Below are 144179 nucleotides of genomic sequence, written 5' to 3' on the forward strand. Positions count from 1 at the left end.
TTCTGCATGTTACACATTTGAAGTACAACCCTATCAAATAATAAATCTGAAGACCATTACTCAATGGCTTCTTCCTCCATAAGAGCACTTGTTTACATCCTGCAAAAGCTCAGTTGTACTCTGTGGCCTCATCAACCCCAAAGCAGGGACATTATTTCCCCTGTTCTTCCTCCTTTCATGTTTTTCACATGTAAACCATTTAAGTTGAAATCAAGTTGGTTGGTAATGGATTACAGTTGGAGACATCAATATGAACTCATGGTTAGTTTATATGGATGCAGATGGTTCTGTATAGAAACATGTATGGATATGTGTACATACAGGATTACTACACATACATATATTTCCTTGTCCTGCCTGCTGTCAGGTCTAAAGGAAGCACCCCGGGAGCAACTAGCACACTTAGTGCTCAGATCTTCTTTTTTTTTTTTATTTTTTTTTTCAGATCTTCATTTCTAATGCCATCTCCAATAAAAAGAAGCAAAATTCCTTGGAGAAATGGTTGATCCTAAGACTAAAGCATGAAATATACAAAGAGAACACGCACTACCTTGTCATGCCAGGAAGGGAGGAAGGGAAAGAAGAAGGAAGGAAGGATGGAAAGGAGGAAGGGAGAGAAAGAGGGAGGGAGGAAAGGAGGGAAGGGGTCAAGAGGGGTGGGAAGAAGGAAAAAATGACAGTAATGATAGGAATATATTGAGGGATACAGGAGTCAATTGAAGGACTGACGCTGAAACAGTTCAAGCAACAGAATAATGTAGTACTGGATTATAACCCAAAGAACAAAAATAAATATCCATGGGTCCAAACTGATATAAAGAAATGATTAAATAAATAAATAAATGGGGAAGAGTAGATCAAATACCCTTTGCAGATAAGTTCCAAATATTTTATGTAGATACTTCAACCTCAGGGAGTTGGAGCATGACTCTTCCATTCCTTAAGAATGAGCTGTGAATAATAACTTCTTTCCAAGGAGTACAATTTAAGGGAAAAAGTGTTGGGGGGGGTGCTACCCTCAATGGGTAGAAACCTGGCAAATACTACTTCAGCCAGGTGATCAAGTTTAACATCCACATTGGTAAGTCCTGTTGCTTACATATACCCTTGATGTTATGATATTAAAATGTCACTTTGTTTACCTTTGTGGTCTTCCTCCTAAAAACCCATAAACCCAGTCTCATCATGAGAAAAACATCAGACAATTCCCAATTGGGAGATATTTTTAAATTATCAAATCAGTATCTCTAAAAACTCAAGGTCATCAGAAACAAGGAAAGTGTGAGAACTGGACAGCCAAAAGGAACCTAAGGAAATATGACAACCAAATGTAATATGGTGGGATTCTGGAAAAAGAAATTAGGATAAAAATCAAGTAAATTTTAATAAACTATGGACTTTAGTTAATAACAGTAATGCATCAATATTGTTTATTAATTGTAACAAATACACCTAATACATCTAATACACCTAATACATCTAAATCTATTCTAAAATTTAAAAATTATTTTAAAAATACCTCTGTAGCTTAGGGAAAAAAAACAAAATAAAATACTATATTAATAATAGTTTCAAAAGAAAATAGACTTGACAAGTACTGACAACTATCCATGCTGAGGAATAATAACTTTGGAGAACAACAGCAAACATACACACACATTTTTACCTTCAAAATTAAACACTTACTCATTACCTAAATTCATTATACTTGAGCTTTTCCCAACCATCAATAGCACATATTCATTAAATAGGCAAATAAGCATTTACATATGAGATTCAACTGACAACTTTTACCCACTTCAGAGATGCCATAGAATTTTGTGTCAAGAGTACATGCATTTTTACGTTTATAGAATATTACAGTTGAAAGCCTTTCTTGAAGATAAGAACTGCAAAGAGTTCCATCTTACACTCAGAAAGGAGTGTTCTTGACATTTCTTTTGAAGTGTTTGGTTTCTTTTGACTATTGTTAGAAAGCCAAGGAAATTAATATACATAAAGCAAGATAAAACTGGACAAAATGTTCTTGCAGATGAGATTCAAGTGCCTACAGGGAACGTAAATCAATCCTTATCTCAACCCATGTTACTTTTTAATGTTGAGCTCAATAATATGTACTGTCAAAACGAAAAGGGTCCAGTCCAGATTTGCCATGTTGTCTTAGCAGCGGCTGTATGTTACCATCAAATTTTGAGAAAATACATCCTTTAGTTAGTTGGTTGTCCTTTAAAAAATAGAATGAGATGAAATACCCAACAGAATTCTTAAATTGTATGTCACCTCAGCCAACCAACTCCCAAAATGTATCCAAACTGTCAAACAAAACTTCAACAGTATAACAACATCAAGCCATTGACTTTGAACAATTCAAACTTTCTGAGGTATTGTGAAATATTATATTTCAAACAAACATAATAGAAGTAGAAATAGGATTGGGTGTACTAGGGTGGGATGCAGAAGTGGTAGGGTTTGGTGAAAAAATAAGAGAGAAACAAAGAAAGATTATTCTGAAAATGGACAATTGGACAAATTTGCACTAATATCAATGAAACTGAGAGCAGAAAGAAATCGATATTTAAAGGTATAAATGGCTCATCTGTAAGAAAAATTGGACCTTACTCAAGATGGTATGTCCCTGTAAATACAATAATATTTATTAAGCATATAGATACTTGACTAAAAATCTTACATCACTCTCTCTTGATTATGAAAAATTCAATGGTCTGGTGAATATTCCAACACAGCAATACATATCTTCATTTTTAAGAATTAGTAAGAGAAAGAAAAAAATTTCCACAAATAAAAGAAACATTTGAAGGGTGCCTGGGTGGCTTAGTCTGCTAAGCATCCAACTCGTGATTTCAACTCAGGTCATGATCCCAGGGATCCAACCCATGGGCTCCACACTCAGTGGGGGGTCTGCTTGAGATTGTCTCTCTCCTTCTCCCTCTGCCCCTCCCCCGGTCTCTCTCTCTTTCTCGCTCTCTCTCTCTAAAAAATAAATATATAAATTGGAAAGAAAAAGATAGGAAGGAAGGAAGGAAGGGAGAAAAAGAAAGAAAGGAAGAGAGAGAAAGAAAGAAAAGAAAATTTTGAAGGTGGGAAAGGTGATTAGGATAATTTGCAAATTTAGGTGACAATTCTTTGTGATAAAGATGCACTGTCTTGCACATAGGGAAAATCTCCATACCTTCCTTTATTCAACATTCAGAATATGGCATTTCTACAGTAAAACAAATGCTTTTCCATAAACCCCAACTCTTGGAAAACTTTGATGCATATAAAATGATTTATTTGTGAGTGCACATAATTTCTGTTAATACACTCAAAATGCTTCCAATTGTTTATTTGTTTGTATCTGACTATTTCCCCAAAGATGACTTGGTAAATAATCTGGCCTCAAGCTTCTGGGCAGTTTTCAGGGGTAGGGTTGTTTTCTTCTTGTATTGCTTAAACCTTCATCTTATTCCTCAAGTCATGAAGAAAAGTTCCTAACTGTTCTCTGAGGAGCATTCACTTCAGTTTTATCTCAATTCAGCCCCACACTAGTTCAATGAAGGAAATGCTCTTTCCAAATATGGGAAAACTGAGACCTGGAGAATAAAAGTGATTTGTCCAGGGTCACAGATAATGTCAAAGACAGAAGCTGAAACCCCACGACCTCCTCTCTCATCTCAGTCATTGGCATGAAGTCCTATTGCCAAAAAGCCACTTTTCAGAGTCAGACATATATTCAACAAACTATCATCAAACTATTACTAACAATAAATGACCTTACATTTTTAGAATCTCAATTACTTAAGATGTGTACATAGAACACCAATGTTCCCAAAGATAAAAGAATGGTGGTTTTTAAAACTATAGGAAAACAAACTAAAACATAAAACATTGAAAGAATAAAGTTGAAAATAGTGGTTCTTTTGTTAAAGTAACCCATTTTTCTGGAATAGAATTATGAATTATTGCAAACCTGAGGAAAGCAGATGTCTTTATTCCTTCTATCCCATATTTGCTGGATTCTGGGCATAATGTGCAGAAAAGAAAGAATAAAAGGAAAACTAAGAAGTCTTTAGCTACATATGTGTATTTTTTATTTAACAAACATTCACATGGCTCTTGCTATGTGTCTGGAACTCTTCTAAACACTTTAAGAAATAGTGACAAAATTTAAGCATTGTAAAATCCTAGGAGGCAGGTACTATAATTGTCCTCATTCTTGAATGTGGAAACTGGGCAGAGAAATGTTATTTACCCAAAGTTGCAAAGATGGAAACTGGCAAAGCTAAGATTCGAATGTAAGTGGTCTGCTTCCCGAGTGCAGGCTTAGAAACACAACTTTGTGTTACCTTGGTTTAGTAGTTTAATCAGTATTTTCATAAAAGTAACTATTCCCTTCAAATTTTTAGAGCACTTTGCTGAGTGATGGTTGTCATAGGTGAAGGATTTGAGGGAAACTCTCATGAGGTCCTATCAGACTCTTATCGATGTGCTATGAACAATAAATGTTTATTTCACAATGTTAAAAAGATTTTTTTTAAATTTTTAGACAGTACATCAGTAAAATCAAGAGATTGAGTAAGGCCGCATGGTTGAATGCCCAACACAGTCCCTAATTATGAAATACTCCTTTGTTCATTCTAATGTTACCCTGAAAAATTTGAAAATTCATCTTTCATCGTCCATCAATACATTTATTGAGTAACTGTTTTGAGTAAGGTACAGAGCTGTGGACCATGGGAGATTTTATCAGATACCAGGTTTTTTCTCCTCTAGAAGCTTATAATCTAGCTGAGATCAAAAATATATTGACCTAAATAAGCAACAAACATACAAAACAACATAGAAAGTGGTAAACAATAAATGTCAAAAGAGTATCACAGGTAATAAGTACTATAAGGAAGTTAGAAGCCTGTTCTTTCCACTCCAGTAGTTCATTACACATACTCTTATTAGAGCAAGTATCACACTGTAATTATTCACATGCTGTGTCTAATTTACCTGCCTGTCTCCTCCGTTAGAATGTTAGCCCCTTGAGGGCAAGAATGCAGTTTTACTCATCATCATGTCTTCCACGTTTAGCGTGTTGTCTGGGATGTAATAATACCTTACATATGCTTGATGAATAAATGAATGAAGTTCACAGAAGGCAAGCACTTCTTTTGTGGCTAGTGTAGCCCAATGGTTCATCTCTGGAGTCAGGTTGTATTAGTCTGGATTTTAGCTCTATCTTGGAAAAGCTGTGTGGCCCTGAAAATTTTACCTGATTTCTCTGCACTTCATTTTGCTCATTGGTAAGATTAGAATAAGGGTACCTTTCTTTATTGGCTGATTTTGGGGGAGCAAGTCACCCCCAAAATTAATGGCTCGAAACAGCAGCCATTTATTTCACTTAGAGCTCTGTGCGTTAGTAAATTTGAGCTACATTGGTTCTTCTGTCCTAGCCGGGCCCATTCCTACATCCTAGGTCAGCTGGGATCATGTGGAATCTCATCTGTCACCAGGCTAACCTGGGCTTTTTCATATGGGCGTGGACAGGATTCAAAGAGGGGAAGCTGAGGCATACAAGGCCTTTTGAGGCTCAGACCTGGAACTGGCACAAAGTTACTTCTGGCACATTCTATTGATAAACAAGGGACAAGGCCAGCTCACTTTCAAAGGTGGGGAGATAGACTCCGCTCTTACAGGAAGAACAGCAGAGCCACTTTATAATGGGGTATTTATACCAGGAAGTATAGAGAGTTGGCTCCATTTTTACAATCTACCATACTCTCTCACAGGATTAGCAAAAGGATTAAGAAAACAAACATCTAAAGGATTTAGGCTAGTGTCCACCAAACAAGTAATGAGTTTGATAAGAATTAGCTATGGTTATTCAGTCCCAAGTTGCCAAGAAAAGTTTCAAAGTGGAAAGAAATCTGAGTTTAGTCTGAGATTAGGTGGGATTTCTCTAGGTAGAAAACCAAGGCCTCTCTTAAGAATACAACATAAAGATGTGCTGTGAGAGTGGGGTGTATTTCAGAAAGCAGACAACAACGGACTTCCCAGAAGAGCTACAACAGTACCTGGGGTATAGGCCAAGGACTTTGATTTGACCCTGGGACAAGAGTAAACCATTGGCTTTGACTAGATGTTGGCTGATTGTACCATTTCTTATCTTTTACTGTTATTTCAGACTTTTTGTTCTTCCAGAAGCTTCCTTAAGCTGCTGGTTTTGCGATATTTCTGGCCATGCCTACCCAAGTAGAAAACCTATCATTTTTCTCTCGGTTTTGCCACTCCCTGGCTTTGGGGATCTAGGGGGTCCTTCTTTGCTCAATTTTATTGTAAAATGGAATAATTCCTCCCTTCATCCATTTAACAATGGTAACCATCATGAAGGTCAGGCCACAGGAAGTAGTGTTTACTGACCAAGAGCAATGCGGGACAGGTCGGGCATTGGTGTTTCTATAATTTGGCGGTCACTCCTAAATCTTAAGCAGAAAAGTCAAGAATGAGGAAAATAAAGTTTCAGCGTGGCTGCCCCGCCACGTGAAGCAGCAAAAACCCTTCTGGAACTGTTCTGAAGATAATCTGAAGTTCATCCAGTCCGGTGAGGTGGTCCTGAGATACCAGAGCGACTGATCCCCCCGGGTCCCTGACACCGGGGAGGGCTGACCAGACAAGCTTAGAGCCAAAGCTCGAGTAGAATGCTCAGTGGCAGCAGTTCCAGAATCTCTCCACTGTACATAGTTTAAATGCAGATTCACTGATGAAGAATTTTGATAATTCTGTCGAAGTATGAAGACTGCTTGAATTAGACGACTACATGATCCTGTTTAGCTTTTTTCTAAGACAATTCGGGCTTCTCTTATGCCATGTGCAATCCATCCTGCTGAGTGCTCTTCCCTAGTCACGTCCTTCCTGCCATTTTAAAAACAATAGCGGCAGAGATGCAAGCTGCTGATAGTGCTCAGCAGGACAGATCAAACACACAGATGCAATTTCTGTACGTTGAACGGTGAAGTAGGATAAAATTCAAATACTTACAATCGCTTAGTAGCTAGCATCTGATTGCTGCAAATTGAATCTTTCATAACGGGATTTATTGTAAATAGTGTCATATCATTTGTGAGTTCTGCAATAATTTCAGTCAAAGCCAGTGCAAGATATTGGAGGTGTGAGATTTACATGATTTATACACTAGTTTACACATAGATTATGAAGGGATTTTTAATCATCAATGTTATTTTTAGTTGCTTACAAAACAGCCCTAATTGTCATTTTTTCTCTGAAATCTTAAACATTCTCACATAGTGTAACTTTAAAACCCAGAAGAAAACAGCCTAGCCACTTCCTTTCAACAGCTGTTTTAGAATTGCAAGACCCCAACCCAACCCTTCTCTTCCCCTTCCACTCTCATTGTTAAATAAGCATCAAAATTATAGTTAACATTCTTGAAATGTGCATTTCATATTGTTTGGGAGCAACAAAGATCCTTGTAGTCATAATTAGTGATCAATATAACCTATCAGTAAAAAAAAAAAAAAGAAATTCAAAATCAAGATATTTTGAGATCTCAAAACACATCTTACTTCCTTTATGAGAACATGGAAAGACGGCAATAGTTTAAGAGATCAATACTCTTATTCATCTTTGGATTTAGTTCCAAACACTTCTCTGGAAGCTCATAATAGGTAAACATCAAAGGCATATTATACAAATTATACGTTTAGTGTACGAGAATTTGGTGATACTGCATGTACTTGATAGCTTTCATTGCTAATGCACAGAACCCCCAAAAGACACTGTATCACAGTTACACAATCTTCCTGTTCAAGACCTAAATAAGAAAGGAAAATTCAAAAAAGGAAAAATTCAAAACAAATAGTAGGGCCAGAAGATTGGAATAATCTGTTCCCTTTCTTTTCCCTGCACTAAAAAAAAAAAAAAAAAAAAATCCTTTTCTATTATTTTATCATGTATTTGAGCTTTGTGTTATAAATATGAAATGTGAAATGCAGCATCTCTGCAAGATCTGAATAAAGTATCTTACTCTCAGATAACCTAGGACCTTGATAGAGAAGGGCCTTTGTGAGGAGTAAATGCTTCAGTTCAATCCTTCTTCATTTATTTAAGAGCAAATATCCCACATGCATGTTAATGTTTATTATTCTAAATGGGGAATTCCCTATTTCTAAACCAAAGAATTTTCAGTTTTCTCCCCCTCTCTTAAGCAGGTGTCTTTCCATATCTCACAAATCAAAAGGGAAGGTGAGAAGACAGCTTTTCAGTGGTGCCCTGATGTGTATTTTAATAAGTTTACTGATCAGAGCACATATAAATTAGAATGAATCATATTCATATCTTTAATAGCAAAGAAAACTCAATTTAACTCATGTCCAGCTTTCTTTCATGTTCATTTTATACAAGGGCATGTCTTCCTTGTTTTGCTTTTTGTCTTTCTTTCTTTCTTGGACACCTCCAACCCCCACTGACAACCGAAATGTAGGGCTATAAATGTAAGGGCGCAATACATCATGAGATAAGTCCAGAGAACATGTCCTCTACCAAAATGCACATGAATCTCTGGTACAGTGAAAACTCCAGAATCGTTTGGGGGTTCATTTTGCATGCTAAGCAGGGTCAAAAACGTGAGCTTTATGTGGTCATCCTTATATATCAGATGAAGTCCAAAGTTTAAAGGTGACATTTGTGAAATTGCAGCTGGATTTCCTAGCACTTGATTCTAGCTCCTGCAAATCAAAGACTCTTAATTGAAAGACAAAGCTGACAATATGATCATCTTTCAATTAAATAAAAATATGACTTCTGAACCCTTATCTGTTGAAGAGCTGATATAGAAGTTTGGAGATGGTTGTTTAACCAGACAAAATGATAGAGAAAATATATTTTCCAACAAGATCATAAGGCTTGAATAGTGCAGGGAAACAAATGTGAAGCAAAGGGCTGTCCTCTGTTCCCTCTACCAGCTCTAATTCCCCCACCCCCAGTTTGTACACTCAGCCACTCACCTTTTAGGCAAGGGCTAGTGTCTTCCAAATTAGACTCAAACCCCAAATACCAAGACACTAGAAAGTGGCATCTTGGCATACTTTGAGATCAGGCGTTTTCTGCATTTCATGGTGTGGGGGGAGGAAGCAGCATACCAATGTAGTGAAATCTGGAAACAACAGCATATATACAGACACAAAAAAAAAGTTTGCATATTGCACAGAGCGCTTGAAGATCATAAATCTATGCATGAGAAAGATGTAGTGGAAATTTTGGGGGGGATTAGAGTTTATTTTTGTCATCTCTGTGAGACAGCTACTCATTCATCCAGATCACAGCTAAGAAAAAAGCTGGTCACAGAAATTAGCAGTTTCAGCTCAGCAGCGAAGTCGCCAGCCTGTGAAGGCAGAGAGAAATTGACTAATTAGCAATGCGCACTAAAACTTGACGGTTCTTTATAGAGAGAGAGAAGAGAGAGGGAGAGAGAGGGAGAGGGAGGGAGGGGGGGCTCGCTTTTTCCCCTTCTTTCTTCCAAAGATGTTTGAAATCGCAGTCATTTACGCTCGACAATTTTTACAATAGCCTTGAGCCATAATTTTGCGAGTCTCTCCAGCATCCATCCCCCTGTATGGTCTCTCTCTACCGGCCAAGCACGACCGTTTCTCTCCCCAACCGTGGATTTCCTATTACTCTCGTTACGACTCACTGAGCCCCAGGCCCAAGGATAATGATGTGTTGTTTCTTGGTAGCATAATTTGTCACACGTACATTTTTTCTTCTTCTTCTCTTGCAGAAAGCTCTGCTCCCTCTCTCTCTCTCCCTCTCTCTCCCTCTCTCTCCCTCTCTCTTTCTCTCTTTTCTCCCTCTCCTACATTTTCTTGCTGTTGCTAATTCATGGTGATCAAATGATGTACGACAAAATAAATTGTAAAGAGTGACTGCCTGGAGTTGGGAACCAGAAGGTGTTTTCCCCCTCCCAAGGAGAGAGCAAACCTTTAAAAAGGAAGGACAATTGATTTTTGGGGGGGAGCTTAAGTGAGCCTTGACTTTGCAGCTGGTTGAAAGCAGGTAAGTTTCTGGCCTTGTGTCTGCCTTGCCTGTATTTTGTTCTGTCTTTTGGGTTGTTGGCGGGGGAAGGGATGGGGAGGGAGTCTTTGGGGGGGGGCGGTTAGTTGCCTGGCAAACGCTCATAAAGAATAAAACTCCTATTGCAAGAAATTAGCAGATAAGGGGGAAAGGCAAAGGAGGAGAACAAGAAGGAAGGGGAACAGGAAAAGATGGGGGGGGGGGGGAGCGAGACAACGAAGCGGGGAAAGCGAGAGAGAGGTATGACCGGGTCCACTTAAAGGGAGAGACTCTGGGAGATGTTTCAGGAAACCCAGATCTTTGGGGGCCGGTGGGGGAGGGGGTCCTGCCGGGGGAGGGAGCTCGAGGGAGGTTAGGGTCCACCTGGAACAGGATGGTAAAGTGAGTCGAGAGGAGCCCAGTGTGGTATAAATAGGAAACCGGCGATCCAGGACTGGCGCCGGGCAGGGCAGAGTGAGCCGCAGTGGAAGGGGCAGGTCCGGCGGGATCCCTCGGAGCCGAGCGGCGGCGGCGGCGGCGGCGGCGGCGGCTCTCCCGGGCGGGCAGGCGCGCGGGCGGGATGTGGGCAGAGGGTCCCTTTCTGCTCGGCCCTGGAAGGTGCAATTACAGGTTAAGGACCTGGCGTATCGATTTCGCCTCGCGCCCCCCCTCCCCCATCCTGCCGTCCTCCGCCTAGATGCGGGCGGTTCAGACTTTTTTAACAGAAGTAGTTCCAGGGCCAGGAGAGTGGGGGTGCCCGAGTGGGGGGTCGCTGGGGGTTTTACCGAGGGGCTCGTGGGGAAGCTGAGGCTTCACGCGGAGATGCTGGGTGGGATGCAGAGACCCTGCACGGAACCTACCCCCCCCCCCCATTGGACAGCCCCCACCCCCTCCCCCAACACCTGCCAGTTAACTTGAACTTCTCACAGTTACTGGAGTTAAAGCTACTGTTCCTGGTGCCTTGGAGACAGAACCTTTCACGGGAATCCCTCCGGGCCTCTGGGGTCCTGCTCTAAATCCACCCCAGTGGCCCCACTTCCTCCCTCCTCGTCTCCCCGGTGCCGCCCCGCGAGAGAAGGGGAGATACACGTCTGAACTTCCGCGCTTTGAAATGCCGGGGGCGGGAGAGAGGGGGTCGGGGGTGGGGGGCCGAAAGGATTCTCCTGCCAGGTTTAAAGGCGTCTCTGGAAAATTAGCAAAACTGAGTGGTGACGGGGAAGCCAACAGTTTGCGAAGCAGGCAAGCAGGCAGGGCCGGGGTGAGGGAAATGAGCTAGAATTGATAAGGACAGCTCCCGCCTCTGCCGAGTCCACTGAGCTGGTCCTCACCGCGCTCCACTGCACTTTCCCGGGAGAAGAAAGGGCTTTATCTGCTACCTCAGACTATTAGCCTAGGAGTTTCTCGGGGCAGCACGGATAATCGAAGGGGTTCCCAGCTTTTGGAGAGCTAAGAATCGCCCACCCGCACGCTTGTCGGGTCCCCTTTCCTACCCCCCAAACTGGACCAACTGCGAAAAGCAAAGCTGCAGGCACAAGTTGACCTGGAACCTCTGCCGACGGTCGCCTCTGCGCTCTCCGGGAACCCCCGGCTCCCCACTCCCTGGCCTTTCCCTTTCTCAGGCCCGGCATGGACACAAGCCCACGAGGTGTCTCGGCCTCCGCCGCCACTTTGCCGTCGCTGCTGCCACCCCTGTCGCTGCCAAGAGCCGAGCCAGGGTGGTTTTAGGAAAGTGAGGGACGAAGTGTGTGGGCGGTGGCGAGAGGAGTAGCAGGGAGCTGAACCGGCGCCCCGACCCCAGACAGGGCCCTTTTGGTGGCGCTCACGGATTCAGCGCCTTCAGACCTTACTCCTAGGGTCGGGGTCTTGGGGCGCGCTGGGCAGGAGCCAAGCTGAACACTGATTGTTGTTCTTCGCCCTCCCCTCCCCACACCCTTCCCCACCCCGACCACACCCCACCCCCTCCACTACCCTTCTCCCCTCCCTCCCATCCCCCACCCCTGTCTGCCAGGTTGGAGGAGGGTTTAAAGCCAGGTGCGCCGAGTCAGCTCGCCATGTCCAGATCCGGGGACAGGACCTCCACCTTCGACCCCAGCCACAGCGACAACCTGCTGCACGGCCTGAACCTGCTGTGGAGGAAGCAGCTGTTTTGCGACGTGACCCTGACGGCCCAGGGCCAGCAGTTCCACTGCCACAAGGCCGTGCTGGCCTCCTGCTCGCAGTACTTCCGATCGCTCTTCTCCAGTCACCCCCCTCTCGGGGGAGGGGTCGGCGGCCAGGACGGCCTGGGGGCCCCCAAGGACCAGCAGCAGCAGCAGCCGCAGCAGCAGCCGCCACAGCAGCAGCAGCCGCCGCCGCAGGAGGAGCCCGGGACTCCTTCCTCCTCCCCCGACGACAAGCTGCTGACCAGTCCTCGGGCCATCAACAACCTAGTGCTGCAGGGCTGCTCGTCCATCGGGCTGCGCCTGGTGCTCGAGTACCTCTACACGGCCAACGTGACCCTCTCCCTGGACACGGTGGAGGAGGTGCTGTCGGTCAGCAAGATCTTGCACATCCCCCAGGTCACCAAGCTCTGCGTGCAGTTCCTCAACGACCAGATCTCGGTACAGAACTACAAGCAGGTGTGCAAGATCGCCGCGCTGCACGGCCTGGAGGAGACCAAGAAGCTGGCCAACAAGTACCTGGTGGAGGATGTGCTGCTGCTCAACTTCGAGGAGATGCGCGCCCTGCTGGACTCGCTGCCGCCCCCCGTGGAGTCGGAGCTGGCGCTCTTCCAGATGTCCGTGCTGTGGCTGGAGCACGACCGCGAGACCCGCATGCAGTACGCGCCCGACCTCATGAAGCGCCTCCGCTTCGCGCTCATCCCGGCCCCGGAGCTGGTGGAGCGGGTCCAGTCAGTGGATTTCATGCGCACCGACCCGGTCTGCCAGAAGCTGCTGCTGGACGCCATGAACTACCACCTGATGCCCTTCAGGCAGCACTGCAGGCAGAGCCTGGCCAGCAGGTAGGAGACAACAAAGAGGAGGGCGGGGGTTGGCGGGGGGTGGGGGGGGGCGAAGCAGGAAAGGCCGGAGGGAGGGGAGGGGGGCAGAGAGGAGTGGGGAGAGGGGTGGGCTGCGCGGGAGGCTCTGGCGAGCTGAAAACAAACGCAAACAAACAGTTCAGACTGTGTGGGGAAAGTTGATTTCGGAGTCCCCGAAAGGTCAACAGGAAAGTGGCCTAACAGCATCCCCGAGCCCTGGAAAGCCCACGTTCCCAACATCCCCGGAGCGAGAAATGCGGGACTTGGGGGGCTGAAATTGACAGGCAGGTGGGGCCAAAGGCCGGGGCAGTTCCCAGTGCCGCTCCGGAACCCTCTCAAAGCAGTCCTCCCTCCAAATCTCAAAATGAGCTTCCTCGAGGAAGAGGATTCTGCAATAAGTCCCACCCCATTCCACCTCTTTCCTGCCTTGGGTGAGCAGGAACGCCCTGGCGACGCTCCACGAGGAGAGCTTTCATTCTTTCTGTCAGACACTCAAGGTCTGTAGTTGTTGTTGTTGTTGTTGTTGTTGTTGTTGTTGTGCTTAGTGACTTGAGTCTGCGGCTCCCTTTGGAAGTTAGAGCTCCCAAACCTTTTGTCTATTAGGGCCACTATTGGAAATTCTGGAATCACAGACCCAGGCAAACTTTCTGTCCTGTGAAAAGCCTTTCTTTTTCACTTTTAAAGGGGAGCAAAGCAAGAGGTTTCAGGGTGTCAGAGTGAATCATGCCTAGCAGCTTCCAGCTCTAAGGGGAGCGCTGCTGAAAATTGGGAGGAGGGGAGTCTTCTGCCTCTCCAGTTAGGTCCTTGTGCCGGCTCTGAAGTCACAAAGAAGTTGGGGACTTGCTGTCGCTCTCTGAAATGTGTCTGTGTGTGCTGCAAATAGGGTTTCATGTCAGAGGGGAGAGGGAAATGATGACTTTTTAAAATGTGACAGATTTTTTTTTAACTTTGGAATCGACAGTCCTGTTTTATTGGCTCCAATCTTAAAACCCCTTTTAATGAGCCCTAGCAGAGCGTTTCTTTCTCTTTCTAAAAAAGAGAAGCAGCGTCTTCTCAGTTTCTCATGATAAAACATCACGATTTCAGATGCCAGGCTACCCCAGCCTAATCCATTGGAGTGTTACATGGTTTAAAAATCCATCATGGCATTTTCCCATTCAGAAGGATGTCTAAAGTGGGGAGAGGGGGGCCATTTCATGCAGCTTTGTGGAATTAAATATTTATTTTTTAATCATGATGTTTCTACTAGACCCAGGTAGAAATGTAAGAAAAGGAAGATATTCTGTGCAGCACTGGTGTTCAGGTGAGGCCCACAGAGTTATGGGAAAGCTTGGACTTAGAAACCTTCTAAGTTGATTTTCTACTCTTGTGTGAGAGATGAGTTAATGAATTGTGTCAATAAATGACAGTAGGACAATAGCACAAGCAAGAATTCAATCCCTTGTGTGCTTGAATAGTGAGCACAGGAGTCCAGGTGTGAAGAAGAACATGGAATGTACTTTTATTTTGTAAGAGTTTTTCATTTGCCTAAAGATTAAAACTTAGTGCAGTGGGCAAATGTTACCACACCAATGGGCACTGGTGATTAATATTCTGTTATCTTAACTTTTATCACTTTCAAGTAACCTACAAGTATACTTAACTTAGCATATATTATACATATTCAAGAATATATATACATATCCAGGAATTCAAACAACACAGTTATAGTCCTGAACATACATTTATTTGTATTTTTAAAAACATGTAAAATCTAGTAGAAACTCAGAAACCCAGAGAGATAATAAAATTAAGGCTTAACTTGTTTTAAGAGTGATTTTGGGATATGAGCATTACAAATTTGATCTTATAAAAAATTTCTGAAGCCCTCAGTGTACTTGTACTTAATAAGTATGTTCTAGGGCTCAGTATTAGAACGGTTGACTTTCAAAATGCAAAATCCATTTTCCACCTTCGTCTGGATTCAGCATACCAGCTGGGGCCTTGGTTCTGTCCTGGTGGATGGCTGAGATACCAGGCTGCCTGGCTCGGTGATGACACCTTCCAGCTTCACTGGGCCATATCATTTGAAGGATATGTAGTGGCGTCTGACCACTAAATGCTTACAAGTGTCATGGATGCTGCAGGAATCTGATACTTCTGCGGTAGGAAGAAACCTGTATTTTTCTTTAAAAGCTGAAGATACACGGAAGAAAACAGTTCATGTGAACCTGTTGTTGATCTCAAAGTAATATAATTTAGCTTTTGTTCCATTATTGGTAGCTGTGGCATTTTAATTGAGGGGGGACTAATTACATTATTCCAATTTTAATTTGCAGAAAGAATGTAAGACTAACCATCGAGATCTTAACTTTATTGTAGACAAAAATGCTGGAAGTTGTAACCAATAGTATTATATTGGCCCATTTATTACAGCATCAGCAGAATATAAAAATGTTCTCTCAGACTTACATGTAGTTTAACAGAAGGATTAATGTGCTAAACAATTGCTTATGCAAATGCATCACTTTTATTGAAGACAACTGAATGGAGAGTCATTGTATATATGACTTTTTATCCACCTATAGTGTTAAAGTTTAAACATGAAAGGATTCCTCAAATTTAGGCAAGGAGTTGAAAAATTAAAATTGATTAATCTGTTGGAAAAAGTACAAAATATAAGGCAATAGAATCACTTCAAAAAGAATTTATTTGTTTAAGAATACATGGTCATCTGTAGAAAGTAGGGCTTTAACGTAATAACAATATTTTAAATATTTTTGAAGATTATTAAGTAATTTTGAATTTTTATTACATCTAGAAAAATAAAGCAACCCAAGTCTGAAGACTTTATAAATACCCAAATTAATATTTAATTTTTGCTCTAGTTGCTTTAGTCTTTCTCAGTATGCCATTTATGCTTAGATCCATGTTTTATTTTAGCAAGTAAGCATAAAAATAATAAATTAAAAATAAAAGACATACTATCTTATATTCAAATATATGCATAACTAATTTAAGAGAAAAAGATTTAAGGAGACAAAAATTAAGACATCCAAAGTCTTATTTCTTATTTTCTTTTTGTTTTATTGCAAGAAATATAAAACTTAAGAAATAAGTTCTTGAAAAAGTTTCTGGAAAAGTCATTTTTAAAGATTTCTAAAACATGAAAATTTGACTTAGTAAGTGACATCACATGCAATGTTTAGTACATTAATAAGTAAATATCAGGAAACATACAGTCTAAGTTTAGCCTAAACAATCCCCAAAGTTTCTTTTTTATTTGTATTTTTAAAACTTTAGTGCATAATTTAGTAGTTGTTCAAATAAGTCAATTTGGCCTGGATTCATTAACTTCTTTTTTACGTTTTCATCGCATCTCACATAACATAGCAGTTAAATAAATGCTTATTCAAAGTTGAAAGCATTGAGATTATAAAATAAGAAAGCTTTAGTGTTGCACTTCACCAATATGCTCCTCGATTGCACATAACAAAAATCCACAGAAGCTTCTACAGGAACACTCCTGTAATAGAAAAGCATTGGTGAAAATAATCATATTTTTCAAAACATTTAACCACCAGCTATTACAGTCCCATGTACAGTCCTATACTGAAGTGTAGTTTTCCAGAGATTATATTTTACAGAAGAAAGCAGGCTACCTTATAAAGATTTCACTCTCTAAAAAAGTCTATTTAAAGATTTCATATAAATTAATTTAAAAATCTACTTAAACATCAGGAGCACAATTATCTATTAGCTAAAATGACTTGTAATGATTAAAAAGCCATTAAATTTCCTAATACACAGTTTTGATTCCTGGCTTTGGGGCTTAGAAAGCGTTTCTTTAAATGTAGGACTATATTTTCTATTGGTTCTCTTCCTAAGGTCTGAATAACAACCTTAGCAAAGCAAACTAATCTTGTATCCATGTATTCTCTAAATTGTTACTTCCCTTTATATCAATTTGATACCCTCAGATTAGAAGTTGTTAGGTAGTTAGATTTTTGTATCAGAAGTTACCCAAGCATTCAGAATACAATTTGTTTATTATGTGAAACAGGACCATTGATTACAAAATTATATCACAGGTATGGGAGCCAAATAGTTATATCCTACAATCAAAAGGCAATTAGAGTAGATATTAATGTGTTGTATTGGCTTAGAGGATTTACTGACAAAAGTAGACATGTTCAAATTTTAATTCATATCTTGTATTTTTCCATATGTATGAACATGTTGAGGTTCACTCATTACCTTAGCCAATTTCCAAGTATCTCTATTTTCTTAACTTAAAAATGCAGTAAAAAATACATCACTTTATTTACAACAGCTACTTTATACCAGAGGATCTTCTAAGCGTTTTACAAATATTAACTTATTTAATGGTCAAAACAGCCCTAATGGATGAGTGCCAGCATTAGCCTCAGTCTATAGAAGGAAAAACTGGTACACAGAGAAGTTAAGCATGTTGCCCACGGTTGCACAGCTGCTTAGTGTTAGAACCAAAGTCTGAGCCCAGGCATTGTGGTTCTGGAGTCTGTGTTCTCATCCACAGTTTTCCGCTTCTTGCTATGAGCCTCTCCATGCTAGGATATGATCTAGTGATCGTCCTTAGTGTTATATATAGACTTAAGGCTTTCCTTTTGGAAAGAAAGTTGTGAGGGTTAAATATTAATGTGTCTGACTTTAAAAGAAGTTAAGGAAGGGTATTTGTTCTAAGCCTGGAGTCAGAATTTTTTTTTTCCTGTAAAATACCAAATAGTAATTCTTTTTGGCTTTAGGAGTCACACAATCTTCGTTAAAACTACTCCAGTCTTCCCTTGTGACACAGAAACAGGACAATACGTAAATGAATGGTCATGGCTGTGTTATAACAGAACATCACTTATGGGCATTGACATTTTGTATAATTTTCACATCTCATGAAATATTTTTCTCCGTTTGATTTTTTCCCCCCACCATTTGAAAACGTAAAAACCATTCAGGGAGGGGGGCATATACAAAAACAGGAGGCATCCGAGATTTGTTCTGTGAGTCCTAATTTGCCAACCCCTGTCCTAGGCACTTGGGATATATCAATAAGCAAAATGGACACAAAATTTTGTCCTTATTCTAGTGAGAAGAACCCCATTGATCTTCCTGCCTGTGCTTGGAAAGAATACAAGTCTCAATAATTCTACCAACTCCAAATTAGAATCTCAACTTTCCATTATAAGGCTTAAGAATTTAAATAGCTATCTCAGGAAAGTAAAGAGTAACTAATTTAAAAAGTGAACGAGCTTCTCATTTTTTTCAAGTGTACGATAAAGAGAACCAACTAACACAAATTTGTCATTATTCAAAAGAGGTTTAAATATCATTTGTATGGCATTTTAATGATTTCTAGTAGGAAATTAGTCAGGTATATTTAACACATTGCTAAGATTGACAGACACATGTCCAGCAGACTAATCAAAACACATAAATGAACACATGAACAATTATTTTTCTAAATGCCATCCTGTATCTCCAGCTGCTTTGATTGAAGGGTACGTGTTGTCGGGACTCCTGACTTCCAAGTGAGTTAGCTGGACTGAGTACATCTGTAGTACCTCCCTGCCTTCTCCAAAATGAGTAACCTCCAGAGGAACACTCCTGCTGTTGTAGGTTTGTTTTAGGTGTCCGTCTCCCTCAGTAGATCAAGTGCCTGACCTTGATCTAGAAATGTGAGTTCAATTTGAATTAATATTGGTCTTAAGTATAATTGAGGTGGACACTTAGGATTTGGTCAGTTAAGTGTGAATTGACAAAGCCAATGTTGAAATAAAAATGGAGGTTATTTTAAAGATGATCGACACACATACAGTGTTGTTTACCAACCACAATAGTAACTGTCACTGTTGAGTACCTTCTATGAGCTTGACATATTACTTACTTACATACTTTAGTCCTTGTAACATTTTTCTCTCCTTTTTAAATATTAGAAAATTGAGGCTCAGGGAAGATAAATAATTTGTCTAATTATATGGATGGGATTGAGTTGGGAGTCCGTCATCATCATCTGAAGAATACTCCCTGGTTGTGAGTGTATTTAATAGATATGGCTTATACAGAAAGCATACTCGAATCTACAACTTCCATATCTTTGTTTTACCACATCACAGAAGAGATTAAAAGTTACAACTTTCTAATGCTTCTTCAAACCCACCCGAACAAAAGGAGTGAGAGGAATATTTTGGAAAGCCAAAATTCTTTGCTATTGGCCTACCATACTTAATTATTAGTTCTGAGATTAAGAGGCTGTATAATGGGGTTGCGGAGATTTTTTCACTACAAAATTAACTTACTAAAAATATGTTGAGCCAATATATTTTAAATAAATCAATAAAAATAAGAACTCTCAATTTAACTATCGAAAATAATTGTGAAAATAAAAAAAAAAAAACAAAACAAAAGAAAGCCTAGAAGCTTGAATTTAAACCAAGAGATTTTTTCCTAGATTTCTGTGCACTAGATTTCTGTGCACTGGTGAAGTACTAGAGTGGTATCAGCTTTGTTTCTGGGAGGACAATAGAAAGCTCTTCATGTTGGTGAAACTTACAGGTGATAAATACAACAGGTAGAAGCCGGAATTCTAAAAATACCTGTATACTCTCATAACATAAAATAAGTTTACTCTAATTGGAAATTTATTCTGTTTATATTTTGTTTCAAGAAAATAATTTTAACAATTGTTACGCCATAAATGTTTATACCTTCTGTCATTCGCTTAGAATTTCAGAAAATATATTCACTGTTATGTCCTTTCCATTAACTTCCAAGATAATTCATGATGCATGAATTACTAATGATGATTTCTTTTAAAAAAGAATACCCCACACACAACACTATTATGATATGGGCAGGAGAACGGGTTAACCAGAGGAAGAACTCTCAGTTGTAGCATAGAAGAAACAGTGAATATATCAATTTCACTGTGAATATTAAAACGGCCTATCTAGCCACAAATAATATTAATGAAAATATGGTTAGAACTGTTGGCAACATTAGAATTAAAGCAGAAAGGTACAAGAAAAAGCCTACAATTGAGAGGAAATAAAAATAGTGAATGTTTATGATGCAAAGAGAGAAAATAAATCATGGGGAAGTGAAAAAAGAAGAAAAAGCAGCAGTAAGGGAAATACAAGGAAATATGGGAATGCAAAGAAATTATTAAAAATAAAACCATCTGAAAAAGAAAGAAAAAGAGGACTAGCAGTGTAGGAAGATGGCCAAGGAAATTTTAGAGCCTAGAGAGTAGGTGTTCAATTATTTGTTGTACAAAGAAGTACAAATTTAGAAGTATTTAAGTCACTACATACCCAACTAATATAGTTTACAAGGTTATCGATGGTGTTCCATTGAAAAGAGAAAAGCCAGTCCTTAAAAGAAACAAAAAAGACTGTTTACCCCAGGAAAAGAAAAAGGCCAATCATGGTATCTTCACTCCTACAATTCAATTCAGTTCAGCAATTACATATTTGTAATCTAAGTTAATTAAGATGTTTTATTAAAAACTCTGTCCTTAAGCTAGATAATGCAGGAGTTTCAGAAGTGTCAGAGCTCAAAGGGGACAGTCTGCTGTTCCAATAGGAGGAGATGAAAATATAGCTGCATTCCTTGTAAAATCATCTTAATTTTCAATATAATTGGAACTGGCAGTGAACCTGAGAAGCAAGGCGGGCTTTTCTGAATCCATGCCTATGACCGCACCCTACCCCCCACAGTGGGCACTCGGGACGATGCGTTATAATATACCACCACAAGAAGTTCTGCTGTGAGCTATCCCCCACATTTGTACTGAACATAAACCTATCATCCACCAAGCCCTGAGCTAGGTTCTGAGACGCAGAGTTAAACAGGACAGAACGCATTGCTGACTTTGTGCAGTTTACAGTATAAGGAAAAAGAATAAAGAATTGCACAAATCAGTCAGACTGGTAATACATGCTGCGTACTAGCAAACTTCTATGAGATAACGTATCACAAAGTCCTGCAACCTCCCTGGGGAGACCAAAGAAGAGTTTCTCTACAAAGCAGCCTTGAAAGATGAGCTATCCAGAGTGATGGGTCTGCAGGAAGGCCAGGCGGACACCCAGGGAAAGCACGAGCTGTGGTAGAGCGTGCCCAGGAGCACCAGGCAGAGAAGAGTTTGGTACCTTCCAGAAACTGAAAGAAAGTGTGTGCGGCCAGGGGTTGGGTGGGAAGGGTTGATGAAATCAGTCAGGAAGTTGTAGGCCCTGCTGAGGATTATCCACTACATGGCTGAATTCCACAGTGGAAAAATGAGCTTTTTTTTTTTTTTTAATTTGAACTGAGAAAATAAGCAATAGTATGGTAGAAACACTGCCTTTGAAATCATTAACCTAACTAGGTGTCCCAAATTCACTTTCGTTGAGCCCCATATCAGTAAAATGGGTTAATAATTAGAGTTCTACTTGCCAGGATTTTGGTAAGGACAGGCTGAGACAGTGAAAAAAAAACCATATACATAGAAAATGGTATTTAGAACTGACTTATTAATTTTCAAAGATACAATAAGTCAAGTTTACCTGAATACATTTTTGCCTATCAAGAAAACTCGAGTATATATGCGATTTCACTGGAGCACAGAATTAGAGAGTTTTCAGACCAGATGAACGAAGTTGAAGGAACCCAAAGGTGAACACAAGGGCATTAGAAGAAAGCGGGATAATAAGACTTTCTGACTGCTCTCAGTAATTTATATGTCATTCTTCAAAGGGAAAATGATGGCCTTTTTATTTATTTATTTACTTTTAAAGATTTTTTATTTATTTATTTGACAGACAGAGATTACAAGTAGGCAGAGAGAGAGAGGAGGAAGCAGGCTCCCTGCTGAGCAGAGAGTCCGATGCGGGGCTCGATCCCAGGACCCTGGGATCATGACCTGAGCCGAAGGCAGAGGCTTTAACCCACTGAGCCACCCAGGCGCCTCACGATGGCCTTTTTAGAGGCCTTTTTAGATGTAAAAGCCTTCCGTTTCTTCCATTCCTAGAGGAGACCCCCTCTTCTTTTTACTCTCATGAACTCTGGCTTTGAGGCTTCCTTTTTCTGCTGTCCCGGAGCCCCTCACGTACACGTCAGGTCCTGGGGCTCCCAGTGCTCCTGTGAGCGGGGTGGTAAATGACACCTGCGCGGGGACTCTCCGAGCTTCCCCACAGCTCAGCTGGGCCACCGTATGGAGACTGGCTCACCGGAGGCTGCAGAGAAGTGAACTGGAGAATTACAGTCGGTTTCACTTCCCTGCCTTATGCGCCTTCAGGTGCCTCTGAAGACAGGCGAGGCCCGTGAAGTGGAGAGGAGGAGGAAGAGAGACGGCACCAATCTTAGAGAAGAAAGAGTCCTTGCAAATGGAGGGGCACTGTAGAAACACGTGGCTGGGTGGATGTGTGTACGTGTCTGCGTGTGTATATCCACAGACGCAGTGCGTGGTGCTCAGTGCCCGCTTTGAGTTTTCTGTACAGTGATTTCTGAGATGTGTTTTTAGCAGCCAAAGATCTGTTCTGTATGTGGGAATGGGAGCGGGACAGTCAACAGTTCCTAGTCTGGCACTGAGTAAGGAATTACCGCATTGGTAGGGTCAGTGTTTCCGCCAGGAAGAAAGTAATCCCATTTGTAAATCCCGCTTAGAACAAAGCAGCAGACCACTGTCTGGCCCAGATTTTTAGCCCCCTCGAAACCAACCATACCAGAACATCCAGGGCAAATGGAAAGGATGAGAAGCGAGAACGTAAAATCTTGTGCGTCTGAGACAGAAACTTTGAAGGAAAAACTTTAACGCTTTAATACACACACGAGGACTTTCTCATATGTGTCAACAGGGGTTCATTGATACTGTGAAGGATCCCAGACAATATTGGTGTATTACATGAAGGCAGAAGTGTGTGCCTCGTAGCAGAGACCAATTGGGTGGATTGGTTACTATGACAACTGTGCCACTATGGTCAGTGGCAATCCCTGTAATCCCCCTGTTTCAAGGTTTTCACAAGCGTTCCCTCCAAAATGACATTTATAGGTAGGGACTACAGAGTAAAGCTAGGAAATATACACATATGAATAAGAGAGAGGAAATGGCATAAGGGGAGATACCAACAAAGCAGTTATGTTATAATGCAAATGTCTTAAACAGTTCTATAGCACAGTAATTAAGACCTAAAGGTCACACAGATGTGGGACAGATCCCACCCTGACCACTTACAAGCTGGTTTTCTTTGGGTGATTTACTTAACTTCATTTTCAGATTGCTTATCTACAAACTGTACATAATAATACCCACTTCATTCGGAGGATTGTGAATGTTGGAAGGATGTACGTACAACACTTCACATAGTTCCTGGCTGTGAATACTATATAATCGGTAGCATTTATTTTTACGGGAATAGTTATATTTATACCTAATTGGCTTTTCTGTTCCCTTATTAGGACTCCTAATTCCATACAATACGTTCTTTCTAGAGCTGGATTATCATAGCATGAATCCCAAGTGCTGCTCCGATAGTGGTAATGTCTGCTGAAAGTTTCCATTTTCTACACTTTTGAGTGGACGACATTGCTTAGGCAACGTCGCTTCCATCCTCTTGGTCTAGCCATGTCAGCAGTCGGAAAAGTGAGAAAAATCATGGTGGATTTACGTTGAATGGCTTTATTGAGATATAATTTATGTAATATACAATTCCTTTTACGATGTAAAATCCAGTCATTTTAGTATATTCAGAGCTGTACAGCTATCAGCACAATTGACTTTAAAACATTTTTATCACTCCCTTCCCAAAACACCCTGTATCTGTTAGCAATTAGACCCCATTTCCCTCCTGCCTTAGCCCATCCCCCCAGCCCTAGGCAACCCCTCATCCACTTCCTGTCTCCAGAGACCCATAGTATTGTTTGTTTTGGGCATTTCAGATAAATAGAATCCTGCAATATGTGGTCTTTTTTCTGGCTTCTTTCACATAGCATCAGGCTTTCAAAGTTCATCCATGTTGAAGGAATGAAGTAATAGTACTTCATTCCTTCTTACGGCTAAATAGTTTTCCATCGTATGGATAGGCCACATTTCATTTATGCATGAATTAATGGACATTTCGGCTGTTTCCACTTTTTGCTATTATGAATAATGCTGTTATAAGCAATTTCTCTACAAGTGTGGTATGGACTTATGTTTCTGTTTCTTTCGGGGGATACACCTGGGAGTGGAAGTGCCGGGTCATAGGGTAATCAGTGGACAATGAACAAATGTTTCACCTTTTGAGGAACTGTCAGATTGTTTTCCAAAGCAGCTGCACCGCTTTGCATTCTCACCAGCAGTGTATAAAGGTTCCACTTTCTCCACTTCCCCGCCAACGCCTGTTGTCTGTTTTTTGACCACATCATGGCCATGATGTGCTAGCTCACTGTGGTTTGCATTTCCCTAATGGCTAAGGAGGTCTTTTCATGTGCTTGTTGGCCACTTGTTTCGTTTGTTGGTTTTGTTTTGAAAAATACCTAGTCAAATCCTTTGGCCATCTCTTAGGTGGGTTATTTGTCTTTTTCTTATTAAATTATGAGTCTTTGAAGGATTTTTAGTAATGTTTCCTATGGCTCCTAGATCACAGCCAGGGCTCACCTTCTGCAGAAATCGGCTGTTGTAGCTGATAAAAATGAAAAGAAAATGCATGCAGATTGTACAGGAGAAAATTCTCAAGATACTTTTGAATGACATCTATGTCTATTACTAAAACTCTTCAGTGTTGGATGTGACAGAGACAGTATCTGTGGTCGATTTTGTTGCTGTTTTCTTCTCCATGTGATTATTCTGGCTTTATGTTGACTTAGGCATTGTATTTCTCAACTGATAGTTGAGACTCCGTTTAGCAAAACTTTTATTTAAAAAAATCAATGACAAATAATTTATTTAAATTTTCTTAGAGGTACATAAGACATTTCTATTCAAATTGTGTTTATACAATATTTATTTTAGGGAAAGGAGGTAAAATTCTTTGGTTGCCAAGAGTATGGAATGAGGTGAAATTTTTTGGTTGTCAGGACAATGATAACTCATTATAGCCACTGCAGAAGAAGAAATATGTAAAAAGAAAACAAGACTGCAAAACAGTTGCTCTCAATTGGAAGGGGCTGCAGAAATGTTTCTTATAGGGATCAGCAGGGAACAGTACAGCCCAGGATTTTCGGTCATGGCTGGGTTTCAGCTAAAGGCTTCACGACACATATCACCAAGGCAGTTTCTGCCATAGTAAAGCTAAATTTGACATGAGAATAACTTGCCCACTTTCATCCTCCTTTGCTACAGTCTCCTAGCATTTTTCCTCAGGAGTAAAAAAAATACCTGCTACTTTTGACAAGAAATTACCCTTATGACTCATAGTAGGTTACATAATATTATTTCACTAACTGTTCTTTTGAGTGTATGGATATGGAAGAACATTCAGCAAATCACTTCCTAAACTTAATGTTTATGCTGTTGGATGGACAATTTCTAATCTGGTCATGAATCTGTTTGAACAATCAAATGTTTGCTTTCTGTTAAGGTTTACAATCTCCCTTACATAACAAAGGCAACTCCAGATCTACGACTCCATCATAGATCTGGGTACAAAGTGGTAAGAATTTTAATGTGGATTTCTTTATCTAGATACAAAGTGTTATCAAAGGTATATGATAATTTGATAGTTTCTAGTATGCACTGCCAACAGATTCCAACACAGCAGGTAACCTCTCTAAATTAGTCATTGGTGTAATGTTTAAAAGGCAGGCGTCTTCTTCCCTCTGTGGAAGTCATACTCACATAGAGAAGGTACTAATTCTAGACAGTCACTTCAGTATTTCTGGAAGCTAACACATTTCCACTGTCCCTCAGACATTCTTATATTCAAAACTCGGAAAGAGAGAAAGCAGACAAAGCAAAACTGAAATATGTAAACATCACTCTAATGCACTCAAAAAATTCAAGGTTTGTGATTTCTCCAGACGTAGAAATCAACAAACTAAACCAGCAGCAAGTAGTCTAAGTAAAACTCTAGTCCTAGGAAGGGGCACCCCCTGTCCAGAGAGGAGCCCCTCAAGCCTTCCATCAGCCTAGTCAAACTGAGAGCCCAAGTTCCAGAAAACGATAGTCTTTTTGACCTAGAAAGAATAATTCTCACCTCAGAAAGATGTGTCTGGAAAATACTTCACATTTTCTTATGGAAGGAGACCTGTAGCGTCTCAGAGCAGAAGAAACATTGAAAATTTGTGAAAGCACAAAGAAATTCATGTCTATGGCTTTTATAGACACTAATTAAGAGTCTGCCACAAAAGCGGATGTGAATCACTTCTCTCAATTAGCTGTGTCTGTTATGATCCCTCCTGGTAGCCCTTCCTCCACTGGAACATCGTTACCCCTTACACTTACTACATACGTACAGGATTCGAACACCAAGCAGAGGAGGAAATAAGGAGCCTCCCTCCCCGCATTCCAAATTCTCTGTATAGAGTGTAGATGGCAGGCTACTATAAAGGAGAGTTATTCTGTGGTAAAATTAGGAAAACCCTTTCTCAAGGTATTTACACATGTTTCACCATAGAGGGCTCCTTCTCAAGTGTCAGTTCTGGAAAGTGAGTGTGGGACTCATTGGTCTCTTTCTGCCCTGCGTTCCTGTTGGCTGGACAATTGTAAGGAAAGCTGTATTCATCAGCTTGAGCTGCCGTAGTAAAATAACACAGACTGGATGGCTCAAGTAACAGGAATTAGTTTCCTCACAGTTCTGTGAGGCTGGAAGTCCGAGGTCAAGTTGCCAGCAGGGTTGGTTTCTGGTGATGCCTCTCTTCCTGGCTTACAGACAACAGCCTTCTGTGTCCTCACATGGCGCCTCCTCTGTATGCAGAGACAGAGATTTCTGGTGTCTCATTCTCTTCTGATAAGGACCCCAGTCCTATCGATTAGTGCCCCACCCTGATGACCTTAATTTACCTCCTAAATTTAACCTTAATTACCTCCTAAAAACCCAATCTTCAAGTATAGTCACAGCGTGGGGGGCGGGTTTAAGGCTTCAACATATGAATTTGGGGGAAACACGATTCAGTTTATAACAAGAGCTAATAATAGGATCCAGGTATTAGAAAACAGGTTAGGGAAGCTAACTGAATTGTTACTTTTCGACTAGCTCTATAGGGCAAAGTTATATAGGCAGCTGAGCAATGATCCAAGTCAGCAATATATTAATAGCTGTTCCAGTAATACAAAGCTCAAAGAGAAAAATGTCCTCTTTCCTCGGCCTCATAAGGTCTTGCCTAAATCAGTAGTTCTCTTAAGAATCAACAATAGAGATTTTTAATAAAGTATATCTTCCCTTGCCCTATCTCAGAGATTCTAGGTAAATTGATCTGGAATGTGGACCCAAGAACCTGCATATGTAGCCACACCCCAGGTAGTCTTGCTACTACTGGTGGTTTTGGCCCACACTTTGAAAATCGTGAGACTAAAACAAAAAATTGCTTCTGCTTTCCAATTTGCTACATATTGGTAGAAGATGGGAGAACATGCTAACAGTAATTTACTGAAAGATAAGTTTGAGGGAAACATGTTGCAAAATTTAAAGAAGTCTGAAAAACTGGCATGGGGCGGTTGGTGGGGGGGGATGAGTCACAGGGAAAGTTATTGGAATTACCAGACTCTAAGGGATTTATTTCCTGATTACAGAATTGGGGTACCTCCCGCACTAGAGAATTTTCAGAATAATGCAAGCCACGCAGTAGAGTGTCCCCAGTTCAGCCTCGGAGAATGTGGTCAATTTCCCCAGCATAATTTGTTCCTGCCTGACAAAGATCTGATGATTGAAACCGATACTGTCATGGATTGGTTGATTGGGAGGGTCTGGGAGGCTTCCACACAGACAGACGCCCTTCCCAGGGGGAACGCTGGGGAGCCTCTCAGCCTCACAAAGCCCTGGAGTTAGGGTTTACTTAAGTATTAGCCCCTCCAGGGTTGGTGAAGCAGCAAAGAACAGAAAGAACGGGCTCCCCGCAGGGAGGGAGAGGAAAAGAGGAGAATCAGAGATTCCCGGTTCACCCGGAGCAGCAGGGTGTCCCTAAGCTGGATCCCACAAGCCACACCTCATTGTCTCCACAGCACACACACCCCGGCCTGCCTCAGTCCCTTGCTGCTTAACTGTCCAAAAGTAAGGGTAACCTTCTTCATTTATCTTAACCCCAGGATGATTTCATAGGCTTGTTCTTCCCCTCAAATCCAATTCTGGGCCCTTTCAGAAGGTATCAGCTGCAACTCCCTTTGCTTGAATTGAAGATGGACACGAATCTATTGCCATGAATATTCCAAGAGCAGCCCAGAGTGATATATTCGGTTACTAACTAACTTTTCTCACTGTCTTCCCGCATGGCCACTCCTGCAGTGACTCTCCAACTGGAAACAGCCTGCTTGGCAGGAGGCTGGCTCTGGTTCCTCGGAACGAGCTTTCTAGTTTCCCCACGAGAAATCTCTCCCTGGAGTTCAGAGTAATGGATAAAACCAGGCTCTAGATCAGGAGGTCGGATCTGGCCATGGTCCCCCTCAGCATCATCCAGAATGGCTGGACTTTCTTTGGGATGCTGATTCTGTTAACAGATTGATTTTGACTGTTATGTCCTGGACCCTCAGCGACAAGTCATGGTAGCAGGGTATGTGATATCCTGAACTTGAATTTTCAGCGTTATTCTGTGATCTCGTGTCTTTCTGCACTTCTTCTTGTGCAGCAGGTATCAGTCTCCCCAGGTCAGGAAGTCACTCTATCTTTTCAAAAAGCCGGCCAGATGGGCGCCGGGAGAGAGAAAGGGAGAGAGAGAAGTCTCCATAATGAGATTAGTTCTCAGGGGGCAGCATAGTCTAATAATTGAGCTTTATTAGGAGTTCAAAGGCAGGCATTACTTATGAGTCCGTCACTAACGCAAGAGTGCTGCTTTATCTCCTTTTGTCACCAAGCCGCACAGAGCTTCAGTGGCTCCTTTGTGACAGGCTGCGTAGAACCACTTCTGTCTTGAACGAGGAGAAGAGCTTTCTCCTATCGCACAAACGTTGGTTGTCCCTGCCAGCCCGTTCGGTAGCAAGCATCTGTGCTAGTGAGCGGTGAGATCCCGTGTCCCACTTGCAGGCGTGAGGATTAGTCCAGGAGGTAATACTTGCCACTCAACTTCCTCACAGGGATGCGGGGAGGATTAATGAGATGCTATTTCCGTTGCAATTTATGCTCTTCAGAAGAAAGGCACTAAGTACTAGGTATTAGAATTAAGGATTATATAGGTAATCAAGCAAAGAAGATATTCAACTGCTTCTAGTTACTAAAGGAAGCTTTAATCTGGGCGGTGTGGAAGGAGGGGGGAAAGGCAGTGAGTATAAACTTGGCCGGGAGCCATGGTCCATCATGAAGCAGAGCACCACGGATGGAGTGTGAAGTGCTCTGTGCAGTATAAACATGGCCCTTTTGTGGCCCTGAAGGCTTTTGAGCCAAGGGAGAGGCCTACGTTTCTTGGATTCAGATGAAAGCTTTCTTGTCACATCTACCTCTCCCATCATGAGCCAGTCTACTGCTTTGGTCCCAGGGGAGAGTGGCAAAAGCAGCAGCAGACTGCCCCATCCACATACAGGAAGACACGGTCACATCTCCTAAGTGCCAGGAATTCATACATGCCAGGGAGAAGTCGCGGAAGACCCCGGCATGCTACAGGGGCTTAGGCAAGGAGTGAGGCGATGGGAATATACTTAGAATTGTGATGTGCAAAGCTGTGGTCCAGAAAGAGTGGACGGCCTCACGGCCGGACGTAAGCGACGGCAGAGGTGGAAGGCAAGATGGTTTTCAGAGGTTCAGATCTTAAAGTCCAGGCTTCTTCCGCTTGTTATAGTGTGTCCTCAACTATGTTTGCCTTCCTCGGGTAGGATGGGAGACAATTTCAGATAGCACACAAAAAACCATTTTTAAATTCACTGTAATAATTAGGTTAGGTATTAGATTCAATTTGAGCATGTATTAAAAATAAACAATTAACCTGTGAAGTCCATAAGTCATAAATATGATTGCTTAGAGCAGTAATTCTCAATATTGCCTGCACAGTGGAATCACGCGGAAAGCTTACAAGGAAACAAACAAAAAAGAGCAAAAAAACAGTGCTGGGCCCCACCCTCAGTCATTGAACCAGAGTCTCTGAGAGCTTGTCCCATCCTAGATACTTTGTAAAAGCTTTCCCAAAGGATCCCAAAGAGCCTCGCAGCACTGGGAACCACTAAGGCAGAATGGGGTTCATTTTTTTTAAGGGAGCAGTTTTAAACAAAATATTAAATAATATCATAGTGTGTGGTAAACTTTCTATCTTGGGTAGCTCCGGTTCTGTGAGACAATAATAATCCTGAAGAGCAAAGAGAAAAACAGGGATATCCAATAAAAATCATGAATGTGGTGGTGGGATGACAGCTAGCCTGATTATTTGCACCTGCTCAAGGGGGCATAAAAGACAAAAGCACTGGGGCGGGGCAGAGTAAAGGTGGCAGGTTAGATCTGGTGTTTGTCAATAAGACAGTTGCCCAAAGTATTGCCCTCTGACTCTGCCACCTTACAGCTCAGAAACCATGGCTTTTCCTCTTCCCCTTTTGCCTTCTGATGTCCTCACCACCACACTTACTGACTAAACCTTAAATGAGCGAAAACAAACACAAAGGATGACCAAGAGTCAGTAATGATCTTTTGAAGGTGGGATTACCAGTGACTCTTTTCACCCATTCATTCTTTTATCACTTCTTCATTCATACAAGAAGCATTTATTGACCGCCTACTGTATACTAAGTCCTTTCTGCTCTTCAGTCTAGTCAGAATTTTTCTCATTGAGCATGAATTGTCTTTACGATATGATCAAGACAAATCATCAAGTTACTTCCATCTTACAAAAATTGAATATTGTATATGACTGACCATTCTCCGGTCACCCCATAGCCTGGCTTGTGGTGGTAGGAAGTGGGGAAGCTCCAATGTCAGTAGATTGGAAGCTAAGGCATTTCCAATTATTCCTGACTCTGAGAATCACAGAAAGGGGGTGTGAGAAAACCCTAGAGACATTTCCTTCGTGAGATAGAGGAAATAAAACCCATCCTGAGGCACTGGAAAAGACGCCCAAGCCCTTTTTCCTCTATTCTTTCATCTGTTAAATGGGGATAATGATACTTTGTGTTTACCTACCTCAGAGAGGCATTATCAGGTCTATTTAAAGGCTCTTCCGATGAAGGCTGCTGTGTAATTACCAAGAACAGCTATGATAAAGAAACCTAAATACAACAGCATATCAGCTGGAACAAATTCTCCAGGGAGTTTACTTCTCTGGAAAATTTTAAGAAAAGGGTAGCAGCTCTCCTCTGGAGACTTTTGGGTACCATTCTAGGTGGAAGTTTAGGGAAGGCTAGCTGATTTTCAAAGTCTCCTCCTGGCCAACCATTCAGGATGTTCCTCTGCTTACTTTTCCCCATGGTCTAAGCAGTTTCCATCTGAAACTCCTCTTTCAAGTTTTTTCAGACCTTACCTCAGAAACTCTTTTATCCCTGAAAAGAACCGCAAGCAAGGCATTTACCTGTGAGAGAGAAAGAGCGAGAAAAGGGAAGTTATAATGTGGGGAGAATGTGCACCTCATAAATGATAGGTAACAGGGGGATCTCTTTGATAGTTTTTAAAAAGAGAACTGAAGTAGTTGATCAGTAATGTCAGACTTTGCTGAAACTCATTTGACAAATTTATGGAGGGTAGAGTCAATGGAAGCAGGAGCACAAAAAACAGGGACACCACTCCTCCATCAGCTCAGGAGAAAGCCAACCCGGCTGATTCAGGATATTAGCAGTTTGACTGGAATATAGAGATAAGCTAAAGAAACATTACGGCTCTAGAATCCTATAGGACTTGGCAAAACATCAAAGATAGCAAGAAAATTGAAGAAGAATCAAGATTATCGTAAAACTTGGTGACTTTGATAAGGTTTGGCGACATCCTTAGCAGAGAGAGATAGCAGACCAGAGAATGAGCAGGTTGAAATTACTAATGAGATCTGAGTCCATACCATTGTAGGAAACCCAATGGTTTTATATTTTTGTGAAACTTACTCCTGCAGTAAAGATTCTATTTATAAATATAATCTATAGTTTCTGAAAGCCTTCTAAGCAATATCAGAAAAAGCCAAATTCCAATGAGTGATTTTCACATGAATGATTGGTAAGGTTAATAATTATGCATAATAATAATAATAATAATAGTTAACCATTTATTGATTGATTACCATGGGAACTACATAAATCTTTTCCATATGCAACCCAAGTGTCTGCTGGTGGTCTTCCCAGATCTGGTAAAACTGTTCCAAACCCCACCAATCTCATGGCCTATGGAAATCCAAAACCCATCATCACATCTGCGAATCCCTAGGAGTTTGTGTCTCCCTGGCTTTTCCTGCCTCCCAGACCCGATGTGAAATTACCCATTCACTCACTGCTTGTGTAAAATGCCAAGCCATCATAGGCTTTGTGAAGTCCATTGAAATCAGAAAATGATGGGAGTGAGTCATAACATCTTCCGATCTCCTCCAGCCTCTCTGCACTGGATTATGTCGGAGGTACCCGTTGTTCTCTCCTTTCACTGAGCGGAGGCACTCATTTCCAAGGAGGCAGCAGCAGCACGAAGTACTTTCCATTTGTTAAAGCGACTGGCTCTGGAAGGTGGTTTTATTCACAAGTAGCAACCATTCATTTTTCCATTGCACTTAACCCTCACCACATCCCCACTTTACAGATGAAGCAACTAAGACTTAAAGAGACGGAATACCAGCCCAAGGATATAAACCTATGAAGTGGCAGAAAGAAAATTTAGATCCAGGCCTGGCTGACTCTTACATTAAAATTAACGTGGTGTTTAGAGGAAGGGAAAATGATTATCTACTTCAGTTTACTTTGCCACTTCAAAATTGCTTAGTTTTTCCATCAAATCTCTATATTTAAAAAAAAAATACAATATATTCTTAAAGACCATATGAGAAGCTCTAGAGTAAAAACCCCAAGGAGTCAGTATTGTTTCAGAGAGACAAGTTAGGATAATAAAATATGTAAACAATGGAAATGCAGCACTATTATTTTTAAGTAATAAAACTGAGATAGGGACATAGGCCACTAGCTTGTCAAACCTGCAAATTACACAAAGAAATAGCTGACACTGATAATGACAATGAGGAGGAGGATGGTAATGATAGCACTTATCTAGCGGTACTATGAATGCTTTGCAGATATTATTTAATTTAATGGAAAAAAAAACCCTATGCCTTGACTCCGTTGTTATACCTATTTTATAAATAAGGTTTAAAAGGGAAAAGAGCCTAGTCCAAGGTCATTCATCTCAAAAGAGCTAAAGCCAGGAGCATCTGGTGGCTCAGTCCTTTGAGTATCTGACTGAGTTTGGGCTCAGGTCATAATCTCAGGGTTGTGGGTTGATTCCCACGTTGGGCTCTGTGCTGAACAGAGAGCCTGCTTGGGATTCCCTCTCCCTCTCCCTCTGCTCCTCTCCCTGCTTGCTTGCTCACTCTCTTAAAAAAAAAAAAAAAAAAAAAAAAAAAAAAAGCTGAAGCCAGGGGTCTTCCCCAAGTTGTTGGAATTACACCCTTAACAACTTAACCCTTAATAACTTAACACCCTTAACAACTTAATTGCTTCTAGAATCATGATGTTTCCAATAGATGTCCCCTCTGGACTGGAAGTAAGTGCCATGAGGAACAAGGAATTTATACCTCTTGTTCCCACCGTTGACTCAAGGGTTTAGAACAGTACCTGGAACATAGTAGGAACTCAGTTAATAACTGCTAAATTATAAGTGAATGAAACAAAATATCTAAGTCAGTAGAGGATATAAAAACATTTAAAAATAGTCACATGTTGATGTTTAAAATCTTTAACCAGAAGAAATGTAGGATAGGAAAAACCTGGCTTGAAACCATTTGGTTTTGTTGTTTTTTAAATCTGTATTCACAGTCCTCTGGAAGCTGAAGAGGAACCCGACCCTACACTGTAACAGCCAAAAGACTACTGTAATTTTAGAAAGCCTTAAAATATAGATTTTATAGATATATACTTACGTATATACACATATACATTGTATCACATATCATATTTGTTATTTCGTGCACAATTCTGATCACGTCTTAAATAGGGGACGGTGAAAGTCTAGAGATTCTCGAAGGAGGTGAGTATGACAGTAGGGAAAATGGAAACTTTCTCAGAAAGAAATGAGGGTTTTTGACAAAGAAGATATACAGCAACTATCCTGCGATATTTAAAGTGCTGCCGTGACTCAGAGATAGGCACTTGCTCTTTTTTTTTCTAGAAAACTTAGGTAGATTTTTCAGCTCAGAGTAAAGAGAAAAAATGTATTTAACACGATAATAAAAAATATCTTTCAATCTATATTGAAAGATAAAAATATATCTTTCAACCATATAGTGGATTTGAAAAACCAAGCTCCATTTTGTTATAAATTGCCAAAATGATAAGAATAATTACCTGTGAAAAAAACTACTAAAAAGATCTCTATATTATGGAGAGGGACCAAGTTGGTTAACACAAGCCTGGCTATATGCTAATTAGAATCAACTGGAAAACTGTGAAACATTGTTAATTTTTAAGGCATCATCCCAACTGAATCATAATCTCTGGGAGTGGGGACCCGAGAATCTGTATCAAGAATCTGAATTGTGTAATCCCCTCAGATGATCCTGGTCACTCGCCGGGCTTGGGGGTCACTGAACTAGATTACTTCAAAGTTCTCTTCTAACTCGCTGATTTAATGATTTTTATAAGATTGAAGAATGATTTCCTTAAAAAATAAATGAGAAAGATTTGTAATCTGTAAAATGTACATAGGTCGCTGTAAAGTGCCAGCAGCCCATCTGATTCCTTCAACAGGTTAAAACTCTCCTTGCAATCTAGTTAGTGAAAACTTTTTCCATGTATCATAGAAAGGTAAATTTTATCTGGCCTGTTTCCCAATTATTAAAGTTCCAAACCACTGAAATATAAATAAATGAGACTTTACCGTACTTAGAACACCAGTATGATGAAAAATTTGTTTACACCAGGAGGTTTTAGGTCATCCTTCAATCATTCATCCCCGGAACCAAAGTACCTATGCACGCGCGAGCACACATGCATACACGCACGTACGCACGCACACGTGCACGTGAGCACACACACACACACACACACACGCACAAATGTGACACATGGTAAATGTTGGGCAATTACTGAGATGGAACAAAGGAGACCTTCAAATTCCATTGCCTTTTTAACCTTATATTTTTCTAGGCAAGAATCTGGGAAGCCAAATCAAAGGCATCTAAATAACGTTATTAATCATGACATACTAAGCTCTTTGTCTCTAATTCCTTGTCTTTTAAACACATTACTTTGAAAAAAAAATGACTTTGGTCTAGGTGGTGCTAAGTTGAGGAGTAAAAAGGAGTATTTTGAAGTATTAACAAATTTGAAGAGATCATATTCACCTTGGCTAAATCGGTTCCCTATATAAAGAGCTTCCAAAACGTATACCGGGTAGCCATTTGAAGGAACTCTAATTATTGCAAAAGGACTACACCTGTAGATTTTTTCCTAATCTAAAATTAAACCTGTAAGGCTCTGCTGGAATCATTTAGGAAAGAATAATTGAAACCCCCTTCAGCAAGTTAATTCAGAGTCTCCTAATTTTACTTTGCTGGTTCACAGGGTATCTTTTTTATCATGGTGTTTTCAAATTGAAGCTCACACACATCAAATAAATAGCATGATAATCAGAGGTTCCAATATCCAATACACATTCATTATTATCTGTCATTATTGTCAGTGTCACTATTATAATTGCACTTGGTAAAAAGAATGGAAGCTTTTCCACAGGAATTATTCACGTGTATTACTTTCTAGAAGTAATTGAATAGTTGACATTGCATTTATATCAAAGTAAAATATGTGATGATTTTCTCATTTGTTTTATTCTTAAGAAATAAGAAATGTAGAGTAATCTCTATTAGTCCCCTTTATTTGGATCCAGAAAGGTTCAGTTTTATGTAATGTCCAAATGTGTATTTTCTTATAATAAGGCTCCAAAGATATCCAATATGATTAAAGTGATAATTTTCTAAGAACATATAAGATAACAACTGGGTAGCGAAGTCCTCTTAATTAGCTTGTATTTATGTACATGAACTCAACAAGAATCTCAGTAGAAAAGATTACTTTTCTTTTTTAACTATTTAATCAGGTTTGGTATGTTGAAATGAAGCCCACATTGTATTGCCAATATCTACAGATTAATAATAATTTCCCTTAGAGTTTACATAGAACTTTCACTTTATCATTTTATGTAATCCTCATGACAATCCCTTGAAGAGGCAAGTCAGATACTATCAATCTATTTAAAGATGAGAAAACAGACCTCCAAAAAGCCAAGTAATTTATGCAAAATTACTCTGCTAAATAGAAAACTGGTCCTAGAAGGGCTCACCTGGGTGACTCAGTCAGCTGAGCATCTGACTTCAGCTCAGGTCATGATCGTGGGCGGGGGGTAGGGGGTGGAGGAATGGTGTAGAGGGGCTGTGTGGGGGTGTTGTAGGGAATCAAGCCCCATGGTGGGCTCCACTCAGCGGGGAGTCAGCTTCTTCCTCTCTCTGCCCCTCCTCCTGCTGGTTCTCTCTCTCTCTCTCTCTCTCTCAAATAAACAAAATCTTAATTTAAAAAAAAGGAAAAGAAAATTAACCCTGGAATCCTGGTCATCTAGATCTTTTTCATTTTTCCCCCCATCTGGATCTTAATTAGAAGTTATGGTAAAATAAAAATTAAAAAAAATAAACGTGAATTTTAGAAAGATCATAGGCCTGGCAGCATTAAGAGGACAGAGTCTGAACACTTTTTATGCCATTTTATTTTACTATGGGAGCCTTCTAATGTCCCTTTAAAATGGAGTTATTTTTGTAGCTTTAAGGCTGTTTTGACAGTCAATGGAGGAAATGGGGAGAAAGACACATGTGTTCTGTGAGTCTGTGCGTTCTTTCTTCTGTCCTCTACTACTTCTCACATGCTTTATCCCATTTTTGGTTTCTATGTGATTCACCTTCACAAAGTAGTTTTAAACTTTATTTAGACTTAAATAATGTCAATACTGAGTTAGAAAATTGAGTGACACAAGCTTTAGAAACAAAATAATCTAAGGGAAATGCCGTACTAAGTTGAATGAATGATAATACGAATACAGGAATGCAAGATTTAAAATGTGTTTTCGCTCACTACAAGGCCATACATGATGACCTTCAAACACGGCTCCCTCACAGAAAACACACAACCAATGAGGAAGGGAGGTAGAGTTTCCTCTCCTTCCATGTAATTCTTAATCACATTCCCTGAGGAGGCTGGATGGTTTAGAGATTTATCTTAGTTTATGTGGAGGCTTTCGTGGCTGCTATGCTAGCTAGCCCTCTGAATCCTCTCACTGTTGGCAGGGGTGAAGGTTGTTTCCGTTTGCCAACTGTTTAGTGGCTTAGGTATCGGTAGTCTCCGGCCAGTTCTTAGAGGACAGATGGCAGAGAGTGGCTATTTGGGCAGAGGAAACAAAGACTCTAGATCCTGTCCTCATCTCCAGAGATGGTCCATCTCATTTGCTGTTGAAAATCACCCATGTGGATTTGTCCCGGGAAGCTGGCCTTATCAATTAATGAAACAACCTTACCAGCATCATTAAGTCATTCGTTCTTCTCCATCTGTCATTCATGAAACACATTTTAAAAGCAGTACCTTTATTTAAATGTCAGAACAGAGATTGAATTAGATTGCTTTGGTCCCACTATCATTGCCCTGAGTCCTTTCCTCTCCCGTCTAACCATAGGTATTGGCCTGGCCTGTCTGCCGCCACCGCAGTCTGGCAGTAGGTAGAGGTGTCATGGCAAGACAGCCACATAATGGCACCTTCTATTTGAACAGGGTACCCAGTAGCAGCGGCCTGAAAAAGAGTACTTGCTCTCATCTTGACTTGTCTTAGACTCGCCGAGTGGTTGATTATTTGGACTAAAAGGACAACAATAAAATAGTCCTCTATTAGTCCTGTAACCGTGCATTTAGGAAATTACAAAGAACATCAATGATGTATGTTCTCATTTCAAATTAATAGAAAGCTACTTACAACACTGAGTTTCCATCACCCCTCTTAGCAAACCACCCCAATCACCAAAATCCTCAAAGTATGGAGCTCTCTGCCATTGGATTCCGGTTTTGTTTCACAACCACTGATCTGTAAGGCATATGGGTACAGTTCCAAAGTACCCTAAATTCAAAGAAACAAGGGGGCTTTTTGTGCATGACAAAATTAATATTGCAAACTGATATTACATTAGGCATCCTTCTGGAAGTCCAGCTCCCCCTATCCATGATTCCCTGATAGGAGTTTCTCCAGAAGGCATTTTTTCTACTGAGGCATAGACAATGCATTCACTAGCACCAGAGTTTCATTAAAGGAATTCTCCTGTTCCCTTACTTCACATGGAAATGTCATTAACTGTATTAAGTTAACTCTCCGAATGTTAGGTTCTTAACCAACAAACAGTGCTTCTCCACAAGGGCATACTTTGCCAAGCGTCCTGGAATCCGAACGACGGGCTGAATATGTCCTAACAGATTCAGAGCCCCCACGGTGGGTCGCGATCATATTTAAGAGGGACCTTTTTGTATTTATTGACTTTTTTCCTTCCCGTCATGGTCGTTCCGTTTCTTCCACCACCACCTTCAGCCTTTCAGGTAAATGAAAAGTTCAATTATATGTAAAGCGACCGTTAAATCAGCAGGCCCCTCGTGGGGGTCTGGGCCTCCCGTCCCCGCTCCAATCGCAAGTGTGCTCAATCCATTAGCCTTCCCGAGGATCGCACATCCATCAGGTCGAGTGTGCCGGCCAGGGTGCATCTTACAGCTTTTACTGCATATGAGACGTTGCAGGCCTGTTCTCAGGAGCTGCCAGGCAGACTGGGAATCACAGTCACGGTTAATAGCAGCGAATTGCCAGCTCTTGATGGGTGGGTAGTCACTCCTTTCAGTGGTTGCCCCCTGGGGGAGAAGGTAGAAAAACAGAGGGAGGGAATTAGAGTGACTTTGCACAGTTGAGCAGGTTCATGCCGCTGGATCAGTGGCAAGCATTGGCAGGGCTCCACTCTGGGGAGGCTCAAAACAACCTCACAGTCTCATTTTTACCAATTGGTGCTGCTGTGTCGCCAGTGGTGCCCAGGGATGGGGTGGGGGGGGGGGGCTGGTGCTGGGGCAGGAAAGGGAGGGGGCGCTGGGAAGGAGATGAAGGCAGAAGTCTCAGCTAAATTAAACAAACAAAAAGTCTCCCTGATACTGGTTAACCTACCCCAGTTAGCCCTGTGCGAACTAATTGTACCAAACTGGTATTCGAAGTTCCCTGGGTGATTAAAGAGTTGGCTCACAAACTCTCTGCATAACCTTAATTTTTTCAAGGTTCTTTGAGTGGAGAATGGCTTATAATAATGATTTTGACTAATACGATTTTTGACATGCAACTTTAATGCTTAACCTTAGTACAACTCCAGAGCATTTCATGTGTACTCAGCTGTAAAGAGTGATGATTTAAAGGGATAATATAAGAAAAAGGTCGTTCTAGAATGAACCTCTAACAAATTGCATAAAGGGAGCTTATTATTCCATGAGTATGGGGATATGCTGCTCTTCTGATCATTTTTCTGCTTGGTTCAAAAAAATTGTTGAGACATGAATGGGAGAAGAAACAGGAAAAAATGAAATAGAAATCTGCAAGCAAGGAACATTCTTTTGATGGTTATGATTTCGTCGCCACTAAAAAGGCTCTACAATAATGTGGTTATTCATCTCCTCTTTTGTTTTGGGTGAAGAATTCGCTCTAACAAGAAAATGCTGTTACTGGTCGGAGGCTTGCCTCCCGGGCCGGACCGGCTCCCCAGCAACTTGGTTCAGTACTACGATGATGAAAAGAAGACATGGAAAATACTCACAAGTGAGTGGCCTTCTCTCTTTATTTACCCACTTATTTATTTCCGCTTAGAGCTGTCTCAGTGAATTTGAAAACATGGCTAATCAAATTAGACATTTTATTGATTTGTTACCCTTTGGAGGTCTGTTTATGTATCACAGGGGATTTGGAGTAAAAGACTAAATTAACATTGCAGAGGTGGCCCATTTGGTAGACGAATGGGCCTAAATGAAACTGGCCTCAAAGCCCTGCGAGAGTTTGTGTCTCTGTGACACAGAGGGGGTGGTCACAGAGATGTTCCGAAAGAAATGCCTCCGTTCTTTTTTTTGCTTATCGAAAAGTGGAAGGTTGGTTAATAGCCCCAGTAAATTTTCTCACATCATAAGGGGTGTTTCATTCATTGTCTTTGTAACTAACATTCATGTTGCCTTTTAGACATTTTCTGCTCATTTGCCTGTAGTCTGTGAGACTGGGTCTTAGAGAAACCCGGCCCTCGATAGAGCGGTAGCAACAGCCACACAGTGTGGATGGACAGACATCCACGGCCTGTCCCAGCTGTACTCCACTGTGCTTGCGAACTTCCACCCAATGGTCTCTTCCGCCCCTCCTGAAAGGGTGATTGTGTTTTACAGCAAACCTCTTGCCTTGGGCACTGAGATTTGGAACTTATTGTTACATCGGTTATGATTCCCAATCTGACTCAGTCATGGAATCAAAAATCATCATTTCTTGAGTGCAGCAGGCTGTGTGCTCCGGTCCCCTCGTGGGCACAGTGGCTGCACTGGTCAATAAAACTAAATTTTAACTGTCAAAATTGCCCAGAGCTGTATAGATAAAATAATAAATGAGTAATTTTGATCCATAAATCAAAGCCATACATTTAAAACCGACAAAAGAGAAAGTTAGATTTTCTTATGGCATGTGTCTTTTAAGCGGTTATATGTTTTATCAGATTTTTAAAAAATCATTTCCTTTCCTCGTACTAAAAGCCCTTTAAAATAATAGGAATAGGACAACAGTTTGCCCATATGAGCAGAAGAGACGCAAAGACATGTGAGGTGGTGCTTTAAATAATGCATTTCGGAGCTGGCTTACCCCGGTGAGACCACCAGTAGCATTGTCCAAGATCTGCGACGAGGAAGCTCCCCAGACACCCATACACTACGGAAGAAGTGGGGGGATAGTAGCGGGAAGCTTAAGGAGAAGGAGGGAAGAAAAATAAGTTACAGATCCTTAAAATGGTTTTCACTCTCTTTTTTGACAAAAGGACCATTCATAGAGATTAGAACATCTGAATGAATGACCAAGCTGTATTTTCAAAGTAAAACCAAAGAATCGATTATCTGACACTGATCACTAGAGAAAGCCTACATAGAATAAGACACGGATGCTAGGAGGAGGAGAGAAGAAAAAGGAAAGACAAAGATTCCCAAAGAGAGAGGACAGAGACATAGAAGCAAAAGAAGTGATAGGCATTCACAAACCCATCTGCTTTCCCACATACACCAGGCGAGGCCCAGTTTCCTGCTGGTTTGAAGCCCTTCATTAAAGGCAAAAGGGTTAATTAAAACATCATGAATAATACCCTAAGAAAAGTCTTAGGTTCATTTGAAAGCTTGTTCAGGGACAGAGTGATCATTTGGTCTCCAAATGCGGACACTTCAGAGCATGACATGGGGACCTCTTGATTATGCTGGGACAATAGGGATAGATGGGAACGTAGGGTCACCCTGCTCAAATTTTTCACCTTAACTTAGAAGGATGTGGTAAGAAGGCATAAACTTGAAACAGTCAGACCCGAGTTCAAACCCGTGTCTTTGACCTTGATCCAGACATGTCAGTTTCCCAAGTCATGGCTTCTTCATTTTGTAAGCACCATTGGAGTATTTTTCTAAATAAAATTGTGTTTATAAGTCATCTAGCACATAGCGTGAGCTCAACCAACTGCAGGTGTCATGGCCGTTATTATCACATCACCACCACTCTGAGGACAAGGACTGTGTGGACCTTTACACCCTAGAGGTGTCAGTCAACTCAAGCTCTCCATGCAGAGGGGAGACCAATTACAGGGGCAACAGATACAGCACTCTGACCCGAGGTCCCGGAGCCAGGAACCTAGTTTCCATAGTTTTCCTACGTTGCATGTGGTAATCTACAGACTCAGAAGGAGAGATAAATGACGGTCAGTTGACTCCATTCACCGGGTTTGAAATGGAAGAAAATAAAGACATGGATGTATAGAAAAGTTCTTATAATGGGAGAATACTCAAAGATCTCGAACCTCTTTTCTATAGTCAGGCATGCTTACAGCTTTGAAATAAATGTCTACCCCACTTACACTCTTGATTTCCCTGAGACTTGTACTTTAAAAAATAGAGTTTATTACCTGCTGGGCTGTGACTACATGGCCCCAAGTGAAGGCATATTTTCCAGGTTTGTTGGAGAAAGATAGACGGTTTATCTGGATGATTTCTGCTGTGGTGTGTATTTTTTAATTAAGGCATCTTATTTGGCTAATAAATAGGACAGGTCATGGACAGATTTCCATGCTATTCAGGCCATCTAACAATAAAGGAAGAAATGTTTCTCACTGAAATAGAAAAAAAAAAAAATCCAAATTCTCCGTAAATCCAGCGAAGCATTAGGGATTGCAGAGCTTCCCACTGTCATTCTTTTGCCCCTGAAGGACCGCTAAACTTACTGCCAGGGAGATGTGGATGACAGTTAATGCTAGCAGACAGGGCCAGGCTTGGGGTCTGCTTATTGATTAAATAAATGGCTATCCCCATACGAACTGACAAATTAACTAGCAAAAACCTAAAACCCGAGGTCAGCTAGAGCCTCTGACTCTTAGAATCCTTTGCCCATGTGGCTTGAACACACATGTCTCAGCTGGTCTCATAAACATGCTCCTTCGAGAAAGATGGCATTCCACAGGCAGGAGCACAGAAACCCAGTCATGGGAACCACATGGCTTACACGAATCGGTTAACAAAGAGGAATGCAAAGGAAAGGCCGTCGTTACTCTCTTCGGATCTTACCCTGTTATGTGATATTTTAGAATCACAGTTTAAGGGGCACACAAATAATAATACATTGAATGGAGAAGGGTGAGTAGAAGGGAGAAAGTGGACCGACAGGACATAAAAGAAAACAAAATCCAACCGCCAGCCAGTCAGCGGTCTGGTCTACCCAAACAGCAAAGGGAACAATTACTCTCCCTGAAAAGACTGTATTGGTAACATACTGACCCAGATTGCATTTTTATCTGCCTCTTCGGAAAAATCATTTAACATAACATTATATAATTAATGTTGAGAATAGTGACGGAGCTCCGTGGTCTCTCGCAGAAAAAGTATTGGGAAATAGCACGTAAAAATGACTGTAAAGTCCTTTTGTCGGTGTAAAATGTTAAGTAGTAACAGTAAGATTGGCATTGTTTTTCTCTCGACTGTTAATAATAGAAGGGAAGTTGGGATGTACTTTCGTTCATTTTTATTTTTCAGTACTGCTTCCCCTGCATTTCTCACTCCTGCACGCAGTCTCCCGTTTCATTCTTAACTTATTAGAAAGCAGTACAGGAGACATGAATACTAAAATGGCCAGTGTAAAAAACATGCCTCCTGCACTTTGCAGGCCCTAAATCCTTGGTGCAGAGATCAAATGAAACAATTCCCGTGACTGCTTTAGACATTTTTATAACACATCAAAGTTTTTATGAAGTCCACGTGTAGAAGTCCTTTATGTTCCCCCACCACCACCACACCAAGAGACAGCGCTGAGGAGCCACCTACTTCCCTCGTGCTCGCCATTGGCCGAGTCCTTCACTGGTGGGGAGAGGCGTTTCCTGGGGACGGACTTCCTTCCACCTGCATTTCAGATGAGACATTCTGCTTGTTAGCGGCTTGTTACTACTTCCCGTGAGTGATGAGGGGGTGAAGGACTTCAAAACAAAGATCTGTCCCTCCACGTGCCCATGACAACTCCCTTGGAATAACGTCAGGATGAAAATTAGAAGAACTGACTTAGAAAGGCATCTTCCTTCTTCTGGCCACCTTCATTCCCTTTGCCAGAGGTAGGGGGAAATGCCTTCTTCCCTCTCTTCCTTTCAGTTGATTTGTGGCTCTGTTCTCTTCCTGTTAGTGCAGTTGGGGGCCGTGTATTTTTCAGCGGCGGGACAGAAAGGAAACCACTGTGTGGAGATGTCCTGGGCCGACTCCTCTGATCCCTGGAGGACATTGAATTTGTTCCCATCCACACAGGAGGCTTCCGGGGTCTGGGTGTCAATGATTTCTTTTAGGAGAGTCACAAAGATCAGAAGCTGGTGGACTCTTCTTCTTCTTCTTCCTCTTTTTTTTTTTTTTTTTAAGAGTGGGGAGTGGTTGAGGGCAAGAGAGATTGAGAATCCCAAGCAGGCTCCAAGCCCAGTGTATAGCCCTGCCAAGGCCCCTAGATCATTACCTGAGCTGAGATTAAGAATCAGTTGCTCAAACCAGGTGCCCCTTCATTCTTTTTTTAAAATATACTTTCTGGAAACGCCTGGGTGGCTCAGTCAGTTTAAGCATCTGCTTTTGGTTATGGTCGTGATCCCGGGGTCCTGGGATCGAGTCCGGCATCAGGCTCCCTGCTCCATGGGGAGCCTGCTTCTCCTTCTGTCTGCTGCTCCCCCTGCTTATGCATGTGCTCTCTCTGTCTCTCTCTCTGACAAATAAATAAAATCTTTAAAACAAACAAAATAAAATATACTTTTCTTAAATGTTAAAGGAATAGTGCCAAGAAAGCAAATCCTATAGAAGACAGTGAAACTCAGTTCCGAAAGATAAACACAGGTTTGATCATACCCGATACCTAATAAGTGCTGATTATTTAGGAATTAATAAGCCTGCACACTGATCCTTTCACCTGGACTTCTTTCCTTGGCCCCTCTGTTTCTTAACTTCAGTTTATTTCTTTGAGGATATATGTTGGAGGGAAAGTCAAGTTAGTCAAAAGCTAATAATTATTTCTTTTGATTATTTATTTAGAAAGAAATAAAAAGGAAATCAATTGAGGGTTTTATAGCTGTGGGTTTCCTTTATTTATATTATCTTTAGACCTAAACGCCACAAATTAATTTTATTTAATTTCGTTTCTAGACGGGGATGCAGATTCCATACATAGTGCATTTCTCATTGCAGGGGAACCTCAGAAAGCAATTAGGTGCTTCCAGAATGACTCTGAAACTGCCTGGGAAGAATTTAGACTTATTTACAGACTTCATTCCTTCATGTAACAAGCAATTACTGAATACCCACCCAGTGCTGGGTGTGGGAGGGTAGAATGCGGATAAGATCATTTCCCCTCTGAGGAACCTAAGGAAGCAATTACAGTATGGAGTGTTAAGGAATAGAGCTCAGGGTGCTTGGGGGAGGCAGAGAAATAAGACCCCAAATATGAAAGGTTAGGGAAACTTTCCTCAAAGTGACCTTCTGTAAAGTTGAAAAAATGGATAGGAAGTATCAAGGCAAAGAAGCGGATGAAAATGTATTTAGGTAAGAGGGTCTAGTGCTGGGAATGCCAGCAAGACAAGAGTTGGTGCCTTCTAGAAACTGAAATGAATTTGTGTATCTGTAGGAGAGTCTGAGGCTGGGAAAGTAGGTGGTGTGGCTGGAGGAGTCAGCAAGAACCATATTATATGGGACTATTTCATGGAATTGTTAAGATCGGTTGAAGACGTAAGAGCTGAGTTGGGCGCCGGGGTGGCTCAGTCGGTTAAATATATGACTCTTGATTTTGAATCAGGTCATGTTCTCAGGGTCTTGATCTCAGGACTGTGAGATCAAGCCCCATGTCAAGCCCCACACTGGGCTCTGCTGGGTGTGGAGTCTGCTTAAGATTTTCTTTCTCCCTCTCCCTCTGCCCCTCCCCTCTCCAAAAAAAAAAGAAAAAGAAAGAAAGAACTGAAAGAACTGAGAGGTGTTAGTGAAAACATAGTGATCTAAAAACTTTATACAATAGCAGGACAGCTGTCCTTTCTTAGCCTGGAACTTTTTATTTCTGTTCACGGAGTGATTGTTTCCATGACTTTGGACAAAGAAGAAGGAGAGAGAATTGTGTTTGGACTTTTTAAATATGTTAGCATCTAATTTTACCTTCAATGAGCTCAATTCTAATTTGAGATACATGGCTGCACATTGCTATATATCTTGAATTATTTGCTACTGTGTATTCATGCACCAGTGCATTAGTGGATTTTTCATAGATTTTTTAAAAAAATATGTGTGGTGGTCACTTCCAAAATACTGTATTTCAAGGAAGTTGGGTGCCTGGAAAAACTAGTTGGCTTTCTTTCTGGTTTATACGTCCCTTGAATATAGAAGTTGCTTTTTCTCCAGACAACAGCATGTGTACAAATAATTCTGAGGCTTTCTTTACATACAAGCTGTGGTACTTGCTACTGAGTCTAGTACACAGGGGTAGTCAGTCATATTTGCTACTTAAATGTGCTCTGTGTCATTCCTAGGCAAATGCAGACTAAGTCTGGCCAAGCCAATGAATGTGAATACTAGGAGATTAGATGATCTCTTTGCCCAGCCCTCTCATTTTACACGTTAATTTCATTTATTCAATAAATGTAATTGATATCTTCTGGGTAGCAGCCATTGTTCTCACTACAGAGAAAACAAGGCCGACTCATAGCAAATATTATCATGCCTTCACCAATGTTTGAGCTGGGGGGAGTACCAACATTAATAAATAATCCCAGACAGCAATATATAATAACAAAATGTGATAGTTCTATGAAGGAAGAGCAGAAAGGTGTAAAAGGTATGTATGTAAGATCTCATAACAGAGAGACCCGATCTAGTGTAGCCTTCTTGGAGGATGCCATCCAAAAGGTATTTGAGCTGAGAACTGAAGGATGAGACAGTTAGCCAAGTAAAGATGTGAAAAGAAGATTGTTTCAGTTAGTTAATAATGAGTACAAAGACCCTGTGGAGAGAAGACGTGTGGCTGCAATCAAAGGGCTGGGATTCTGAAGAAAGAGAGGACACGGGATGGAAGACATTCGCAGAAACCAGACCATGTAGGCTCTTCTATGGCAGGTTCACAAATTTGGCTTTTACTTTAAGTGACTGAAAGAAGGTGTCATACCCAGAGCCACACGATGATTTAGTGGCAGGATGAGGAAGAGAACACTGGTCTCTGTATTTCCATCAAGCAGTGCTGCCTCATGGACCACACCAATCTGTCTCACCAGCAAGTGCCATTAGTCAAGAATCCAAGCAGATGAATGGGTTGTAATCTGTGCTGACCCATTTCACTCATGAAAATCTAAATGGATCCAATATACTTGTCATAGTACCACATTCAGAGAATAAAACTAGTATAGGTTAGTTGAATGAATATCCTAATCCTAGAGATTAAGAATATTATCTTGGTTTATGGACTAAACTGCAAGTTATGATATGTAAGTGATAAAATTTGCATTTAATATTATTGACTAGCCATAACTTAATGCAAATTTCTTGACATTTTAAACTTTGAGGCAGTGTCAAAAATGGAACAACAAAACCCACCCCCTATACACACACACACACACACACACACACACACACACACACAGCCTCATCTTTCAGGATGGGGAGATCTAAATTGAAATTCACCCCCAGGCACTGGCTCACTGAGACCTTGGTATGCTTTTTTCACTCTGAGCATTCTCACCTGCAAAGCAAATGTAATTCTACCCACCTCTTAGAGTTATTATGAGAATTAAATCAAATAATACCCATAAGGTTGTGTAGGCTCAGTATCGGGAAGATAGTTGTTCCTTAAAAAATTTTTATTCTACTTTAGTCTATTTTGCATATAACCAGAAGAAAGCAAAAGATTAAATCTTGCCTTCTGCTCTTATCATCAGGAGTTTGGGAAAGAAGACACACCTTTGATTCGGAATGAAATTTCTGTCTATTTCTAGCATGAAGCCATGTGTATCAGTCAGGTTGGGCTAGATTATGCTGTGGAAAGAAACAACTCCAAAAATTTCAGGGTCTTAAGCCAAAAAAAAAATTTATTTCTCGTTCATGCTACATGTCCAACGCAAGTTGGCAGAGAACACCTGTTCTTCAGAGGCGGGTAGGGATCCAAGCATGTGGGGCTGCCTCTTAATACGGATCTCTACCATCAACACAATGGGGGGAGCATATGCTGTTGGTGTCTTGCGCTAGCACTTAAAAGTGACATTTAGCATTTATGCTTGGTCGCAAGACCACACCCCATTTTAAGGGGACAGGGAAGCGCAATCTTCCCCGGGTTCAGGAAGAAGAGAATCAAAGTATCTGGTGAGCAGCGCAGTGTGCCTACTATAATCTGCCCTCCTGGACATTAAATATTCCATGTACTCTCCTGGCCATGCTCAAAGTACCCTTGCTCATCCACACAAGGGAGAGCACCGCAAATCATCAAGTTCAGTGATGATCTCTGAGTGATGGACAGTCATTCCAGTATAGGGCTCATTTGTTCTTGATCTTGATCTGGAAACAAACTAAACAATCAAATTACCTAGTTTCCTCCCACATCTTGCAGAGTGATGGATTAGGGACAGGATGAGCACGAGAAGCATTTTCATCTGGAAAGAGCATAACACTTTAGCAGGCCCACCAAACAGACATGCTGAAGGGTGCCTATCCAAGGTTGTGTTCCTTCATCTGGGCCCTCCCTGGTTCTGATCATTGTCCTTTGTTCTCCGCGGCCCCTGGCTCTGCCTTATGGGAGACTTTTTCCATTATCTTCTGTGGACATATCTGAAGAAAACTTGAGACTATGCTCTTCCTGGGGGCAGAAGAGTTTTTTGTTTTGTTTTTTTTTTTTAATTTTTATTTATTTGATAGAGATCACAGTAGGCAGAGAGGCAAGCGGAGAGAGAGGGGGAAGCAGGCTCCCCGCTGAGCAGAGAGCCTGATGCGGGGCTTGATCCCAGGACCCCGGAATCATGACCTGAGCCGAAGGCAGAGGCTTTAACCCACTGAGCCACCCAGGCGCCCCCAGAAGAGTTTTTAAGTACCTTTCATGTGTGTAGATATTTAAGTCTCTAGTTTTCATAGCCTGTTTTAATCCAGACTGGGGGTCTTTTGGCAGTTAACTCCCTAGAAAGCGTAGCTCTCTTCTCATGTTATATCCACTCCATGGCCACTGACCACATCCACAGTTCTTTTCCGATATACTTCTTAGATTGCTTTTTCCTTCTTTTTTTTTTTAAATTTCCCTTTCTCTCTCTCTCTCTCTCTCTCTCTCTCTCTCGCACACACACACACACCTTTTTACTCTTTTCCTGAGTTAGAAGATTTACTGGGTATCTCACCGTTTGTTGAAACTTTCCTCCAAGATACTCTAATGTGGTAAAATTACTGTGAAAGCCATATCTTTAATTTTGTCTTTGTCAGCTGAGTTGTAATTAAGCTATTTTGCTTAAAATGCACCTCATTTTGTGTATGATGTACAAAACTGAAATCTTTTAGCAGGTGAGATTCAAAAAAATTACTTATTCCAGTACTGCATGTCCTGGATTTCTGGACTCCCATTTCCTTTCACTTCTGCTTATAAATGGGCCAACTTTGTTTGTGAGATCATCTCTTTTTCTGTAGCTCTTGCTGGATGCTACCAACAGCAACCAAGGCACATTGTCAACATTCTGTCTTCCAGCCTTGGAGTGGAAGATTATTAAAGAAGTGATCTGCTGACTAAGAGCAAGTAGCCTTTACCAAGTGGTGTTCCATGCCATAACACGCATTTCCATCCTTCCACCCTCGGGTCTCAGCTCTCTTGTCATCAGCCACTGTGGGCCTTCTTGATACCAAAGCCTATTATCAGTCAGATTAGGGGAGGCTAGGCTAAGGGGTCATAACAGCAATCCCCCAATTTTTTTTTTAAGATTTTACTTATTTATTTGTCAGAGATACTGAAAGAAAGAGAGAGGGAGCACAAGCAAGGGGGAGCAGCAGGCAGAGGGAAAGCAGACTCCCCACAGAGCAGGGAGAATGCGGGACTCTCTGCCACCATGACCTGAGCCTAAGGCAGATGCTTAACCCACTGAGCCACCCAGATGTCCCAACAATCCCAAATCTTACTGGCTTATTTCTCTTCATGTCACCTGTCTACAGTAGGTTGGCTGGGATCTCTGTTCGAGTTCTTCTTAGACCAATCCTCGGGTTCATGACAGTTCCACGACTTGACTTGTCACTCTTGCCGTGGCAAGGGAGAGGACAGTTTTGCTTGGACTCTTTAAGCTCCTACTCTGAATTTAGCACATTTTATTGGCAAAATAAATCACCTAGTCACACCTAACTTCAAAGTGGGCGGGAAAGTGCAATCCTCCCAAGCTCTCAGAAGGATTATCAAAATATTTCTTTAAGAGCATTAATGATTACAACCCACGCACCCTTAAGTTGAACGAATAATTCGGTGCACCCTTCTTATCACATGCCAAATATCCTCGCTCCTCCTATGAACAGTCATGAGTTAGAACACATAGCTCACTTCTCTGTGCATCTCTCTCTGTTCCTGTCTCGGTGTGACCTCATCGGCAGGAGCGATATTGATCCGCAGAAGACTGGATGCCTCTATATTAGAGGAAATGTTTAAGAATACATTCCAAATATTATAATGCATTGGGGGTGGAATTTTAAAAATTTTACCTCTCCTCAAATAGTTTAATTATCTCTGACTTTATGTGATTTTCACTGTTTCTACTGCTTATTATATATACATAAACTACTACACATCTACAATGTAGATATGCAAACATGTATATAGACAAAAATTGCATCGATACACATAATTCCCATAGAACAAAATGGTTTTTTTCATTTAAGGAGAACTCATTAAAAGAAAAATTGAAATGACTTTCAAAATTACAACCAAAAAATGGAAAGATAATTGGGGTGAGTGATTATTGTATGCTAATATCTCCATCAAAATAAAGGAGTAATTAAGGCAAAGTGCAAATAAGCAAACTCTTCCTTTTCAGATCCCTGAGATCACTTTGCACTGAGTTCGGAAGTAAATCTGCATTTCATGACTTTCCGGCCAGTTAGAAACTGGTGTTACATATCATACACAAGACGACCTCCCGGACTGGGGAACGATCACTCTGATCACACCTTTGTATTTATTAATTATACTGTTTTTGATGGTACCTTTCGTGGAAGGTACCCTAAGAGCCTGGCCACGTTCGGCTGGCTTCAACAATGGTTTTGTTGAAAGGGGAGTGCTGAGCAGACACTTTTCTTACCTCTGTGTCTGGATGCCAAGGCAAACTATTGCTCCTTCTGGCGTGTGCTAATTATTCATCCTACCGGCATGCCTTGTTTGGTCATTAAGTCTTAATTTCTTTAAAAAAAAATTAAGCTTGAACTCCAGCTATTTAGCTAGAACAATAATCATTGTGAGTTTCAAAGACCAAAATCTTCCCACATTTTTCTGTCGAGAACCGCAAAGTGCTTTCAGAAAACCCTACTGCTAAGGCAATGATGTATCGCTTTCTCTTTCATTATATGTTTTTAATCAGAGCATGACTTCACACTAGACAAAGCGATGCTTTATGCATGGTCTCACTTGTTTTTGCTAAAATCTTTTGACATGATTAATTTTACTTTAATGCTTTTGTCTTGTTGTAATGGTAAGGATGATGGGTATAAACCAAGCAAAAATACATGCTTTTCTATTATAATGCCTCTGAGCATTAAAAATATCTTAGATGAAAAGGGAAAAAAAAATCACAGGAGACTGGTCCGACTGGAATTAAATTTCTTGCTACCTGAACACAGAGTACAGGAGATTAAAAAAAAATGATTCAGTCATTGTTTTTAGTTTTATTTTTGGTATTTTTTATAGCAATTTATTCATCTGTATGATTGGATCTGAAGAGGAGGAAAGAGATTGTGGCTCACAGATTTTTTTATCTCATTTGTCGCCTTGTAGCATTTACTTCCCTCTCAGTATTAAGGGACCAAAATATTAACCAATTTTATACGAAGTGTGCTTCAACCTGATGAGGGGAAAGCTCGCCATCCTTTCCCATGGTGAAGCCCTGGGTAGAGGTGCATTTTCAGCTATACTAATTTTTGGTCTAAAAGAATTAATACAGTATCCTTTGTCCAAATCACAGAAAAGCAGTGATGTAAATGATTTTATGAAGAAAACAGTAGGCTCTTCAGCAAGTGGGACTTGCCTTATGAGCAGCTGTCCAAGAATAAATTCTACCATAGTCACTTTTTCTTTTTTCTTTAATAAATGATGGAATTATTTATTCATATTACAAGACTATAACACTTTTCCTTTTTCCTACACAACCTGTCCGCTTGTTCTACTTGCCTCCCAAATAAATCTTATCAATGATAAAAATATCATCCAGCATTGTCCAATAGAATTTTATGCGATGATGGAAATGTTCTTTCAAACATCAAAGCCCAATTCAGCAGCCACTAGCCACATGTGGCTATTAAGCACTGGAAATGTGGCTACAGCAGAGAAGCTGAGTTTCGGGTTTTACTTAATTTTAGTAAATTTCCACTTACAGTCACCTCCCGTGGTAAGTGGTTTCTGTATCAACAGCACAGCTCCAGGTGACAGAAAGCTCTGTGATGCTCGCATTTACTCTGGAGAGCTGTCTGCCACCCAGCTTAGATGGTCAAACCTATTGCCCTCCATACCAGGAAAAAAATAGGTAGCCCTATGAAATAACTAGATTCAAAGAACAGGCAATGAACCACATGCAAGCCCTCTTATAGGTACTGAGTTTCACCTTTTAATGTCTCATTCTCTTCTTCCACAAGTCCCCACTTTCTCATCTAGATTACTGGTGTATTCATTTCTTGGAGCTGCCGTAACAAAATACCAAAAACTAGATGACTTAAAACAACAAAATGTGTCATCTCTCGTTGCTGGAGATTGGAAGTCTGAAATCAAAGTGTCCCCTGAGCCACAGGCCCTTCCCAAGACAGGAGGGGAGAATGCTTCTTCTCTTCTTCCTGGCTTCTGACGGCTCCTGGCAATGTTCAAGATTCCTTGGTTTGTAGCCTCACCCCGCCCCCCGTCTCTGCCTTGTCTTCGCAGAGACTCCCTCCCTGTGACACTCTCCTTAGTCCAAATCTTTCTCTCCTTTCTCTTATAAAAACATCTCTCATTGGATAATCCACTCTGACCTCCTCTTAACTTGATTACATTTGCAAAGACCCTACTTCCAAAGAAGTTTATGTTCTCAGGTCCTGGGGGTTAGGACTTAAACCTATGTTTTTGGAAGACGTAGTTGACCTGACTACCCCTAGCAAATGACACAGATAAGGAAAAAGCACAACACAAGAAAGAGACACTTACTATGTGGAAGGCACAGGGTCTAGTCACTTCACTAGCATTTATTCGTTTAATTCTTACAGCACCACTAGGGTATTAGGCACTCTGATTATTTCTGCTTGAGATGAAGAAATGGAAACACAGAGATATCGAGTCATTTACTCAGGGTCCCACAGATGGTAAATGGCAGAGCCAAAATGTGTACCCAGGTAGACCTCCAGAATGTGCCCTCCTGTGTTTCTTATTACTGGAGTAATCACAGAGTGTGTATTATAAAGAGTTAAAGGCAAAGCAAGGCTGGGCAGGCCATTTCAGCACTCTTTGTGGAATAAAATGGAATATTGTCTGTACAAATTGAATATATTAATATCATAAATATACATATTTGTTGAACTTTCTGCTATTCCCTTTGTTACTAATTAAAGATCAAAGGAAGAATATTATATTGAGTTATTCTTGGGGAAAATCATTCTAGAATGAGGTGAACTTCCATCCTAGGGGACTTACAACTCCTGCCACTGCTCTCTTGTCTAGCTCTCCCCTGGAAGAAGTCCTAATTGTAGGATCTGTGTGCCAAGACGTGATTTGCTAAAGAGGGAAAAGCTGCGCATGTCCACTTCCTTGTTTGTCTGTTTCATCTTGTACTAATGACGCGGGTGGCCTCCTTTGTCTGAAGCATGTTGGTAAATCTTAGATCTCCATTTCCTGTCCAGTCATAAATTTGTTTGAGGTGTTTCATCACTAAGTTTACCAAGTACCAGTAGCTGCTCTTGTGTGCACATAAACATTTCCTAGGATTAAATTACTTCTTCCACGTTAGAGCTTTCATTTAAAAAAAAAAATGATAAAGCTTCCTTTTTTGTCTTTATTCTTGTCAAAAACCCAAGTCCTTTTTTCCCCCGACCTGAGTGGTAATCAAAAGACCTAGGTGCTGATGAATTAAGAATTGTAATGGTTATGTGCTTTCAATGTTATTAAATTTGCAAGGTCTGATATCTTACATTGTGTTTGTCACAAATACATGTAAATGGGTTTCTAGATCTAGTCCAGAAAATAACCCAGGATGGTTCTCCTTTTTCGTGGACGTGTATCTCTGATGTGCAGTTCCTATGCTAATCTCCACACCAGGGTTTCATCACCATCTGGTCTCCGCCCTGAAATGAAAATCTTAGTAGATGTGAGTCGAGGATGAAACCAAAAGGGAGCACTACCAAGAGCTTTCACTACACAGAATAACCCTTCTTGACCTTTGGAAAACTGTGAAGTTTCCCGTACTGTTTTCAAAAAGAAAACAGAAGCATGAAATACGTATCTTTTTAAGAAGCAACTTTTGTTCTATTATCTAAGTTTAGTCACTTACAAATATGAGAGCCAATGCCTGATTGTACCATGATCTGAGGAAAGCAAAAGATAAGGGTTCCATTCCCTCTACAGCTCCACTGGCTCTATATGGAGGGAATGCTTTTTCCAAGCCAGGGGCTGTGCCCTACAGCTTCATATAGGCATCTGTCACTGTTGGTAACGCAAGCCCACTGAAAGAGAGGATGGAACGGTATGAATCCATTAACACTGCTGGAAAATACCAGGACACTGATTCTGCTGAAAGCTGGTTAGTGGTATCATCTTGTGCATGTTGCTTCCTTTAGAAGAACTGATGGGCGCTGGGAGGGCATAAAGCAGTACCTTCTGAGGTCGTTTGAATTTCACTTGTTTGCAATGTATGTCACTTGACAGAATGCAGACACATGAATATAACACATTTCCCAGAATACAGAATATCTACCACAACTTTTCCTTTTGAGAAAAAAATATGCTAGTAGTAGCTGTCTATCCAGGGGTCAATGAAGTTTTTCTGGTCTCTGTCACCACTACTCAACTCTGCCACTGTAGCATCAAAGTAGCCATAGGTGACACAGAAACGAATATGCCTGGCTCTGTTCCAGGAAAGCTTTATTTATAAAATAGGTGGAGAGCTGGATTTGACCTACAACCTGTAGTTTGCTGACCTTCGCTCTCTAGTCTAAGGACATAACTATTTTATTCATAAATCATACTTCTTGGTAGTGAAACAATACTTAGGGTCTCATAACTAACATTTTTTAGACTAAGCCCTTTACCTGCATTAGCTCATTCAATCTTCACAACAATCCCATGGCACAAGATCCACTATCACTCCCATTTTATAGGGGAGGAACCAAGGCATTAAGAGGTAAAATAGGGGTACCTGGATGGCTCAGTCAGTTGGGCGTCTGCCCTCAGCTCAGGTCATGATCTTGGGGTCCTGGGATCAGTTGAGCCCCAGGTCTGGCTCCCTGCCCAGTGGAAAGCCAGCTTCTCCCTCTCCCTCTGACTGTTGCTCCCCGCTGCTTGTGTGTTCGCACCCTCTCTCTGTGTCAAATAAATAAATAAAATCTTAAAAAAAAAAAAAAAAGAGGTAAAATAATTGTCCAATGCCCTGAGTAAGAAGCAAAGCCAAGGGGCCCCTGGGTGGTGCAGTTGGTTTGGTGTCCGACTCTCAGTTTCAGCTCAGGTCATGACCTCAGGGTCTTGAGATCAAGCCCCATGTTGGGCTCCATGCCCGGTGCAGAGTCTGCTAAAGTTTCTTCCTTCCCTTCCCCCCCTCCTTCCCCTCCCCCTCACTTGCTTGCTTTGTCTCTAAAATAAATAAATGAATCTTTAAAAAAAAAAAAAGGAGAAGGAGAAGAAGCGAAGCCAAGATTCAAACTCAGGTAGTCTCGCTCCAGAGATCACACTCTTAAATCAGAAACCATACTGACTCTCAGGGAATATTTTGTGAACTTCCCTTTTAATTTTGGAGATAGACTTTGCTCTGAGCATAAATGAAATACTTCCTTTGCCAGCACCAGGAAAGCAGACACTCTGTCTACCTCGTTGACTCACTCCACTCCCCTGCTGGCTCACAGGACACAGCCCACAGACAGTGAGCAAAGGCTGAATCAGGGGATTGCCTCTCACTCTTGCCAGCGCCAAAAGCCAGTCCCCAAAGTAGCTAAACATCGGCTCAACAGCCATTGGGTCCTCCAGGAGGTTATCTGCTGCTTGTGCTGAGACAATGTCCGCCTTTCAAAGATATGTCCAGCCCTTAAATGTATGCAGTTTCATTTTCTGGTTGTCTTAATTCTGTCTTTGAACTTGCATGTATCTGCTATGTAAACCAGCCTCTTTTCAGACTATATATGCAAAAGCAGTAAAGGATAAAAAGATAAGGAAGGGAGTTTTAATTTTAGCAACACCAAAATGAGCACAAACATTTTAATTGAGCATTTATTCTGTGACCAGCATTGTGCCGAACAGATTGCATGCATCTTCTTACTTAGATCTCATTCTAAGGCAGATATAACTACCCTGGTAAGGATTTAAAAACTAAAGCTTAGGATGGCTAAATAACTTGTCGAAAATTACAGTTAATATTCCAAGGCACGAGTTTTCTTACACCCAAGCCCGGATGCTTAACTGCTCTATGACACTGTCTTCACTGAGATGCTCTCTCTCAACCTCCATGACTTAAGGCTAAATACGTGGCGACCTTTTTTTTGTAAGACATTGTGCTGCATGGGATACTCAGCATGACAGTTTGAGCTTGGTATCATTATTTTTCCATTTATTAATAGGAAACCAAGGTCAAGGAGTATTTCCCAGATAGTTTGGTGGAGCCGGAATATGGAACTAACCAGTTGTCTTCTACCTCTTCAACTCAATGTTGTACTGCTTTTATCTTATTAGTATAATTTTAAGCATCAGAGTAGGCATGTACAGAGGGCTTTCCAGGATAATGGAACTTTACATGTATTTATTGGATACATTTTATCCTCATAACAACCCAGGGTGATACCCCTATCCAGTCCTCACATTTGGAAAGCACGTCCAAGTCTATCATTCATTGAGTCGCCCAGAATAACCCTCTGGGATAAACAGGTCAGGCAGTATTACCACTGTCTGACATATGAGGAAACTAAAGTTCAGAGTGGTTAAGTGACTTGTCAAGGTCATGCAATAATTGATGAATTTGTGATTCAAACCTGTGGCTTCTGACCTAATTTAGTTTAGTGTTCTTTTTATTAGGCCATGTTCTATGAAACCTTGTTAGGAGTTCTTTGACCTGTAACTGACATTATTTGAGCTCTTCCTAACACGGTATTTTTTTTCCAACAGGATTATTTAGAAAAGTATATATCAGAAACTTTTAATTCACTGGAGCCGTTTTGAATGGAAAGTAATTAACTCCTTGTTGCAAATTATGCAGACATGAGAACTCATAAGGTGCCATAGGAAAGTTGAAGCATGCTTGATGAATTGCACAGGATTCCAGCAGGAAGCAGACATTAAGAGCTGCTCCCCTCATGGAGTGGTGCATCCCCCTTTCCAAAGCCCCCATACCATATGGTGGGGCACTGTTCTCATCCAGGTCTGAAAGGCAAAGAGGTGGGGGGCCAGGGAATTAGCAGAACCAGGGACAGAGGGGCTGTGTTGAGAAGATTAACAGGACCTTCATTCAAACGAAAGAGGTAGCCCACACTGACCCAGAAGAAGGAAGCCAGGGAAGCATATACCCTGACCCGCCTCCTCCCCTCCCCACAGTCTTCTGAAACCGAATCCAGTCAGTTAAGCATCTGCCTTTAGCTCAGGTCATGAGCTCAGACTCCTGGGATCAAGCCCCATGTCCGGCTCCCTTTTCGGAAAGGAGTCTGCTTCTCCCTCCCCCTCTACCCCGCCCTACCTCATGCTTGCTTGTTCTCTCTCAAATAAATTAATAAAATCTTTTTAAAAATGAAGTAAAAATTAGTGGTCTGATTCACCTTTTCCAGAAAACACTAATGGTGTCTTGTAGCAAGAACTAAGACCGCTGTCTTCAGTAGTGTGGCTCACTGTTGGGCTCTGTGAGTTCCTTATTCACAGAACACCGCTCTGCTCCTGTATTCGCTCCTCTCCATTTTCCCCATGTCCCTCTCGGTTACATTTTCCTCTCGCATTTTTGTCATGGTTGTTCCTATCATGTTAGACTTGAGGCTCTGTTTGTGATAAAGCAAAGGCACGGTGTATCTGAGGGATGTCAGAGGTTTGAGCTGGGGCCTCCTGCCTGTCACTAAACGTAGAAGGAAAAGCCATTACGGGGAGGGTCCTACGGGAGATTCATCCTGTCTCTTTTTCAAGGTCAGATGGGTAACTGCGGATCGAAATGGTGAGTCAGGCAAGTGTGTTCCCTGTGCTTGTGCTCTGAGACAGACTATTAGAGAAGGCTTCCCAAAACTTGTGTGAGAATTAAGTGTTCTAACATTCTTCACTGCATAAAGATTTTTAGATTGGTAACTGAGGAAGGCCAGCCATGTGAAAAAGAAGAGCTTGATTAATTAGCCATTTAAAACAAATGTGTCAAGGTTGGGGGAGAGGAGGCCTTCCCTCGAGTGAACAAAAAACAGGTAAAAATGTAAATTTTATGGGAATCAAGCCTGAACAAATGCTCAGTGAATGTAGATGTCAATAACGAATCCTTCTTAATGAGTATTATTAACTTCAATAAAAATCTAGTTTGAAAGTCATTCTTTTCCTTTCTTTTATCCCTTAAATAGATGGTTCCCATTAGGAGGAGCTTACCTCTTGCCTTTTGCCTCTTCCCGGTCTTTAACTCTGCTGGCCGACGCCTGCCGCACCCCCACATCTCTCCAAGACCACCCAGAGGTGTGCACCCCTCTGCAGACTCCCAAGAAATGTCCAAGTTTTTGTTGGCGGGATTTTAAATGGACTTTGCCACTTTCATGGTCCCCTGTCTACTGATGTTACCTAAGTGTCCAGAGGCATGGAACTGAGGGTAAAACTGTTGGAGTGGCTTAAAATTCACCAGCCTCAGAGTACTAGCATGGGGGCGGGGGAGCCTTCTCTTCAGAGAACACACTTTGTTCTCTGCAACTCTACTTGTCACCTTGCCGCTGTGCCATTACCATCCTCCCACATTTCCATTTGATAAAACCAACGTGAAGATCATCTTAAAATACACGTGTTACCAAAGGAGAAAAATAACTTGAGGAAGAGGAGAGGAAGGGCAATTTTTAAATCGTTAATATGTGAGGCAGCCTGGTGGGCGTGGTATTGAACTCCTGAAGAACAAGGAGGGTTTTGCTGGGTGGTGAGTTCGATCCGCGGAGCATCCATTCCACACTCCTAGCACTTCTGATACATACTTCATCTCAGTGAATGCCGCGTCTATCTGGTGAAGTCATCTTCTTACTCTGAAAAAGTAGCTTTGGGGAAAATGTACTTTCTCAGGTGCCCTCCTGGCCGCCACTTTTCGAATTACTCTTCAGGCACTAGTGTTTGGCAAAACGTCATGCCCGCCCTCTCCTCATCCCAAACACCCTTCCTGCATTGTGGCATCCATGGTGGTTGGTGACAGACCACCAGTCTACATTTCCTTCCCAGACCTCTCTCTTGATACCGACTACTGTGTTTCCAACTGCCTCCTGAGCATCCCCTCCTGGACTCAGAATCCTTATCTTGCCTTCACACCCACTGTCTTTTTTCTGTATTGCAGTCGTCTGCATCTCCCCAACCGGAAAACTTAAGTTTCATCCCTGACGTGTCCTTCTCCTCTGACCCCTTCTTTATTCTGCCAATAAGTGTTATCTTTATTATCTTCTGTTTTAATCCACATCTTCATCTCCACTCCCATTGCCTGTCCGTTTAGTATAAAATCTTTGACAAATCCCCAGGACACACAAGGTGAAATCCACCTCCTCGACATGGCTGCTTCAGAAAGTGGCTGCTTTCTCTGGGGTGGTACAGAGCGCTGCCCACACCTTCCTGAGAAAGCTTATTGTTTTGTGTGGTAGTTGTTTAAATGCCTGCCTTCCTAGACTGCAAGCAAGAATCCTGTGTCTTATTTATCTTACAGCCACTGTGTCGAGCACATGTAGTCATTATTGAAGAAAGAGCAGCTTAGCAACCCTGGTAGTCAGTAAACCCACAGGCACCAAGGCCACTCTACCTTCACATCGTATTGATACACTGATCAGTGTGGATGAATATTACATCAACTTATTTGAGGTATAGATAGATAGATGGATTGATTGATTTAGATATAGACATAAATAGATATATAGATACAGATATACACACATAGACATGCATACATATGTACATAATAGTGTTATATACATATATAATGTCATATAGGGAGGCCCCAAAGTGCTTATAGTTGTTAATGATGAGAGAAATATCCAATTTATCCAGATCTTTGAATAGTGGACTTAAGGGATATTAACATATTTATAGTTCAAGTTCAAAAATTGTGGGCAAGCTTTGAAAATGTATTCTTTCCTATGGACTGTGTACTAATTTCCCATCATAGTTTCACAAAACAGATACTAGCCAAATATTTGTTGAAATAGTGTGCTTCCATCAAATTGTAGCACAGTGTATTTTACATTTTGACGAAATTGGCAGGTGCTGTTTTTACGAAGTATTCATGAAAGCTCAGCTGTAGCAATATTGTTGAGTATAACTACGTCACTATAAAAATACATGAGGATTAAAACTAGAGTGGAGCATAGGGCGTCTGGGTGGCACAGTCAGTTAAACCTCTGACTTGTGATTTTAGCTCAGGTCATGATCTCAGGGTTGTGAGATTGAGCCCCACATTGGGCTCTGTGCAGGGTGTGGAGCCTCCTTCAGATTCTCTCTCTCTCTCTTTCCCTCTGTACAACCCCCATGTCTCTTAAAAAAAAAATCGAGTATGAGCTTATTACAGTGACTATAAAATACTGAATTTTTTAAAACCCTGATTAGTCTAATAAATCCAATTTAAGAATTGGCTTTCTATGCAAAAAAGGCTTCTGGATAGAATATATGACACCAAATACTGATGGGAGCCTATATTCCAAGTTCATGTCATTCACTAAAAATGCTACACCTCACTCTAATCTGTGTTTTGGTGCTAGTGCCTATTGGCATCTGTATCTGGTCTCTCTTGCTAATCGTAAAACCCTCGGTAACCCATTTATGTGTTCATAGCCTTGGTTCTTTCTGTTTTAAACTCTAGAAAATAATCCCTGCCTATCTCACAAAAGGTGCATGGGAAAGTCCCTTGTAAACTGGCAAGTGACATACAAACGTGATGAGTTGTTATTCCGGCCAGAGAGAGAACAACATGAACAAAAGCTGAATGTGACATTGCGTTTTAAATTGAGGAAACCACAAAGAGTTGGGAACTGCTGAAAGGTGGGTTGAGAACAGGTGGAAAGGGTCAAGTGAAAACCATTTAGATCGTATTCTACGGTCAGTGGGGAGTCACCAAAAAATCGTTGAGGAGGGAAATAACATAATTAAACCAGTATTTTAAAAGCTAATTTAAGGTGAACTAGAAAAGGAGAGATGGGAGACAAGGTACCCTTTTATTGCATAACCCAGGCAGGAGATAATAAAGCCTGATTTACAGCAATGGCTATGAAAACAATGAAAGAATGGCAAAATTAGAATTCATTTTATAGAGTTAAACTTCATATGGTAATGCTGGGCAGTAGGAGATAAGAGACTGGCTTGGCCAGTCTGACTTGGCCAAATTGAGCTGATGTCTTTCCTCAGAAGAGGAAACCAAGAAGAAGATACAAGTATAGTAGAGAATAGATTTAATCTTAAACATTTGTGTTGCTGCATCTCTATGCCTCACATCCAGATTTGTGCCTGGTACATTGCAGGTGACTATTTGGTGAACATACGAATGAAGTAAGGAAGAACTAAAGACTGGGAGATATTTAAGGGACTGTATCCAGAGAGGACAGGAATTGGTCTATATGGTGGAGGAGAAAATGCTAGAAATACAAATTGTGAAGTTACCATTAAACGAATAGTATCATTGACATCTGCAAGGGCAGAGATGGGATCAAAGGGAATTAATGGCTCAACTCTAAGAAAATAAGATTATGTCATATAGACCTTCTCCCTTCCACGTGTTTTCTTTCCAGTTACTTAAACCTATCATCCAACTGAAGTTATTCTAGATTGTTCTTTCCTTAAGACTGCCCGTTATACCACAGCAACAGGAACTTTTCGTAACACTTTTTCATGCAGTGAGAGTGGGCCAAATAGAACCAAAATATTCAGTCCACCCACTTCAGTAACTGTGACCCATATATACAACATGATGCGTAAGAGGTTTTAGAGTTATTGGTCTAATACTTTGACCAACACGGGGAAGGCCAATTTGGAGAGTGAGGACATTTCAATCTCAGTATGAGTTGATTTTGCTTGTATGAGCCCAGCCTAGACAGGCAGATGAGGACAGCAGGACAAATAATATGTAAAAAATAAATTAAACCCAAAGCCTTCAGGAGTTACAGTGTAAAAGATTCATATCTATGAAAGTAATATTAAAAAATTAAAATATAAACTAGATCTAAAATGACATAAAAACAATTTTAAATACTAATTATACAAAGTGAAAGACTAAAATTGATTGTTAAACGTCAAGCAATCTGAAAACTTCACCATTTATAGAAATCAAATCACCTTATCATCCTAGTCTTTCACCACACACCCCTGCCCAAAAAGCAAAGTTTTTTCATGGATGATACATGATCAATTTATTCACATTTACCACTGCCCTTTGGCTTTACCCACTCTCTGAAGGATTAAATAACCAAAGGACAGGCTGAAAGGAGGTAACAGAAGAAATAATAATACTGGAATAATATATGAACCAGACCACTGGTCATTGAATAATCATGAGTTGACTATATTTCTAAAATTATAGTCATCATTTATCATTATAGTCCAAAAAATCTCATCTCTCAGCTAATAAAAAAATTTTCCTTAAAATTACTTCTAAATGTCAGATGAATGTAATTCAAAAAATGAGAACATAAAATTAGTGTCTGTTTTCAGAAACACCATTAGGGCCTTTTAGTAATTTCACTGACTTTTTAGATTTTCCAACTGAAGATCCACCTAGAGATGTTTTTTTCGTCTCATTATTGTGTAGAGGAAATGAACTTTGAGCAGTCCTTGTGAGCTCTGAGGCCCTGTTGGTTTGAAGACGATTTTCCCCACAAAGGATGATCCTATCTATTTGCTACAGTCATCTTTGACTATTAAAGATTCAGAAAGTTAACTGCTACTTGAAATGAGGAGCTATGATTCATATAGGACTTAGGTTAATATGACAAGAAAGAGTAGGAGATATGTTGGAACTACTTAATCATAAAAATCACCCATAGTTTAAATGCATGTATTATTTTTAAAAATTGGAGAGTAATTTAAGGTAAAGGGGAGGACTATTTTTTATTCTTTTTTTTTTAACTTTTCAAGTTTTTATTTAAACTCCAGTTAGTTAACATAGAGTGTAATAGTAGTTTCAGGAATAGAATTTAGTGATTTGTCACTTACATGCAACACCCAGTGCTCATCACAGCAAGTGCCCTCCTTAATGCCCATCCCCCATCTAGCCCATCCCCTACCCACCTCCTTTTCAGCACCCCTCGGTTTGTTTTCTTCACTAAAATGTTTGCTTCTTAACACAAAGCAGGTTGCTTTTTTTTTTTCTTTCAATTAATTCAATAAAGAGTAAAATGTATGTTGAGGCTACTTAAAAAAAAAAAAAGAAAGGTCATCTACAGCTCCGTGCCTTTGCATTTGTAAAACCCCAAGAAAGAACTTTAAGGAAAAGGTGTTTATTCTTTCAACTTCTCTAAAACATTTGCTTCTTAAAGCAATTTATTTACCATTTAAAAATGTTGTGTGAATTATTCCCTAAAAAGCAAAGAAAACCCAATCATTTTCCCAACCATGTACACACTATATAGAGAAATACAAGTTTATATTGATGCATGGATCAAAGTTGCCTGTAGACAGAAGGGCAGCTCTAGATTCTAATTCATTACACCTGCGCCACAAAACACCACAGGACTTACCTGCAGATCTTTCAATTATTGGAAAACCTGGCCTACTTTAAATACCTCCCTTTAATACTATTAATTAATTAATTTAATACTATTAGCATAGGATAGCACTGCTAAGTATTTGTCCATATGAGCTTTTGTTTTGTTTTATTTTTTAAAGATTTATTTATTTATTTGACAGACAGAGATCACAAGTAGGCAGAGGGAGATAGGAGGAAGCAGGCTCCCTGTGGAGCAGGGAGCCCGACAGGAGAGGGGGGGTTGGGGAGGGGGGGGTGCTCTATCCCAGGGTCCTGGGATCATGACCCAAGCCGAAGGCAGAGGCTTTATTTATTTTTTTAAGATTTATTTATTTATTTATCTGTCAGAGAGAGAGAGAGAGGAGCGAGAGTGAGCACAAGCAGACAGAGTGGCAGGCAGAGGGAGAAGCAGGCTCCCTGCTGAGCAAGGAGCCCAATGTGGGACTCGATCCCAGGATGCTGGGATCATGACCTGAGCCGAAGGCAGCCGCTTAACCAACTGAGCCACCCAGGCATCCCCCAAGGCAGAGGCTTTAACCCACTGAGCCACCCAGGCTCCTCTGTCCATGTGAGTTTCTAAAAGAGACAATAAATGATATTGCCTTCCGCACTGAGGGGTGAAGTTTAAAGATAGGTTACTATGAACAGCAAGAGAATCAAAGTGAGATTCTGGTCCATCTCATGTGTTTGGACTTACTTGAGAAAAACGAAGTGAAGAAAATAATACTGGTCTTGTTCTCCAGCTTGGAGTGATCTTCATCCAAAAAAAAAAAAAAAAAAAAAGGAACACTAGAGTTTTTAAAAGATCCCCTTAATTTTTGTCTTACTGTTGTACCTCTCCTCTTTGTTTTTGCTGGCCTCACTTAACAGCCCCATCTCTGAGCATAGTTCTTGACGCAAAGAACAGCGTACACCATCTAGTGGCTCAGTTCAAAATTGCAGCAGTCCGGGGAAGGCGAGTTTGAGCAGGATGCCGTCATGGCCATCTGCAGCCATGGCAATGAACAGACAGTTCTTCCTTCAGCCTTTCTCCTCCCGCCTGAAGAGCACTGAAGTGGTTGCCATGAATTCCAGGGGGAAGCCCTCACTGCACATAAAAAGATTCAATCTCGGAAGTTAATTTAAATAGCCCACAGTTAAAGTCCTACTTTATTCCGATATGTATCTATAATTACTCTGCTTTAATGAGAACTTTTTACTTGCCTGCTTAGTACCGGAATTAATATTACTACTGTAACACTTTGTTATATCATGAAGTGAGCAACTTGGATGAAAGAGGAAATGGGTTCCATGTGTGATCATATGCTAAGTGAACTGCGTGTCTAAATCATCATCAACCAAAGCTGTGGTTGGCAGTCTGTGAACTCTGGAGAGCCACGGGGTCATTGCCAAGGTCCTTGAATCCACGCTCGCAAGGCTCGTCCTTCTCTGTAAGCGGAATCTGTGATGTCTTCTGCATACACTGAATTCAAAACTGCCATTGAAATGTAATTAGTCAAGGAGCATTACTAAATTATCAGTAGTTTATTTGTTATGTCATTTTCATCAATAAATATTGGTATGTCACTCTCACCTAGGAATCTTGAAAAAATATTTATTTATATTTACGTAATTTATTAAATAAAAAGATAGATTTTCAAGAAATATGATGGTCCTGGGAATGCCTGGGTGGCTCAGTCAGTTAAGCCCGTGACTCTTGATTTTGGCTCAGGTCATGAACTGATCCTAGAACTGAGACCCTCATCAGGCTCCGTGCTCAGTAGAGTCTGCTTGTTCCTCTCCTTCTCCCTCTGCTCCCGCCCCCAACTCATGCTCTCTCTCTCCCCCTCTCTCAAATAAATAAAATCTTTTAAAAAAAATTCTCTCTCCCTCCCTCTCCCTCTGCCCCTCCCCTCCTCTAAAAAAAAGTATAATGGTCCTGATTTCAGCAGCCCTAATTCTAGGAATTTGTTCTAAAGAAATAATCCTATGTTCAAAGACATAAACTTCGGTGTTGTTTATCACAGCAATGAATTGAACTCATACTCGTGTTTGATAGTTAGGGATTGTTGAATAAATTTTAGTTTATCTGTAGAAAAAATAGCTTATCACTATTAAAAACTATACATGAAGATCTATATTCATTGAAATTAAAATAGTTTACCATACATTCACAGTGGAAAAGAGCAGATTAGAAAAGTGTATCTATCATAATCCATTTTTATCTCTTTGTGAGGAGGCAAAGAAAAAGTCTAAAAGGATATCTTTAATCCCAAGAGGAATAAATACTGTATTTTATCAAACATAGCATGAGAGAAAGAAGTCAAAGATGCCCCCTCGATTTTTTGTCCTCAACAAGTGGAAGGACAGGTTGACACTGACTTGGTTGGAAGGGGGAGTCGTTGAAGGGGAAAACCAAGGGTTGATTTGGTACATGTTCCATTGGAGAGCCCATCTCATACCCAAGGGTAGCTGTAAAGTCATGTGGCTGAAAGGTCACCAAGGTAGTGAGTACTGATAGAGGTGGGAAGAGATTTAAAGGGCATGCTCTCGGGACATGCCAATGTTTACAGGCAGGAGATGAGAAGGAAGCAGTAAGGAGTGGGACCAAGAAACAGCCATCGGGAAGAAGGAAGACCCAGAGAGAGTGGTTGTGCAGAGGGACACGAGTGGAGGAGAGAGTGATCTCCTATGTCAGATGCTACAAATCCTGTGAGACGAGCACTGAGAAGAAACCTCAGATACAGCAACGTGAATATTAATGTAACAACAGCTGTTTCAGTGGAAGGATGAAGCTAAAAGCCTAACCGGAAGAGGCTTAAAGTGGAATTGAAAGGGAAAAAATTGGAAACTTTGAGTAAAGACAACTCTTTTCAAGGACTGTTTATGTAAAGAGAAACAGAGAATTGAGATAGGAAGTGGAGGATATTGATCCAAGGAAATTTTTTTAAAGATTTATTTATTTATTTGAGAAAGTGAGAGAGAGGAAGAGAGAGAGAGAGAGAGATGGGGGAGGGGCAGAAGAAGAGAGAGAATCTCAAGCAGACTCCCTGCTGAGCGCTGAGCACATCGGTTGGGGCTTGATCTGAGGGCCCTGAGATCATGACCTGAGCCGAAATCAAGAGTTGGACACTTAACTGACTGAGCCACCCAGGTGCCCTGATCCAAGGAACTTTTTTTTTTTCAACGACTTTATTTATTTGATCGAGACAGAGAGCCAGGCAGAGAGAGAGGGGGAAGCAGGCTCCCTCCTGAGCAGAAAGCCCGATGCGGGGCTCGATCCCAGGACCCTGAGATCATAACCTGAGCCGAATGCAGAGGCTTAACCCACTTCGCCCCCCTGGCACCCCTAAGGAACTTTTTTAAGGTAGCCATTTAACAGCATTTTTCTCTGCAAGTAGGAGAGATCTGATAAAGAGGGGGGAAAAAAAAAACTGATGATGTGAGACATGATAAAATTGCTGGGAAAATATCCTTCAGTAGTTGAGAGAGAGTGGAACCTAGTACATGAAGGGAGGACTTGGCTTTCGAAAGGAGCAGGGACAGCCCATCCATCCTTAATAAGAAAAGGAAGCAAAAGCAAAGGCAGAGTATAGCTATAGTGGTGTACGTAATTTGGTACGTATGATGCTGGGAGCCTGTGGGAGTTTTTTCCCAAATGTTTCTGTTTTCGTAGTGAAACAGAATACAAGGTTATCAGCTAAAAGTAAGTCAAGGAGCAGATGTTAAAGAGTTGGAGAGAGAAGATGTGAAATTATCATTTAGGACAGAAGTCAGAAAACATTTTCTTTTAAAGGGCAAGATAGTAAATATTTTATCATTTGCAGGCCATTAGGTATCTGTCACAACTATTCGACTCTGCCATTATCACATGAAAGCAGCCATGGACAATATATAAACTGATGGGTGTGACTGTAATATTTTATTTACAATAACAGGTGGTTGGCCAGATTGGTCCCATGGGCCACACAGTTTGTGAACCCTTAATGTAAAAGAATAGAATAAGGAATGGCCTAGAGAAACATGGTAGTAATTTCAGGCAACAATATCATGAATTTAAAATGAGGCCTGTTCTAAACCAGGAGCAAAACCAGCCACTTCCTCATCACACATGGTGCCATTGGCCTGTTGGTCCCAAATCTACAGTCCAGCCACCCTCCTACCCCAAACAGCGTGCACTGCTTGCCACCTGCTCAACACCAGGTCCACACCCCTGCACCCCAAATCAACAGGGACTCAACCTGAGACTCTCCCCCTCAAATCCCAGTGCCTGTACTCAAATTTGTGTAGAGAAGTAGACATACCGGCAGAATGAAACAATCCAAATGATGACACTGAGGATTCTGAGGAACTTGTAATGGATAAAAGGATTGTGCTGGTTTGGCAGCATCTTCAAAGAGCACATCAAAGAATACATACAGCATGATTCTGGTTCTTAAAAGAAACAAACCCAAACCTGGCCTTTTACATATAGGTTTGAGAATGGATGGTAGGAGGGGCTGGTCCGGACACCAGCCTCTGGGGAGGTAGGGGGAGAGATGGGGGAAAAGTGAAGGAAGTTTTCCTTGTACACATCCTTCCTGTATATCTTTTTAAGTGTCTAAGACCAAAGGTAAATTAAGCAAACAAACAAAAATTAATTAATTAAAAAAATAAAATAAAACGAGGCCTGTTCCCATGATGGTATGAGGCTCTCCAGCCACATTCAGTTGTTTGGGTACCGACATAGGGCTGGATATAACCCAGATTTGATTGTGCGCTGCAAGTATGAAAAATAGAGAAAGGAACAGGAGAACTGATTACGTACGCCAGAAAATCATTATGAAGATGGGCAATGAAATCTAAGCTGAGTCAGGGGGGGAATGAAGACACAAGGGGTAGAGCGCTGACTGACAGTGAGAAGGAGGCCGGTTTTAACGGATGGGGCCAGTTTTAACGGATGGGGCCAGTTTTAACGGATGGGGCCTTTCTACTAGCCTTTGATGCTCAGATACTCTTCCTGAGAAAAGAGGGCACTTCATTAGCTATTTTACTGAGCTAAATAATGACTCGAACTTTGTTGGCTCACGGTGCATACAGCAGTCATCATTCTGTGGGGTAGATATAAAATTACTCCCCATTTTATCACCGTGAGGAGAAAGAGAATCCAAATCCAATTTGGAAGTTGTGTTTAAATGACAGTTTTGCTTACAATTATGTCTAGTTTCTTAGGGACTAGGACGATTCCCTCTTTTCTTCCCCTTTATTATATAAAAATTTCCTTGTCTATTCTCGCTCCGCAAATAATGCTAATACCTATGGATATCATTTCATTAATGGTCTTTTTTTCTTTTGATGTCTCACCCTCCCATTTTCTTGGCCTCTTAGCCTTTACATGTGGTTGTATTTTACTTTTTCTGAGTGGACGCTTGAAAGTGTTCATACTTTTCATGCTTTTTCCCTAAAGAACTTTCTCTCTTTCACTAGATTTATGAGCTTTAAGATGACAGCTCTCTTTATTTTAGCAGAAACACACCCAGGTGAGGAAAGAGTGTTAGCGAGATCTAAGGACAGGATCTACCCACTGTTCACACAGTTCATGCCTTACTCCCCTCCCTAAGCCTTCCACTCCTCTCTACTAAGAGTTGTAGACTCTTTGGTATTCGGGGACCTCTGTGACCTTGTCTCTCACTACTTTTCCGACTTTACATCCCATTGCTCCTCAAACTTTACTTTACACTTCCGCCCCACAGAACTGCCTAACAGTTCCCCAGCCACTATGTGTCTGTGCACACAGATGGCATTGCCTAGAATTCCCTGAGCCCCTCTGCATTGGTTCATTTCCCCCTCTTTCCTTCCCAGACCCAACACATATCCACCTGTAGCTATTATTTTACAGGACAACCAAAAAATTTCCTCTTCATTTGCCTTGTCTTTCTCTGAACTTTGGATGTCTATCATATCATTAACTATAGTCAGCTTTGCGTTAAATGTATGTATATACTTTTGTAAATGTTTCCTCTATTGGATGTAATCAGGGGCTATGCTTGTGTCCTCTGTTTCACACACAGCACACTGTGGGTGTGTAATATATGTTACGGAAAAACCAAATGAAATCTTTTATACTCATGCAGTGTGTTTTTAGGAAATGAGTTTAAACCCCTTTAAGTGTGGGGACCCATACCTCTTCATTCTGTCCACATACTCAGATGTGATCTTCTGGGAACCACACATTCCAACTCTAATACATCAAAACTCTATTTTAAGTCCGTTCTCTATCAAATCCATGCTTTAACAATTTTGTGCTTTTATTAAGTAGTTAATATCACAAGTAATGGAACTTTGCTTGTTTCTGGAAATATTTTGCCTTTTGGAACATTAAACAGTGTAAAAATATTTGGTGGAAGAACCAAGGAAAAGGGACAATAAAAGAACTAACTTTTATAGCTTGTCTGTAATGAGCCTGGTGCTTTACATACGTCATCCAACTTAATGGATGAATCCTCACAATAGCCCTGTAATCCACATCTTTCCGATGAGGAAAATCGAGATGCCTAAACTCATACAGTTAAAGGATATAAAACCTAGATCCATATGGCACTGTATCATCTTCCATCTTAAAAGGCAAATTGCCCATAAGTCTCCATATTGAGCCAAACAGCTGAAGTCTCATGCTTAGTGAATTACTATTTCACCTTAACCAAATCGCTTTACTTTCTCCATCCAAAACATAGAAGTATTGGTTGCGAGTTACAGAAATCCAGTATAACTTAAACTAATTTGTCACTAAAAAATATTTAATTTAATTTAATTTAATTTAAACTAATTTGTCACTAAAAAATATTCATTGGGTGCCTACTACGTCCAAGACGTTGTTCTGGGCATTAGAGATTTGGTGGCGGGCATGATAGTCGTGCACTGTGCAGCTAGTTTGTTGCCCATTTGTTAGTATAGAAGTTGTTTGTAAACAAAAACCCTGTATAATGCTGGGCATTATCGAGTGCCCCGGGAACATTAAAGCAGAGTGAACAAGTGGTGAATGACAAGAGAGGCCTTTCGTAATGGGATAGTCAGAGAAGGTCTCTCCTTCCAGCAGACACTTGGGTGAAGGTATGGAGTGAGCCATGAGCGGACAAAGGAAGAACATAGGAGGCAGAGAGACCAGCAAGTGCAACGTTCCTCAAAGAGGAATGTGTTCGTTGTGTTGGGGAGATCCCAGGGAAGCCAGAGTGACTAGAGCACCACTGGTGAGGGGAGAATATGGTAGAAAAGAAGGCTGGCAAGGCGGCCAGCAGCCAGAGCATACGGTCTTTCCAGCCATTCTGAAAATGTGAATGTTTATTCTAAGGGTGGTGGGAAGTAAGGAAAAGACCGAGTAGAAGTATCGTCGTCTGACTTGACTCAGAAAAAGGATCGTCGTGAGTGTTCTGTGAAAACTAAGCCAGAAAGGAACAACAATGAAATCAGGGAGGCAGGGGGATATTGGGAAGGTCCCGGGGAGAAGGAGAACTACGGGACCACCCCAGCGGGAGGGCAGGGCTGCACTGTCCTTCTACGGGACTCTGAAACAAAATGTTGAAATCCTATCAGGATTCTTTCTCTGTGAGTCTCTTTTCTCCCCACTACACAAGCTCCTTTGTTCAGACAGAGGTTCAGACCTTCTTCCCCATTGCCACAAGCAGCTCCAGGATCTGTGGTCAGAAAGAAAAGATTGCTTCTTGTCAGCTCCAGGACGAAAATCCCTCTGAAGGGACTGGCTGGATCATGGGACCATCTCTAGAGCCATCATTCACCGTGTCCGGCACTGTGGTTGTGAGCCCAGCTTTGTGGCCCAGAAAGTGGGGTGCTCTAAGGATAGCTGGATGAAAGAAGATGAAAAAGATGAAAGAAGTTTGCATTCTCTGGTTTTTTTTAAAGCCAAGGCGGGGCCCCTGTGAAGATGCCGAAGGATGTGATGGCTGGAGAGAGATGGAAGGGAGCACACTACTACCTAAGCCAAGGCCCAGGGACTCCTTCCTCCTTTAGATTTCTTTGGCTCGATGCTCCTACACCACTGTGTTACTCCTTCCAAGTGGTCTCAAATATGTCTATTTAGTATTTCAACCAGGCTGTAAATTTTCTAAGGAAATTAACAAGGGCCATAGTGTTAATTTCTTTGACAAATCCTCTGGTACCTCTGACAGGACGGAGTTGGCCATTAGTAGATTCTCAGAAGAGATTTACACGTTGATTCCAACCAGAGGAAATCTGGAACCCATGCCTCTCCAGCTCAAAGAGTTCCTCGGGAGTCCTGAAGCAGTCTTGTCATAAAGACAGGCATCCAAAATCAGTTTCTTGAAAGAGCTTCCCACATATCAGGCTAACTAAAAACAACTTGAATTTTTCCAGCCACTGATTTTTCAAAACCTCTCTGTTGGATGTTGCATCTCTCCCTGAGGCTGTACCTCAGGACGTCCTTGAAGCAGCCTCAGTTACACTGGGATGTTAAATCAAAACCTTATTCTCTCAATATACTTGCAGAGTCTCTGTCTCCTGTTGTGTCAGAGATTTCCAAGACCACCCTTAGGTTCAGTGACTCACTAGAAGAACTAACAGGCTCAACATACAGTTGTACTCACAGCTATGACTTATTATGGTGAAAACATATAAAGCAAAATCAGCAAAGAGAAAAGGCGCATGAGGCAAAGTCTGGAAGAAACCAGGTGCAGCTTCCATGAGTCCTCTCCAGTAGGGTCCCCCAGGATAAATTCATTTCCTCCAGCCTCAAATTACCGCAACACCTGTGAAATGTTGTCGGCCAGTGAAGCTCGTTGGAGACTCAGTGCTCCAAGTTTTCATTTGCGACTGGCCAGGTAGGCCTCCAAAATTCCGTATTCCCAGAAGACAGGTGTTCAGCATAAACCACATTGTTTCTCAATTTGGGCACAAATAGCCACTCTTGGTTAGGGTAGTAGGAACAGTCCTGAAATCTAAATTCCCTGGCATCAGCCAAAGACCAGAATTTCTAAGAAAGGCCGGGACTTTCTATGGATAACAGTCTCGGGCCTGGTATTAGCCCTTGCCTACACTCATGCTGATGTGAGAGTGAGAAAGGCTGGCCTGCCCTGGAGATAAAAATCAGCCATCCTGGGCACCTGGGTGGCTCAGTGGTTTAAGGCCTCTGCCTTCAGCTCGGGTCATGATCCCGGGGTCCTGGGATCGAGTCCCATATCGGGCTCTCTGCCCAGCCTCGAGCCTGCTTCCCTTCCTCTCTCTCTGCCTGCCTCTCTGCCTACCTGTGATCTCTGTCTGTCAAAGTAAATAAAATCTTTAAAAAAAAAAAAAATCAGCCATCCTGTGTCATGAGCCTCCACCAGGCTCTACCAGGGATAGATCTGGAGAGGAAGGCACAGAGAGAAAAGCTCTTATTTACCTAGTGTTTTTAAAACTTGGTTTTCAAGAGACAAATTCTATAAAGCTGACTTCGTTGTTGATTAACTGTCCTCAGGTTCTATTCTAAACCTCTTTTTAAAGACTTCACATTAGGGGCACCCGGGTGGCTCATCGGTTAAACATCTGCCTTTAGCTCAGGTCATGATCCCAGGGTCCTGGGATCAAGCCCTGCATCAGGCTCCCTGCTCAGCAGGAAGCTTCCTTCTCCCTCTCTCACTCCCCCTGCTTGTGTTCCCTGTCTCTCTCTCTCTCTCCCTGTGTCAAATAAATAAACAAAATCTTTTTTTTTTAAGATTTTTATTTATTTATTCGACAGACAGAGATCACAAGTAGGCAAAGAGGCAGGCAGAGAGAGAGGGGGAAGCAGGCTCCCTGCTGAGCAGAGAGCCCGATGCGGGGCTCCATCCCAGGACCCTGGGATCATGCCCTGAGCTGAAGGCAGTGGCTTAACCCACTGAACCACCCAGGTGCCCCAATAAATAAAATCTTTAAAAAAAAAAAAAGACATCACATTTTACCATGGGCTATCCATCACATAGCTTCTATTAGGGTCACCTTGACCTACCTGTTGGGTGGAGGATTCTCTTGTGACTGTTCTATTCAAGAAAGCTCTCCACACATCAGCTCAGCCTGTAGGAAGGTACTGGGTACCACTGCCCCCCCAAATCCAGAAATGTGGACCCCTTCTGCCCCAGCTCTCTCCTTCCACATTCCCATCCCAGCTGGCTCCAAACAGTTTCTTGCCTTCACACTTCTCCTTGTGCCTGCCAAGCCCCAAGAGACGCAGAAACATCTGGCCTGAGACTCTTCCACCAGTTTTTGTCTTTGGGGTGAAGGTGGGAGGAGTGTTCTGTTCTCCTGCAGATGGAAAATGCCCGAGGCTCCAACAAATTCCCACAACACTCTCTTAAGGAAAATTCCCCACTCACTAATAGTCTTCCACGTCATTGTATGTACAGGCTAAATAGGGGTGTGCATATGGATGCACGCACATGCGAGTGTGTATGTGTGTGTGTGTGTGCACGAGCATGCGTGTACACATAAAACCAGATGGAATAAGTTTGGGGGCCACCTTTCGCTAGTCCTGCATAGATGGCCCGGCATATATCTTTAGATTAGCCTCAGCCTCAGGGTCTCAGCCTAGATTCTAAGACAGGATTCTGCCAAATATTCGTGCACATTCATAAATATATTTATAAGTAAATATCACTCAGCATTCAATGGCTGTCTAGTTTTGCCAGCAAAAAATGGTGCCAAAAAAGCAAGAAGAGGCAACTTCAGTATTCATCGTATTTCCCTATAAGCTTCTCTCTTTCGATCTGCACAGCCACAGTTCTCCACTTTTCCCCAGCAATACGGGTTTTAGAACTTTCTCAAGACGGCTATAGCTTTTCCCTTTCCATGGCAAGTACCACCCACTGTGGGCTCGTCTCCAAAGATCGTGGGCTGCGCTTTCATTTCTTCTGTGTGTCATAAGCTGTTGACTTCGTATACTTGTCACTGCTAGGCTCAACTGCCCTGGTATTTCCCAGATCTGACACACCCATGAGTTTGTGTGAGTGGGCCCAGGCGCACACCATGAAATGGTCATGGGAGGGATATACGACAAATCCTTCTGAATCTTCGCAGTGACAGATCCTTTGAAGTCAGATAACTACAAGAGCATAATTAACACGCGGAAGCAACAAGAGCAAATGCAGGGAGGGGTGGCCTGAAAGGAACAGAAGTATTGCGCACAGTTCTGATAATCCTACCAACTGCTTCTAGAAATATCAGGTGACTCCAAATGTTGGGAGAGATTTAATTAGAACAGAGGCCATTATTGCTGGATTGTCTAAGGAGAGAGTGCTCCAGAGGGAATCTGAGTTGGGCAATAGGACAGCTGCCTAAAAAGACAGTATAGATAATGGTTCATCCCTTTTATTCGTTCCCACATTCCCAAACACATTTCCTCTGGCCTCAACAAAAACCATTGATATTGCAGTATTATGATTGTAATATTCAGAACATTTCGAAAATTGATTTTAACAATCAATTTTTGTAAAGTAATCTAACAAAACCAAAAATAGTATCACTAGTGCTTCGTCCAAGTTCCAGCACATAGTAGGAGCTCACTAAATATTGGTAGAATCCATGTTCCTTTTGCTGATAATGACTTTTGCTGCTGGGACAACCTGGAAAATGGCCTTTTTAGCCCTTATGATTTAGCTTAAGCCCCTCTCTTTCTCCCTGAAGTCCTAGTCCTTTCCTCCCTGGTGCTTCTGTTGCTCTTCTCCTCGAGCACAGTGTATCCTGTTTCGTTGCTTGTATGTTCTCTTTCACTGTGAGCTCTGGAATACAGAAACGGTGTTCCAGAGGGGTACCTGGGTGGCTCAGTTGGTTAAGTGTCTGCGTTTCGCTCCAGTCATGATCCCAGGGTCGGGACCCCCCCTCCCCCGCCATGTCCGGCTCTCTGCTCAGCAGGGAGCCTGCTTCTCCCTCTTCCTCTGCTGCTCCCCCTACTTGTGCTCGCTCTCTGTCAAATTAATAAATAAAATTTAAAAGAAAAACAAAATGGTGTCCCAGAGTTTAGCACAATAACTACTAGTTCCTCAATACATGTTTGTAAATGAAATGAATGAACAAATGAGCTGATAGACCAAGAATCCTTAAATGTACCTTTTGCTATCTCATGGGTTTTAATGTGAACCACTAGTGTTCACTGTCCAATATTGAGTTTATGGGATCTATGTCAAAAAAACTCTGTGCAAATCCTCATTATATAGACCACACGCATTTCCTTCCCCCTGCCCTCAATGATCTGGGACGACTAGGGGGCCATCATCTAAGAGACTTTAAACTATTTAAGGAACATATTTGCTACCTTGTTGCTGGACCATCCACAGTGTAAACAGTCCTGCTCCCTTGACCTTTACCAAAGGTCGTATTTTCACAGCTTTAAATAATATGTGCTGCTCTGCTACTTCAATTCATTTAAAGAGTTTACTGTTTTTTTTAGTGAGGCTTTGTAGGTATAGAATGAAAGGGGCCATTTCTCACTGCTCCAAAAAGATAAGATCAGGAAGCTAACAAGGAAGGAAGGGGCTTGTAGGAAGGGGCAAACATCAAAGCACAAGCACGTTTCATCAACCTGTCCCTGCAAACACAACAGTTTATAAAACAGAAAATAAAACAAAACAAAACACAGAACTAATTATTGGAAGAGACTGTAGTTTTTATTCCCAAAGATGTTTTACTCTCCGAAAGTGAAAATCAAACCATATTTAACTTCAAACTAACATGCCAGGAAGTCTCCAAAGTTAAATAGTTAATATTATAATAACATAATTATTTAATTATTTAATTAATTTATTATTAATTTAATTGATTTATTATTAATTATTAATTAATTATTATAATTAATATTATAATAACATAATTGTCATAATTTAAGAACATATTAGTGAAAATAATCTAATTAAAATAAAATAAGACTTTGAAAGTCAGTTTTGTTTAAATAGGTAACAGAAGTCCTACTTTAAGTCCCCTTAGGTTTGCTGGTTGTTAGTGCTTCCCTAAGTAAGGTGCTCAGAGCTAAAACTGTAAATCAGCAAGGATTTATTGAAAGCCTTTGACCTTCGCGCAGTTAGGTCTATAATAGTTCCTAAAGAAATACGTCACAGTTTTTGAGGAACTTTCAAACCACCTTCGTTTTAAAACATATGTGTTGCTTACAGGGTGACATCTCTCCTAGAAGTCATAGAATCTGACTAAGGCACAACTCCCCTTTCTTTCTTTCTTTCTTTCTTTATTTTTTAAAGATTTTATTTATTTATTTGACAGAGAGAGAGACAGCAGGGAGAGTGGGTGAGGGAGAAGCAGGCTTCCCGCGGAGCAGGAATCCCAGGATCCCAGGACCCTGGGATCATGACCTGAGCCTAAGGCAGAAGCTTAATGACTGAGCCACCCAGGCGCCCCTCAACTTCCCTTTCTTCCTTCAGTCCCTCCCTCCTTCATATCTCCTGGGACCCCTCCTATCTTGCACACCTTCCAAAAAGTAAACTCCACAGTCTCTCTTAGCTATCATCCACTCACTCATGCTGCTAACATTTATTGATTCACTAATATCTTTTTTTTTTTTTAGATTTTATTTATTTATTTGAGAGAGACAGTGTGTGAGCAGGGAGAGGGGCAGAAGGGGAGGGAGAAGCAGACTCCCCGCTGAGCAGAGAGCCCAATGTGGGGCTTGATCCCAGGACCTGGAGATCATGGCCTGAACTGAAGGCAGATGCTTGACCAACTGAGCCCCCCAGCTGCCCCAATTCACTAATATTTCTAATTAATGTATTAGGTATAAAAGCTCAAGCTAATGCCCGAATCTGACCCAGCACTCTGTATTGGGCACCGTGCTAGGCATAAAACTATAAAGTTGAAACAGTCCAGCCTCAAGGAGCTCACAGATCTCTTCCTGGTAACAAACATAAGACAGGCAACTTTAATATATTGTCATGATTTGGCAAGTGTACAATAAAGGCATGAATTCAGTACCATAGTTACATGAGAGAGGAAGTATCAAAGCCATACTCATTGTCAGGAAAACCCTCCCGTAGATACAGTTTTGAACTATAAGAGAGAAACAGGCTCTCTTGGTTCATGCACAACATCCAACACCTAATACACATGCCCTCTTTTCAGATTTGTGTATCATGAACTCACTTCAATAATTTTGTCTCCAATGGGACTATGGGAACCTGGCTCAGTGTGCTCAGAACAAGTTGGGGATGAGGGAGAAAGTGTTGGTAACCTTTAGGTTAATTCAGAACTTCAGCCAACTCATCCCTGGACTCGGACCATGTAAATTTCTTACAGGGCTTAATTTTCCAGACTAATTGTCCTTAGTGATCAAGTCATCCCCAGATAAACAAACTACTGCTGGTAGTTTGCAGAGATTGTACAATCCAAATATGACAGAGAAAAATAGAGCCTTTTCTTTGAATTACTTATTCAACAGTATCTATCAAGCTTCTGCCTCATGTAAAGGGTTTTATTATGCATCTGTTTCTATCGCCAGGGAATCATTGGCCAAGTTGATAGGTCTTTGCAGAAAGAATAAAGGGTAGTATTAAACTAACTAGTAAATTTTTAATTATTCATGTTTCTCAATTACACTTGCTATAAAGTTGACTAAATTGTTTTAAAAAATTCTCTATGAAAAAAAATGCCTCTATGATCCTATGGCAAAGAATACTCATTCAATATTATTAAAGTGGGGCATCTTTCTTTCAGGTTATATTTGTTTTCAACAACATGTAAATGCTATTTGAATTTGCTTCAATGAGTAAATATTTCACAAATGTACATTCTAACAACATCATGCTTACAAAATGTCATTTTTATTTTGCCAGTCTAGATACTGCCATAGAAAAGAACACTCCAAAAACAGAAATCACATAATTATAGGTAACATAAATTCTGATATCATGAAATTGAAAACCCCACAGAAAAAATACATAAAAGACAGATTTCGGCACTTGTGGCTGGCTCAGTCACTACAACATGAGACTCTTGATCTCAGGGTTGTAAGTTCAAGCCCCACATTGGATGTAGAGATTGTTTAAAAATAAACTCTTTCAATAAAAAGATAGATTTGAAATGTATAAAAAGATGCTCAACCTTTAGCCTAATTCAATATGGGCCCATTTGTATTTTAACTTGATCCCAATTGCTCACCTACCAAAGATATCTCTATAAAAAGGAGTGCAGTGTAACAATATCCAACAAAATCTAAAACGCAGCCATCCTTTGGCCCAGAAATTTCCCTCAGAGGAATCAGTCCTACAGATGAACTCCCATGTGTGCACACTGCTTGCCTCCAAGGACACAGCAGAGCACCATTGGTAGCAACAACCTTCCACATATGTCCCTTCTGTCCATCCCTAGCTTTGCTTCCTGATCAGGCATCTATCACCTCCCATCCCGACCACAGGAGGGATGCTCTACCTAGCCTCCCTCTTTCCCCTTTCTCCCTCTCCCATCTACAGGAGCCAGAGTAATGGTTTTAAAACAGAGATCGGATTACATCATTCGGCGGCTTAAAACCCCACCAGGGCCTTTCCATCATGCCAAGAATGGAATCCATCGTACTTACTTATGGCCTATGAGGACCCATCTACCCTGCCTCAGCCTCCTGCCTTCTGCCTTCATCCCACGACTCTTTGGCCTTACTTACCTTCAGAGTCCCAGACACAGAGGCCTCTCCGGGCTTCCCAGGCACGCCCGGTTCCCTTGTGCTTCAGGCTCTCTTTGCGGGGACTCCTTGCCCTCATCTTATAACGGTGCCTCCCTCTAGACCTTCAAGCTCTATCTTAAACGCCATTCCTTGGGCACCCCAGCTAGAGCGATAACCAGGCACGCACTGTGTATACACAGCATCCCATTTTCTTCCTCCTTACATCATCTATTTTCATTTGGCTGTGTTCCTGTTCATTATGTATTTGTTTACATACTTCCCTCCCCTGTCATGTAAGCTCTATGAGAGCTTAGTTCCCTGCCGCATTATCAGCAACCAGAAAAGTGTCTGCCCATAATGAGTGTTGAATAAATGCTTGTTGAATGAATGAAGAATGGAATACATTATACCATCCCCATCAAACAGAACACTGTGCAGCCGTTAAAAAAAAAAAAAATGCAGTGGTGGACATTCCAAGTGTGGTCTTCTTTCCCGGCCTGCACTCTCGCACCTGCCCTGCCCTTGGCCTCCCACCTAGACCTCATCTCAGATGTCTCTGTTCCAGGCTTCTTGCCATTCTCGATTCATTCCACGCCTGTGCCTCAAGGCCTTTGTGCTTGTTATCGCACCCCTTTCCCCTGCATGGTTCCCTGGCTCACCTCGGTCAGCTGGGGAGGACTCAGAAGTCTACTCACAAACGCCTTCCCTAACCACTAGCGACAGCCCCCCACCCCCGTCAGTCTCTGTCTTCTGACCCTGCTGTACTTTTCTTCACGGCACCTGTCATTTGAAACAAAAGTGCCTACTTGTGGACATGTGGACATGCGTACTACGTGCTTCCCCTGACTGGAACATTCCTTGATGCTCTTTTCCGCCATGACCTCCCCAGCAGGTGAACGCTAAAACCTGGCATAGAGTAGCAGCTGAAAAAATACTCGACTGGTGGAGAAAGAGGAAGTGAGTGCATTCTTGAGCGCAAAGAAGCAAGGTATGCCCAGAGTATGCCGCTGCCATTTGTATTAGAGGTAATGACTCCTATATAAAAACTCTCTGGAAGGGAAATCCAAGATCATGCTAACAGTGATCGCCTCTATGGGAGGAACCGAGAGGCTGAGGTGCAGGGATGGAAGGAAAATGTACGGTCCTGCACATCTTGACTTTGAATAAGTTTTCATTTTTACCATGGGCATTATTTTTTTTTTTTTTTTGAAAAAAATTTAAGAGTTGGGCACCTGGGTGGCTCAGTGGGTTAAGCCTCTGCCTTCAGCTCAGGTCATGATCTCAGGGTCCTGACATAGAGCCCCGCATCAGGCTCTCTGCTCAGCAGGGAGCCTTCTTCCCCCTCTCTCTCTGCCTGGCTCTTTGCTTAGTTGTGACCTGTCTGTCAAATAAATAAACTCTTTTTTAAAAAAAATTTAAGAATGATCTCATATTGGACAGTTTTGCAAGGTTAAGTGTTCGAAGCCAATAGAAAATCAAGGCCCCTCATAGCGTTACAGCCAAATGATAAGCTTTCAACAACCATTTATCTAGCAGTCCTATACACTTAGCACTGCCCTATTCGGTCTCTTCTTTGGATATTCATGAAAATGTATGGTTAGGAAGGATACTTATACTTTCTGCTGGAAGAGATATATATTCCTTAAGACATATATGGGAGGAAACAGGGTCGTGTGGGTCTCTAACAGGATAAGACCCACATAAATACAATAAGCCTCTGCACACTTCATATGTCAGGAGAAGCACCTCTATACCCAAGATACTTTGAATCTGCTTACAAGGTCAAAATATGACTTCAGTGTTTTTTGTTGTTGTTGTTGTTTTTAAATAAAAACTCTCTGCCAATAGACTCTACCCATCCTTAACTGGCTGATTTGTTCAGTGTTTTTCTGACCACTGGCTTCGTCAAACAACCATACCTTACTTTGAGAAAACCAACTCTTTGAGTATCTGGATTTATTTTAAAAAAATTATAGGAGTGTCCACTTGCTCTAGTTAAGGATTCTTTTCAATATGAAAATAATAAACTTTTAAAATATGATTCAATACAAAAAATTACACAGAAATTTCAAGAGCACCATCATTGAACACACAGGTACTCAGTAATTACTTGCTGGTTGGATGAACACACCTATTGAAAATCAGTAGAGTGAAATGGACAAGAGCGTGGGTTGGGATCCAGTTATCCCTGTGTTCAGATTCTCTCTCTGCCATTCATTAGCTGAGTATGACCTTCAACAAGTGACTTAACCTCTCAATATTCTTTACAGAGATAAAACAAGTGAGTAATGCCTCCTTTGAAGTTGGTTGTATTAAATGAAAGATGTGGGTAAATAAAACCCTGGTATATTTTATCACATATTGCATTTTATCATGTATTATAATATCAGATATGATTTCATTTACTTAATTCCTGCTTGCCTGAATGGAAGCAAATGAATGGCAAGAAAAAACCAAAACTGTTGTTATATTTTTGGAGATACAATATAGAAAACTATACATTAATATAATTACATATTTAATTTCTTCCTATGTATCTATAGCACTGGATCAGTGTCTAGCACATGGTAAATGTTCGGTAAATGGTGATTAGCAGAATGAAAAGGAACACAAAATACTCTGAGGGTTTGACTCTCCTTTGTCATATCCATGAAGATGAATTTTGTGCATAACATTCTCTAGGACACTTCATTGCACGGGTACAGGGAGGGGTAAAAGACTTTGTGTAACTGAGATTTTTTTTTTATGGCCTTAAATTTAGGAGAAAACATTGAACAGGTATGTAAGTAAATTATGGCCGCTTGTAACAGTTGCTAACATCTCTTGAGTGTGTGATGATTAGTCATTCTGCTGAGTAAATACTGTGACTTAATATCCCGTCCAAGTTTATTTCATAGTGTTACTTGCTTCCCACTTTCTTAATTAAAAATACTAAATGTAAATGCTTTATTTAATGCCCCAGACTAGGAATAGTATATCAGGTGTTTGGGGCAGGAAAGGGAAACATGGTACAAATTGCTTCCGATTCAGAGACTAAACAAATGTGTTCCCTCAGGTGACGAAAGGTTTTTTTTTTCTTTTTATTTTTTGGCTTTTCCCTCCCGCTTTTCCTTCTGGCACTTTCGGTTTGTTTAGTAAAGTTTAGAATTCTCACAAAGGGCCTTATAAACACGTGTTATGAGATTTTAAATCTGATTTGAAAGTGCCTCTCTCCTACTCCCTCTGAGTAAAGTGACCTTTTTAAATGGAGGGAAGTGGGTTTAGATGACAGTCATGATAAATGCGGTCATGTTCACTCAATAAAATAAGGCCCAGTGCATTTGAGGATAAATCAGTGAAATGTACAGCCCCACCTGTCTGTCTCCATCATTCATTTCCACTGTCACTTTCACAGTGGCTGATGGATCACAGTTGCTGTAAAATTAGACAGCCTTTAATCTCATTTCATCCTGATTAGCTTCTCTTTACCCTTTCCCTCTAACTCACTGACTGACACGCTAAAAACTCGCACTGGGCTGTATATGAACATGAGTACAAACTTCTCCTCCAATACCCGCCTGTGAGGGCAAGGCAGGCGCCCACCTCTCAAGAAATCTGGAAAGGGTCAGGCCTGGATTCCTTGTTATTTAAAAGGTAATCAATACGTGCAGGGCCCAATGCCGTTTTAAACAGATGTTTGCTCTCGCTCACTGCCCTATTTATTTTGTTTTGCTTCAGGTTTAATCAGAAGTCAAATTAGGTCTTTTGCAAAACTCAAACATTGATTTAATATAGATTTTTTCTAATAAATTTGGAACGTTTCACATTCAGAATAATTTCAAAGAGTTATTTGTGTGTATTTATAGCCTCCTGATTCACGGTAATAATTTAGAAAAGACAATAATTCAGGAGTGAGAATACTAAAATACTCAGCCAAGAAGTACAGCGTATAAGGTTTAAAAACAAGAGCAAAAAATGGGAATACCTTCAAGTAGCCTTTATATGAGGACTTCAAAGAGCTTCTCTCTTATTTTGAAGTTTCCATGGTTTAGTGCAATAGTTTTCATTTGTTTGCATAAAGCATTACAATAAGGGTAATCAAATGAAAAAGAGGCTTAAGAATAAATCATGTATTATTTCCTTCACTTAATTTCTGCTTGCCTGAGTGGGAGCAAATAAACGGCAAGAACAAAACGCAAGTGTTGTTATATTTTCAGAGATCGCGCTCTATTATCGAACTGGACTTCTAGTTAAAAAGACTATGGACTCAAAAAAAAAAAAAGAAAAGAAAAGACTATGGACTCTGAAAAACAACCTGAGGGTTTTGAAGGGGGGGGAGGGTGGGAGGTTGGGGGAACCAGGTGGTGGGTATTAGGGAGGGCACGGATTGCATGGAGCACAGGGAGTGGTGCAGAAACAATGAATACTGTTATGCTGAAAAGAAATAAAAAATTAAAAAAAATGATAATACAGGTTTTCCTTATTTATAAAGTTTGGGCACTGAACTGACCAAAAATTCAAATATCGCAAGAGTGGCAGTCATAACAGAAGTTGGTTATAGCCCATGGCTCCTACCCATGTCCCATGTGAATAGATGCCTGCCGATGACAAACATGCTGGGAGTCTACACTGCCAAGATGATACGACCAAGAACTGGAGTAGCACCGGGCTGTTCCCAATGGACACAGCATCCCGCACATATGAGTAGCCTAGTTTTCTGTTTGTTCTTTGGGAACTGGCATCATCATCTAAACAATGATGATTAATTTTTTTTTTTTTTTGATGTTCGAAACCCATTCCATTTTCATTGGTCTGCAAACTCAACTCATATTCTGCCCCACTGGATTCTGAGAAACTAGATGGTACCCTGCAGAGCTGTATGGTTAAAAGCGTTTTCCAAAGAGATAACTTAGGGTAGAGGGGCAAAAGGACATCCCCAAGGTGACTCCCCGAGTCAGTGACCTAATTAATGGACCATACAAATCCACACCCAGTTTTCCACATTATCACAGAAATCAGGGGTTTCCTTACCAAGGCCTTCTGGCATTATAGACATGAGTTCAAAAGCAATGAATATTCATAGTAAAAAAATAAATAACTAATAAAACAACCCAAACTCCTAAAATCCTTTAGTAAGAAGCTTAAATGATCTCATTTGCTCTTTCAGAAGCTGTGTTACAGATTTCAAAGTTATGCCTGTTCCTTATTCATGGTATTTACATATCTTAGCCAGCATAAGTGTGTTCTGAGAAAAATCAAAGGTAGGAAAAACAAAATGAAATGAGAGATCTATATCATCCAAAATAAGTTGGCTATAAGCTAGGCTCTCTCTCTTTCAGCACTGGCAAAAGAGCACAAAGTAAGAGCTGGCCCTGACTCATATTGATTTCCCACTGCACTGGTTTCTTAAGTGCTCTGTTGATCCGTGTCAAGCAATAAGTTCCCTGCCTGAACATGCACATCACCTCCCCATTTGTCCTCACCTAGATTTAAGGTGCCCATATGATGAGCTGAACAAGGACATCATTTTTCCTACTGGTGTCACTGGGTCCAAACCACCGCATGTGATATGATAACTAATTCCGTGTGAGTTTACATTTGCCATATGAGACGATAATAGCAGAGGCCAGCACTGCGCGGCACGCGGGCTGACCGGGCTGTCCTAGCCTCCCTGTGCATGTCCCCGAAAGAGAATGTAAATGAGAACAGACAAATGCAGAGAAACCTGGCTTGGGTGGGTTTCTGAAGAACAGGCCCTCCTCGCAGCCACCACATTGGGGCTGTGGAGGGCCGGGACGGGGTTGTGGGGGGAAGGGTGAGACCAAGGGAATGGATATTTGTGATATTCCTGACAGTTTTTATCTTTGTTCCAGAAGAGCTCCTAAGCAGATAGATAGAAAATGTGTGATTGTGCTGCTAATGACATTGTACAGGAGATTAAGCGTATACATTTGGAGAAGGCATTAAATCAGCAGGACCTTAATTTAAAAACTTAAAACTGTATGGAAATTCAGCTTGCTCATTGCTGTGGAATAGAAAGCTCCCGAGCACCCTGAGTCTGTTTCTGGAAAGATTGCCAGCAAACCAAGTCTGGGCAGAGCATCTTCATGGCTCCAAGTGTATGCGGGGTTATTTCTTCCAAGAAATAACCCCCAGCTCTGACCACTTGGGAGGATCGGTCGTTGTTTTAGAATGCAATCCCCATCATCAGGCAGGTGAGGAGAACTTCAGAATCGAAAGCAGCATGACAGGTTGTCCTTGACTAATTTGCCGAATAACATTATGTAAAATTAGTCAAAAGGGGTTGGGTTTGAAATTGCCGGGAACACACACGGCTGAGCCCCTGTGGATGGGTGGGTTGCCCGCTCTGCTGCTTATGCTCTCGTCTTCCTTCCGACTTACTCTCACATTTTGTGCCCTTTGGTGGAAGCAAACAACTAGGGCGCCAAGGTATCAAGTCCTAAGATGGAGAATTTCATGCGTCTTTTTCTCACCCCCCCCTCCCCAATTCCAGTTATGCCGTACAACAGTGCCCACCACTGCGTTGTGGAGGTAGAAAACTTCTTGTTTGTGCTGGGTGGAGAGGACCAGTGGAACCCCAACGGTAACTATTGAACTCAACAAGTATGTGTGTTGTGGAAGACGCCGGTAGCAGCCCGTTTCGCAATTACTGTGGAAAATGTATTTCTGTGCACAGGGACAAATGAAACAGTCAGTAAATTGGGCTGACAATTGGAGGGAGGGTCAACCATTGAGCCGGCAGAGGACGCACGCAGCAGAGCATTCGCTCATTGACTGTCTGGGGATTTGGCTTCGCAGTGACGCCCCAGCCCCTCTCCTTATCCATCCCCTGAGGAACGCCACGAGCATTAAGCACAGACTCCCCAGAGGCAGGTAGCAAGCTGCAGCTATTAAGAATTCTCACCACCTTCTCCACCACTTTTCTCCCGTTTTATCAGTACAATAAGGCAGATTCCATAAATTAGCTTTATCTGCGGTCATAACGCCTAACCCCAGCTCAAGTTCTTTGGCTTTGGGGTGGCTGCGCCTGGTGCGAGGGCTCCTTTCGAAGACCATCCTCCATCCTCCATGTTCATGGGATTACTTCACAAATTTATCACAAAGAGAAACTGAACATTTTAACACACTTCCCAAGCCAACACAGGGAGAGCACTGTGCCTTGCAGAATACGCAAAATTATCGGGATATTTTTGGAACGCTTGCGCGTGAAGGAGGAGTCGCGGTTGTAGCCTTCTGTGTAACAGAGATCGTTATGACCGAGAAACCATAAAACAGCTTGCAGGTACACATTTTTACTCTAAAACCCCCAGAACATCCAAGCGAAATTACATATACCGCATATATTTTATTGTGAATGCTCTCTTTCAGCATCTGCACCAAGGCAAATTATAGAAAATTGTTACATCTGTTCACTCTAGAAAATCTTCAAGGAAAACAACCCAGGCCACCCTCTAGGAACATTTCTTTGAGGAGAGCAGGACGTTCTTTCTCAAAACCTGCAGCTGTGTTGCTTCCTCTCTTCAGCGTTCCAAAGGGGACAATTCTGAGCTTTCTGAGAAACAGGTTTAGAACAGGAACAAAAGGGATATTTAATATCTCTCCTCTAACTTATCTTTGCAGTGACAGACTTGACGTGTCCCCAGAAAACACTGGCAGATGTGCAATCCACTGTAAACTCCCCATTTACTGTTTAACCTGTTCTCCCTTCCTCAAATCGCTGAAGTGATCTGAATTGAATAGAGCCTTTGTAAGTGAACAGTGCACAGCCATCAGGTTTATCTAAGCAAAAAATCTGCCGAACAGTCTTTCTGAAGGCCAGCTTAAAACTAACAGGGGACAAGAGAAGGCTGCCAAGTCCTGTTTCTGGGGACAATGCCCTCTTAGCCGGCCTCCTCTCCTAGGTGGAGCAGGTCTCTGTTAAAATGTCTGTCTTGGTGCGACCACTTGGTGTTCACAAAACACTATGAACTTCCCATTCCCGAGACAGATCTTTTCAGCGGCACAGAAAACCTGCTCCCGGGGTTATGCCCCCTCCTCCTCAGAAGAACCTATATCTGCTTCCTGTCCCACATCTTCTCTACCGGAGCTGAGAGATTGAGTGGGGGAGGGTGAGGAGGGGAGAGCATAATGGTCATATTCCTTCCTCTGGTCTAGAGAGGAAGTCTAGGTTTTAGCTCCAGACTAATTCAGACTCCCATAAAACTGTGCCATTGGACCTCACCCATCTGCCTTTTCCCACTCCTGAGAGGAACAGGAATTCCGTTAAAAGCCCTCAATGAATATGCTGCAACAAAAGACTGTAGAAAACAGTGTTGCCTTTACGGCAGGGACACCTGTCACTGTCACTACTCAGTGTGCCCTGTGTGAAGAGCTATGTGACAAGTTCTTGCCAGACTGTAGCACTGAGGCATTGTGTGCTTTGGACAGTTGCCACTAATGCATTTGTGTGACTTAACATGTCTCTCTTCTTTTGCTTTAGCCACTAGGAGGCTCAGAATTGAATTTTTAGTAAAACTTCAATTTTACGTTTACTCTCAATCTGGGGCTGGCAGCTAACTCTTTTTCTGTTAGACCTCCTTGTAGAGCTGTAGGAGTCCTACCTGCAAAGCTGAGTCATTCTGTCCCTGATGTGTCTGGCACGTGAAGTCATTTGCATAGATCTGGGCAAATGCTGAGGAACCACTGATTTGGCTCTCCTAAACAGAGGAGAACTGGTCATATCAGGAGGCAAGCAGGCCAGTCTTCTGTCATTGGCTGCGGTCTTCCTCCAGGTCAGGGGGAGGGTGGGCAGAGAGATGGCCTATACAGCTGAGAGCGATTCCCCAGAAAAGGAGCAGCTATGACAATGAGCAACCTGGGGAGCACAGCATCAGTCTGGTAGAGGTATCTGGGCTTGGTACCAAACACACCTCTACCACGATCTTTTAGACATTTTCCTTGTAGCTTCATATTCCAACCATCTGGTCAACCATTACACACACACACACACACACACACACACACACACACACACACACACACACTTTTTTCTTTTTTACCATGAACAATAGTTACTGAACACTATTTCCCAGGAATTTGCTAAGCACTCACCTGCATATTTTACTTAAGCCTCCCAACCATCCTGGGAGGCCTGTTGCATGATTGTTCTAGCTTTGCTATGAGGAGTCCGAGCCTGAAGAGGTGACAGAACTTGCCAGGACACACAACTTGCACCAAGATGGGCTGATTCCAAACTAGATCTGTCTGCCCCCATCTTCAACCATTGTATAACATTTCCCTCTCAGGCAGACATAATGTACTTTGTTAGATACTAAATAACAGTCATGTTTTTGCCTTTGATTTTGTGAAATTAAGTCAGTATTTTATCACAGTGGAAAGAGGCTCTTATTCCCAAAGAACTCCTCATCACTTCTCATTTAGAAAACCATGCAGGGACTCAGTCATCTCAAAAATACGGGATTTTCGTATTATAATACCTTATGCAATTAAAAAGTAAGCAGCTAATACCAAAACTTATAAAGAACAGCAATCCTATGATAATATATAACTTTAATTTCATTGCTACCAGGGAGGAAAAATTAAAAAATCCGTGAATTCAAATGCTTTGGATATGTCAGTTCCAAAGGCAAAATCTTAAGTTAAACTTCAGTTCTTAGAAAATGATGCCTGAGATGCATGTCTTTGAATGAAATGCAATATTGTAAATTTTAATACATGCTCATAAACCATGTATGTACTCATAAAATACAAATATAATCTCATTTATCTATTATCTTGATTATAAAACCAAAATTTGAAATCACAAAACATATTACTTACTGGAAATTTAAACAGGATACACTGTTTTTCTAGTCAGCTATAGATCTTAAATCCTATTAACTCCCTTCATGTCATTAGTGATAGGAATGCATTATCATTTTCTAATACATATGTATATATTCTGTCAGTGCTCCAGCTTGCAGAAAACCGATTTACATTTGTCCCTTACTGATGGTGATGATTGACCCCCAAAACACTGCGTGGAGGAGACTTCCTTTCCTTCCCCCTTTTTCCCTTTCACCACTGACTGAAAACTGCCACCCCTGCTCCACTTACCTATCACCTGAGGGACAGTCAACAGCGGTGTCTGGTGATAGGGCATCATCACGCAAAGAGGAGAAATTGGGGAAGAGTTAGGGAAAAAATGGAAAAGATCAGAAGAAATTAAAGGAGTAGAGTTCCCTCACTCCACCACATTCATTTCTTCTGATGTTCATTATCTCCTCCACACATCCTTTGCCGACTCCAGAATGCCTCCCTTCTTTTTCTCTCCCCAGTCCTCCACCCTCACCCCTCTTTCACACCATTGACGCCGCCCCTGGAAATTCTTTCTTCATCTTCTATCCATATCACAGCAGGCCCTGCTTAGCCTTTTCTCTGAGTGAAGGCCACTACCAATACAACCAAAGCAAACATTGCTCATTTCTACCAGGAGGCACTCTGCCCCATTCCTGGAAGGAGGCATTTGTCTTCCTCCACCTAGAAATCCTAAACCAAACTTCACAGAGAAACGCTTGTATGTCCGGTGGGTATGCTCGACATTCCTATGAACGACATTTATCTTCCAGTACTCTGGGGAATTAACCTTGGAGCCTATCAAGAATTTTTTTTCTCTAGAGTGAAATGATTGCAAATTCTACAAAAACTCCCTTATAAACCAACTCTAGATGTCATCCTCCCTGAAGCTGGAGGCTACCTTTGTGGAATCCAAGTCTTTTGGGTCATTCTCCCTCTTGGAACTCTTAAACCCCCAAATGAAATGTAACTTACCACCCACTCACACCATCCAGACCTTTTCACAAGGTCCTTGGAACTCATGATATCACATCCACAAAATCCCCAGAATCCTTGAAGTCCCTTCTGAATGGTCACTTCCATTCTCTTCTAGTCGAAACCTGGCAATCTTCTGAGAGTACTGTTTTCCCGGCCACTCCCTCTAATGGGCACTGGGTTCTGCCCCGCCATCTGACCCAAAACTTCTTCTTCTCGGAGGCAGGTAGCTTTGTACTAGCTCTTTATTGTCACTCCCACAACCTTAAAACCCACCACTTTAAAGGATGTCTTCAGGTTTTACCACCCACTACCCCTTCACGTGGCAGCTACTACTCAGCCTGGACATGACACTTCCTTCACTCTACCCTACCACTTTCTCACTGTCCATCGTCCTCTGATGTCCTTACTTCCCTCCTCACTAGCTTTATGTTGCTCACCCACAATCACATTAGCACATATACCTGCAGCCCTTGGCATCCATCTCTCCTTCCATAATGCCTGCCTGGTAAAGCCCTGGCCAGGACTTAAACCCAACACTCTTCGCCCCCCTCCCTGTACCTGAGTGACTAAATGTGGATGGAGAAAACTGCACAGTCGTACCGGCTTACTGATGAACCATACTGGCTACTAGCTGACCACACTGAATTTCCCTGGTCAGTACACTCTCCCGCCCTCTAAGTTTAGCCATCTCATGTTTTCTTTCTCCCCAAATGCCTCTTTCTCCAAAACCTCCCTCCTCCCTCTCAGCTGATGGCCTTGCTTCATAGTTCGTGGAGAACAGAAGCAATCAGAAGATAAAATCTGCATCTTGCCATGACTGAGTCCAGTGCCAGTTACCTCCATTGCTACCCATGTGTTTTCTCTTCCCTCCTATTATTGTTTCTGCTCCAATCTAAGTCCTATGTATCATTCCCTTTGGCCTGTTCAAGGACTTTCCAGTACTTCTGGACTTAAAAACACAACCAAACCACCCAACCAAACCTTCTCTTGGTGCTGCATCCTCCAACTATCCTCCATCTTCTCCTTTTTACAGCCAAAGTCCTAAGAAGCATTGCCTTCCTCTTGCATCTGTTTTCTTAGATCTCAGTCTCTCTTGAGGAGTCTCCTATGTATCCACTGAACCAACAGCTGTCAAGGCCACCACTAGCCTCCATATTGCCAAATCCTATGGTCAATTTTCAGTTGTTCATTCGTCTTTTTGAAGCACTCTTCGACATGTCTTCCAAAATATACTTTTCCTCCTATCTCTGACAATTCCTTTCCTTTGCTGGTTTTTCTTTTTGTATTCTAGGGCTCAATCCCAGGACCCATTATCTTCCATGCCCATACCTTCTGCTTAAAGGGTTTCCTTTTGCTCTATGATTTTAAATAATATCTCTAGACCAATGACTCTAAAGTTTGTATCGGCAGCCTCACCTAGCCAGTGGCCTACCACACTTCCACTTTGAGATCCTGTTGGCCTCTCAAGGTTAAGTCCAAAACAGAACTAATGGTTTCTCTTCCCAAACCCCACACTGATTTTGCCTGGTCTTCCCTACTTCAGTAAATTTCATGACCTTCCATCTGGTTACTCAGGATAAAAATCTAGCAGCCATCCTTAATTATTTACTTTTTCTCATACCAATATCTGGAATATTGGAAATGGAATACAGAATTTGGAATATTGGATATTGACTGTGCCCATATAATAGATCCCAAACTTGGCCATATCTGAAGTCTCCACCTACATTCAAGCCACCATCAGCTCTTGCCTTGACTGTTATAATGGCTTCCTGACAACTCCCCTGCTCCCAGAGTGGCCCCTCTATAGTCTGTTCTTCACATAACAGCCAGAGTGATCTTTCTAAGAGAGAAAGTTGGCCATGGTCCTCATTTGCTCAAAACCTTCCAGTGGCTTCCTACTGTTCTTATAACAGAAGGCACAACCCTAGACGAGTCCTCAAGGTACACTGTATTTGGACCTTGTCATGCCTCTGACGTTTGTCCAAGTTACCCCCGCATTTTGCTGGTTTTGAACTCATGGCCAACCCCAGGGACTTTCTACTCACCTGGCCCACTGTGTGAGAGGCTCATTCTGCAGATACTTGCATGGCTGGCAGAAGACATCTGTAGGCAAGGAATGATTCTTTTTAAACTAGCCTCCCCCCATCAATCCCTGCTTTTCTTTATAGCATTCATCTCTGCTTGAAAATATATATTTCTTTATTCATTTACAAGAACAGGGACTTTTCCTTTCTTGTTTACCAATATATTCTCAGAACCTAGAACACATAAGACATATAATAAATACTCAGTATATTTATGTAATTAGTAATTATGTTGGATATACATGCCTGTGTGAGCATGTACACACACACACACACACACACACACACACGCACATTCTTATCTGTTTATTCCTGTGGTGGAGTTTGGTACCTGTATTTCCGTGTTTAGTTACACATGTAAGAACAAAAGCAGAATTTCAGAGTTAAAACTTCAAGTGCTTTATATGACTGTCATCTCAGGTGCTACACAGAAAATGGAAGGCACTCTTTTGCTTCCATTTCTTGCTTTGGTGTCAATCTGTGTGAAAAATAAGATTCATTTTAATGCCTTGGAGGCATCACCGTGCTTCTGAGGCTCAACAGAGGGGATAAGCTGGTTCACCAGCTCTGAGGACTCCTGTTTCCCATTTCACACGTGTACCTGCAACTGTGCTTCCCTCAAACTCACGTGACGTGCACAGGCTAAACCTGATTTCCTAAAGCAAACTCTTATTACACTGATAGCTGTTATTTCCATGGGGAGAGAGCTGACTCAACCACTGCTAGGTTCTTGGATCATTTAAAAAAAAAAGCGGGGGGGGGGGGCTCTCACCAGACATAGCACACAAAGTAGTCTCTGGAACTGATTATTTACAGACAATAACTTCATGTTTTTAAAGCCAAAAAATACCAAACCCAGAAATATGTCCCCTAACTTTGTGGTAAAACTGATTTGGTAAACATACTTGCTTTTATTCTCATGGTTGATTTAGTTTTATTCTGACTCCTTCCAAAAGAGGAACAGAAGGAAGGAAGGAAGGAAGGAAGGAAGGAAGGAAGGAAGGAAGGAAGGAAAGGGAAGGAAAAAGGGAGATGAACAGAAAGTAAAAATGGAGAGCAAGAGAAGAAAAAAAGGAAAAATAGTTGAGGGGTGCACATTTATTTTTCCAGTGACATACTGCTTCTCAGACTGTGTTAGATAGTCCTGCCAACCTAATTCATCTGTGTGTGACACCTGAGAACAGAGACATCTTATAAACACTATTAAATGTGCAAAACAACAAAGGAATCTAAGTTTTAAATGTCTCAAATATATTTTTACAGGAAAACACAGTACAAATTTTGTCAGCCGATATGATCCTCGATTTAATAGCTGGATACAACTTCCACCCATGCAGGAAAGGTAAGTGTTTATTTCTTATGTCTGAAACATTTGTGGCTGCTTTACAGGAAGCATGGATGTTGAATGGTTTTCTTTGGTAAATTATGCTAAACAGAGCCAATGAAAGACATGTGACTCAAAATGCAAATTTTGGCCTGGCCAATTTAGAGTAACTACTTTGCTAACTCAATGGAGAAAAACAATCAAATAAGTCGATCATTGGTTCCAATAGAGGGAGAAGAAAATTGTATGACTTGTCTTCCATTACTACATTGCTTTGGATTTTTGGCAAGTGAAGCTAAAATTGCATCTCCTCTCCCACTTTTCTCAGTGATAATATACTTAATTCTATAAATGAAATCTAGAACACCATTCTTACAATGGTATCCATTTTCATGTAGAAATTACAGTATGAAATTTTCCGGTCTCACTAACTCAAATCCTTGACATTTGCCTTCTCAACTATCCTCCCATCATACATTCAAGAACAGGTCCTTTGTTCGCTTAAAAAAAAAAAAAAATACATTTTTGCAAGCTGTCATTTTTTTTTTCTGATGTATTTGGTGTTTATCTCACCCCAGTCTCCTGGCTGCCAAGGGACAAGTGGCTACTACCTTCATGCAGTTTGCCTCTCCAGCTGTTACCTACATGCGGCCGCATCTTAACATGCACATGCAAACTCCCATGCTACATTTTGTGCACTCAGGGCGCCCAGGTGGCTCAGTCAGTTAAGCATCTGCCTTTGGCTCAGGTCATGACCCCAGGGTCCTGGAATTGAGAGCCGCATCGGGCTCCCTAAGCAGGGATTCCCCCTTCTCCTTCTCCCTCTGCCATTTTCCCCCTTACCCCCCAACCCCCGCTTGTGCTCTCTGGCTCCCTCTGTCTGTCAAATAAATAAAATCTTTAAAAAATAATAAATTTTGAGCATTCAATTCTTTCCAGATAATACTTCAGCATCCTCTTGAGCAACATATCCAACATAATAGCCATAAGCTACAACCTATTTCTTCTTCTCAAATGAATTATTTAAGAAATAATATTCTTTCCTGTTTCCCTCATGACTCTTCACCTTTAACATCTTTTTTATAAACATTCAGTTAGATTACACCAAGATCAACTTAGAGCCTTAATATTAAATTACAAGTGAACAGGAAGTTTTCAGGTAATATCATTTATTCAAAAACGTGCATCATTGCAGGAAGACAGTATGCATCGATGCTAGGAGAAAACTCTGTATATTAAAGCCATTTTGGGGGAGACTAAAAACTATACATAGGAGATGATGAGGCACAAGATAAGGACCACGACACTTTTAGGAACGTGTAGTTCAAAGGTACCTCGAGAAACGATCCGAAGTCAGTTAATATCCTGACAAACTTCTCCGCCCCCCTCTTGTGCATACATGCACGCATGGAATCCTCCTGATGTGTTTCTCCAGCGTGCCTTGTTTCTCTCCCTTTGGGCTTATTTCTTCATGGCTCGGATTGTGGCTGCATCACTTTACCCTTTAATCAAAACCATTCCGAGAAGTTTTATTTCAAAAAATATTTTTAAAATAAATATCCGTAATATGTTTGAAATGGCAGCATCTCCTCACCACGGTCCCCTTTGCTGGGGGCTGCGCACCACAATAATTAACCTTCACGCCTTGGGTTTGGGAGGCATAACTCACGTCGCGGTCAATTATCTCACTGTAGAGCCCCTAAGGACGAGAAGTATTGCTGCAAAACCTAATTAGTAATTTTTTTAAATGTGTATTGTTTACTTGATATTCTATAATGACTTCCTCTGAGGCACTATGGCCTATCATGGCAGGGTCCTACTTAGACAATTTTTAGCAGCTCATTGACCTGATAGAAAGACCTGCCATGGTCTGTCGGCGCCCGGCAGCCACCGTTGACAGGATGGACTGTTTAACGTTTCTTTCTAAGTCATTATGGTATATCATGTCAGGTCCCTAGTAAGAGAAGTTTTTTTTTAGATCTCGAACAATCAACCCGATAGACCAAATAAAGAGCTCCTTATAGAGCTGAGTGGGGAAAGGCAGATTTCACAAATGCCCAGTCAATCTTCTAGCTCCAGATCTCCTATGGGTTGATTGATCCAGGCAGCAATCCATAACTTCAAAGGAAAATTCTCTGTCATTGCCAAGCCTCCATTCTAAGTAGCAAGTACAATCAGTAACCGATGTGGCTTAATTGGTGATTAAACAAAAGAGAAAAAAAGAAGAAAATACATGAGACACCCTTTAGATTAAAAAAAAAAAGTTTCTTGAAACATTCAAATGAGTTAATTCTGCATTGTATAGATCATGAATCAGGCTCACCAGACATTCCCCCACCTCCCTCCTTCCTTTAGTTGCTACCAAATGGCTGAGAAGTAGTTATGCTGAGAAATTACCAAACTGAGAATAATAGAAACACGTTGAAAACCGCCTCTGGGGTAACCTACTCTTAGAGCTGACTGGACAGACTCTTAGGATAGCTCTCCTAACCAGAGCTTCCCAAAGAATGCTGTAATAAAATTGCAGAATATGCCCCTCCCACCCAGTTCAACGAGGAAATGGGCGCACTGCCTCTAGGTTTACTCAATGAACACACGAACTGCATCCCTGCTACCTATGAAATGATTACAGGAAAATATACATTTAAATGTAATGCTACTGAGTTGTTTTGGTCTCAGATGTAGGATTTGATTCTTCCCTGAAAAGAGGTTAAATGTTGAGACTTTAATGTTGAGAGGTTAAATGTTGCAACTTTTTTTCCAGTAAAAATAGACATTTTAGGTATCGTTCATATGGAGACCTTATCTCTTAGCTAGTGCAGAAAAAAGAAGAGGAAGAAGAAGAAGAAGAAGAAGAAGAAGAAGAAGAAGAAGAAGAAGAAGAAGAAGAAAAAGCACTTTGGAGAGCACCAACAACAAAGTTTATATTTCATAGAGTAAGAGAAAAGCTAGAAACAAATACATAAAACATTGTTTCCAAATTTAAATATTTTGTTTCTAGAAGCATTACAAGGAACAACATGAGACGATATTTTGTTTGAAAAAATCTGTTGCCCTCTTTAACCTGATGGTGAAAGTCAAGAATTCAAACTGAGCTAAGGTTATAGTAATTCAGTCTCATGCTTTAGGATATAAACTGACCACCCTAAAGGGGTCAGAAAGAACTAGTAAAGACCTCAACAATATGCAAGGTTCAAAGTATGTTTGTAGAAGTTGCTGGGAGGTTGCTGTCTTTTTTAACTTATGACAATGCACTGAGTTTTGCCTCTGGTGTTGGGGAAGGAGGAGCTAGAGGAGGGAGAGATGAACAATTTGAAATACACATAGTGTAATCCCATTTAAGAATCTTCAGTAATCTGGAGTTTACTTTAAAAAAACAAAAACAAAAACAACCAAATAGCCTAATCCTGTGTTCTTCATGGGGGGAGGAGGGTCAGGGAGCACTCCCAAGAGAGACCTGGTGTGGTAAAATTTTAGCCGGGAGCAAATGTTTGCAGTTGCTGACAGACCATGAACTATCCAGTGCTCCTATAATGCATTTCATGACTTCTCACTTTCGGCATGCAAGGGAGTACGTCAGAGGCTCAGAATCTTCACCATTGGAATTTCTACATAAAAATACACTTTTAGTCAGGAAGTGAAACCTACTGATTTTTTTTTTTTTCCCATTTAGATCCTAACAGTGACACTGTGTGGATAAAGCTAGGAGTACACATGAAACATCAAATTAAGAAAATCTTGGCTAAAAAGAGAGCAAGTTCTGACAGGCTTACTCAGTATCACTGAGGAAGGAAGGAACCAGGACAAAGTGAGAGAACAGACATGTAGACTGGATGAAAGCAGTTCACACTACCACGAAGAGATTTTGCTCTTATTATCCATTATCTAAACTTCTTTAATGGAGGGTTTTCAACGCTTGTCATGACTAACAGGCATTTTCTCTTCTAGACCAGTATACGGCACATAGAAGAACCCAACACCTTACAGCCCACATAGTCCAAATTATTTAAAGGTGGTAAAACTAGTAAAATTATTATTAGTAAAATTATTTCAGTAAAATTATTTCAGAGGCTCTAAGACTTGTTAGAGAATCCTCATATGGAAGAGGGATACTGACATACTGTTGTGTCCACGATGCAAAGAAATATTTGTGTTCCTTCAGTCTATTCCTGTAGACATGTCAGTCTTTGCAAAGAAACATTTTAACTGAGAAGGTAAAAGCACGTGTAGGACAGCTGTGACCTAACATATTCAATGAGAGAACAACTGAAGTCTAGTCAGAGGAATAGAAGGAAGCAATGGACATCCGTGGGCACTGAATTTTGCAACTGTTTTGAACCTAATATTTATAACCTAATATTATATTTAACCTAATATTATATTTAAATGGGTTTTTGCTTTTCTGTAGTAGGAAATCTCAAAATTTTTAAATCAACGATTGCTCTAATAGTCCAATTAAAAACTTCCTCCAAATACCTTTCTCCAGACTTATATGTGGAATCTTAAAAAAATAAAGTCAAAATTATGGAAACAGAACGAATGGTGGTTGCTAGGGGCTAGGGAATGAGGGAAATGAGGAGAGGTTGGTCAAAAGGTATGCACTTTCAGTTATAAGATTAAAAAGTTCCAAGTATCTAATGTATAGCATGATGATTATAGTTGCTATTGTAGTGTATACTTGAAATTTGCTAAGAGGGCAGATCTTAAGTGTTCTCACAAAAAAAAAAAAAAAAAAGTAGCTATGTGAGGTGGTGGAGGTGATGGTGGATGGGCTAATTCACTTAATGGTGGGAACCCTTCCACAATGTATGCATAGATCCAATCACTGCAGTGTAACTTTAAACATGTTACAATTTTATTTGTCAATTATCCCTCAGTAAAGCTGGAAAAAATAAAACAAAACTGAATCCATCATCCTCTATAACATATACCATTACCTATGTAGTAATAAACCACCTAAACAAACATTAAAGAATTTAATAAATGTCACTAGGAAAAGTTCCCTTGCAAACATCTTGATGGCTGATTTTTTTTTTTTTTTTATGGCTGATTTTTTAAAAACCTTTTTATCTGGGTAATGTTAACTGATGGTTCCAAAGCATGAACAAAATGCAGGATCCTATGATGGCACTTTACATATGGATTTGCCAATAACCCTGTACGGAGGGTACCGTTAACAGCCCCCTGTTACAGAGGAGCAGTCTGAGGCTGAGAGGCGCTGAGTTACGTGTCAAAGATCACCCATCCCATGAATCACATAGCCAGACAACCTTTTCCAGAGACTAAATTGTTAATCAGGATGCTGTTTACTGCTTCCCAGAGGCTTTGGCACTTTGTAAACACAAATTAGAGAATCTCCCGATAGAAACCTCTAGGACTCTTCTTGTTTGTTTGTTTGTTTCTTTGTTTCTTTGACAGAGATCACAAGTAGGCAGAGAGAGAGGAGGAAGCAGGCTACTTGCTGAGCAGAGAGCCCGATGCGGGGCTCGATCCCAGGACTCTGGGACCATGACCTGAGCGGAAGGCAGAGGCTTTAACCCACTGAGCCACCCAGGGGCCCCACCTCTAGGACTCTTGATCTTACTACTCCCATTGCCCACTAATTTTTTTTTTAAAGACTTTATTTATTTATTTGACAGACAGAGATCACAAGTAAGCAGAGAGGCAGGCAGAGAGAGAGGAGGAAGCAGGCTCCCTGCTGAGCAGAGAGCCCGATGCGGGACTCGATTCCAGACCCTGGAATCATGATCTGAGCCGAAGGCAGAGGCTTTAACCCACTGAGCCACCCAGGCACCCTTTGGCACTAATTTTTATGAAGACTATACATTCATCAAACCAATTATATTCTCTGAGGGGCTTGGCACTTAAACACTGTACTTATTCAGTATTGGACCTCATGTTATCCCCATAAAGTATATTATTCCAGTAGCAGCAATGAGATAAAAGAAGCAAAGGGTCCAGGACTTGCTCAACATATCAACCTAGTCATCCTAACTCCAAATTTTTTAGTCCCCTGTGAACACATGTTCTACCTCAGCTCTCATGTCTTACTAGTTGCCAAGTCTTAGATCTTCCTTTAATATATCTTTAGCCTCAGCTCTTATAGGTCTTCCGTAAAACTCTCATTCAGGTCCTCAACATCTCATCCCTATCTTACGGTCTACCTCAGAATTGGTCTCCCTGTTTCCAGTCCTTTTAACACAGCTGGTGCCTTTGGCCTTTGAAGGCATAATGGGAAAATTTAATAAATTGCCACTCTTGAAAAGATACTAAAGAATATCCTGTAGCTTTGTAAGAAGGAACACCAAAAGGCGTATCACTAAACTTCCTACAATAGGTTATGTAAGAGCAAAATTTCAACACTAAATTCAGTTCACAAAAGTTTCTCTATTTGCAGTAGTACTGGGAAGGAAAAAAATGATAATTGAAGAAAAATTTTGATGATGTAGTTCTCTTATAAATTGGGAACAATGACCCTTGAAGGACCATGAAAAAAGTGAATGTCAAGATAATTTATTATTGTTACATTATCTACCTCATTTTTCACTTTGTCTTACTGAGCTGTGATATCCTTACAAGGTACCAAATATCCCAAACATTAGTGAACACTCTTTACAGTGTATAAAAAAGCAAGATAAAATGATCTGAAACAGAGTTGGTGAATTTCTCCTCCACTGTTACTTTAATACCAAAATGTTAACCAGAGAGGGCAAGGCATATGATTACTGTCAAGGTCTCAGATTTAGAAGGGGCTGTATGTGTAATTTCCAAGTTCCTGCCACCCTTTCTAAAGCAGGATTTACCTCCTTTGCCTGACTGAGCTCCTTTTGTGATTTACGGTGGGTTGTTGTTTTCGTTGTAGAAGAGCCAGTTTCTATGCATGTCGGTTGGACAAACATTTATACGTTATTGGTGGAAGGAACGAAACCGGCTATTTGTCCAGCGTGGAGTGCTATAACCTAGAAACAAATGAATGGCGGTATGTGTCCTCTCTGCCACAGCCTCTGGCCGCTCACGCAGGAGCAGTGCACAATGGGAAAATATACATTTCAGGCAAGTCATTCCTCCGCTTTCTGTTACCAAGTTCAGTTCCAAGGCACTTTCTTGACTTGTATGTATATGTTTAATTCACAGGGGGTGTACACAATGGAGAATATGTCCCATGGCTGTATTGCTATGACCCTGTAATGGATGTCTGGGCTCGAAAACAAGATATGAACACAAAACGCGCCATCCACACTTTGGCTGTAATGAATGATCGCTTGTATGCAATTGGAGGAAATCATTTGAAAGGTCTTTTTTCTCTCTTTTTTTTAAATCACAATATCATTTGCATCTTGTGTTTCTTGCTAAGGGGGTTTCTCGTTAGATAATCATAGTTAACCAAGTAAAAAACATGTTGACCAAATAAAAGCGACTCTGTGTAAATTAGCTGTACCCTTGGGCAAGCATTTATTTTGGCTCCTCTGCAGATAGGATTATTTTTAAGTTACCGCACACATTAAAGAAATGAATAATGATGTCAACAGAAAGTAAAAAACGAGAGCATTAATAACTGAAAAGCACAAACAATTTGTTGTAACAATGAATTCAGTAAAATAAATTATTCCTTATCACCAAAGTTATAGTAATAAATTTTTTCCAGAAAATTGTTTTTTGTAGTAATCATAAAGAACTTCGGTCATAGATGCACAAAGAAGCTAATACGTGATTTTTCTTAAAGAAAACATTTTGTAGAATTTCATGTCTAAATTTAGAATTATTTCTTTGAAGAGTTGGATTCCAAACGTTCTATGACTCTCAAATTCTTTGTTTTATTAATAAAAATATTCAAAACGTGGTATTTTTAGAGTTTTGTCTGGGCTCTTTTCCTTCTCCATACATGTGTATGACTACAACTTTCTGTAGTTTGTATGCGTGTGATGTTATGCACGTGTGCAGCACACTGGGCAAAACAGGGAAGCTGAGAGAGCTCTGGTGTTGAGAAGAGTCCCCGAACTACTTCGGGCCCTGGTCTCCTCACCTGAAAATGAAGAAACTGGTCTAGCTGATCTCTAAAATCTCCTCCAGCTCTGACCTGCCATGATCCTTGAAACTGACCCAAATGAGAAACTGGCCATCCACGTGTGGTAGCAGAGGATTTATTTCTCCATAGTACACCCATCTAAAAAAACGGGTTAGATGTAGACATTCCTTCTGGATTTCCTAATACATATGTACCCCTAACGTAATTAAAGACCACATAGGCTTAATGTTTATGTAAATATTTCCAAGTTCCTACTCAATCCTAAATGTCAATATCCTGGTCCGTGCTGCTCATCTTTGTGCTCAGTGGGAGATTATCTTTGCTGCTGTAACTCTTCCTTTTTTATTCTTTTTCTCTTTCACTGGCGCTCCTTCATTTCAATCCATACACCATTCCTTTACATCAAAATACTTGTATATAGTATTACCTTTATAGCTTTCTATATTAAAATGTGATTTCTGCTAATTTCTTTTGCATAATAATGAAACATTCTAGGAACTCTTGATTTTTGAGGTTATACTTGAACAGAAAGATTTGGGGAATGACAACCTAAATGAGAAATAACACACACACATCAAATTAGGCTGGCTCAGGGGTGCCTGGGTGGCTCAGTGGGTTAAGCCTCTGCCCTTGGCTCAGGTCATGATTTCAGGGTCCTGGGATCAAGCTCTGCCTCGGGCATCTGCTCAGCAGGGAATATGCTTCTCTCTCTCTCTCCGCCTGCCTACTCGTGATCTCTCGATCTCTGTGTCAAATAAATAAATAAAATCTTTAAAAAAAAAATTAGGTTGACTCAGGGAGTCATTATGGCTTAAAGGGAAAGGTGTGGGTCTGGGTCCCAGTTATGCACTTGGAGTTGTGTGGTCTTACTCAAGACACTCAACCTCACATCTATAAAAGAGGGATAATTATCCTTTCCTTGGTAGTTTTTGTGAGGCTTACAGTCAACATATGTAATACATGTACTGGGCACAGTGCCTTCTAGAACTTGCCCTGGGTGAAGTTCTAGATGCCACCAGAACTTCAGCCCTGGGAATTTGCTCCAATCTTCAGTCACGTATATTATCATTGATAATCTTAATGGTAAAGGAAAGGAATATACCACAGAATTCCAGTAAGCCCTTTGTTCTACTGTTCCCAAAGCTATCTGATTTATTTTACATAAGAAGTTACATAAGAAGTGCAGTGGCCTGAAATAATTTGTCCACCTCTTCCAGAATGAAAATTACTCTACTTTTTGGTCTGTCTTCTCAATTACTTTGAAGAGTCCAGTAAGTTGATTAATTTAGTGTATGCATTGTAATTGTCAGCTAGCAAATATCCATTGCATGCATTTAAATAGAGGAAAATTTTACTAAGGATTTGGTCTGCTCGATGACCATGAAGCTCTCCCCCTACAGATTTTTGACTTCCTAAATTAAAAAGCAGGGCCCCAGTAGAGTCCCAAGAATTAAGTTGTTCTCCGCAACCTGCTTACTGCCCAGCCACTGAGAAACTTCATCAAAGTAAGAGAAGAAGCCCTCAGCAGAAGTTAGCCCCCTACTCTACCTTAATCCTTAGTAGATACTGGAAACCACTCATATCATCATAATTGTTTATAAACATAAACTACTGGGGCAGCTGGGTGGCTGAGTCGTTAAGCGTCTGCCTTTGGCTCAGGTCATGATCCCAGAGTTCTGGGATTGAGCCCTATATCGAGCCCTGCTTTGAGCCCCACATTGGGCTCCACGCTCGGCAGGAAGCCTGTTTCTCCCTCTCCCACTCCCCCTAATTGTGTTACCTCTCTCTCTATGTCTGTCCCATCAAATAAATAAGTAAAAAACTTAAAAATAAATTGTGTTACCTCTCTAGCTATGTCTCTCCCATCAAATAAATAAATAAAAATTTAAAAATAAGTAAGTAAATAAATTAATTAATAAATCAACTGTTAACAAGGTAAAAGGTGCTAAACATCATGTTTTTAGTTAATTAAAACATTTTGAGGGAGTTAAATATTCGTTTAGGAAAAATGATACAGTTTAGTCTGTAAGAATATGAGCTTCAAAGCCCCTTTGCCTGAGTTTAAACCTCAGCCTACTTGCTGGCTGTGTGACTTATTCAAGTCATTACCTCTCTATCCCTCAGTTTTCTCATCTGTAAAATGAACATAATGTTTAACTATCTCAGAGAGGGGATGAGGGAAATTAAGTGAATTCATCTACATAAAGCATTTGGCAGACAACTAGCTTATTATAAGCACTTTATAAAATATTTGCTTTTAATTATTTTAAACCTTTTTAATCCAAGGTTTTAATAAACATTTTAAAACAAGATCTACCCCCATATAATCAATGTTTACCAATGACATCGAGTCAGACATTCTTGCTCTGAATTAATTGGAAATACCCAGAGTTTGTTTGTTTGTTTGTTTTAGGTCTCCATAACATGTCTCCCGATTTCACTAGTAAATTTATACTTTTGTCTCTTTAGAGACACAATTAGCTATTTCTTGGCTCTAGAGCTTTTTAAAAAAGAAGCCCTAGCCTTGAATCAGGACCCTGAGAGTTCATTCTTATGTGCTTCCATTTTGCTACATCCCATAGGTTTCTCCCACCTTGACGTAATGCTCGTGGAATGTTATGACCCAAAAGGTGACCAGTGGAATATTCTCCAAACTCCCATTTTGGAGGGTCGAAGTGGTCCTGGCTGTGCAGTGCTCGATGACAGCATCTACCTTGTGGGAGGCTACAGCTGGAGTATGGTATGTGTCCACATTTACCTCACTCTCCTCCTTTCTGTTTTGTTCTTGCTTTGTGTTTCCCTCCAGGTGTGTTACCACCCACACGGAAACCTTTGAAGAGTATAATGTTTTGGGGCACCTGGGTGGATCAATTGGTTAAGCGTCTGCCTTTAGCTTGGGGTTGTGATCTTGGTGTCCTGGGATTGAGTCCCACATCAGGCTCCCTTCTCGAAGGGGAGCCTGCTTCTCCCTCCCCTCTGCTGCTCCCCCCTCTGCTTGTGCTCTCTCACTCTCTCTCTCTCTCAAATAAATTAATTTAATTAAATCTAAAGAAAAAAGTGTGAGTATCATGCTTGTATGCAAGCAATAAGTTACTTCAAGTAATAAAAAACAATCAGTGAATTGTTGTTGAGCTGGCTTGTTCTCTCATCCACTCTTTCCCAAAATGTGGTTGGTCTCTGCCTCTATCCTATATGCCTGCCTTTGTGATTCTGGTTTTCCAACTGAAAGTGAGACAGAAGTGGTTTTACAGACTTTCTGTTGAAATTGTTTGCAGAGTTCGTTGAATTGTTGGAATTGTCCAGAAAGTTTCTGACCAGGGAGCATAAAAACTACAAATTGTTAAATATCCACAAAGTCTCTTTAGGATATATAATTTGCCATTGCTTTTGACTTTGGCCTGTCTTTATCATGAAAATTTCCAAGCTCACCCACAAAAAAAAACGAGAGTATAGTGGACTCTAGTAAACCCAGTCTCCGGCTTCAATATCTGTCAAGATTTTGCTCTACTTTATCTGTCCTCCCTTTTAAACATTCTGATTGAAGCAATCTGAAGCAAATTCTAGGCATCATATTATTTCACCCTAAATGATTCAGTACTTATCTTTTTAAAAAATTATTCATGTGTTGAAACATACCATCATCACAGCCAACAAAATTAACAATAATTCCTTCATATCTAATCTATATTCAAATGTTTCCTATGGAAATAAATATCCCAAGTTGATATGTTCAAGTCAGGATCCTACAGTCTAACTTGTATTTGGTTATTATATCGCATCCATCTCTTGCAATCTGGAAAATTACCCCACTCCACTTCTTCTTCCATACCATTAACTTGTAGAGAAAACAAAACAAAACAAAAACCAGGGTCAGTTACCATAGAGAAGAGCTGGTGTTCTGGAATGGGCGAATGGTGACCTCGCGAGGTCGTCATTTAAAACAGTCTCTGTCTCTGTATGGACTATAAAACAGACACTTAGGCATAAGGACTTAATAATTAAGATCAGCTTTTTTCTGTTTAAAATTTCTTCTGTTATCTTTTTTTTCTTTTTTTGCCAAGAACACCTGAGGAGGTGGCCATGTAGTTGGAATTATATCACATGAGGAGCCTTATAGGGCCCTGTGGGCAACATATTCATTTTTTAAATGATGACTGTCTTTATATTTTCTTAGTTAGAGATTGGTGTTACAAGATTAACTGGGGGTTTACTTGTTTTGGATCAAACAAGGTTGTTAGATAAAGTTGTTTTTTTTTAAGATTTTATTTATCTATTTGACGGACAGAGATCACAAGTAGGCAGAGAGGCAGGCAGAGAGAGAGGGGGAAGCAGGTTTCCCACTGAGCAGAGAGTCCAATGTGGGGCTCGATGCAGGGCTCGATCCCAGGACCCTGGGATCATGACCCAAGCTGAAGGCAGAGGCTTTAACCCACTGAGCCACCCAGGCACCCCTGTTAGATAAAGTTTTGGGGGAGTTTTCAGTGGATATTAGTTATATGGAGGCAAATATATATTGATATATATGTAACTAGATACTCAGACCTGTGCTTGATCGCCGGGACACATGAGTAAGCTCCAAAAGCATATGCGTTTGGAACCAGACACCAGCAGTACACTTCCAAAAACTGATGACTAGGCTGGTTGGAATTTTTGGGTTTTGTCTATGATAAAAACCAAACAGGTAAAAAAAAACAAAAAACAAAAATAAAAAAACAAAAAAACGGGTCTGGTTTTATAAGGGAAACGTTACACAAGCACTGCCCCAGACGTTAACAAAGGAAACAAGATTAAAGACATTGTTTATTTCTCATGTGGCCACTGGAAAATCAATCAGTCAATCAATCAATCAATGTGCAAAGAAATTGGCAAGCCTGCTTTTCCAGTTTATTTTAAGCTAGTTTTGAATGCCAGCTCTGATTCTCTATGGTAGTAAAATAAAAATGGAAGAGTGAGGCAACTATCTCAAATCACTGTACTGAAACTGTTTGAAAAATTAAAAATGGGTTTGTGGGGTGCCTGGTGGCTCAGTGGGTTAAAGCCTCTGCCTTCGGCTCAGGTCATGATTCCAGAATCCTGGGATCGAGCCCCGCATCGGAGTCTCTGCTTAACAGGGAGCCTGCTTCCTACATTCTCTCTGCCTGCCTCTCTGCCTACTTGTGATATCTGTCTGTCAAATAAATAAATAAAATCTTTGAAGATGAGTTTGTTTGTTTGTTTGTTTGTTTTTAACTTAAACCAGCTGGACAAATTCCAGTTTTTGGTCAATTATTTTAAAGGATTTGCTGATCATCTAGGTGTCGTAGGCACTTGACTGTTATTATTAATTACACACACACACACACAGATTTTGAAATCTTTTGACTCTCAAATTTCCTCTTCAAATAAAACAGTTTAAAATCCACTGCTTTCAGGGAGAGGGTGGTGGGGTTATGGACATTTGGGAGGGTACGCGCTATGGTGAGTGCTGAGAAGTGTGTAAACCTGGCGATTTACAGACCTGTACCCCTGGGGCTAATAATACATTATATGTTCATTTAAAAAATTAAAAATTTTTTTAAAAATTAAAAAAAAAATAAATCCACTGCTTTCATTTGGAACTTTTCAGCAAGAGCTGAGAATTGATGTTTTCTTTCCAATATAAATGTGATAAATAAGATTGTTGTCGCACTTCTCTGAACATTCTTCCCTAAACACCCCCTGCTCTGCCGTTACAGGGGGCCTACAAGTCATCTACAATATGCTATTGTCCGGAAAAAGGCACCTGGACAGAACTGGAAGGAGATGTAGCGGAACCACTGGCAGGCCCAGCCTGTGCAACGGTTATCCTGCCCGCCTGCGTCCCTTACAACAAATAACACCAGCAAGCCCTGGAATGGACAGTATCACATTCTAGGAGATAGTGACAGGTGACATCTCGATCATACTAGGAACAGTGCATTCTAATGGTATAACTGCCGGAACCCACCCTTGGTTTCTAACAATATTTCCAAGTAACTACAAAAGAAAAAGACCTGTTCTTGAACAGATAACCGTGTCTGGAACTCGGATCACACCAAACGTGTTGTGGTGACAGATGCTTCCATTTCAGACTGGTTTTAATTCGTCCCAGCTTTCCAAAAACTCCTCACATGGATTTTAACTTTCAAAAGGAGAAAGATAAAATATGGAAGAGTGCCCCCAGAGAGACCTAAGATCAGTATTGTGCATTGTAGTCTACCTGCATGTGATCTATGTTGAAGTTTTGGGGATATTGTGTTCATGAATGATTCAGAATTTGACCCACTAAAATACTTACTGCATCACAGGAATTGCCACTTGATTGTATATTCCTAACCTGTGGCTACTTCACAGACTCCATAGGCAACACAATTGTAGAAAATCATATGAGATTGAAGAGGAACATGTTTGTTTCTATAGATCTTCATTTCATTTACCTTCTGCCCCTCACAGCGCCCCATGAGATCAGAGAAGAGAAAGATGTTGGTTCTTGTAGCAATTGCTTCCTGCCCTGTAGGTTCTAGGCCAGCCAGTCATAATCTGTGTCCTCAATTTTATATGAAAGATTAAAGCAAAATATATTATGTCACTGTTCATTCCACAGAGGCTCATGTTTTTCTCATTTTTTACAGTATATAAAAAAGTAGTGAACACACCTGTCATTTCCTCCAAAAAGTAAGACTGAAAAAATTGCTCGTCCAACATTGAAGAGATTCTTGTTGGTTAACACATCTGACCCAAACTTAACCCATAATGAAACTGGGAGATGCCTTTCAGGAATTCAGGGATGGAAAGAAAGAATAATTTATTTTAAGTACAATCCCAGTTGTCTCTCTGTCCTGAAGACACACAACTTAAAAGAGCCATGAGAGTGAATCATCACTCTTAACAAATATTTCTCCCTCTTCCTCACCTTTGGCTCTAGAAATGGCTCTAGATTTGACTCTAGAAAAGCACATGACTCACCATGATTATTCTTCAACTCATCATACTCGTTTGTCATCACCAAAGATGCCTGAGCTCAGTTAGGTGAGCAATTGCTAGTTGTCTTGAGGAGCAAGAGGAAATTAGGAGCAGAAGGTCAGGAGAGCATGAGATAGTTTTCTGTGCATCCAGTCAACAGAGCAAGACTGGAAGGAACATAAATTTGATTTTCAAGCCCTTCGGAGCTGGAACAAAAACAGTTAGGAGTAAATACTAGCCTAAAATATTTCCCCATCACCCAGGGGTGTTGCTGAATCCCTTAACAAATGTGTCGTTCGAAACAACAACGTGGGGAAGCCACACATTAAAAATGCTTTGGTGATAAGCTTTCACCGTGGAGCAAGATAGATGGGCGTACTGGCATCTAATGCCTTTTCTGCAGTAAAGTGCAATCTTTGTTGTTTTTGTATTTATTTGTATGTTCAGATCCAAAGGATCCGTTGTAAAAATATATATATAAATATATATATACATATATATATATATATATCTCCAGTGCAATCAACTTTCATTTCTTTTTCCTTGAAAACATACAATACAGAGAAGGAAAGAAAAATTACAGTACTTTGCGGGGAAGATCGTAGCTGGTGTGCTGAAGAGAACAAGGTCGGCTTCAGAACCTTTGACTGTCAACTGCTACCATTTCTTCTGAAAGTCACAGTTTATATGAGGATATTCGCCTTCCTTAGACTTGTTCTTCACTTATTTTTAATTTCTAGCCAAAATAAATAAGAGCATTTATGAGAACTGTAAGTAAAGCTTTCTGTATTTCAGAAAGGCACAAACTATTAGAAGTAAAAAGTGAGTACTTACATCACAGAGATTGTAAATTTTGTACAGTATTAGAATGTGTAAATGAAGCTTGCTTGGAAGGGGAAAACTTTAAATAAAAACTTTATGTACTAACTCAACTGTCTCATATTCCTACCTATAAGGCATATGTATAAATCTCTATGGTGAATTGTTTAAAGGTTTACAATATGGAAGTGCCTAAATATTGTTATTCTGCTGATACGCTTTGCAAGTTTATTTAGCTTCCTGGCAACATGTAAATGTATAAGGTATGGACGATGCAAAAAATGATGGAATGCTTCTGAAAAAAACGTTGTGAGTTCAAAATTATGACTAGAGCCTGGCTGGCTCAGTCAGTATAGCATGTGACTACTGATCTTGGGGACATGAGTTCAAGCCCCACGATGGGTGAAGAGCTGACTTAAAAAAATGAATTTTTTAAAAATCAAGAGTAGCATCTGATTTATCCACTGCAAGAGTGCTGTGATGAGACATAAGTGATCTAAGATCTAATAATTAAATACTTATGTAGATTAAAAGAAGCACTATATGTATTAAACAGTACATGCACACTTTCTAAAGAATAAGTGAATCACGCACTAAATTAGATCAATTATCTTAAAACATAGTACTTAAGTGTATTTTCTTTTTTAAAAATCTGAAAAGGAAGCACAGGGGAAGAAAGAGGCTGTGGGAGACAGTAGGGGAAACTGAGGTATGTAGCTGCAGATAGAAGTTGGGCAACCTTCTAGGCAAAGAGCTATGAAGGGTTGGAAACGATTTCCTGAAGCCTGCAAGCTGGGAAGAATTTGCTTTAATTTTTCCCAGCTAAATGGACCTTCATTGATAATTAAACTCACAATTAAAGGATCATTTGATCCCTCCTGGTATTCCATGAAAGCAAGAGTAATGGGGTTTCTCTGTGCTTCTGCTGGCTCTCCAGCCTTCCGTGCTTACTCTCTGGGGTGGCCTCTGGTACCATCTTCTCCTGAGCTGACTCACTAGTTGTTGCAGGGCTTCTTCCAAATGCCCTGAATCCCTGAAAGCTCTAGTACTGACCAGATATCACGGGCAGTTAAGCAAAAACATGTCTTTTTCCTAATCCCAAGGAACCACCTACTTTAAGTCCATAACTAGACTGGCAAAAACTGGGAGAGTGAGCATGGGGACCAGGTTTTTTAATGAATTAAGCTGTGTTTGTAGGTTTAAAATTAGTACCTGTGTTAGTGCTCCCCATTAGGGCCAAATTTATATTTTTCCCAGCTGCTTGATACTTACATCACCTAACAAATTGTCATCATTATCGACATTAAAAGCATCAAGTATTTATTTATTGAACATACCCCAAAAGGCATCACTATAAATGCCAGAGTTCTCATTAAACTTGGTTCTCTAGGTCAAAGTATTTTTTAAATGAAATAGCAAATGATCTAAAATAAGGTTTGTAAAGCATCCCAAAGCCAATTAAAACACACTGGGAGGTATCTTGAAAGACTGATCTCCTATAGATGAGCTAGCGGGAAGGTCAAGGCTGATCCAGCCTGAGTTCCTAGAAGCACCTGACCTAGAGGATGTTGAAACTGTGATAGAAAATAAAATGGCAGGGCACCTGGGTGGCACGGTCAGTTAAGCATCAGACCCTTGATTTCGGCTCAAGTCATGATCTCATTGTTGTGAGATTGAGCCCTGTGTAGGGCTCCATGCTCAGCGTGGAGTCTGCTTGAGAGTCTCTCCCTCTACCCCTCCCTCCACTCACACTGTTGCTCTCTCTCTCTCTAAAATAAATAAATCTTTAAAAAAAGAAAATGGCAATGAGAAGAAGCAGAAAGGTCAATATAAAAAGAAGATATCTAAGTAGTATGTCTTCTTTGTGTGGTTGCACTGTATAGTGCTACTGTGGTTAGTCCAGTAAATACAGGCCAAGAAGTGGATGGGGTTCTTAATGGAGATATTCTACATATGTTGAGCTTATGGCTTGGCACAGTAGCAAAATGTTCAGTTCTACAGATGAGTATGAAAAATATCCTTCAAGAATGCAACACAATGGTATAAGAATAAGAAAAAAGTCTACAAATTGAAGTTTGAGTGGCTTATTCTATTCTAGATTATTGTCTGGCATATATTAAGGACTCAGTAAATGTCAGTTCTTAACATTAGCATGATTAATATTAACCCTAGTAGTAATAGGTAATCTAGCTCACAATGATGCTAAAAACAGGATGATTGGAGTGAGTTAACATGTAGAACTGCCGACTCCTCAGGCTAAAAAGAAATACATAACTTCAGACAATGTGACTCTTGATTCTAACCTCCCCTTCTATTCTTTATTTATTAGGTTAACTCTTCCTCTGTGGCCTTTCAAATCCCCCATGTACAACAAAATGACGCATGCACTGGGGAGGTAAACATTGAGCTGCAGGATGAAGTCATCTTACATTTAGAGAGATGGAGGGCTTCTTGTTTCCAGACAAGTCACTCAGATCCAGGACATTTGAGGGGGGCACCTGGGGGCTCAGTCGGTTAAGTGTCTGCCTTCGGCTAAGGTCATGATCACATGGGTCCTGGGATGGAACCCCGTATAGGGCAGCCTGCTTCTCCCTCTCCCACTGTCCCTCTCCTCCTGCATTCATGTCCTCTTGCCTGCTCTTTCAGAAAAATAAATAAAATCTTTAAAAAGGAACCTTTGAAAATTGAACTAAATTAGGAAAAAAGGAGTAAGAGAAATAGGGTTTGGTTATTAATTCAAAGTTATTATGTCAACAATATTATAATAACATAACACTTCCACTGATCGAATGCTTATTATGAATTAGGTATTATGCTGGCATTTTATACACATTTTCTCATTTACTCCTCTGAAAAGTTCCATGAGGTAGATATTATTCATAGATTAGAGGTCAAGACACTTAAGCTCAGAAAGGGTAAACTGTGTGATAAGGTTAAACAGCTGGTACATAGTAGAGCTAGGAGTGGAACCAAGACTAAACTTAAGTCATCCTCCACCACCATCTTCTTCCAACAAAGGGACTTCTTAAGTCAACCATTTGAAGTCATGTAGGAACTCTTAATGAATTTGTCCTAGAGGAAGAAGATGTGCTGGAAGGGAGAGTGAACAATTAATGATGACGCATCATGGCAAATGCTATCTATTGCTGGTGTAAATTAACCACAGGAAAGTGCAAGACTGGGCAAAAGGAACTCGATCTGTGACCCTGGGAGGTCATTGAGCTTCTCCAACTTGAGTTTTGTCATCTGTATATGGAGTGATAATCTCTTATTCAGAACATTATCATGAAAATCACAAGTAAAGAATCTGAAAACTCTTTGCAGCTGGTAAACTTGAAAGTGAAATATGCAGATCAGCTATTGGGACACAGGGACACAGTCTAGCTTTTCCCTTGGGACGCAAGATACATGAAAACCTGGCTTCTGCCTCACTTCTGGTTCAGTTTTCTTTACTACTGTGTTCACTGAGCAAGGTGAATCCTTGCTTTTCCACAAACACGGCTATGCTTTTCCATCTTTGCCCTTTTGCTTGTGTGTTTTCTCCACAGAGAATGCCATTTCATGCTCAACACTATCTATTAAAATCATGTCCTTCAAGGTCCCGTTCAAACTCCACTGCTTTCATTAAGCCTTCATGATCACAACAGTATTGTGTGATATTTTTCATCTGACTTACTATGGCTTTCTAACTTTATCTATTCCATACTGTTTGTGAGATTTTATGTCTTACCCTTTTACTAGATTCAGGGTTCCTTGAGGGTAGAGAGAATATACGATGTGCTTTTGAAAGAAAAACAAATGCCATAAAATATTCATTGAATAAAAGTACTATTTTTTTAATTATCAATAAAATAACACCAAATTATGGGCACATGGGGAAATACAGGGGAAAAAAGAAAAATACCTTTAGTCCACCGTTAGCACAGTAACTTTTCTCTTTGGGGTCTGATCTTACCCGTCTTTTTCATTTGACATTTTGCCTTCTACGCAACTGAATTTATATCTTGACATCTTAAATTTTTTGCATTTCACAAGCATGTTTCCGTGTGACTAGGTGGTCTTTATAGTAATTTTTAATAATTTCATAGTGTGCTGAATGAACACTCAAGCATTGGCAAATTTTGATTTATGTACTGGTGTCACAGAGTCCTCAAATGGCATTTGTATGTGTTCTTTCTGATTCCCTCCCACCAACCTCACTTTACAGTTCATGTTCCACCCACTGCTAATATTGCTTCACTATAACAAACACTTTGAAATACATAAAAGCTCTGGTTCTCCAGAGATATTGCTCATTCGGTTCATCTCCAGTCCTTTTCACCACTTAACATTTCTGATGAGAAATGCTACAGCTCCCCCCACCTCCAGGCTCTTCCTGAATAGTTGTGGTAACTTGTACTTTCCTTGTGAATAGACTTAGACCACCAACACCCCCACTTCAGGCCAGATGGCATTCATATAGTTTGGCAGGAAGTTCTTTACTTGTCTACAAGTTTTTCTTAAAAGCAATCCAGACTATTAAAACCGGCTAGGATAGGATACCATAGTAAACATATTCATTTGTTTTCCAACATGATTGGCCATGTTAATCCAACTCACAGGAAAGAAAAAAGAAAGAAAGGGAGGAAAAGAGAACTTTAAATCAAAGGCCTTTGAGGCTACATGTCTGATGGGAAAATATCATTCAAATCTCTGACTAGACCCTACCTAAGGTAGTCATCATTTCCTTTAAATCCTTAAAATATTTACTACCTATACTGGTTATATAACATCAATAATATATTTTATTATATTGATAGCATTATATGACATACTTATTACTTGTTTTAACTCATCCCTTTGATGTAGATGGTATAATGCCTGAAATGTGTTTTCCCACAGTGCCTTGCCCATAGTTGTGTTTAATAAATGAGAAGAAGTTTGATTTTTGAGGTGTTAGAATCTGTGAAGTAGCAAAGTCATTTCTGACTCAGAAATTTTATGCTCATAATCTTGAAAATGCATGCTGAACATGGATTTTCCCAAAAACAATTCTGACTGCTATCAATATGACAAACTCTACAATAGCCTCTGTCTGTAAGTGTGGGCAAGCTAATTGTCTTTGTCATATTAACCATGTTTCCTCTATTTAATGACTGTGAAAGCCAAATTTTAATGCAAAAACCTTTGTTCAGTTGTATTAAAACCTTACTATCATGAAAGTCTTTGCCCCAGTACCCAAATGAGATAGTACTGGTATAATTCTGGACTCTAGCTCTGAAAACATTCACAAATATTGCTTCTCAAGGGAATCTCATCACAAATAATGATGAATAGGTAATAACTCTTTGGTATCCCAAAGAGTATCTCCAATATTATGCTGTCAATTTTTTGCTCATTTATTCCTTTCATTATGGACAAAGCTCTATGATGTGCCTGATAAAGAATATAAATGTAGGTAACTATAATGCAAGGTATATGTGCAATGAAAATATATGAATAAGGCAGTGTGGGAGTTTCTAGAAGGAAGAGTTTATGTCCAACCAGTGGTATCAGGGAAGGCTAGGGCAGAGGGAATATATAAAGTCAATCTTAAAGAACAGGTGGAAAATAAATAGAATTTTTTCTCTTCAATTAATGTTTGTTAGGTAATTCTTGAAAATACAGTAACTAAGTTTCACACGGAAAACTGCTAGATAAAAGATACTATAATCATCTCCAGAGCAGAGTACGAAATGGTGGTATAAATGATGATGAAAATGAAAAAGTGTGAAGACAAGAACTTTTCATGTTTAGATTGAATGAAATAATCCACAGCTGGCCAAGATATTCGCCGTGGCAAATAACAAAAAGAGAATAAGTTAATTTTTTGAAATATTTTGCAAGGCATCAGTGAGAACTGAAAGCAATTGGGACTAAATGAATTTTTTTTCTCTGGGGACATTTTCAAGTCCGGCCACAAGTTGATCAGCCTTGGCCCAGGCAGAAAATCTGTGCTGTGGGAAAGAAAAACCAGCAAACTTTTAGCTTTCATACAGAACTGGAGTGACAAAATGAAAACTTGAGGAATCCTAAACACATAACCAGTTTTCCCTGAAGGGAAACATTTGGAATTCTGGTGTTGGTCAGGAGAATGGGGAACTAGACCAAAAACTTCTAGGAGGCAGAAAAAAAATTCCCACAATCTCACAGTGCTCAGGAATTAAAGATTTGCCAGGTGAAGAGAACTGTTTGAAATATATGATTCCTCATTCCCTTAAGACATTTGTGTATTTTAAAGTTATACAAGTTAGGAAGATAAAAACATTTAAGCTGAAAACCACAGGAGGGAAGAGCTGGATCTTCTTTTAGACTTCACACTGAAGATACAGAGACCAGACTCTCAGCCAAGAGCCTGGGAGAGACTGCCGTAAGAACAGAACCAACAGTAGACTAACAAATCCTGAAATGAGCCCCAGCAAAGCTCAAATTGAGAAAATCACCTCCTCACTCTATAGGAATAACGGAGTTAGGAGGAAACATTCCCTAATGGAAGATAAAACTATATTGAGTCACTACAGTTCTTTGATACACAAAATCACACATTCAGTCAAAAATGACTAGACAGGAGGAAAAAAAGACAAGACCATGTGACCTATAACCAAGGGAAGAAAAAGAGAAAACAAATAAACCCATGACTGATCCAGATTTTTGAGTTAGCAAATACCTACGATCAATATATTAAATAAAATGTAAGAAAAGTAGACAAAATAAATGCAAGGATGAAAAATTCTCTGAAGAATTAGAATCTGAATTTTAAAAGAATCAAATACCTATTCTAAACCTAAAAAGAAAAAAATTACATATCTTAAATTAACTCAATGGAGTTAACAGTAAATTAGATACAGCAGAACACAAGATTAGTAAACTGAAAGAAAGATTAATAGAAAATATCCAAATGAAACACAGAGAGAAAAAAAGAATAGGAAAAAGTATATGTGTGTGTGTGTGTGTATATATAAATATTATATATATTCATATAAATGTATACATATATATATGAAAGGAAAATATGTGGGAAATTATAAATGAATAATGACCATATAAGATAACTGCAAATAGTTGTGAAATTTAAAATATGTAGATAACTAAATTCTATAATGAGAATAATTCAAAAGACAAGAAGGAGTGGTAAATAGAGTTCATATGTTCTAAATTTCTAACAGTATTAGGAAAGAAGTAAAATAATAATTTATAATAAGTGAAGGAGACATGTTGTGGTCTCTGGGTTAACCATCAAAAGAATAATAAAAAATGTAAAATTAAGAAATGAATAGGAGAAAATGGTATAATGAAAATAATTAAATCAAGAAAAAACAAGAAAGGAGATAAAAGAGGATACAAAGCCGATTAAATAAAAAGCAAATAATAAGATGGGAGATATAAAACCAAATAGATCAGTAATTTCATTAAAGATAAATGGACTAAATATTCTAAGTAAAAGAATAAGATTGTCAGACTGGTTTCTAAAAACTCATTATATGATGTTTATAGGAGACAAAATTTAAATGTAAGAATATGCCAAAAGAAAGCTGATGTAGCTGTAATACTACTAGGTATAATATAAACATAAGTGGAATTTTAAAAGTTCAAAATGGGCAAGCTTAGCACCCCTGGGTTGGTGATATTTGGCATATTAGATGGTGTTTTACATACTATGAATCAGTTGTAACTAATCAGTGTTTTAAGAAATGATTTTGTACAAAAAATATTTAATATGAAAGAAAAAGGAAAGAAAGAAACAGAAAAAAATAGATGATAGATAAATAGAGAGAGAGTGTGTGTGTGTAAGGTGATCTTGGATATTTATTATAAGGTCTCCCAGAATGTATATTTGTGGCTCAAATTTCTAACATGACTCTTAGATCTTCAGGCCATCCTCACAAGTATTGTTTCTTTAAACATGGTTCCTAGTCTCCAGGAGGTCTCCACTCCGTGTCCTCCAACATGTACCCACACACAAACACAGCCATCTCAGTAATGTTTAGGAGAAAAAAGATACTATGTCATCCCAAAATCCTAAAACTGGGAGTGGAGATGGAGGGCATAAAATAATGATAAAGGCAGGATGGCATATTCTGAGAATAAAAAGAATCTTGTTTTGTATATAAAGAAGTATGTATGTAAAGAAGTATATAAAGAAGTATTATTCATCCCCAGATGAAAACAAAACAAAATCAAAAAAAGCTCTGTTTGGGGGTAAATTGTCAAGGAATATGTCTGATATATATTACCTCAGATATCAGTTAGATTCTTAAATTGAGGTTTGACTCCAAAATGCCAGAAGAGGCAGACCAAATGAATTGTGTGAAAAGTGAGTAGTTAATGGAAGAGGCAGATAGTGTTAATAAATTCCAAAGGGCTTGTTCCATCAAGAAAGATTCCATTAATCTGCAGAAGCCTAACTCATAGGACCTCATAAGACACATTCTGTTAGTGTCAGTGTTCCACACCAATTACAGATTTCTGAAGGGCCATCAGAGCAAAACTACTCACTTAATATGTAAGCCGGCACTGCTGTAACTAAGATTGCAATTGGACTGGGACAAATCTCTATGATCTTGATATATGAAAATCCAAATAGATGGTTTCCACAGAAATGAATAAAAACATTTCCAAATTACTTATTCAGAATTAATCCACTGCAGCTCTGCAAAGCAAATACATTTGATGAGGCTCAGTAAAGCAGCCAATGAAAAATAAACCAAAATCATCCAATAAGGTAGTGCTGTTCGCTAACATGAAATCCATGCACAGTTAAAATAGGAATTTAGACAAAGTGTTATCTTTTAACTTCAAGTGTACAAATCCATAAAGTTAATAATTGGAAATACCTTAAAGATCACTGGATACAATTTTAACTAGATGAAAAGAGCAAAGTCTGTAGCCACTGACCCTCCTATCCAAATCTTGATTCTGTTGTTTCCTAGCTAGGTTAACGTGGGCAAGTTAAATTCTTGTCTCCCAGCCTTAGTTTTATCATCTGCAAAATGGGAGTAAAAATACTTTTTTCTTGGGTGTAATGAACTAATTTTACATTTTCAGATGAAGGAAGCATAATACAGAAAGATGAAGGGTTGAATTCAGGACCATCATTAGTTAAGAAAAAGAGAAATATAAGAGTCATAAAACTGACCTCAGAGTCCCAAATCAATCCTCTTCTATTTCTGTTCTGTTTCCTTTATGGTTGAGTTTCCATCTATACAAGCAAACTGAGCTAGAAACCTGGGGAATTATCCAGGAATCTATACTAAAGTGATTTTTCTTCAAATATTCTGTTGATTCAAATCTACTTCCCCCCCCCCCAAAAAAAAATAGGTTTGAGTTTCAGGTACCTGGCATTAAATCAAATATTCTAAAGTTTGAACCCATGGCATATGTAGTGCGATATGAAATGGACTTTTTTCTGTTGTTTCAAGTGAAAGTTTAGGCTAAGTCCTCAGAACTGAAGACAGTGGGTATTAAGGGCAAGTATGTGTTAGTTTAGTTTCTCTAAGAATCAAACACCAAGACATGTAGACGTGAGAGAGACCTATTGAGGAAAATGCCCATGAGGAAAAGGAGGGGACACCAGTAGAGACAGGAATCTTGAGAATGCTATTCAGGTCTGACACCAGTGAAGGAGAGAGGGAAGAAAGGGAAGTTGGGTGGGGAGAGTCTCAGCCTACAGCAAAGATCTAAGGTTTGAAGAAGGCCAATTAGAAGCTCTGGAGGCAAAAATCACTCTTCAGAAGAATTCTCCATTTGGTAGAAATAAGCCTGTCTTAGCATCCCTAACATACTCAGTCACTGGCTGGAAGCAATCTGTGGGAAGTGTGGCTCTGGCATAAACGCAGTGACAGATTCTGAGCACAGCAGCTGGGACTGTCAGTCAAGTATGTTCCCTACAGCCGAGGCTCTGAGTGGCTCATTTTTATGGCCGCTGCATCACATTTTCTATATGCGACTGTCATATCCCCAGAGGACTTGCTCGGAAGGAGGCTTACTGATCCAGGGACTATAACCTTCCAACACTTCTGAAAGCAAAGACTGTAAATTAATTAGAGGGAGATCTTCAAAGGGAATTTGTAGGCAAGAGGGTGCTGAGACATTTCATCTCCCCTCACACATTCATGGAAACTGGAGTCATCTGATTGAGTAGAAACTGAGATCCCTACCTCCTCCCCCAAGCTACCATTCCTACTATGAAACACCGCTTCCAGAGCGGAAAGCAGGAGCATACTTGGGAGATCATTGAGTTAGGGACCACAGAGTAATCACTATCTTCCCTTAACTCTGGCGAAACCTGAAGGTGGGATTCTTGGAGAGCCCCTGGCGTGTATGTATTAGACACATCCTCTTCGCATCAGATCTCTCTGTTATTTGAGAGACAGCTTTATATAACCTCAGAAGGGGCAAAGGCAATGCAACTGCACAGTTCATTGCCTCGTCACTTATTTCGACTTGAAGTACATTATTTTACTCTCTTGAGCCTCAATTTCTTCATCTATAAGAGAATTGTAATTTCTACTCCAAAAGTTTGTTGTCAGAATTAAATAAGATAATGTACGTGATAGCCTGAGAAACCTCAACAAAAGCAACTCTGTTCCCAAGCAAAGAAGTAAATTTAGTGCTCTGTAATCCTGGCCGATTGTACAGTTTGAGAAAACACAGATTTTGTCATTTAAATAGCACCTTTAAAGAACTTGCTGCCCTAAAAGGAATCTATTGAAGACCTGGGGACTCAGAGCTACTCAGGACAGCTCAGGAACTTCTTTCAGTACTCTTACTGTTTGAGGACAATATTTTCAAGAGTCCCAGTATTTTATTATTTCATGGCTGTAAATTACTGTACAGATTGCTTGGAGTTAATGATGTGACAGGGTGACCAACCGTCCCAGTTGCCCTGGGATCTTTACAGTTTTACCACTGCAAGCATAGCAAGCAAACCATGACATTGGGTCATCTCCTTGTTAAGGTCCTAAAGCACTGCCTAGAATATATATTAGGCATTCAGTGAAAGTTAACATTTGTTGTTGTTTTTGTTTATTGAAATTTGATCTTTACAACAACTTTACGTATAATAACCCAGTTCTAGAAATAGCCAAAATGTCTCACAGGAGGTAACGTTAAAGAAACAGCCATATATCCATGACATGGAATCAACAGAAGGATCTACTGATACGTGGGACAACCTCAGTAAATCTCCACTGGATGAGGCTGGGAATCTCAAAAGATCATCTGCTGTGAGGACCTTTTTATACAACATTCTTAAATGACAAAGAATAGAGAACAGATGAGCGGTTGTCAGGGGTTAAGGAAGAGCTGGGGGTAAGAGGGAAGGAGACACCGTGAGAGGTCCTTGAGGTGAGAAACATTCTGCATCCTGATTCTATCATTGTCACTATCCCAGTTGTGATATTGTTCCCTACTAGCCAGATGTCACCGTTGGCGGGAAACTGGGGAAAGGGTACAGGGGATCTCTCTGCGCTATTTCTTACAACTCCACATAAGTCTACAATGATGTCACCCTAAAACATCTAACTGACAAGAATCCGAAAGTGTAAGAACACCGGAGTGCCAGGTCAGCCTGGAGTTTATTAGATTTCCTTTTTTTTTTGGACCATGTGATAGAATAAAAAGTGGAAAGTTTCAGATGAGTAGTTGCAAAAGTCAATTGAAGCTTAAAAAAAGAAGGAAAAATACAAAAACACCTTAAAGATTCTATTTTGACTTAAAATATACGCATGCCTGTTTGTTTGACAACGTGTTGTCCTAGTGCCACAGTCTGTTCTTTGAGTGTGAAGCCCGGGCAGAGCACCCGGTGTGACTGCGCTGATCACCATCACTAGGTCGCTTCTTTAAAGCAAAAAAAGCTTAAAGAATTTGGGACACAATCCACGTGCTCCACTTCTAGGTTTTTCATAGTTTTTTGTTCTGTTTTTTCCTTCTTTTAAAGGTATTTTCTGGTTATCTCCCACATGGGTCTGATTCAACACTTTTTCAAAGCAACTTTCTGGTTCTTTCCAGAGGAACCATAAAAATGAAATTACCATACTAGCAATCCCTCCACTGAGAAAACTACTCTTAATACGTGGTACAAACCCTTCACTGCAGATCTAATTCCAATGTATTTTTAACTGAGGTGAATTTTTAGATGTGCTTATTTGTATTTCTTTTCTATATGGTATGTGCTGTTTTTGTAATAAAAGATAAATTGTTGAAAAATAAGTTAACATCCCTATAATTTAAAAATCAGATAAGTAAGTTCATGTTTTGTAATTAAAAAAAAAAGTTATCAATGCTCCCATAGTCTTCCCTCGTACCCCTCCCACCATCACAAAAAGAGGACATTTCTGTCACAGACAAGTTTTGTATCCAATCTATTTCCCCATTACACTCACTACCATCTTGGACCACCTTCCTCCAGTCTCAGGAAATATAAGCTAATTTTCACATCCACAAAAATAAAGTACGACTAGAATAGGAAATATGCATTATAGGTATTACATTCTAAACCTGAATGTAAGTGGTCTGAGAGAATTGTTCCTCTGTTAACGTTGCGGCATTATTAAGCTGATAGAAAGAATTCATTAATGAAATAATTAATCTGCAAAGGATTCTCATACAAGGTATTCTCATTTGGGGAGTTAGCCTAATAGTTGAATAATTGCAGCCACTCCTGTGTAATAGTAATGGGTTGCCCATGTTTTGAAAGCAGTGTTTAGGATCACCTGGGAACTTCTGTCCTTCCTTGCCTAATTCAATCAAGCTATACAGAGAAGTCTGGTAACAGATGTGTGTGTGTGTGTGTGTGTGTGTGTGTGTGTGTGTGTGTGTGTGAAAAAATCAGAGAGGCAAACATGTGTAAAACTTGAAGTAATGGACTATGTGCATCTGTATATAAAAGATTGTCGTCCATGTGTGGGTGCATCCTTGCACCTGTGGAGAAGCCTAAAGCTTTTGATTATACATTGAGTATACATTATAGACCCCATGATGTACTGGAAAAAACACAGGAGGAGAATTTGGGAGACCACCCACAAGCCCCATCTTTGACAATCCAATTTCTACGCTTGACTTTGACTTCCTGCTTCAAGCGCCAATGGCCCTGCAAGTAAACTACCTGAAGACAGTGATTTCTCAGAGGACGCCCAACAGGAAAGAGGAGAAATTGACTGAAAGAGAAACAAGTGCACTCAGGATGAACCCCACCAGGGAAAACTGAATCTCAAGGTTTAGAATTTAATTTTTCTGGTAATGATGTGATTCTGCTCTCAAGTGAATCGCTCTTTACTCCACTTTATTTTGCACATATTATCTTGAAGTCACAATTCTTAATCTCTAATTATCTTACATGTAATTTAGACCTTTCATATAGCAGTAAGATACGTGTTACATAAACTAGTCTGGTGCTAAACTGTTTTGCCGGGGTAGGTCTTATCATACCCATTTTAAAAATACATCTCTTTGTTCAGAGCCCAACTTGGTGAAGAAATGCAGCAGTGTAACCTGCATGACAATGGTTGTGAAAAATATTAAAACAAGCCTCCAGCAAGCTGCTAAGTCAAAGGGTGGGAAATGGTGCTCAGAAAGCATGCTTTTTTCTGCCAAGAGAAGTTTAAAACTTCTCATCCTACCTCCCCCAAGAAGCTAAGAGGTTGAGAGAGCATGAAAGTGGATGTCAGGCAGAGCTGCATCAGGAGGAAAAAGGAGGGAAGGGCAGGAGAGAAACAAGGAGTACTAAGTGCAGAAAACAGAAAGAACTGGAAAGAAGAAAGTGTAAGCAGAATCAGGACAAAGAGCATTCTTTCAGGGTGCCTGGGTGGCTCAGTGGGTTAAGCCTCTGCCTTCAGCTCAGGTCATGATCCCAGGGTCCTGGGATTGAGCCCTGCATCGGACTCTCTGCTCAGTGGGGAGCCTGCTTCCCCCCCCCCCACCCCCGTCTGCCTCTCTGCCTACTTGTGATCTCTCTCTGTCAAATAAATAAATAAAATCTTTTTTTAAAAAAAAAAGAGCATTCTTTCAGTCATCATAACTACGAGATAAAACCAATTTCTTCAGCATTTTGGTAATTTCAACATTAACTTCTTCTGTTTCCTGTAAAGCATAGCATTGTGCTTACTCACGAGACATGTGCAAGAAATGAAGGAAGGAAGGAAGGGAGGGAAGGAAGGAAGGAAGGGAGAAAGAAAGAGTTGCTTAATGACCAACCTTTTCTGTGTTTGGTGGGACAGGAGCTCTTCTACAGGAAAAATATTAACAGTCTTCTATTCTCCTTCTCCAGGTCTCCAAACAAAAACACCCCAGAAAGACTCTGCTCCTCTTACTCTTTGTAAATTACATCATAAACAGAATCTCATTGGAAATTTTTGCTCATGTTTTGGTTAGCCTCTCATCTTCGTCATCCAGTCTACTGATGATATAGGTGAATCTGAATTTTTATTAATCTGCTTTTCCTTAGCATGTGATTACTTTGGGAAAATAAACTGACAGTAGATTCTAAGCAATAAACTGATGTAAATCTGCAAGTTTGGGTCCAACCTTTTACCATCCAAAAGGTCTAACACTGCATTTCCATCTGTTGTGAATTGTGTGGGTTTTTGTTGTTGTTGTTGTTGTTGTTGTTGTTGTTTTTTAAGATTCTATTTATTTATTTGAGAGAGAGAGAGAGTGAGCATGAAGCGGGGAGAAGCTGAGGGAAAAGGAGAAGCAGGCTTGCCACTGAGCAGGAGCCCAACATGGGCTCTATCCCAGGACCCCAAAATCATGACCTGAGCCAAAGGCAGCTGCTTAGCCAACTGAGCTACTGAGGTGCCCCTGCAGTGAACTGTATTAACGCATATTTTACATAATGCAGATTGTAAAGTCTAGCAATGTAATGGAAACATTCGCTTTAAAAAGAAAAATAAGGGGTCGCCTGGTTGGCTTACTCAGTTAAGCATTTGACTCTTGGTTTCAGCTGAGGGCATGATCTTCGGTTGTGAGATTGAGACCTGAGTAGTCCTCCCTGCTCAACGCGGTGTCTGCAGAAGATGCTCATGCTCATGCCCTCTCCCGCTGCCCCTCCCACTCATGCTCACTTTCTCTCTCTCTCTCTCTCTCTCTCTCAAATACATAAATAAATCTTTAAAAAAAAAAAAAGATAAGATGTTTGGTGCCTGTAATTATATGTAAAGTATATCCTTGAGATGTGGTGGATACTCAAAACACATCACCATCACCATCCCAGCGCCTAGCACTTCCTACTTACTCATTTGTGCAGCAGTCTCATTCACAAGACTTGGAGATCCCATGCTCCTGCCCCATTCTTGTTTGAGGACACTCCTACTCCAGGTCACTCTGCTGCCAGACGGCTCCAACCAGCCTTGACCACTGACATGGACTTGAGTGCCTCATCGTCTCCGCCTCCCAGCTCTTCCAGGTGCCCACTCCTTCAGTGACCTCAAGATTTCTGTATATTGGCTTCCTACCAGAGTTGTGCTTAAACTGTTTCAGTATGTGTAAATACTAAGCCTTCCCATAACACACACACACACACACACACACACACACACACACATTAGTAAAAGCTTTCATTTGCAGTGAATATCGATACCAGGACATTACAACAGATAAATTAAGGAAGAAAAGATTCCAAAAAATGGTGGCACTCAACACCCATGTATGTTACTAAAGTGCTTTCTCCTCCCTCTTATTTCAGACGATCTTTTCTCCTACCTCTTGTTCCAAGTAACCTTATCTCCAACACCCCATAGAACGGTCACACAGTGTGGATGGCTCCATTTCAAACTGTGTTTGTTCAACAGCTTCCCACATTTATTTCCCAATAATCTCACAAAGCTCATTCACTTATTCAGACAGCTGAAATTATTCCATCATTAGGAATAATAACTTAGATTTATAGAATAGTTAATACACATACGCTATCCTCTATGTATATTATCTCATTTAATCAGCAATATAGCATTTTAAAGGTCCTCTTTTAAAATCCATATGAAAATCAGTGCATCACAGGATAAATAACCAGTACCCACTATATTTTGATCTTAGGATCACATAAATTAGTACATTGTTATTATGTCCAGTTGTATATGCTTATTAACATTCCTTCTGAAAACAGTTTGCATGGAAATACTCTATACATCTGGTTTTCTCAAGAATAACTCCCAGCTTCTCTGGGTGTCACAGTGTCTTCTCCCTGTAGGGTAAAAACTCTGATCTTCTCATCAGTGTCAGCCATGAATAATTTTATAACCTCCCAGTAGGTTATGTGCTTTGGAATTTTTCATTGGCCTGTGAAACATTTATTACATTCTGAGAACTTATTAAGCATGGTATAAAACATGGAAAAGATATAGTCCCTATCCAGTACCCTCTTCATCTAAATAACACAAGCAACCAAATAAAAATAGTGTGTCGCAAAGATTGGTTTCAATTTCCTTCATTTCTTTTTAGGATTATGATGTCATTTTTCAAAGACCATGTCCGGGAGCTTCGGTCTAAGGAGAGCCTGTGGTCATATGAGATTAGAGGCTGGTTCACCAAAGAAATGAGTTTTGAACAAGACCCACTGAAGCAGAATTTGGGCCATACATCAGAAGAAACGCTGAAATGGAGCTTAGCATAAAAGAACTGAAACACTAGCTTTTTTTTTTTTTTCTTTTGCAGAAGCATCTACTAGATAAAATTCTGAATTTGGAGTAAAGAAATGTTTCAATGCTTGGTCCTTGCTCTTAGCAATGATGAAGTCCATGACCTCAGGCAAACAATTTTACCTCTTTCTACTTCTGTGTCCCCAGGTATGGAAAGGGGATACATTTTTGATCCTGTGCTATTTGCAGAGATGACAGAAGTACGTAGAACAGATACACAGTGAGCATTTGAGACCTTGGTTGTAGGGGCCTGAGGACTTTGGTTGCTAACACTGGTTTCTCTCCTCCCATTTATAAGGGGCAGATTGGGAGAGCAGCGAGAAGCCTGCACAGGTCCAGTCTCGAGCTTGTGTGCAGGATCCGGAGGAGAGCACTTCTCCCATTGCTTCTCCCCTTGATCTTCTCCCTAGCACAGGGAGAGGGCTACTATCCCTGCAGTCATTGCACTGCACCTGCCTGGGAGGGGCTGAGGTCTGTGGACACCAGCAGATAGGAGAGCTGCTCCCTTTCTGGGACCATATGTACAAGATGGTCATGGGCTGCGGGACTTGCTGTTTGTCCCGCTCCAAATTATGTTCACTTATATTTACACAAAGCTTGATCATTTATAAACACTGTTTTATTTCACTGGGCTATCATAAGAACCCCAAGTGCTATCATCCAAGTGCTGCAGAGCACCAGGGGACCAGACAGGTAGTCCTAGATTAGCATTCCAGTTTAGCCATTCACCGAGTATGTGACCCTGTGCAAAGTTCTCAGCTTCTGTAAACCCCAAATCTCTGTCTACAATGTAAGGATCACAAAAAGGGATCTAAGAGGGCTCTGTGAGTATGAAGTACGAATTCAAGTAAAGTGTTTCCTGTAGTGCTTGTTTCATTGTAAGCACTCCATAAATGCTGGCTATGTTTGTTTGTCTTTTATTCAAAGTTCATTTTTTAGAGCAGTTTTAGATTCACAGGAAAATTCAGGGGAAGGTACATAAATTCCCCCAAAAAACCCTACCCTCACCCCACCCCTCCTCAACAAACGCACAGAGCCCCTCCCATTACCAATGCCCCTTACCAGAGTGGTACATTTGTTACAACTGATGAACCCACATTGACACATCATCATCACTCAAAGTCCATAGCTTCATTATGGTTCCCCCTTAGTGTCATATAGTCTGTGAGCCTGGACAAATGACATGGACCCATCATCTCATCATACAGAGTATTTTAATTGCTCTAAAAATCCTCTCTGCTCCAACTATTCTTTCCTCGGGTCACCCCAACCCTAATAACCAGATCTTTTTACTGGCTCCATAGTTTTGCCTTTTCAGGATGTCATATAGTTGGAATCATACGATATTCAGCCTTTCCAGATTGGCGTCTTTCACTTAGTAATGTGCATGTACGTTTCCTCCATGTTTTTTCATGGATCGATAGCTTGTTTCTTTTCAGTGTTGAATAATATTCCGTAGCCTAGATGTGCCACCTGGCTATATTTGTAATGGCCCTGTAAAACAGACACAGAGAGGTAGTAACGTGCCCAAGAACAATTACAGCCAGTAAATAAGTCAGGACTTGAACCCATGATTCCCTCGTCAGCACTCCAGCAGTCCCGGCTCAGACAAGCCCATGTAGCTGGCAAACACAGTTAGACATGAAAACTGTAGCCCCATTTCCAGGGAATGGTCAGTAGACTGTGCATTTCTGTTGCTGGAGAGAAATTCTCATTCCCCTTGCTTAGAGAGACAACCATTACCGGGGAAAACACAGAGTGTGCTCCAGAGGTGCCCACTCTTTCTCTCAGCCAGTCTGCTAAGTCAGGGCAAAATTTTGTCTTCCTAACAAAATTCCAAGTGACACCATGCTACTGATCCATCGATGAAGAAGGAGGCTAGCCTATCATGCTCTGAGAGAGAAAATGTCAATGGTTCAATAATTCATCCAACAATTCTTTATGAGTGTCTATTACAGGCTAAATACTAGAAATCCAATGAAGAGGGAGGGGAAACCTGATATCTTGGGCATTCTCTAGGAGAGGACAATTAAACAAACACATAAAAGAATAACAAATGCTACAAAGGAGAAAAAAAAAACAGAGCAGATAACAACAAAATAAACAAAAACAAAAAACCAGAGACAGTGAAATGAGGATGTTCCTTAGCCTGGTTAGAGAAGACCTCTCTAAGAAGGTGTCATTTAAGCTGAGACTTGAAGGATAAGAAGCTAGCTCTGCAAACAGCAGAAGGGGAACATCCTGGGCTAAAGCACTTGTAATGTCCCTAAAATGGCAAGAGAGGAGAAGAGGAATTCTGAATTGCATTTTAATGCATCTGTTCTATCTGCTGGGTGAAGAATGGGCTGTAGGGTGGCAAAAATGGCAGCAAGGAAACTGGCCAGAGGCCACTGAGGGGGTTCGGAAAAGAAATGATGGAATTCCAGGCATGTGGGGCCAGAATAAAGTATCAAAGATGGTCTGGCAGATGAAGAGGCTTAAGTGAAGGCAAACATCCCAGACTCTTCCATCTTTATGCCCAGTGTCAAGTCAGTCTACAACTAAGACAACAGCAAAGGGATGACAGAGAAACTATTCATGATACGGAAGGGCTGGCCCCATGGAGAGGTCACATACCTCTTTGGCAGGAAGACTCTCTAGGTAGTAACAACGACGATGCAATTAGGGCAACGGCCCGAAGTTCTAACACTACACTGTCCAGCTCCGTACGCACCAGCCACACGTGGCTATTTAAATTCCAAATGAAATTGGGTGCCTGGGTGGCTCAGTGGGTTAAGGCCTCTGCCTTCGGCTCAGGTCATGATCCCGGGGTCTCGGGATCAAGCCCCGCATCGGGCTCTCTGCTCAGCAGGGAGCCTGCTTCCCCATTTCTCTCTGCGCCTGCCTCTCTGCCTACTTGTGATCTCTGTCTGTGAAATAAATAAATAAAATCTTTAAAAAAAAATTCCAAATGAAATAGCACTAAGATTGTAGTGAAAATGTAATAAGATTGAAGTTCAGGTTCTCAGGCTCACTAGTTTTGAACAGTAGAGATTCACAGAACATTTCGATCATCACAGGAAGTTCTAGTGGACTGTGCTACTCTAGATGGCTAGGATGTGAGTTAAAATAAAGGAATGATGACAGTTTGTAAGCTATTCCCTGAAGGAATGTTTGTTATTTTCTGGCATATGGACTATACCCAGGTAGTGTGCCCTGGGGTCTATTTGCTATGAAAGTAAACGGAAAAAAAATGTGTAGTAGGGCTTCCATGGGATGAAGATTGGAAGAGCAGGTACCCTATAAAGACAGGTGGGTAGGGAATTAAATGTGCTGATATGAGAATCATTCCATGGGCCAATCCAAGGGACCTAGGCCAGGCAGGAACTTAACTAAAGCCAAAATGAAAACAAATGGATTTTGAGAACCGAGTGTGTGAAAGGAATGTGAGATCTGGATGTTGGTCAGTAATGAATTCAGTCAGTGAATGGAGCGGGAGAAGAGAAGGTGGAAAGTGAGTTCAGACAAGGAAATTTCATGATCTGAAAGCTTGAGGAAGAAATAGTCAGTCCAACAGGTGGCCTTGCCCACGGTGGTGATGTGGAAATAAAGATCATACTCAGGAACTGTAAGACCAGAGGGTCATCACCATGGGTTATCTTAACTTTTTCTTGTGAAAAATCTCAAACGTGTGTAAAAGTAGAAATATGGTATAATAAGCCCCAATATACCCTTAATCTAGCACCAACAATTAGTAAACTCACAATTAGTCTGGTCAACATGGATTTCAATGTCACCAAGACATTGGGAGGTTGTGGTGGAGAGAAAGGAGAGCGGAAGCAGGTGGCAGGAACAGAAAAAGGATGGGAAGTCCTCCTCCCCATGGGCAACTGTGGCAACTCAACAGAAGAGGTGAAATTCGAAGCAAGAATGGGGCTAATGCAGGAACGATGGGAAGCAGGCAGCACAACATCTGGTGGTTCGTAGAGACTCGATAAATAAGAAGGCTGAGAGGAATCGACAAGCGGGGGGCAAGGGATGGCCTATTCCCATCTCCCTGTATCTGGGGGGGATTTACTCAGCAGGAGACGGACACGGGGAAAGAACAAACCCAATGGAAAAACTTCAACCTTTCAGAAAATCTAGGTTGCGGGAATGGGTTCAGCCCCCATAGATTATAATAATCTGGCCAAGCCACATTAGAGCCATAAAATGTTGAGCAAAAACAACACAGCAGAGATGTTCATTCCCTGCTGATACTTGAAAATAAAGCTCGGCAACAAAGATCTGTCTCCATGAACGGGAGACCCGGCTGACTCTCTATCACCCTCAGCTCTGTCCTGATGAAGATCACTGTCACCTCCACAATTCATCCTCAAGAAACACAAAAACTTGCCCTGAGCCAACGAGTTATTCTTAGGGTCAGTGTGATAGGCACAGCTGCCCATGCACAGGCCTATGATGCCTCAAAAAGCTTCAGTGGTTTTCTGTAGTTCTCTCAATTCTAACAGAACCTGTGAGTGAAGTCCACGGTTGCACCAAATCTTCCTCCACAGTTTGCCTCCTGGAGACTTCAGAGTCCTCAAACTCTAGACGCAACAAGCAAAAAGTACGACGGGGGCAATCCTGTGTGCTTAAAGCAAGACTCTAAATTTGTCTTCCCTCTCCTAGAGGAAAACGCACCACAGTCTCCCGATTCCCATAGAAGTTCACGGCGTGCTTTCCTCAGCCCCTTTCCCGGTTCAGTTTGGGTCTGGAAGTGCACTGAGCTGGGAGGGAGGGTACCGCTAATACATGTGGTTTACATTAATGCTATTCATGATGTTTATCCGAACTCCACAGGAAACGGCTCGCCATATGGTATTCATGTTTGTGCATCGCTAAAATACATCCAGAATCCCCATCTTGAAGAAGAATTCATCAGCTGCAACGTAAATAAAGCACACGCCTCTGCATTTGTTCCTGCAAAGGCCGCGGTCAATCAGAGAAACACGGCAACTACACACGGAGAACACCATGTCAAAATCATGCGTCTACCCAAGCCTGCATTGGGGATCAGCTGATACCTACAAAACAAAAGGGATGCTTAGAGAGGGGAATTTCAAGCGAGTAAGAGTTTGGTGGCTTCAAGGAGGAGAGCAAGCGATTCAGTGCAAAAAGGGTAAATTTCCTCAGCACCTTCCTAACTGAGGACATTGTGCTCATCTCAGGCGGGTACTAAGTGGTGCAGTAAAGCAGCAAATTAGAAGAATGTAAATTCTTTAGTAGGAATTGCACGCCGGGGAAAAATGCCTCCTAATGCTTATATTTGTTTTCATGTAAATAATGTACACTCTTCCTAAAATCAGACTGGCACAGACCTAAGTAAGATGTCAAAATCGCCCAAAGATAATATGCTGGGCTCCAAAATGGCAGAGAAGCAGTTATCTTCCTTCTTGGGTGCCATTCTGGCTGGCAAACGAGGGCGAGCTCCCCAACGTTGAAACCCAGCAGTTTCGGCTTTTTGCTTCTTCTCTTATTCTTTTTTTTTTTTTTTTAATTTATTTGACAGACAGAGATCACAAGGAGGCAGAGAGGCAGGCACAGAGAGAGAGGGGGAAGCAGGCTCCCGCTCCCTCTCTTATTCTTGGTAGGCACCAGTGTTCTTGCTCTCAGTCTCTCTCTTTCTCCCTCTCTCTGATTTCTTATTACACTAAATTGTATGCTAATTGGTTGAGTGATCCCAGCTGATATCATTTCTATTTTAATTGGTGTAACTGCTATTGTCATTCCTCCCTCATCCCTCTGTTTGTCGCCCTTGCACAGATCTGCGGAGGCCCGGAGCTCTCTCGGAGGTCAGTCAGAACCCCACAATCCCACACGGACTGGTCCCCAGGAGCCCAGTGGGTGAATCACAATCTCTTAGGACCGGGAGACTCAGGACAGGGGCTCAGATCCCCATCTCTAAAATGTCTTTCATTGGCTTTCTCTCAGCCTCACCGTCACCATTTTTCTGTCCCTAACTGTTCATGACACGTACAGACTATCTCAACACAGAGCATCTAACTGTAATGTGCCTGTGTTGTCCACTGGGGACATTATTCTCTCGTAGGTTAACCTTAGCGTCCTCCCAAGAAAACTTCTCAAGGTCACACATTGCCGAGCACAGGACGCTGCCTGCTGCCTTCTGCTCTGTCCTGTCCTTGAAGAAGGTCCAGCCCCGGCTCTCAGGGAGGTCCCGAGGTAGGGGCCCGGACAAAGGAGTTAACAGAGGAATTACAAATAACAGCGTTCACAAGGCAGTTAGCAGAGGATGTCAAGAAGCCCTAGGAGGAAACCTGGGATATCTGGGGAGTCCAGATCTCCCTGTAATAGGATGATATCTCAGATATCATAGATAGGAGTAGCAGGATGACTAGCGGTTATCGGGGAAAGGATTGAGACGGAGCCATCTCAGGCAGAGAACAAAGGTCAGTGTCTATGGGGGAGATGTGGGTGGGCGTCCAAGATCTCAGCAAAAGTAGAGGGGAAAAAAAAAAAACAAGGAGATAACGGAATGCATCAAAGATGAATCATATGAGATTACCAACCTTCAACCAGAAATTTCTGACCTAACAATACATCATTTTCATACATTATGAAATCTGTACTCTTACCTTTCTTTGTATTTCCCAGTCATGCTACCTGTGATTTACCTTTACTTTAAAATATTTTCCCATAAACAGGCTTATTAGGTGGTCTCCATCTAGCTGCAAGGAGGGAGGCCAGAGCCCTAATTGAGAATACCGGTGGTGGCCGGAATTTGAAAGACTATAATGGAAACTTCACCTTCCACATGAGGCTCTAGGCTGATCAGCTCCAGAGACTTTCTTTGTTAGAGTAATGGATATGAGAAATGATTTCTCATTGGTGAAATGAGTGGTGATCAAGATGTGTGTATCAACTGAAATATTGTACAGGCATTCCCACTCATGCGTGAACCGGGCGTGAGAATCCAGCAAGCCCAATAGCCTGTGCAATTAGGAGTGGCGCCTGAGGCTCGATTCGGAAATTGTCCTGGGTCCAGCTGCTGACTCAGAGGATTCTCCTTGTCTGAATCTGGCTGGAATGTTAGCTGAAGCCTGCTGCTGAATTACCGCCTCTTTGCCTCTAGTGAGCCACCCATGCGAGGAGCCGTTGCCGCACTCAGAGGGACCTAGAGCTGGGACTTTATCAAGCTCGGAGTACAGGCTATATGACACTTTTTCGTGTCTCCTGGCTAGAAAAAAAAAAAAAAAAAAGTTTGTATGTGCAGCAGAATTCGATCTGAGCCCTGCAGTCATTAAAACCTGATGTCCTGGTTGTCCCAATCTAAGAGATCTTAACCCTCCCAACTTTCTGCTGTCGAAGGCTACACTATCGTCCCCAAAAGGCTCACTGGGGAAGATCATATTGGCATAAGCCAGCTCACAACACCTCTCCAGCATAGCGCCCAGCACAACAACACGCATGCAGCAGGGAGACTGTCAAATCATTAATTAAATTAGGGTTTGGGCACAAGGTAAGACAAAGGATTATAGTTGCATATAGGCTAGTAAGAGCAAGTTAGAGATTTGGGGGCGAAGCTTACTTCCATTCCCTCAAATATGAGACAGAAAAGCCACTTTCTCCTCCAAGAGGTTTTTTTGGAGCCATAATAAGGATGAATCCCAGCCCTGCCCAGATGTGGCACCATGGAATTAGACTCCGGCCTTCACATCTTCATGAAGACCTTCATTTCATGAAGAATGTTTCATTAACCTATCAGTGGGTACTCATGATGAAAACGTTTGCATAAAGATGATAACACTTCAGAGATGAACCCTTCCAGCCCCCTCAGTTAAAAGAGAAGCAGAGACCCCACGGTCTCACTGATAATCCATGACAGCCCTCATTATAACCCCGGTTGTTGGAGTCGGAGTAAGCTGTCCCTGTCACCAGACGGTGGCCCTCAAACTTGTGCCTACATCACAATCCCTGATTAAAACAGATCCTGGGGTACCTGGAGGTTCCGTCCATTAAGCAGCTGACTTTGGATTTCAGCTCAGGTCACGATCTCAGGGTTGTGACACGGAGCTCCGTGCTGGGCGTGGAGCCTACTTAAAATTCTCTCTCTCCCTCACCTTCTGCCCCCACCCCTCTCTCTATCTCTCCCCCTCTCCAAAAACAAACCAACCAACCCCACAGATTTCTAGGTGCACCCCCTGAATGCCTGATTCAGTGGGGCCGGGATCAGGCCCAAGAATCTTCACTTCTAACAACTTTTCAGGTGACAACTGATGTTGTGGGTTCAAGAACCACACTTGGAGAACTCTAGCACTACACCAGACTCCTTTCTTGCTTTTTCAGCATCCCACACTCCCCCAGCCTCATCCAAATATACCTGTCTCTGTACAATCTGGGTCAGCTCCACTTAAATGACCTCCATCGGCAAACAGAACCAAACACCTTCAAAATAGCACCCCCATCTTCCTATGCTACTCCGCAGAGGCCCTACATTCTTACCATGGGCTCAGCAAACGATCCACCTTCAGGGAACTACAAGGATATGTTTTGTTTTCCTCTCTTTTCCAAAACATAAGGATGTCTAAGAGGAAGTGATGCAAATGGACCTTGGAAAACCGGGTTCAGGACACACTGGGTCTGGAATATCAGGTTAAGGCATAGGGTGACCAACATGGCCCAGTTTCAGCACTAACAGTTCCATAGCCTGAGAAACCCCATCGCTCTGGGCACACCAGGATAGTTGTTCATCTTGTAAAGTATGGAGTTTGATTTGCTATTGTAGACAACAGAACCCAGCCATTCCTTCACCGGCCCTGTGTTACCAGGCTCCCTTCTCAGCCCTCCGTCAGGCCCAGGGAGACAAAACAACACACCCCTCCAGATCCTCACGGTCTACTGAAGGAGAAAGACAGGCAGACAACGCAGTATCTTATTACACGCTTTGCACTTTAATGGTGTTTCTGCACCAGAGTTAGAGGGATAGGATTGTGCTTTAGAAGTATTAGGAGTCCAATCCAAGGGAGGGAGACTGAGAGAAAGAGAAATGTGTCAGCTTCAAGACAATGTTTTGTTGTCCTTGCTGTTTTCAGTAGGGAATGCTAGAGTTGCTCACAGGCAAGAGGGCAGAGAATGCGTGCAGAGGGTTGAGAATCGTTCATGGCTGGGAGGGGAGAAGCAGCAGGGACGGTAGAATCACCTAGAGAAGTTTTGGCTTTGCTTTAATGACACATCCCGTGCTCCTCGCTGACCCTCCGTGTTGAGAGTGAACTGCGCTGGGGACGCTGTGCAGCAGGAGACACTGAAGACGTAAAAGAGAGAGGGAATGCTTGGGAGAGCCAGTCCCAGAAGAGGCAGGAGGAAGCAGAATCAGTGGCAAAACTGGAGGGGTTGGCTTCGAATCAGGGCAGAGCTCCCTCCTTCTTGGAGACCCAGAAGGAAGAGTCTCTGGGATGTCCCAGTTCCCTCTGTTCAAAGCCCGTTAGCTCCAGCTGCCCTCTGCTCTCTCTCTCTCTGAATCCCAGACATACTCCAACCCTGCAGACTAAACCTCAGGAAATCATCTAACTTCCCTGAGTCACAGTTTGCCTATTTATAAAGTAGAGATAGCAATGCCTGCCTCAGCGAGACTCACAGGAGTCAAGTGAGAGAAGGTAAGTCGGAGTCTCAGAGACAAGTGTCTAATTTACAGTATCTGCTCATTAAACAACTTCATTTCTTTCATTCGTGTCTTTCTTTCCAACCCCATGCAAAATCCTATTTGTAGATCTTTTTTCCCTTCCCTATGATTATGTAATATCTTTTGAGTTGAAAACCCCTCTCCCAGAAAGCACTTATCAGTTTTGCATACAATTTCAGGGCACTGACTGACCATTTTTGGAGCCCATCCATACGATTTTGCCAGTTTTAGAGCAGGAATCTATGAAGCTGGATTATTTTGTTTGAAAGTGTATAATTTATATACATTTATGGTTTCATTGTTTTTTGTGTGTTAGCATAACATATAATGTTGGTACTATAGTATATGTATTTTTTTAAAGATTTTATTTATTTATTTGCCAGAAAGAGCTCACAAGTAGGCAGAGAGGAGGGGCGGGGGGTGGGGTAAGCAGGCTCCCCACTGAGCAGAGAGCGCTATGCGATGCGGGGCTCGATCTCAGGACCCTGGGATCATGACCTGAGCGGAAGGCAGAGGCTTTAACCCACTGACCTACCCAGGCGCCCCAGTATACATATATTTTAAGGTAAAGGCATACATATTTGGGGGCCTTCTTCAAATTCACTTAGAGGCACTCTAAAATTACAACCCCCTCAGAGGAAATGCACATTTTAAATAACTACGGTTTCAACAATAAAAGAAAGCACTAGAATTTCACAGTGACCGGTACCTGAGGAATACCAGCGGACAGGAGAGGCCCTTTAGGAGGTCTTCGTGGTACCCTTGAAATCACCCACACCAGGCTGCTGTCTGCTCTTTTACTGCACAGGCAGAGTCCCGAGGGGAAGGAAGAGAATGATTGGTATTATCCTAGCCCACAAAGACAAAGAGAGAGGAGTTATTGCTGCTCAACACTTCAGACCTCCATAGCCTGCCATCATCCATCCCCCCCTTAAACAAATGCCGGTTGTCATCGAAATGATGATTATTACTGTGCAGGCCAGATCCTCTGATGAATCAAAGCTGATGAAACACTCCTCTCAAGTAAAGAGACTAAACTATTCCCAGGTGGCCTGATTTATTCCCTGGAAGTTGTGGTTTTCCAAGTGGAACCCCGATCGCTGAAAAGCATTCCCTCCTGGCGTTAGGATGGAATGTTAACCCTGAACAGTTCGCGTCTCTGGAGCAGGAGCGCAGGGGCCGGCATGGGCGCCCACGCAGGCGGCCAGAGAAGAACGCGCGGCAGCTCCCCCGGGAGCATCTTACAACCCCGTCCACAAACTGGAATGTGCTTGAGAACCTACTGGCGGGCACGTGAGAAGTCTCCTGGACCCCATCCCCAGAGATTCGGATACCATAGACCGGGCAGGGCCCAGGAACAGCCAGGCTGCTGGGGTGGCCTTCACCCTTTGGGTACAGGCAGGCGTGGGGCAGAGACCCCTGACCCATATGACATTGACTCCCTCCCCCACTGGTCCCCCCCTCCCCCACCTCCGCCGTGCTCCTTGCTGCGGCTTTATTACTCTACTGTTTGCTAGAACGATCTTTCTAAAATCAGAGTATATCACTCCCTTATTCAAAATAATGTTGGCTTCAAACCCTAGTGAACTCAACGGCAAAATCCAAATGGCTTAACATGGCACAAGGAAATACATAGTACAGCAGCCAAATTTGTTTTGTTTTGTTTTGTTTTCAGCCCCCAACTGCATTCTGGTGGGGTGCATGTGCGTCCTCTCGCCAGGCCTCCCCTCCTTCTGATAGAAGGTCTTCCTTCTATCAGAGGAAACTTGTGGATGCTCCGTCTTGCGGTTGCCGCACCAGGTCCTATCGGGAGGTCAGGGAAGTGACACTCACCGACCACACTCTGTCTCCTGGGTTCACCTTCCATAAGACGCCCTCCTGCTCTTGCTCTCATCGAAACGAGCACATCCCTGCTCCATGGTTTTTTTTTTCTTCTCTTAACTTGCTTTTGATAAAATGCAAGCGTTTCCTTTCCCAGGAGGGTTCTGGAGATACGGAGGTCACCCCCCAGCAAAAGCATTTGTTTCTCGGTGTTGCTTGTACTCAGTACACAGGGAGGATTTAGAACACTCGCTCACTTGGTTGTCCTTTCAAAGCTCCACTCTCACAAGTTCTCCTGTGTACCTCTTTTTTCCAGTAAGGAGGCATCAGCAACTCTGCATTGGTGATCCTGTTAACGTTCCCACCCCGTGGGCAGTAGGAGAAACAAAGAGTCCTGGCTGTGGAGAACGAACACTAACTACGTCAGGGTTGCCCATCAAACACCTCCAAAAGGAATTCTAGCCGGAGACCTTTTGTTTGAGTAACCACTGAAGCACCCGAGAGAAGTTGGGGGAGAGCTTTAAAAACGGAATTACATAGTTTGGATTCTCCTGAAGGTGGTCTAGGAAATCCTTGCTAACAGGACCTTCCCAAGAAAGTGTGGCCAAGCCCTAAAATTCCTGTATCTGAGACCCAGCCCTGCGTCAGAAACTGCTTCCATCGCTCTGGTCCCTCTGCTGAAAATCCCAAACCCACAATTTTCTAGGAAAATCGTTCAATTCTTAAGTTTTAGAATTTCTATTTAAAATAAAAATTGTGAATATGCTTTCCTTAAAGAATAAATTGATCTGATTAAAAATCTTTGAAACCTAGGCTTATCGCCAGATTTATTTAAGTGCTTGTTACCTAAGAAAACTGGCCCCCCATTCATATGTACATTAATGTACACAGGTGTATAGATATAGATGCAAAAGCACACACAACATGCCAGGGACTTAATTCACTTGCTATGTTAACAGCCTCATTGGTACTCTCTTATCTTTCAAGAATGGTACGGTTGGCTGCCTTTATGGCCTCATTTAGCATCTCAAAATGGGCACTTCTTTTTTGAGAAGGGTTACCGTATGACTCAGCCACTTAGTTAATCTGACTAATTAGCATTCTGTCACCCATTAACAGCATTAAAAACAACAACTAGGGCTCTGGATACTTCTCAGATTTCCAAACAGACCTTTTCAGTGTCAAGGACATTTGTTGCTCCCTGACCTTGGGGAACTTCTGGCCTAGTTAATACCCCGGAAGGAGATCTCCTACTCTCCCTAAAAGAGAAGGCATCATTTTAAATGGCCTCCTAAATTGTCAGCCTCCTAAATTGTACCACCTTTTCAGAAATACAATTCCAAATTAAAATTCTGCGTCAGGAGGAAAACATTAACCAAATTGCAACCGTTCTTATGAGCCTCATTTAACTCAGGTGCATGAAGTTGAGAAAGCAAATTTACATAAAGCTTGTTTTGAGCTTTGATGTTTCTTTTTTGGGGGTGGGTGGGGGGTTATATATTCATAACTATGAACAGGCTAAAGCTAAAATTTAGATATAACATCACAAAATTAAAATTCAGCCTTTGCTCCAGGGCAGTGGGGAGAAAGAAAGGGAAAGCTAGCTAAATACTGAGGAAGCATAAGTGTGTGGATTGTGTGCCATGCAAATTTATCAGGTTTTCCCTTACTCAACAGGGGAAACTTAAAACAGCAACTTTGACGAATAAAAACAGATTCAAAATACTCAAGAATCAAAGCAGTTTTTAGCCAGCAAAACTTCTCAAAAACAGTAGTCTTGCAATTAAAACCCAAGGGATATCATAAACATCAGATTAGACACAGACAGCTTCTAATTACTCCTAAATTTTTGCACATTTTTATAAGGAAACATGCCCTGCCTAGGATCCATTGCTATACTGTTTGAAATAGTGAAAAACTAAAATCAATAGGAAGTGTATGAAGTATAATGATCCATTTTTATAATGGAATACTATTCAGAAGTTAAAATAAATGAACCAGATTTACATATATAAATTTGTACAGATATTTGATACATTATAGTAGTGAAAAACATAAGTTACAAAAAAGATGAAGTATTATGCCATTTATGTAAATTTCTAAAACTCAGAATACGATGCTCAGCAGTTTGCTCATTTACCTATGCTGACAATATGTACCCATGGATCAGAATGGTTTGCACCAGCTGTAGAATGTTCCTTACCCTACGAGAGGAGGGGTAGGGAATGGGAGAGTGGGATTGTAAGAGCTTCAACTGTGTCAACAATTCTGTATCTAAAATAGAATGTTTTAACTGGAGCAAAGATAGCACCCATACACCAGAGCTTACTTTCAGATCTGCAGATGGGTCGTGTAAGGGCCTGCTTAGCCAGAGCGAGCCATGTTGTTGTTTATGCAGTAAACTTAGATTGACCCTTCCCCCCTGAGGAACTTACTTAGAAACAAGTCTGGGAAACCAGTAAAATATGACTGACCAGCCCCTGATAACAGAGCCCATATACCAGGACGTGTCAGGTCAGGGGGAGGTAACAGAGCCCAGAATACAAGGATGAGTCAAGCCAGGTGGAGACATCCAATCAGGAAAGCACCTCCCTAACCACCCAAGAATGTGGGCCCTGCCTTTTGGGCACCAATTCTGACCAGAGTGATAGGCTAGTTCAAATAGCTACTATAGGGTGAACTGTAATTCAATTGGTCACCTGTGTGTGGCCAGGCTCGACCACATGGCCTTTGCTCTATAAAAGCTAGTCTGCGGGACGCCTGGGTGGCTCAGTGGGTTAAGCCGCTGCCTTCGGCTCAGGCCATGATCCCAGAGTCCTGGGATCAAGTTCCGCATCGGCTCCTTGCTCAATGGGGAGCCTGCTTCTGCCTGCCCCTCTGCCTGCTTGTGCTCTCGCTCTCTCTCTCTCTCTCTCTGACAAATAAATAAACAAAATTAAAAAAAAAAAAGTTAGTTTGTGAGGCTGGGAGGGGTCGCCTCTTTGCAAGAGACGCCCCTGGCGGGTCAGTTTGATTCTCGATGCTTAGCGCGAAATAAAGCTTTGCTTGACCTTCGCTTTGTATCAGTCTCACTCCTTTGACCATGGACCCAACAGGTCGGGTTCTTTTTTTTTTTTTTCCCCTGTCCCGTGACTTTGCCTCAGCCAGGGTCCAACCAGAGAAGGAAAACCGATAGAATACATTTGCTCTACTGACCATATGACCCAGCAATTTCATTCCTACGTGTATACCCAAAGGAACTGAAAGGAGGGAGTCAGGCAGGGAGCTGTACGCCGATGTCCATTGCCGCGTTATGTGCAATAGCGATGAGATGGGGACAACCTGTGTCCGTCCCCAGATGACTGGGCAGACACAACATGCTGTAGCCACATGATGGAACAGTATTCAGCCATGAAAGGGAATGAAGGGCTGGTAAGTGCTACAGTGTGGATGAACTTCGAAACTTCATGCTCAATGAAATAAACCAGACACAAAAGAACAATAGGGTTCAACAGAACCTAAAAGTACGACGGAAACATTTTGAAAAAATATGAAAAATTTTAGTGTGTGATATGGAAATTATTAGTATAATTACCCAGTGGCTTTTAATATCACCTGACAAAAGATGTGAATTAATGTGTTTTAAAATGTTCACAATAAATTCTGCGTTTACCCTTTTAAAAAAGTCTGTGGAGGCGCCTGGGGGGCTCTGTCAGTCGAGAGTCCAACTCTCAATTTGGGCTCAGATCGTGATCTCATGGTCGTGAGATCCAACCCCACATCGGGCTCCGTGCTGATCTCCACGCTAAGACTCTCTCCTTCTCCTCTGCCCCTCCCTGCTTGTGCACTCTTTCTCTCAAGAAAAACAAAAAGTCTCTGTACCAGATTTAGAGCTTATATTGATGATATTAAAATCAATAAGGCACAAGGCTAGGGCTCAGGGAGTTTATTCCTATTTACTAACAATAAAACACAATTTTTTAAAAATTTTTTATTTAATTTTTTTCCCCCAGTCACTAGAGGCTGGACTCTGCTGACTGGGTCTGCCCTCCAGTCCACCCAGGTTCAGATCTGTGAAGCAGCCTCTAGTCCTCAGCTTCAGAACCTTAGGCATCAGGCTATGCCAGTTGGAAAATTTAACAGTAAGAGATGGAAACACCTCCTACCCTTTCAGAAAGATTACAGTCATTTCTTCCTGTTATAATTTTTTTTAAAGATTTTATTTATTTATTTGACAGACAGAGATCACAAGTAGGCAGAGAGAGAGGGAGGCAGGCTCCCTGCTGAGCAGAGAGACTGACGCGGGGCTCGATCCCAGGACCCTGAGATCATGACCTGAGCTGAAGGCAGAGGCTTAACCTACTGAGCCACCCAAGCACCCCTATAATTTTTTTAAAATATCTTATTTATTTATTTATTTATTTGTCAGAGAGAGAGAGAGAGAGAGAACACAAGCAGAGGGAGAGGCAGGCCCCCCGCTGTGCCTGGAGCCCAACATGGGACTCCATCCTAGGACACTGGGATCATGACCTGAAACTAAGGCAGAGGCTTAACCAGCTGAGCCACCCAGGCGCCCCTGGTATTATTCTTTTCATGAAATCTTCCCAAGGCGGAACGCCTTCAAAGAAGCAGAAGCTAGATATCTGTTTCTCAGTGGAAGAAAACAATGGTCCTGGCACCTGAGGGAACTGAGGATACCTACCTATTTATCTCCTCAGCTACTTTTCTTTCCTCCCCCCATGTGCTTGCTCCTGTCTTTCTTTTCCCTCGGATGCATCTCTTTTCCTCTTCTCCTGCCCTTTCATGCCTTGGGGCCGCTTATCTTCTTGTGGCCATCACTAAGCCCCCGGGTCACACTCCTTGTTAAAGAAAATGCCACAGTCATTCTCTAACCCAACGGGTCATGGGATGAAAAAAAAAAAAAAAAGCAAAGAAAAGAAAAACTGTTCAAGACATGGGAAGTCTTAAAATTCAGTTTTCCTTCAGTTGTTTGATGGCGTCAGTTTTTAGGGATGTTCAATAACTATTCATGTGATTGTAATAACAGACCACCAATGTCTTCATTTTTTTTTAAGATTTTATTTATTTATTTGACAGAGAGAGAAATCACAAGTAGGCAGAGAAGCAGCCAGAGAGAGGGGGAAAGCAGGCTCCCTGCTGAGCAGAGAGCCCAATGCGGGACTCGATCCCAGGACCCTGGGATCATGACCTGAGCTGAAGGCAGAGGCTTTAACCCACTGAGCCACCCAGGCGGCGCCCCAATGTCTTCACTCTTTTAAGAAACTTCATGAAAAGACAACCCCTCCTCCAATGTTGCAGCATATTCTTTTTTAAAGCTCGGTTCTTTTTCTCCATCTTTGCCGCCTTTAATTATTGATTGCCTTTGAAAAAAAATCAATAATTTGCAAACTGAAACTGTACAGTCCCCACCCTTATTGAGCATCAGGCAGCATGCAATCATGCATGTAAACTTAATTGTGAACAAATAATTCAGAATTCTATTAAAATTAATTTAATTACGCTCTCAATGTTCTTGCATGGATAGAATGTGCGTATAAGTCCTTTAGGATAATAACGGGAGTTATGACATCTAAGTCAGAGGAGCAAAGAGTTCTCGGTCGTTGTGTTGAAATCGTTTAATTTTTTAGCCCTGTCGGAAGCCATTTTGTCCAAGTGGGCGGTTTCCTCGCCAGGTGAGAGGATAAACTGAGGCAAATGGACTGTCAGGCCAGGAGCTGTGTACCCACTGTGACAACATTGCCCCGTATCATTTGCCTTCCATGCTTTGAAATATCAGGGCAATGTTGTGTGCTGTTAGGCAATGCAGAATCCCAGCACTGCATATTCTCTGACATTTTAGTTGAACAAATACCCACAGGACCCTCCCAGGTGGATGTAACTTGGCTCTGGGCAATTAGTGTCCAAAGCCACATTAATGTTGTCTTCCTGAGTCTGCAGCTTGACAGTCTGATAAACAATAGCACTGAGAGAGGTGTGAACTTCCACTATTTATCTCAATGGGCTGTTAACTTTGAAACCTAATTATGATCACTTAAATGCCAACA

The 144179-nt window shown here is 41.2% G+C and overlaps 1 protein-coding gene across 1 annotated transcript; it reads left to right on the forward strand.

Moving 5' to 3' along the window:
- Window positions 1–10503: 10503 nt before the first annotated feature.
- KLHL14 (kelch like family member 14) lies at window positions 10504–108080 on the forward strand (the record flags this gene model as incomplete). Its single annotated transcript, XM_080821929.1, has 9 exons — window positions 10504–10674; window positions 12065–13057; window positions 40025–40146; window positions 86470–86559; window positions 94139–94217; window positions 101062–101252; window positions 101334–101492; window positions 104808–104965; window positions 107940–108080. The coding sequence occupies exons 1-9, from the start codon at window positions 10637–10639 to the stop codon at window positions 108078–108080; spliced, it is 1971 nt and encodes a 656-aa protein (XP_080678055.1). The 5' UTR covers window positions 10504–10636.
- Between the last annotated feature and the right edge of the window lie 36099 nt (window positions 108081–144179).

Source organism: Martes martes, assembly GCF_963455335.1.
Source record: "Martes martes genome assembly, chromosome: 13".
NCBI classification, from domain to species: Eukaryota; Metazoa; Chordata; class Mammalia; order Carnivora; family Mustelidae; genus Martes; species Martes martes.